This window comes from Ranitomeya imitator, chromosome 2, assembly GCF_032444005.1.
Source record: "Ranitomeya imitator isolate aRanImi1 chromosome 2, aRanImi1.pri, whole genome shotgun sequence".
Lineage (NCBI taxonomy): Eukaryota > Metazoa > Chordata > Amphibia > Anura > Dendrobatidae > Ranitomeya > Ranitomeya imitator.
This window is the reverse complement of record NC_091283.1, coordinates 75381301-75525479: the sequence shown is the minus strand read 5'-3', so window position 1 is coordinate 75525479 and position 144179 is coordinate 75381301. Positions and strand designations below refer to the sequence as shown.

The 144179-nt window shown below is 43.8% G+C and overlaps 1 protein-coding gene and 1 long non-coding RNA gene across 3 annotated transcripts; one reads left to right on the top strand and one right to left on the bottom strand.

The window, feature by feature from the left end:
- The first annotated feature begins 22337 nt into the window (after positions 1–22337).
- LOC138661945 (uncharacterized) lies at positions 22338–70172 on the top strand. Its single transcript, XR_011317985.1, has 3 exons — positions 22338–23722; positions 66897–67069; positions 68130–70172. It is a non-coding gene; the product is annotated as an uncharacterized lncRNA (long non-coding RNA).
- Positions 70173–73974: 3802 nt separating this feature from the next.
- On the bottom strand, positions 73975–137902 carry HPRT1 (hypoxanthine phosphoribosyltransferase 1). 2 transcript variants are annotated; one of them, XM_069746966.1, is made up of 9 exons: positions 137740–137902; positions 116902–117008; positions 101768–101951; positions 99893–99958; positions 99235–99252; positions 87563–87645; positions 85657–85703; positions 78202–78278; positions 73975–77292 (listed from the first exon to the last, which is right to left on the bottom strand). In XM_069746966.1, the coding sequence occupies exons 1-9, from the start codon at positions 137758–137760 to the stop codon at positions 77245–77247; spliced, it is 651 nt and encodes a 216-aa protein (XP_069603067.1). In that variant the 5' UTR covers positions 137761–137902; the 3' UTR covers positions 73975–77244. The 2 variants fall into 2 exon arrangements, with proteins under 2 accessions (XP_069603067.1, XP_069603068.1); XM_069746967.1 differs by having other exon boundaries at positions 137427–137782.
- Positions 137903–144179: the final 6277 nt, after the last annotated feature.

Genomic DNA, 144179 nt, shown 5'->3' with positions numbered 1-144179 from the left:
TAGGTTCTTTGGGTGTCTCATGTGGACTTTAATCTTGAGCTCCTTCCACAAGTTTTCAATTGGGTTAAGGTCAGGAGACTGACTAGGCCACTGCAACACCTTGATTTTTTGCTTCTTGAACCAGGCCTTGGTTTTCTTGGCTGTGTGCTTTGGGTCGTTGTCTTGTTGGAAGATGAAATGACGACCCATCTTAAGATCCTTGATGGAGGAGCGGAGGTTCTTGGCCAAAATCTCCTGGTAGGCCGTGCTATCCATCTTCCCATGGATGCGGACCAGATGGCCAGGCCCCTTGGCTGAGAAACAGCCCCACAGCATGATGCTGCCACCACCATGCTTGACTGTAGGGATGGTATTCTTGGGGTCGTATGCAGTGCCATCCAGTCTCCAAACGTCACGTGTGTGGTTGGCACCAAAGATCTCGATCTTGGTCTCATCAGACCAGAGAACCTTGAACCAGTCAGTCTCAGAGTCCTCCAAGTAATCATGAGCAAACTGTAGACGAGCCTTGACGTGACGCTTTGAAAGTAAAGGTACCTTACGGGCTCGTCTGGAACGGAGACCATTGCGGTGGAGTACGTTACTTATGGTATTGACTGAAACCAATGTCCCCACTGCCATGAGATCTTCCCGGAGCTCCTTCCTTGTTGTCCTTGGGTTAGCCTTGACTCTTCGGACAAGCCTGGCCTTGGCACGGGAGGAAACTTTCAAAGGCTGTCCAGGCTGTGGAAGGCTAACAGTAGTTCCATAAGCCTTCCACTTCCGGATGATGCTCCCAACACTGGAGACAGGTAGGCCCAACTCCTTGGAAAGGGTTTTGTACCCCTTGCCAGCCTTGTGACCCTCCACGATCTTGTCTCTGATGGCCTTGGAATGCTCCTTTGTCTTTCCCATGTTGACCATGTTTGAGTGCTGTTCACAAGTTTGGGGAGGGTCTTAAATAGTCAGAAAAGGCTGGAAAAAGAGATAATTAATCCAAACATGTGAAGCTCATTGTTCTTTGTGCCTGAACTAGTTCTTAATACTTTAGGGGAACCAAACAGAATTCTGGTGGGTTGAGGGGTTGAATAATAAATGACCCTCTGAAAAGACTTTTCACAATTTAAAAAAAAAAATAAACAAAGAAATAACATTCTTTTTTGCTGCAGTGCATTTCACACTTCCAGGCTGATCTACAGTCCAAATGTCACAATGCCAAGTTAATTCCAAAAGTGTAAATCTGCTAAATCTGCAGGGGGTTGAATACTACTTGTAGGCACTGTATATATACAGCACAGACCAAAAGTTTGGACACACCTTCTCATTTAAAGATTTTTCTGTATTTTCATGACTATGAAAATTGTAAATTCACACTGAAGGCATCAAAACTATGAATTAACACATGTGGAATTATATACTTAACAAAAAAGTGTGAAACAACTGAAAATATGTCTTATATTCTAGGTTCTTCAAAGTAAACACCTTTTGCTTTGATGACTGCTTTGCACACTCTTGGCATTCTCCTGATGAGCTGCCCTTACACAGCCTGTAGGTGTGTTTGGGGTCATTGTCCTGTTAAAAAATAAATGATGGTCCAACTAAACACAAACCGAATGGAATAGCATGCCGCAGCAAGATGCTGTGGTAGCCATGCTGGTTCAGTATGCCTTCAATTTTGAATAAATCCCCAACAGTGTCACCAGCAAAGCACCCCCACACCATCACACCTCCTCCTCCATGCTTCACGGTGGGAACCAGGCATGTAGAGTCCATCCGTTCACCTTTTCTGCGTCGCACAAAGACATAGTGGTTGGAACCAAAGATCTCAAATTTGGACTCATCAGACCAAAGCACAGATTTCCACTGGTCTAATGTCCTTTCCTTGTGCTCTTTAGCCCAAACAAGTCTCTTCTGCTTGTTGCCTGTCCTTAGCAGTGGTTTCCTAGCAGCTATTTTACCATGAAGGCCTGCTGCACAAAGTCTCCTCTTAACAGTTATTATAAAGATGTGTCTGCTGGTAGAACTCTGTGTGGCATTGACCTGGTCTCTAATCTGAGCTGCTGTTAACCTACGATTATGCGAGGCTGGTGACTCGAATAAACTTATCCTCAGAAGCAGAGGTGACTCTTGGTCTTCCTTTCCTGGGGCGGTCCTCATGTGAGCCAGTTTCTTTGTAGCACTTGATGGTTTTTGCAAATGTACTTGGGGACACTTTCAAAGTTTGCCCAATTTTTCGGACTGACTTGACCTTCTTTTCTTAAAGTAATGATGGCCACTCATTTTTCTTTACTTAAATGCTTTTTTCTTGCCATAATACAAATTCTAACAGTCTATTCAGTAGGACTATCAGCTGTGTATCCACCAGACTTCTGCTCAACAAAACTGATGGTCCCAACCCCATTTATAAGGCAATAAATCCCACTGATTAAACCTGACAGGGCGCACCTGTGAAAACCATTCCCGGTGACTACCTCTTGAAGCCCATCAAGAGAATGCCAAGAGTGTGCAAAGCAGTCATCAAAGCAAATGGTGGCTACTTTGAAGAACCTAGAATATAAGACATATTTTCGGTTGTTTCACACTTTTTTGTTAAGTATATAATTCCACATGTGTTAATTCATAGTTTTGAAGCCTTCAGTGAGAATTTACAATTTTCATAGTCATGAAAATACAGAAAAATCTTTAAATGAGAAGGTGTGTCCAAACTTTTGGTCTGTACTGTATATATATATATATATATATATATATATATATATATATATATATATATATATATATATATATATATATATAAATTCCCTGAGCTACCAACCTCCTCAATGGTTTTATGACACATGATTCGGAGAACAACTCTTCTGTAAATGAATATTTGCAAATTGTCCCTCTGGTTAATGAATAATGAACAGATAGGCTCTTTGTCTTACCTCTAGTTCTTGTTATCAACAGTAAACTTTTCTGGAATCCAAATTAAATATACCGTACTTACTGGAAATGTGCTGCTAGAGTGTTTTACTATCTGTGAATTATGTATCCACTCTGTGTTTCCTGCTGATTAGTGCTGTGTAACCTATGAAGCATTTTCTCTGCATATTTCACAGCATCCATGTAATAGAAGAATTGATATTTTTTCTGTGTATAATAATATATTGTGACACCGTAAAGACACAGCGTCAGGCAATCTGCTCATAATAATTAAACACTCCCCTGAAAGTCAGCGCGTTCCTCTTCTATTACGCCTCCCCTTCTCCTTGCTTACCCATGCAAACTGCTCAGCACTTAACCACAAGCTAAATATAGTGAGAGCAAAGTGGAATTTAACATTTGAACCAAGAGCTCACTCCCTTCACTTCCCTTTTCTCCGTTCTATCCTATTTGCTATTTATATAAATATCACGGTTATGTTTTGTATTATTTTATGTTTCAAGAAATAATATGCAAGTACGTAATAAACATGTTTAATAAACAAAGAACGTACAGGACATAGAACGTGAGGAGCAGCAGGTTAACACTTTCATGCCTTTTATATTATAGTATATCGCAAAGCCAGCAAACACTGAATTTAAAGGGGTTTTCCAGTTTGAGCAGGAAAGTCTGCAGTCACTCTATGCGTACAGTCATACAGAGATGTGCACTGTCACGATTCCGGTGTTCCCCGTGAGAGCGGTCCTTCATGTGAGCGCCGGTATGCGATTTGCATAGTTGCGGTCACGTGCCGATTAGACTCTCCTGCGTTTCTCTTATTCTGAATATTAACAGAAGCAGATGAGAGTTCAGTCGGCACGTGAGCGCAACTGTGCAGATTGCATTATATCCCGTGACCACCCTCTTGTACTAGGGAATTAAGACAGTGTGCTCATCGCACAATGCAACGATTCATCAACGTGCCGTTACCCAGAATGACTGTACAATTTTCTGCTCATCCTGGAAAACTCCTTTAAAAGGTATTAGGTAGCTGTCGGCCAAGCAACATTTTCAGCCGAGGACTATTTCCTATTTCTGCTGACTCCCCCACACACAGGAACGCTCACTCGGCTGAGCACTACTGTGCCCTCAATGAGAAACTTGCTGCCACTTATTCTCGGGAAGGGGGGGGGGGGGGAGAGAAAAAAAGGACCAGATGTTAAAATTGACCATGTTGGATCCAGCCCTCCCCAGTCAATATTTGTGGGGGGGGGGGGAAGAGTCATGAAGCCCCCATACACAATGAATTACTGCAAATATCAGCGGTTCAGCCAACTAAAGTCTAATGTGTATGGGGGTCTTCTGGTCTCATTCAGACGACAGCTTTTCTTGGACATGTTTTATGCCTGTTTTACATAGAATGCGCCACCAGAAAATTACCTATTCTTTAAATCAGGCTTTTATGTTAAATGTATATATTTTTATTTATTATTTATTTTAATTTTCCATATCACCATTTAGGTTAAAAAAAGTAATCTTTCAATTTTCACACTCACCACCAGGCTTTATACTAGATTCATACTTCCCGTGTCTCATTAATATCACAAACTGGATTACAAAGAAAGGTAACACTTCTATATACAGGGTGCAATGCACCTATTGGGTCACCATTCCCAATAGGAGGTGGCCACAGCTCACCTCATTCCCCTCCGTGCACAATGATCTTTGACCAGACTGCTCAGATAATGCATCTATACAATGGGGTCTCAGTCAGTCTATTACTGGTAATGTCCATGTTGTTGCTGAAATTACGGAGTAGGAGTCTTAAGCCGCCCCTAAGCATTGGATGGCTGTTGGCCAAATGATGCTTAGGCCCATTGTTTGGGCGACAGACATCTCAGCTGAGTTACCCACAGACAGGAGCGTTCGATGGAACAGTGATGTTCTTATTGAGAAAGCTGCCAGAAAGCTGAATAGGATTGGTAGTCTGAAATTGGACATGCCCAAGTGACGTCTCCACCGACAATCAGTCATCTGGCGCCTCCATACACGTTTAGCCAGCAGCTTTTTCGTCCGTCTCTCGCATACACATGAGGACCACAAGACAAGGAGATAAGCCACCACGTGACATATCTGATGGCGGCTTATCTCCAGGAGAAGAAAAAACATCGGCAACCAAAAATTGGACATGGCCGATCTATAACTCCCCAGACAATCAATTGTACATGGCTCACATATACATTGGAGGGTTGGCTAAACCTGTCGTTATCGGTGAGTTCGGCCGACACTAGTCTAATGTGTATGACAGGTCTGTTTTGGCAGATCAGACTTTGCTTTTAGGTTTATGGGAGTGAGAAAAAAATGTAACGAATGCTGCATGCCTTTTATCAATGATCCAATCTTTACTGAAGCAACATCTTAACGTAGCCGAAGGTTGGCGATGTACTTCAGATGGCTACCAGATAAGAGCCAACCTCGGACTACAATATCTCTCAATTTCCTCACCCATTTGATACCCATCACTGTTGCACTATTTTATTTTACAATGTATTCCCATTTAGCAAAATATTTAAACATTGAGAAAAATACATCTGTTTAGAAAGCCTTAAATGTCATTTTGGTTATGCTTGAAAAAAAAGTCTGATTTTTGGCTGAAACATTGCTTTTATGATGCATTTTGGATAAATAAAGGAATTACGGTAAATGATCTCTCTGGTGCCATTTTGTCTCTGGGCTGCACTTCTTGGCAGGGACACACATACCATTAATGCAACCTGGGTGGCTGCACAGGGGATCAATGAGTTAGGGGGCACACTGTCATCCTAAAAGCTGCTTTCTACTATCAATGATATTGCACAAAAGGCCATGACCTAAGAAACGTCAAAAACTCACAATGAATGGTGAGTTCCTAGAGAGAAGTAATTAGGTGCTTTATCAGGAGATACGTAGTAAGAGGAGACCACTACTGCCCATGCTCCTTGGTTTGCAATGACCGGCACAACTGGTTAAAACCTGAGGACAATGTCCATAGCAAATATAATTTATTTCGAAGAGTTGCAAAAGTAAGGTTGGGATATCCCGATACATGTACCATGCAACAGCCATTCTCAGAAAAGCCTCAACTGATCCGTGACTTTCCATCACGCGAGTGTTTCAGAACTGCGATTTTTCTGTAAAAAAAATGTGTCCAAATTGCAGACCAGTCGCACCGTACATCGGCCACAGTTGCACATAACTTGCATTGAAGTCTATGTTGAGTTGAGGCAGAAAATCCAACACATTTGGAAACATTTGCCATGCCGTGTCTCAGTTGTAGGAGGTCGCAGGTTGCAACACGACACTATAGGAAGTTATCACATGCAACGTTGGAACGCAACGCTGAGATTTCAGTCTCGTTGTGTGACCTTAAAGTAAGGCAACTATGGAGATTCGTAACCAAATTGGTAAAGCACAGGGACAGATTGCATCTGACAAAGTTCTGGAGGTAATGAAAGGTGGGCAGCCTGTAGTCATGGAAGCGAAACCCCCCAAAGTACTGCTTGCGGGCCACGTATGTTGAGATGGTCCGTGGCAGTTCCAGCCACATTTATGGCACATGCAGTTATTTTAGAAATAATAATTTTAATGGAAATATTTATTGTTTTCCTTACTTTATTCTGTTTTTTTTTGTGTGTTTGTGACGTAAAAGAGCAGAATATTGAGGACGCATTTTAAAGAAAACTGAACAAGAACTGAAAACAGGATATAATTACCATAGACAAGGTACTGCAAAATAGCAAAGTGGAGACTCGCTGTGAAAAGAAGGAAATGGCTTCAGTTTATTGGCCTGAAGAATATTGCAGCCTGCTAGTAAGTAGCATGGCCCGTGTATGTATTATTGTGTCTAAATTTCTTTTTATGTCATACTAGATGGCAGCCCGATTCTAAAGAATCGGGAGTCTAGAATCCATATATACTTTATTTATTCAAATGTAAGAATAATACAATTAATAAATAATAGTAAGAAAGAACAAAAATAATAGGCAGTATATGGAGAAAACACCAAACAAAAGTTCAAAATTGGTGTGAAAATGTCACTGAACCACTTCACAACTAAATATATATAGTTTTGGTAAATGGTATTATCATTTTTTTGACGAAATTCGGCAGGAGCTTGAAGAGCAACGTCACTGGGCCCGCCTCCACGCAGTAGAAACTTGCTGTGAGGTAAAAATTCAAAAATCACACCAAAATGGCGGGCGGAGTGTGTCACAGTACGGCACGTTTCTGATTGGTCGCTCGCAGCAGGCGGCAACCAATCAGACACTGGACACTGTTGACGTCACTTATCTCCGGACATTAGCTCCGCACATTAGCTCCGGACATTAGCTCCGGACATTAGCTCCGGACATTAGCTCCGCACATTAGCTCCGGACATTATCTCCGGACATTAGCTCCGGACATTAGCTCCGGACATTATCTCCGGACATTAGCTCCGGACATTAGCTCCGCACATTAGCTCCGGACATTATCTCCGGACATTAGCTCCGGACATTAGCTCCGGACATTAGCTCCGGACATTAGCTCCGCACATTATCTCCGGACATTAGCTCCGCACATTAGCTCCGGACTTTAGCTCCGGACATTAGCTCCGGACATTAGCTCCGGACATTAGCTCCGGACATTAGCTCCGGACAAAGCCACGGAAGTTGGCACAAATTGCAGGAAGTAGTATTCTAGGCAATTATATATTAGATTATCAGGACACTGTGAAAACATACTGTATAATGGAATTAATTATGAATAACCTGAGATCTCGTGCCTGGATAAAGAACAGTAATCACATTTCACAAACTACTCCTAAATGCAGATGGCTGGTCTAGAAATTCTCTGAAGGGCCGGGGAGGAACAGATCGGTGGTGGTACAAACCTTTGGGTAAAATATTGGTTTGTGGGAACTCTCCACCATAAGGCCTCATTAACACGTCAGTTTTTCACGTACAAGTGCTATCCGTGTTTTTTTTACGGATGGCACTTGTACCTATAACAGTCTATGGGGCTGTTCACATGTCCGATTTTTTTCCTTGGACGAGTGGTTCTTGCAAAATCGCGGAGACATGTCCGATATTGATCCAAGTGTCTAATCAAAATTATCAATACAAGGGTCAGTGAAAAAAAATAACACTTGGCCGCCATCTGTGTTCTGTCTATTTTTGACTGACAAAAGGTGGAAAAACTTTTTTTCTTATCAGTAAAAAAAACAAAGTTTGGTGAAAACCACTAATGAAACTCGGTCCGTTTTTCTCATGCATGAAAAAAACTGACATCTGAAAGAGTATGTACAGTATATGTACAAGTGCTTCTCACAAAATTAGAATATTATCAACAATTAAATGTATTTCAGTTCTTCAATACAGAAAGTGAAACTCCTATATTATATAGAGTCATTACAAACAGTGATCTATTTCAAGTGTTTATTTCTGTTTATGTTGATGATTATGGCTACAGCCAATGAAAACCCAAAAGTCATTATCTCAGTAAATTAGAATACTTTATAACCCCAGCTTGAAAAATGATTTTAAAATCTGAAATGTTGGCCTACTAAAATGTATGTTCAGTAAATGCACTCAATACTTGGTCGGGGCTCCTTTTGCATCAATTACTGCATCAATGCGGTGTGGCATGAAGGCGATCAGCGTGTGGCGCTGCTGAGGTGCATGCAATATTAGGAAAGAAATAAAAAGGTAAGTCATCCTAAAAACATGCTTCCAGCGCATAAACTAGTGAACTGGCAGAAGCGTGCAAGAGCATCGTCTTTCTTTCAAGACGTGGTAAGTATGGAAAGAGAAATTACATTTTATTACTGGTATTTGTCGGACTGTGGTTAGAATGGAAACACGTGTACGGCTCCCCCCTTTCTTGCATTTACCTATAATACCACCAAAAATCAACAAAAATTGTTAACTTCATTGCAGTCTTCCAACAATGGTCGTACTAAGAGAGGATTCCCTGTGATGAATGCAACCCCAACTCTATCCTCCCATCCTGTTAGATGGAAGCCTCTTAAAAAGCTGTTCCTATAACCACAGGTGACTTCAGTATAAAAAAATATCAAAATGACTTGTTACAAAAACAGGAAAAGCCGTCCTTTCTGTCCTCAAAGCACAAAAACTAACATTTTAAAGCTCTGAATCTGGTTTCTAGTGATGAAAGATATAAAGGTTGTGTCATATGCTAATTGTGGTTTGGGCTTGTCTTGCTTTTTATAGCCTACAGTTTCCTGGTTGCTTTGCTGTAGACTCTTACTAGCTAGCCAAATGACGTGTGAACTCAGAGATACAATGTTTGCATGTGAAAGAGTAGAAAAATAACATCAGTCACATGTCCGATTCCATACCGAGTGCATCATATGATGATACTACATGATACATGCGGACGCCGAGCCAACAGTAATTAAGGAATGTGTGCAGATTCTCAATATTTCTCTAAATCAGAAAGGGCATGGAAAAACACAAACTGTTAGTTAAATACATGAATTCACTATTGGAGAGTCTTCTTACCTTACTGACAGATTTATTTATTATATAGAGATATTAAAAAGCTCAGAAAAACAAGATGAAGAATTCTCTAGATACTTTGTTACTTGTATGAATCCTAAGTTACAGTCTGTATTACGATCCAGAGCTCCAGTACTATTGGAAACAATCAATAATAATAATAATAATCTTTATTTATATAGCGCCAACATATTCCTCAGCGCATTACAATTCAAACAAGCTCGTTGACAGACGCAACCATTTTACATCGTGTAAGCTAAATATTAATGCTCTTGAGAGGAGTCTGTATATGAATGTCATGTACAACAAGAGGAGGGTTAATGGGTGATTGTCGTTCATCGTCTGACCACTTTCCCAGCCATCTGGAGAGGTTTAAGCTCCAAGGCAGAGAGAATAAAAGATCGTTACCTCTCTAGACTCCACCAAAAGGACCCATATAATGAAGAAATATAGTCTTCAGGCAGATAGAGCCCAATATATAGATAACTGAAAGTCAATGAGACTATGGGGTATCTACAATTTACAATTTGCTGATGCACAAAACTACTGTGATGCTACAGACAAGATAAGTTTAAAAGATCTGCCAAAAAAAAAAGAGTCAGCAAGCCAGATTCCCACGTAAGTACTGCAGAGGGGGTCTTCGCACGAAAAATCTGTTGCGTTTAAAGGGAACCTGTCACCTGAATTTGGCAGGACAGGTTTGCGGTCATATGGGCGGGGTTTTCGGGTGTTTGATTCACCCTTTCCTTACCCAGTGGCTGCATGCTGGCCACAATATTGGGTTGAAGTTCATGCTGTGTCCTCCAAAGTACACACCTGCGCAAGGCACATGATTGCCTTGCGCAGGCGTGTACTTCGGAGGACACAGCACGAACTTCAACCCAATATTGTGGCCAGCATGCAGCCAGCGGGTAAGGAAAGGGTGAATCAAACACCCGAAAACCCTGCCCATATGACCGCAAACCTGTCCCGCCAAATTCAGGTGACAGGTTCCCTTTAACTTTCTAGGCAAAGTGGATGTGATTTCATGAGGACAGGTGCACATTGCGCACATCCTCTCCCCTCTGTACCCGTCTGTCATTGCAAATTTGTTTACTGTAAAAGATATCTATAAGTCATGGTTAATGGAACTAATGGTGCTATATAAATAAATAATACTAATTGTGCATCTGAAGATGTTATTGTACTGTATATATTTTCTCTGTAGGATTTTAAGAGGAACCTGAGCAAGAAATTGCATGTAAAAACACACATGCAAAAAGATCCGTAGATGACTTTTAAGTACAGAATCAAAGGTTTTCTGTACTGGAAAAAAAAGCATTGCAAAATGTTGTTTCAAATCTGCACCAAAAATCAAATCCATCAAATTAAGGGGAAAATGCAGCAAAAGTGAAATTATCAGAGAGGATTGTTATAATAGATTATGATGCAGATACCTGCAGAAAACACGGGGATAGAAAGTAGCAGAAAAAAAATCTGCATTTATGCAACTTGTGAACACGGCCTAAACTCAAGTGCAATATTCTCTTCCAACCATAATTTCTCCGCAGCTCCACCACAGGATTACACAACATCACATCGTCCTAGAGTTGAGCAACGTGTAGGACTCGTTAGTGGTCTGCTGATGCTGAACCAGAGCACTGTGAACCTTCTTCTGATTAGTACATAAAGTACAATATTATGCATGTGCTGCACTGTAATGATGTTGCGGAATCTGACAATTAGAATAAGCGGCAGAGATGCCATAGGAAGTAGGAGGTTCAGAGTGCGCCGTTAGCAACAGTGCTAACCACTGAGCCACCGTGCTACCTGATGGACATCAATGGATTGTCCATGGAACGGAAGATAGGAAATGTCCTTCGGTTCAAGAAAATCTCTGTAATTGCTACCCACACTGGCAAACAGATGAGGAACCTAAACAGACGAACCCGCCATATAACCTATCACATCAGAATTCCCTTACGGGCCACATGAAAATTGGTTTCTAAATTGCAGTAGACAACGCCTTTAAATGTAAAAAGTCTGTTGAATAAGTGTGTTCACTGCATTTATTGTTATACTTGTGAGGTAGCTCTATATTCTAAGCTCATCTAAACATTAAAAAGTAGTTTAAGGCTCAATCTGTCCAAAAATAGGAGTTATTAAATTAATCAGAAGAAATTCTAAGAACAAGAACATTACCAAAGACTCTTGCTTTCCATTGAACTATTTTTATTAAATTTACCCTCTAAAATGATTAGTCTGTTACTAATTTCCCTAGTTTTGTGACTAACAACATAAAACGTGGGCACTAATTTAAGACTTTATTTTTAAATTACATAGTCTGAGTATAATATTGTAAAACAGGCTAACCACATCAAGGCAGCGCCGCTTACAGCAAGCCCAAGACGGTTCTAATATAATTTCTTTGAAAATGGGTTGAACAGTGCATGTATTTCTAAGTCATGTTGATAGTGAAAACACCCAATATATTTTGTAGGGATTCACTTTCTCTGGTAGGCATTAGGCAAGAGACTATAGGTAGCGCTCACACAGGCAATGCAGTTTTGGTCCAAATGTGCAGTTTTTATTGCTTTCCACAGGTTGCGCAGCACCAAAACAACAAACTCGTCAACAAATCCTTAGCCTTGTTCAGGCGCTAACTAATTTTCGACCCTAGCTACTTCAGACACGGCTGAGCTAGCCCCAGATCGGTCAAACCAAACTGATATCGTGTATACCAACCACTGATATTTGCAGTGTGGTGCATGCGGCCTGTGAAGACTCTTCTCACAGAGATTCAGGCATGTTTCTCTCTTCAACTTCAAGACACATCCAGTCTGCTCAGCTTCTCTGTCAGTGTAAGGAAGGGGAGCCTCAAACTGTCCCAGGAACTGGGACCCTAACTATCACTGTCACAGGGGTGCTCTTGACGTTAGAGAGGCCCGAGTTTCCGACCTTACTATGTTCCTGTTAAACCCTGATCTGTCCCCTACCCCACCCCATGAGACATGGGACAAAAATGTAAAGTAAACAAGGCACAAAGTTAAAACAGGGATAACAAAAAGCAACAAACAGTTACCAAAGGTAGAGCGGTATATTGGGAAGAATAAGAACATAGCAACCAAATGGGAATAGGATACTGAGGAAAGCATACACCCAAAAACAGCATGCAACAATCTCCAGTAGCAACAACGATCTCCAATTCAGCACAGTGTCTCCAAGGAGCTAGGAAGCACAGTTTTCACTAGCAAGGCAAAAAAAATCCGGTCATGTTTTATAAGGAGAGGCAATGACCAGATCAGAAGCAGCTGAAATGGAGCTACAAGTTTCTGACCAGCATACAAAGGGTCATTAACTTCTTCAGCACCAAAGGAAACCAAATCCATTTAATACGGGACACAAACACACAGGCTAAATGAAAGATCTGCGATTCACAATATGTAGTGATCTTCTAACCCCAGATCTCCCAGGATGATGTCACACACTTGTGGCAATTAGTGCTTGAACTTTCATTTCTTCACTTCCTAACATACATAATATAGTTACCAGCTGCCATATTCTTCTGTTATCAGTGCTGCTCTGGTCATCTTCTGCAGGTTGTGCCCTGCTGGATTGATCCAGTCTTTGTTGGGCGATCTGCAGGTAATTCCTACATGTAAGTCTGTGAGAACCAGAATGAGGTTCTCATAGACTTACATCAAGACTTTGTGACCGTTACCTCTGACTTCCGATCAGTCAGAAGTTGTGGTCACCAGATGGTGGAGCGGGACTGTAGGAGAGCTGGGAAGAGTAGAAGACAGTGGCTGGCAAGTATCTTACTAAGGTCAGGAATTTTACATTTTTTTACACCACTCTAGCGTTGAAATAACCAAAATGCAGGAGTGGTACATTAAAGACTTCACTTATGGTACAATAAACAGCTTGGTGTTACATTGAACCAGTGGTACGGCTAACTCTCTAAAGTGTCCCAGGAGCCTTTTTTCAACACGGAAATGCCAGACCACATGTTCCTCGTGCATCTGTGAACCTAGGTAGCCAAAATGTGCTACTGGGACAAGCAGCATCTCCGGACTTATCTCCTATTTGGGACATAATTGGTTGGCAATTGCAAAGGGAGCTTTGGGCAGTGGATTTTGATGATTTGTCCAAGGCAAAACATTAGCCAGAAGACCATTAATAACCTCATAGATAGCAGACAAGGTGTATAAGTGCGAGGATTTCAGAACTTGGTGCTTATACTCACTATTGAATAAATCGAGATGTTTTGAAAATATTGTTTCCATTTTTTCATCTATATTTACTTGAATGTCTTTCAGAATATAACAAAACAGAACGTATAGGAAGGAAATCAAGAAAAAAGTTATTATAGATTATGACTATCATTGGAAATGTCTGTAAATATCTTAAGGAAATACTATATTTAGAAAAATGAGTCCGAAATCAAAATATAAATAAACTACCATATATGAAAAAATCCCAAACAATGAAACCATGCAACTTATTGTTTTGTTATAGAAGCAGTTGTGAAACAAAGTTCAGGAAGTGACAAAAGGCCTTGACGAAAAAGATCATTGACTTCCCTATAAAACTCGTGGTGTTGCTTTATTTTCTTAGTCTACACTGTTCTATTGTAATTATCATGTTAACACACATTGCTGTCACAGAAAACATTCTATAGAATATGAAAACTTCAAAGGACAAACTCCACAATGCCAATTATTAACCTATTTACAGAAATAGATTCAAATAGAAAAATATAGAAGTGGATAGCTGTTAATTTGCTATTCTTTTTTATTTCTATTTTTCTCACTGATTTTTATAAATAACACATTTTTTACAAATCAGTTGGAATTGCAGATACATTTTGTTAAAACTTTGGATTATAAGATCGCACATACTGTATATCTAACAGCACACCAAAAACCCCAGGAAGACATATTTATTTTGTCCCCACTCCTTGCACCTCTTTCCATCTAGAAGAGTGATGTGACCCGTGAGCTAGTGTTCCCCTACACACTTTGTCAAGAGGATTTTACAATCAAAACTATTATTCCTGTTTTGCAGTAACCCTGTTATGGGCTCCTGATGAGGTGAATTCTCCAACTCATAGGTTGGAGTGAGTAACACAGACAAAAGGTGATGGAACAGTGGGCAGGAATTGCTGGATGGCACAAGGATCAGGACAGCAAGGTGGCAAGCATACATGGGAAATATCAACATCAAAAGACACAGAGTCAGGAGTATGTATACACGCAGGTGCAGTAGATGTATAGTCAGTCCAGTACTTGGAGCAATCAAATAGTTAATGGCGGCATGTATGCTGTCAGCAGACTGAAGATCAATGGAAAAGACATGCAAACAACAAATGAATGGCTAACTGCAGGCAGTAGTGATGAACAGGTACACTGGACACTAGCTTGTGGACATTACACACTGTTGCGGCTGCATAATAGTATACAGCTGCCCTAGTATTCTAGTATTAGCAGAGAAAAGTTTGTTATGCTTACAGTAGATAAATGGTTAACTGCAAAACCATATCAAGCCAGGATATAAAAACAGGTAGATTATAACAAGCAGTTCACTGCAGAGATTATTAGTCTTCTGAGAGAAATAGATAGTGAAGTACACTCATGATGGTGAAGCAAGACTCATGAAGTGGTAATTGAACGAAAAGCTATTGAATACTCAGGCCTTTGTAGGACTAAAACACCTGGGGCTTTTCTGGAGTGCATGTCAAATAGAGGCCATATACTTAAAGATTACAAGTCTGCAGTCATGTGACTACAGACTTGTGAATCCTCCCATTACGCGTACTGTGCGAGGAGGATCTTTCGGTGCTGGAAGCAGCTGGCACATGACTGTAAGTGTGTCATTTGCATACATACAGTCACATGCTGACTAGACGTGAGGCCGGAAACCTCTAGTCGAAATGTGGCCGGAAGCATGCAAATCACATACTTGCGGTCACATGACTGCCCACTCCTGGGGAATTCTCATAGCACACGGTGCATGCATCAGGATTAACAAATTTGCAGTCACATAGAGTGAATACAGACTTGTGGCCTAAGGCCAGACAACCCCTTTAATGTGCTTTCAACTGGATTGATGGGTCTTGAAATCTGTACTAACAGCCTTAGGCTATGTGCACACAGTGCATTTTTTTTCCTTGCGGAAATGGCGACAAAAATGTTATGGAATCCTTATGCAAGCTAATTCAATGACAATCCTGAAGTGTTGTGCACACATGATCAGTACATTTCCTTGAGCATTTGCAGTGTCTTTTTTTCGGCAGCATGTCAATTCTTTGTGCGTTTCTGCAGCATTTTTCACTCATTGACTACAACTGAGTCAGTCAAATCCGCAGGTATAAAAATGTTTGTGTATTTGCTGAGTATTTGCTTTGCATTTTACCAGTTTCCTATGGTGTTTCCCACGCTGTCATCTGTGTGACAGCGTGGGAAACACCGGTGCGGTGGTTCTTATTGGTGGTTACGCAACCGCCAGTAAGACCGTCGGTCAGAGCGCTGCAGGATCATGGTGTCAGATCTCAGCGTGACCCAGCAACTGTGACCCGCAGGGGTGACCTGCGGTACAAAGCTTACCGCAGATAGCAGGTGTGGGCTGATGAGACTACGGCTCCATCTGCTGTCACTGATAACAGGAGCCGCTGATGGGAAAGGTAGTCTCATCTGCCGACGCCTATGCTCACAGCTGAAAAACAAGGTAAAATAATTACATACACATTCACATAAAAACCCATTATACTCACCTAACGCCAAATCCCAGGCGCCCTTGTTTCCTAGACATAATGTAAAATAATAACCCAACATATATTCCCCTGTCCGCCATAGTCTATGTAATCCAGAGTGTCCAACGGCGATCTCATATGTAGAACAGTCACATCGGGAGATGTGACCACTCTACCCAGCCACTGGCGATACACTGAGAGGAGGTAATCCCTCCCGCAGTGTATCCCTGAGCTGCTGTGAAAGTTCATCGGAGTTCATCAGCTACGGTGCTCACATACGGCACTGCTGCGTGAGAACTTTCCCACACAGCAGTGGTGTCGTAAGGGAGATCACCGGAGCTGATCAGCTGATGAACTCTGGTCACCTCTCTCACAGAAGCTAAGTGATACACTTTGGGAGCGATTACCTCCTGTCAGTGCATCATCGGCTCTCAAAGTGATCAGGATCGTGTTGGGACATTATGGATTACCTTCTCTGCGGACAGGTGAGGAATATTGTGGTTTATTATTTTATTTTTTTGCAGGAGACATTGGCTTCGGTGGATTAGGCGTTCGGTGAGAAGGTTTAATTAAGATTCATTAAAGGAGTCTGTGTCATTATTTCAAATAAAGGACGTTATTCTGGGTGTCTGTGTTCTTATACAATATCACTATGGGGTTACTTATGGATAAGTCTTGTAGACGCCTCTCCATTACCAACCTGTGGGCTTGATGTCACCTGACAATACAAAGGTGACATCAACACAAATATGAATCTCACTTGCCACCGCTACAGGGCAAGTGGGAAGAGCGTGGCTAAGTGACAAATTTGGTGCAATCTTATAAATGCGCCTTTTCTAGAGCGGCTGAAAGCTGTTTTTTAGTCTGGGAGGGGCCAATATCTGTGTGCCCGCAGTTGTCTGCCTAGCCTTTGCTGGCTAGATTTTATAGGGGCACCCTATGTCAATTTCTTTCTTGGGTACACCTGTAAACTAGCCAGTAAAGGCTAAACAGCCTGATATTAATAGCCTGGGAACCTTTATGGCTATTGGCTCCCTCGCAGAATATTAAGATCAGCCCTCTACCGTCAGCTTTCCCTCTGCTGGTTATTAAAATTACGCGGGAGCCCATACAATTTTTTTTTCTTTAAAATTAACAGTTGCTGTCTGGTTACAGCCTATGTACATTCCTTCTGTTAACGCTCCTACATAGGCTGGTGACAATGTGCATGCTTGTGTTTACTTATTGTCTTAAGGTACCATCACACATAACGACATCGTTAACGAAATTGTTATGCATGACAGCGACCAACGATCAGGCCCCTGCTGGGAGATCGTTGGTCGCTGGGGAATGATCAGGACTTTATTTCGTCGCTGATCACCCGCTGACATCGCTGAATCGGCGTGTGTGACGCCGATTCAGCGATGTCTTCACTGGTAACCAGGGTAAACATCGGGTTACTAAGCACAGGGCCGCGCTTAGTAACCCAATGTTTACCCTGGTTACCATTGTAAAAGTAAAAAAAAAAAACACTACATACTTACATTCCTGTCGCGTCCTTCAGCGTCAGCTTCCCTGCGTCCCCCAGTGTCAGCCGTAAAGCAGAGCACAGCGGTGACGTCACCACTCTGCTTTCCGGCCAGCGCTTACACAGTGCAGGGAAGCGGACGCCGGGGGACGCGACAGGAATGTAAGTATGTAGTGTTTTTTTTTTTTACTTTTACAATGGTAACCAGGTTAAACATCGGGTTACTAAGCACGGCCCTGTGCTTAGTAACCCGATGTTTACCCTGGTTACCCGGGGACTTCGGCACACAACGACTTACCAACGATCCAGGTCGTATCGCTGGTCGTGATCGTTGGTAAATCGTTAAGTGTAACGGTACCTTTAGTAATGAGGGTGTTGGGCTAGGTGTTGATGACAGCTGATGACACCAAGCCCTAATCCCATTACCCTGATGCCACACTGCATGAGCATGAAAAAGGTGGTGTTGAACCAAGAAATGACATCATAAAACTTTTTAAAAAAATATCTTTAGCTTAAAAAGCAATCATTGCTGTACAAAATGCATATAAAAACACACATTTTTTTCTGCAGCATTTTTCCTGCCAAGAGATACAGAAACTTTGCACAAATTTCTGCAAGCAAATACTGAATGTGCGCACATAGCCTTACATACAGACTGGTAGTTTGTGCATTAGTCTTAAAGGGGTTGTCCGGTTCAAATCGATAAGTCTCCAGTCACTACTATGTATAACTCATACATACCCTCCGGGCCTGGCTCAGAAACCGTCGAATTCTTGCAGTGCAAAGTGCACGTGCTGGAGGGGGGATTCATAAGTCGGTGGCGGCAGACTAATAGGTTTGGACCAGACAACCCTATCTACACTTCGTCTTCAATAGATGAGTGGAAGCTATAGGTGTCTTTACCACTTTCACAAGCAAAAGGGAGTGTATGCTTCCACCTGGGTCAAGTTGGGCTTATTTACAAAAGTTTTTGGCCACTTTTAGTAACAAGTTGTGGTGAGCAACTTGATCGCAGATTCACATCCACTCTGGGAACCAATAGAAAAATGGTAAAAAGAAAATTAAAAAATATGTAAACATAAAATATATAAAACGTCATATCATTGCTATTCCTCCAGAATGTAAAAAAAATAAATTAAAAAAATGCTTATTCCCCTCTACATAAATCGGTATTGTAATTTGTAAATACAAACACCTATGCAGTTTGCGAACATTTGTAGCTGTTCATTTTTTCGCTCGGTGGTCGAACACGGGCTCTTGTCTTTTGTACTTGTAAACACCTCTGTGGCCACATTCACACTTTCAGTATTTTACATCAGTATTTGTAAGCCAAAACCAGGAGTGGGTGATAAATACAGAAGTGGTGCATATGTTTCTATTATACTTTTCCTCTAATTGTTCCACTCCTGGTTTTGGCTTACAAATACTGAGGTAAAATACTGACCAAATACTGAATGTGGCCAATTTCCCAATCTGCCGACCACCTCCGAGTAGATAGCGGTGGTCGGTTTCCTAGGCAACAAGCTGTAAACAAATGTCAAATGTGTTTCTAACTCGAAAAATATTAAAAGGGACTCTGTCACCTCAATTTGGCGGGATATTAAAATGAATTGTTACCGGTCATAAGGGCGGCGTATCCTGATTTCTCCACCCCGTCCGTCCCTTTTTTCCCGCAATAGTTTAGTGCATAAGAGTATGAGTGCACCATAGTTGGTGCGTGCGCCTGCAGTCTTCGGTGGCGCATGCGCAGTATGCTTTGCCCTACTGCGGGCAAAGCCGAAAAGCATTACTGCGCATGCGCCCGCGCACTATGTGCCGGAAGTATTTTGCTGTGTTCCAGAACATAGCACGCGGGCGCGGGCGCATGCGCAGTAATGCTTTTCGGCTTTGCCCGCAGTAGGGCAAAGCATACTGCGTGTGCGCCACCGAAGACTGCAGGCGCACGCATACTCTTATGCACTACTATTGCGGGAAAAAAGGGACGGACGGGGTGGAGAAATTATGAGCATACGCCGCCCATATGACCGGTAACAACTCATTTTAATATCCCGCCAAATTGAGGTGACAGGTTCCCTTTAACGAGCAGTAAACTACAAAATAGCTCATTTCACAATCACCTCCACATCCCTCTTTGAAGATGGCGTTAACCCTTTCACGTATCTTGTGTGATTGGCCAAACTACTGCGATCTCTAAAAAAAAAAAAAAAAAAAAAGATGGTCTCATAAAAATGGATTAAAACAGATGAGAATAGTGTATGGGTCGGACTGGGTGACGATAAACGGCAGCTGATAAAAAAAAATAATAATTACTACTCAATGGACTGAAAAACAGTTATAAAAAAAAAAGTTTAATTTTTGGAAGAGGAACAAACACAAAAAGTGTCATCCCCAGGCCGGCATGTAGCGGAGCCCGGGGTACAGGCGTGCTCTCCTCCTCCGCTCCTGCCCGGCTCAGCGCTGACCGGCCCCGGCCCCGCCGCTTTGTTATGGCTCTGCTGTAGTAATAATAACAAAAAGCAAAACAACGCCTATAAGCGCCGCGGCTGTGTGCGGACACCGACTCCCAGCGCGCCTGCGTCATCACACAAACCCCGCCCACGCAGCCTAACCACGCCCCCTCAGTGAGGTCGCTATGGCACCACGCTCCGATTCGCCTCCCTCCCGCCCCCTCTTGGCCGCACCCCGCGCCGCAGCCCCGCCCCCGGCGCCGCCCTCCGCTGTCCGTCCCTCAGTCTTTCTTTCTGTATTTTTTCCTCCTCAGCGCTCTCTACCCACAATCCCTCGCGAAAACCCTACAATGAAATTTAAGAAGTTTTTTAGGTTTCGGCGCCATTTTCGATTGGACTGAGGTAAGGAGGGATTTTTTTTTTCCCAGGGAATAACTCGCCGGAGCGGTTTGCGTCTTCCCGTGTAGTTTCCCTTCCTCGGCAGCCGCCTTCTACGCTCCGAAAAATCGGGAAAAAATTCAGGAAAAATTCCCGTGGTGTCCGGTGTGTAGTGGCGGCCTCCCCGGCTCCGCCCGGCACTGAGCGGGGAGAGGGAGCGACCGTTACCCGGGGAGCAGCCCAGCCGGCCGCGCAGTACGGGCGCCCGGGCGTCGGTCACACCCGCTGACGGGCGGAGCGGGGTCGGGCGCGGCGCCCACTTTTACCTCACTTTACGGCACTTGTCATTTCTGCAGGGTTTTTATTATTATTTTATGTTATTTTTTATTTTTTTCTATTTTTAACTTTTTGAAAAAAATAAATAAATAAAATGTAGTTTTTATTGAAAGTTTTTTTTTTTTTTTTTTTTTTCCTCTTGATTTCCTGTTGTGTTTCGCCCCAGTGCGGAGATCTGCTCTGTCCTCCGGCTGTTGTTTTCTAGAGAGGTTAAGAAGAGTCATCTGGTGGGGGCAAGAAGGGAGGAGGGGATCAATACATGATGGGGGGCGATCACTGGGAGGACTGGGCCTAGGGGGGCTGGGGTGGGGGCTGCTGTCACCCCCTGCGTGTGGTGGGTGGGGGTCTGGAGGGCGCTGCCTGCGATGGAGGGTCAGACAAAGGCTCCGCGGCTCTGAAGATTTCTGTCATTTCATTGCTCTGATAAACAAACTATTCTATAGATTATGCAGGATTTCTCACGGGTGACAGCGGCGCAGGTTATCTTATAGCGACATGTCGGTGACTTGGGGCCGTCGGGATCTTTTATTTCTTAATCTTTGTGGACGAGTGATCGTGTGATCTCTGTTATAGTGTCGGCAAATGGTGCAATAAATTATTTATATCAAGTTTCACATTTTGAATTCTGTCTTTGCCTTTACTTTTTTTTTTTTTTGTAGAGAGGTCGGGAGAAAAAAAATACAACCGTGTGTGTGTGTTTTGTATCTACATTATATGAAGTGTCACATTCTAAATTGTGACTTGATGCCTTTTATTTATTTTTTGGTAGAGGGATCGAAAAAAAAAAAAACACATGGACTCGGTGTTCATCTAACTGTGTGTAGTGTTGCTATCCACTGCTGACCACACTTTTTCTTTAGAAGTACTGCACTTTATCTGAATATTTGTGTACATTGTTACTGTTGTTTCTAGATGACTATTTATACTGTTTGGTAACAATGTTTTTTTTTTTTTTTCTTTACTACAAAATTGCATTATTTAGGTACCATATTTTGCTTGCTGTGACTGGCAGTAGGGCCATGAAATGGAAGAAAGTATGTATATATAGTGTCTATATATAATATATATTATACACGTGTATAATGATGTCATTCACACCAGGCAAGAAAAAAAATTAATTGTATACAATGATTTTTTTTTTTTTGGTTCTTGCTTGCTGTGAATTTTTACACAAAGCTCCACTCACCCCTCTACCCCCAAAAAATACAAAAATAAATGTGTATGTATTTAATTTTTTCTTTTGCTGGGTGTGAATGACAAAGTTAGTCATTATGCTTATCTATCTGTAAATGACTGTGTATATATTTTTTTGCTTGGTGTGACTGACAAAATGTATATGTGTGTGTATATATATATATATATATATATATATATATATATATATATATATATATATATATATATATATATATATATATATATATATATATATATACTTTTTTTTTTTTTCTTTAGGCCAAGTGACCACGTTGCACCTGGCTATATGTATTCAGGTTCTATGTAACTATTCTAGTAAACGTGTGATAAACTGGTCACACTAGGGAGCAAACTACACATACAGGCCGCAGTTTTTGTGTCTATACTCCATAGGATACGGTTAAGACCTGTCGAATTCTTTGTGCCCTGTGCAGGACAGGACTAGAAGGCAGGAGTTTCTACTGCAGCGTACAAGATTTTCTTTTAAAGTGAAGGGTGATCCCGGACAGGTCTTACACCAGCATGGATATTACAGCTGCTCTGCAGATGAAACCAATTTACCGTAGTTCTGTTACCTTCGTCCTGCACTGTCCCTCAGCAAGGCAAGAAATCCCCTCCGTTGGTCTGAGGAATGACATGTCTGCAATTACAAGCGAGACAGTCTCCGTCTAGAAGTTAACTCCTTGTTCAGCGCTATATAATAGTATCTTAAAGTTTTTAAAATTGTACTTTTGTATTAAAATGTCACGTAGAGTCTTTTTTGCTTTTCCATGTAACGTATTCCACAAATGATGAAGAATAAGAGCTGAACGATCCATGCCAAAAAGTAGATAAATCAGAAATGTCACAAATGCCTTAGAAAGGTAAAAAGGTGCCGTGTACTCGCTGTGGAGATTAGTGGTTTGTGGGTAACATATGGAGGTTTATCATCATTACTGTATAAAGCAGGGCTGTGGAGTTGTTAAGCCAAACTTCCGGCTCCTCAATTTCCCTGACTCCGACTCCTGACTCCACAGCCCTGCCTCGCTACTGAGCATGTACATAAAGTGCAGCCCAGATTCTTAGATCAGGACATTTCATATTTTTTCCAAATACTTGTGAAAACAATGACAACACATACTGCATTGAACTACTGAACCCAATTTATTATATATTTTAGGAGTCTGAGTCGGTCCATTTTATACAGACTCCACAGCCCAGGTAAAAAGACCAATATTCATTTAATGTGGGGAAAGAGGCACACACGGGTTAATATTAACCCATGCAGTGAACACAAAATTTGACATGACGTCTATATAACTTACTAGTCATAGAAACAATTGTTTGCCTGTGACAATTGAGAATAAATGGTTTTGTGGTTGGTTTTTGATGTTACAAAATATATAATTACAAAATATGGAAAAAATGCCCTTTATCGTCTAGATGTCTCTTTTTATATTATTAACTCAGTTGAAATCGTGAGAAGTAATTGTGTAAGTTGATTGTTTTTACAGCCTCAAACTAACCGCACTTTACAAATGTTGCAGAGCTGGAGTTGGAGCTGATGTGAGTGTGACGTCCTTATTACAGTAAGTCTGTTCATTTCCCAACCTTTTTCTGTTTCAGATGCTGTGTAACTCTTACACAAACTCATCCACGTGTAAATAGAGATATAAGTACATTATCCCATGGTGTAATGAGACTGGAATAAATATTACATCACCAAAGCTAAATTGTAAGTATTAAAAAAAAAAAAATAAATCCTTTGCATATTGACTGGAGGCGATGAGACATATTTGATCATTTTGCAAATATTGATCTATTTTGTAGGTGTAAGCAGAAACGCACACCTTAACCAGGTTATCTACCACTGATTTATTTTAACCTCTTAATCCCATATGACGTACTATCCCGTCGAGGTGGGGTGGGCTTTAATTCCCACCGACGGGATAGTACGTCATATGCGATCGGCAGCGCTCACGGGGGGAGCGCGGCCGGGTGTCAGCTGACTGTCGCAGCTGACATCCGGCACTATGTGCCAGGAGCGGTCACGGACCGCCCCCGGCACATTAACCCCCGGCACACCGCAATCAAACATGATCGCGATGTGCCGGCTGTTTAAGGAAGCATCGCCCAGGGAGGGGGCTCCCTGCGAGCTTCCCTGAGCCCCCCGCAGCAACGCGATGTGATCGTGTTGCTGCGAGGTTCTCCTACCTCCTTCCTCCTTGCTGGACCCGGTTCCAAGATGGCCGCGGCATCCGGTTCCTGCAGGGAGGGAGGTGGCTTCACAGAGCCTGCTCAGAGCAGACACTGTGAAGCCTGCAGTGCTGCATGTCAGATCGGTGATCTGACAGTGCTGTGCAAACTGTCAGATCATCGATCTGTGATGTCCCCCCCGGGACAAAGTAAAAAAAAAATTTTTTCCAAATGTGTAAAAAAAAAATAAAAAAAATATCCCTAAATAATGAAAAAAAAAAAAATATTATTCCCATAAATACATTTCTTTATCTAAATAATAAAAAAAACAATAAAAGTACACATATTTAGTATCGCCGCGTCCGTAACGACCCGACCTATAAAACTGGCCCACTAGTTAACCCCTTCAGTAAACACCGTAAGAAAAAAGAGGCAAAAAACAACGCTTTATTATCATACCGCCGAACAAAAAGTGGAATAACACGCGATAAAAAAAGGATATAAATAACCATGGTTCCGTTGAAAGCGTCATCTTGTCCCGCAAAAAACGAGCCACCATACAGCATCATCAGCGAAAAAATAAAAAAGTTATAGTCCTGAGAATAAAGCGATGCAAAAATAATAATTTTTTCTATAAAATAGTTTTTATTGTATAAAAGCGCCAAAACATAAAAAAATGATATAAATGAGGTATCGCTGTAATCGTACTGACCCGAAGAATAAAACTGCTTTATCAATTTTACCAAACGCGGAACGGTATAAACGCCTCCCCCAAAAGAAATTCATGAATAGCTGGTTTTTGGTCATTCTGCCTCACAAAAATCGTAATAAAAAGCGATCTAAAAATGTCACTTGCCCGAAAATGTTACCAATAAAAACGTCAACTCGTCCCGCAAAAAACAAGACCTCACATGACTCTGTGGACCAAAATATGGAAAAATTATAGCTCTAAAAATGTGGTAACGCAAAAAATATTTTTTGCAATAAAAAGCGTCTTTCAGTGTGTGACGGCTGCCAATCATAAAAATCCGCTAAAAAATCCGATATAAAAGTAAATCAAACCCCCCTTCATCACCCCCTTAGCTAGGAAAAATTAAAAAAATGTATTTATTTCCATTTTCCCGTTAGGGTTAGGGCTAGGGTTAGGGTTGGGGCTACAGTTCGGGTTGGGGCTAAAGTTAGGGTTAGGGTTGGGGCTAAAGTTACGGTTAGGGTTTAGATTACATTTACAGTTGGGAATAGGGTTGGAATTAGGGTTAGGGGTGTGTCAGGGTTAGAGGTGTGGTTAGGGTTACTGTTGGGATTAGGGTTAGGGGTGTGTTTGGATTAGGGTTTCAGTTATAATTGAGGGGTTTCCACTGTTTAGGCACATCAGGGGCTCTCCAAATGCGACATGGCGTCCGATCTCAATTCCAGCCAATTATGCGTTGAAAAAGTAAAACAGTGCTTCTTCCCTTCCGAGCTCTCCCGTGTGCCCAAACAGGGGTTTACCCCAACATATGGTGTATCAGCGTACTCAGGACAAATAGGACAACAACTTTTGGGGTCCAATTTCTCCTCTTACCCTTGGGAAAATACAAAACTGGGGGCTAAAAAATAATTTTTGTGGGAAAAAAAAGATTTTTTATTTTTAAGGCTCTGCGTTATAAACTGTAGTGAAATACTTGGGGGTTCAAAGCTCTCACAACACATCTAGATGAGTTCCTTAGGGGGTCTACTTTCCAAAATGGTGTCACTTGTGGGGGGTTTCTACTGTTTAGGTACATTAGGGGCTCTGCAAACGCAATGTGACACCTGCAGACCATTCCATCTAAGTCTGCATTCCAAATGGCGCTCCTTCCCTTCCGAGCCCTCCCATGCGGCCAAACAGTGTTTCCCCCCCCACATATGGGGTATCAGCGCACTCAAGACAAATTGGACAACAAATTTTGGGGTCCAATTTCTCCTGTTACCCTCGGGAAAATACAAAACTGGGGGCTAAAAAATAATTTTTGTGGGAAAAAATTTTTGTTTTATTTTTACGGCTCTGCATTATAAACTTCTGTGAAGCTCTTGGTGGGTCAAAGCGCTCAAAACACATCTAGGTAAATTCCTTAGGGGGTCTACTTTCCAAAATGGTGTCACTTGTGGGGGGTTTCAATGTTTAGGCACATCAGTGGCTCTCCAAACGCAACATGGCGTCCCATCTCAATTCCTGTCAATTTTGCATTGAAAAGTCAAACGGCGCTCCTTCCCTTCTGAGCTCTCCCATGCGCCCAAACAGTGGTTTACCCCCACATATGGGGTATCAGCGTACTCAGGACAAATTGTACAACAACTTTTGGGGTCCAATTTCTTCTTACCCATGGGAAAATAAAAAATTTGGGGCGAAAAGATAATTTTTGTGAAAAAATATGATTTTTTTATTTTTACGGTTCTGCATTATAAACTTCTGTGAAACACTTGGTGGGTCAAAGTGCTCACCACACCTCTAGATAAGTTCCTTAGGGGGTCTACTTTCCAAAATGGTGTCACTTGTGGGGGGTTTCAATGTTTAGGCACATCAGGGGCTCTCCAAACGCAACATGGTGTCCCATCTCGATTCCAGTCAATTTTGCATTGAAAAGTCAAATGGCGCTCCTTCGCTTCCGAGCTGTGTCATGCGCCCAAACAGTGGTTTACCCCCACATATGGGGTATCGGTGTACTCAGGACTAATTGTACAACAACTTTTGGGATCCATTTTCTCCTGTTACCTTTGGTAAAATAAAACAAATTGAAGCTGAATTAAATTGTTTGTGAAAAAAAGTTAAATGTTCATTTTTATTTAAACATTCCAAAAATTCCTGTGAAGCACCAGAAGGGTTAATAAACTTCTTGAATATGGTTTTGAGCACCATGAGGGGTGTAGTTTTTAGAATGGTGTCACACTTGGTTATTTTATATCCTATAGACCCCTCAAAATGACTTCAAATGACATATGGTCCCTAAAAAAAAATGGTGTTGTAAAAATGAGAAATTGCTAGTCAACTTTTAACCCTTATAACTCCCTAACAAAAAAAAATTTTGGTTCCAAAATTGTGCTGATGTAAAGTAAACATGTGGGAAATGTTACTTATTAAGTATTTTGTGTGACATATCTCTGTGATTTAATTGCATAAAAATTCAAAGTTGGAAAATTGCGAAATTTTCATAATTTTCGCCAAATTTCCGTTTTTTTCACAAACGCAGGTACTGTCAAAGAATTTTTACCACTATCATGAAGTACAATATGTCACGAGAAAACAATGTCAGAATCACTGGGATCTGTTGAAGCGTTCCAGAGTTATAACCTCATAAAGGGACAGTGGTCAGAATTGTAAAAATTGGCCCGGTCATTAACGTGCAAACCACCCTCGGGGCTTAAGGGGTTAATGGTGTAAAATGGGGGGAAAAGTATGATTCCTACTAATCCGCTGCTACTCCAACCCCAGCATTGCCTTGCTTTACGTTCAGTTGGAAACATGCATGTGACCACTGCAGCCAATCACTGGTTGCAACAGTCACATGACCAAACAACCAGAGCAGATCATCACAACATAGAACCGTATTATAGATCTATGCTTGGCTCACATTCAGGGAAGGGGACAGGTGGTGCAGATGACTAAGGGTATGTTCACACGTTCAGGATTTCCATCCTTTTTTTTTTCAGGACAGTTTTTTTAAAAAACTGCAGCTCTTGGCAGAAAACGCAGGTCCTTTTTTTGGTCCTTTTTTTGTCCTTTTTTGATGCGTTTTTTGATGCGTTTTTTTATCCTTTTTTTATGCAGTTTTCTATGCAGAGACTGTGTGTTTCCTAGGAAGCTTTTTAGGGCTAAAATGGCTGAAAATACCCTAACCCTACCCCTAACCCTAACCCTACCCCTACCCCTATTCTAACCTTAGTGAAAAAAAAAAAAAAATTCTTAATTTTTTTTATTGTCCCTACCAATGGGGGTGACAAAGTGGGGGGGGTGTCATTTACTATTTTTTTATTTTGATCACTGAGATAGGTTATATCTCAGTGATCAAAATGCACTTTGGAGCGAATCTGCCGGCCGGCAGATTCGGCGGGCGCACTGCGCATGCGCCCGCCATTTTGCAAGATGGCGGCGCCCAGGGAGAAGACGGCCGGACGGACACCGGGACGCCGGGTAAGTATAAGGGGGGGAGATTAGGGCACGGGGGGGCATCGGAGCACTGGGGGGGGGCATCGGAGCACGGGGGGGGCATCGGAGCACGGGGGGGGCGGGATCGGAGCACGGGGGGCAGCCACACTCCGCCCACGCACTTCCGCCCGCTCCCCCGCACTTCCTGCTGCAGCGGTTCTGCACATCAAAGCGCAGTAAAACCCGCAGATATATTTTTGATCTGCGGGTTTTACTGCGATTTTGACCTCACAATGGAGGTCTATGGGTGCAGAACCGCTGCGGTTCAGGAAAAAGAAGTGACATGCTCCTTCTTTTTTGCCGCAGCTATTCTGCGCGGCTTTTTAAACGAAATTACGGATCATGTGCACAGCAGTGACTGTTTTCCATAGGGTTACATTGTTATGTACCCTGCATGGAAAACAGCTGCGGAACCGCAGCGGCAAAACCGCTGCGGTTCCGCAGTAAAAAACGCACTGTGTGAACATGGCCTAAGGCTATGTGCACACGTCAGGATTTCTGGCAGAAATTTTCCTGACAAAAACCTGACCTTTCTGCCAGAAATCCGCATGCGTTTTTTTTGCGCGTTTTTGATGCGTTTTTTCTTGCGTTTTTTCCAAATGCATAGAATAGCGGAAAAAACGCAAAATTAATGAACATGCTGCTTTTTGTACCGCAATGCGTTTTTTTCGTGGACTAAAACGTATCATGTGCACAAAAATTGCAGAATGCATTCTAAATGATAGGATGCATATGTCTGCAGTTTCTAATGCGTTTTTATCACGAAAAAAACACAAAAAAAAACCTGAACATGTGCACATACCCTAAATGTAGCCAAGGGAATTTATTTGAGATGAGAAATAATAATAATAATCTTTATTTTTATATAGCGCTAACATATTCCGCAGCGCTTTACAGTTTGCACACATTATCATCACTGTCCCCGATGGGGATCACAATCTAAATATCCTATCAGTATGTCTTTGGAACCCACGCAAACACGGAGAGAACATACAAACTCTTTGCAGATGTTGTCCTGGTTGGGATTAGAACCCAGGACTCCAGCTCTGCAAGGCTGCTGTGCTATCCACTGAGCCACCGTGCTGCCCACTCGAGTATAAGCCGACCCCCCCCCTAATTTTGCCACAAAAAACTGGGAAAACTTAATGACTCGAGTATAAGGTTAGGGTGGAAAATGCAGCAGCTATCGGTAAATTTCAAAAATAAAAATAGGTACCAATAAAAATATAATTAATTGAGACATCAGTAGGTTAAGTGATTTGAATATCCATATTGAATCAGGAGCCCCATATAATGCTCCATACAGTTCATGATGGGCCCCATAAGATGCTCCATATTAAAATATGCCCCATATAATGCTGCACAAAGGTTAATAATGGCCCCATAAGATGCTCCATAGATACATCTGCCCCATACAATACTGCATAAAGGTTAAGGGCCCCATAATATGCTCCACAAAGACATTTGCCCAATATAATGCTGCACAGATGTTGATTATGGCCCCATAAGATGCTTCATAGAGATATTTGCCCCATATAGTGCTGCACAAACATTGATTATGGCCCCATAAGAGGCTCCAGAGATATTTGCCCCCATATAATTCTGCACAAACGTTGATTATGGCCCCGTAAGATGCTCCATAGAGATATTTGCCCCGTATAATGCTTCACAAACGTTGATTATGACTTCATAAGATGCTCCATACAGACATTTGCCCCATATTGTGCTGTACAAATGCTGATTATAGCCCCATAAGATGCTCCATAGAGATATTTGCTCTATATAGTGCTGCACAAATGCTGATTATGGCCCCATAAGATGCTCCATAGAGATATTTGCCCTATATGCTGTTGCTTCGATTAAAAAAAATAAATAAATAAATCACACACTCTCCTCTCGTCGCTCAGGCCCCCGACACTTCCAATACTCACCGGTCCTCGTTCCGGCGCCCCTGTGTCTTCCGCGTCCTCTGCACTGACGTTAAGGCAGAGGGCGCGGACTAACCACGTCATCGTGCCGCCTGACCAAAGTGTCACTGCACAGGACGCAAAGACAGAGCGGCGGCCGGAACGAGGAAAGGTGAATATCGTGCAGTGCTCCCCCTCCCCATTATACTCACCTGCTCCCGGCACGGACCCTGCATCTCCGGGCGCTGACAGCTTCTTCCGGCGTTGAGCGGTCACCGTTACCGCTCATTACAGTAACGAATATGCGGCTCCACCCCTGTGGGAGTAGAGTCTGGTCCATATTCATTACTGTAATGAGCGGTACCATGTGACCGCTCGACGCTGGAAGAAGCTGTCAGCGCCCACAGACCGGAGATGCAGGGACCTCGCCAGGAGCAGGTGAGTATGTCACAGCCGCCGCTCCCCTGCCGACCCCCTCCCCCCTTCCTGGGACAATGACTCGAGTATAAGCCGAGAGGGGCACGTTCAGCCTAAAAAAAATGGGCTAAAAATCTCGGCTTATACTCTAGTATATACGGTAACAGAAAAGTATAATTTTTTTTCATAGAGAACATGAGCTCAATTATATCACAGGAGTATTCACATTTTCTTTGCTAGCATTTACACAGTGTGGTTAAAAAATGCAGTAACCTGCATTTGTAACCTCTCTAGCATAGGTTTGATGCTAATTTACGTCATATATTTTTCCCATTGACTTCAATGAGTGGGAAAAAGTACTGCATTTACAAATACCGTAGTCCCACTTAGGGAATGTCTATTAGAAAATGCCCTTTATTCACTTTTTTTTAAGCATTGTGCTGTGCAGTTTCCCTGTTATTCCTCTGGGAAGAGCACAAATAAATTGACAACTGGGTGTCATTATTACCCTTGCCAATATGGAGTGTACGTTCACTGTCTGAGACTGCTCAGCACTGACAGTGACTGGACAGTGTTAGGGTAGGGTCACACAACTGTATTTTCTCTCATCTGAGAAAATCGGTCCGATTTTGCTAATCTCACTCTGATCAAACTGGTGCAATTAGAATGTGATCCAATTTTCTTAGCTGAGTAGTAGATGGGAACAAAAAATTCTCCATTCTGTCAGTCTGATGTCATCCAATGTTTTTTTTTTTCCCACGCACTCATTGACTTGCATGGCCGAGAGCGATCCAAATATCAGTTGCGCAAATCGTGCTTGCTGCAACTTTTTTTTTTTTTTCCTCGGACAGACTGTCTTGTTCACGGTCACATAGAAGAATAACATTGGTCTGATTTTTTTTTTTTTTTTTTGTGTGTCTCCGATTGCGCTTGGACCGAAAATATGGTCATCTGCATGAGCCCTTATCCTGATAAGTTTCTGTACTCAATTTGTGTATAATTTCCCTGCGAAGAATAACCGGAGCTATACAATTTGGGGTTCTAAGAAAAGCGACTCGGCAATATTTACTTAGGTTAGCTGACAGGTTCCTATTAGGAATATTCTCCTCTCCCCTTAATTTTTTGCAGTCATGATTATTACAAATAAAACCTATTCCATTCCTGTAAAAGTTAATCTTTGTTTATTCTTTTACACCCTTCTGTTGTACTCCCAGTGTACTCTCTTCTCCACGGCAGTGGGTGGTACAGTGCCTTTCCGCTATGTGACAAATAAGAGGCATTGTAATGCACATCCCTGCTCGGCTTGTGTCCACTGCTGGTGATGCTGGGAATAGTATTACTTGCAAATACCTATCACATAGCAAATATGTCTCACTACTTTTATGGAGGAGTGGAGAAGTGGCCTGGCCAGGAGCTACTGCACGAACTCTTCCAAGGTGTGCAGAAACAGGACAGCAGTACATGCACAAACGTCCACAACTGCAGTACTGTAGAGAGAATCATAACCTAGGGGAAATTGTAAATGGATAAAGAAAGGGACCTGAAAATTATAACTCCAGAATTAGTGATAATAGAGAAATTATAGTATTTGCAAATCGGCTTCATTTTGTATTAGTGACATATTTAATGTTTATCTTTGAGGTGAGAAGATTCCTTTAATAATGGAAGCACTAAAATTATGATCTACTGTTTCATTCAACTCCATACGATGTCAGTATGCCTAAACTGTACAAACCCCTTTGCAACTGGGAAGTGTTCAGCCCTTTACAGCGTTTCTCCACCAATTTCTAATGTATGCTCACTAAACCTACTGATATCAACTTTGCTGCCACTGCTTCCATATCTGCCTCATTCTCTCTATGCCCAAAATTGTCTCTGCTGAGGTATGGGGATCCCTGTGTTAAGACTGAAACAAGCCGCTTCTGTCTTTCTATTTGTTTGGGATAGACCCGCACCAAAGATGATGGGTATCAATTTACAGGACCTGGACCAGCAGCTACGTCTGTGATCTGTGGCAATCAGATGGGAGTCATGCAAACCGCCTCCTACCTGACGTCATCCCCTTAAGCCAACCTGACACTGTGTTACTGTGCAGTGTGACGCATATGTGCCTTTACACCAGGCCAGCTAGTAAAAAGGAGAGCAGCGGTTGCTGGCAGGTAGTAGGTGGTTCGCTGGGCTCCAGGCAAAGGCCACAAAAAACTAACTTGGCATCTTGACTGGGTCATGCTAATCGATTCACACAATCCCTAGTAATGGGGCCTTGTGCACCCAGGGGAATACTTTAAAAATTTGGCCGGGGACTAGGCGTTTTGGATGACTAGTCCAAGACAGGTCACCTGCTTCCCAATACTGACAGGTCTTTCTATTTGTATAAGGAGAGACCTTAGAGACCAGACCTGCTTGGGACCTGCCTCAGTCTAGTCATCCCTGCCACATAGTCTTCAGTTTTCTAAGGCTAGGTTCACACTGCGTTGTGTGAACCCGTTAAACGGACTACGTTACACCGCGGCATAACGCGGTGTAACGTAGTCCGTTAACGCCGCCATTGCTTGCAATGGCGAACGCATCGCTAGCGCATGCCCACAATGGGCGTGCGCTAGCGATGTGCCGTCATTTGAGTGACGGACCTCGAACGCTGCTTGCAGCGTTCGTGGTCCGTTCCTCGCTAGCGCAGATCGGGCATCTGCGCTAGCGGGATCGGCAAACGCGATCCCTTTTGGGACATTGCGTTAGCGCAGTCCGTTAGCCTATGCGCTAAACGGATTGCCCTAACGCAATGTGAACCTAGCCTAAGTTTGTTTTCTCTGAAACGCTCCAAGGTAAAAGTGCGCACTTCTCATGATGTTGCCTCATTCGCGCCACCAGGCCTTGCATCTCTTTGTTGCATCGTTTGCATTTTGCACGCATGCCTGCCTTACCGATAGGCGAAGGCGCTTCATTAAAATATTCCCAAACTGGGTCTCTTTTATGGCCTGCTGCCATTATAAGGAAAGAATGTAATAAACCTCAGATCGTACACACAAACAGATCCAGACTTGTCTGTCTGTGGCTATGCTGCAGTATTGTGCTCAAAGTTTCACTTTCATTTTCTTGTCTGCTTGCCCTTCCTCCTCCTCACACTTAGATTCACATTCTTCTTGTGTTGTGCAGATCTATTCCACTCCAAACAGAAACATATTGTCTAACTTCTTGGACTTGGCACTAAAGGGGTTGATTCTGTATTCATAGGTTTGTAGAACAATAGGATTAAGGTCTTTTTCTCAACTCTGTTCATGTTGTAATATTTTTGCCGTGAAGAAGAGGCTGGGACCTCTGCGGAGTCAAATTCAGTTTTGAGAACTGCGTAAGTAAAGCGAGCGTCTGTGATAATATAGGAGAAAAACTGCCCACTAATCCTACAGAAACCTCTGGAAGAGCATGGCATTGTGAATGTTACACATATACAGCCTTTATTCTGAGTTAAACAACTCCGCTTTATCTCATGATGGAAGAACCTTTGGATGGTAAAATATTTTCCTCAAACAGCAGTTTATTGAAAAAAATCCGATTTAAATAAAAAAAATCCGATTTCCCCCCCCCCCCCCCTTTAAAAAAAAACATTGATTTTTATCCACCCTGTCTAAAATGCATACAAACTTTTCTTTCAAAATGCCGGCGATATTTCTCGAATTATATTTTGCTTGTAGCGCCTGCAAACAACTGCTGAATATTTTTAAAATCTTTGCTGGAAGTCACAATATTTTGGTAGTATATTAGTATTTATGTAAATTGTTTAAACATAATGGGAATAGATGCAGTTGTGTTGTAATGATGAAAAACCCATTGTTACCGTCACCTAATGCCTACCAGAGAAGGAGAGCTAAACAGATTGCAGATGTTAGATGTAGTTGAGTTGACTTGAAAGGCCTCGAAACAGTCTAGAGTTCTAAGCTGTGTTCACCTCACTGTTCTTTCTGTTTTCGGATATTTTCTGCAGTGGCAAGTACATTGTCATCACAAAACTGAAACCTAATGGATCTATTGGGATCACATGGGAAGAGGGAATCAATATCACCATTACACACTGAACGGGAAACCACTGGGTAAATCTGACAGGGAGAAGGACTTGGGGATCCTAGTTAATGATAAACTTACCTGGAGCAGCCAGTGCCAGGCAGCAGCTGCCAAGGCAAACAGGATCATGGGGTGCATTAAAAGAGGTCTGGATACACATGATGAGAGCATTATACTGCCTCTGTACAAATCCATAGTTAGACCGCACATGGAGTACTGTGTCCAGTTTTGGGCACCGGTGCTCAGGAAGGATATAATGGAACTAGAGAGAGTACAAAGGAGGGCAACAAAATTAATAAAGGGGATGGGAGAACTACAATACCCAGATAGATTAGCGAAATTAGGATTATTTAGTCTAGAAAAAAAACGACTGAGGGGCGATCTAATAACCATGTATAAGTATATAAGGGGACAATACAAATATCTCGCTGAGGATCTGTTTATACCAAGGAAGGTGACGGGCACAAGGGGGCATTCTTTGCGTCTGGAGGAGAGAAGGTTTTTCCACCAACATAGAAGAGGATTCTTTACTGTTAGGGCAGTGAGAATCTGGAATTGCTTGCCTGAGGAGGTGGTGATGGCGAACTCAGTCGAGGGGTTCAAGAGAGGCCTGGATGTCTTCCTGGAGCAGAACAATATTGTATCATACAATTATTAGGTTCTGTAGAAGGACGTAGATCTGGGTATTTATTATGATGGAATATAGGCTGAACTGGATGGACAAATGTCTTTTTTCGGCCTTACTAACTATGTTACTATGTTACTATTATGTCAGTGGGATCCATTTGGAAATTTAATCTGCGTCATGGCTTCTTTATAAAGTTGTTCCCCTTCTCCCATGACAGCACCTCCTGAGAGATGGGATCCGCCCATCTAGGTCAGGAAACCCACTTGAATATAAGGGCAATACCTCCGGCTTCCATATCAGTTTTGATTCCTGTCCTTGAGGGAACCTTAATCGAAGATGCAGGCCTTGCTGGTGGCTGTCGGGATACTTTACTGCAGCACCGGTTGGTCTGGAAGCGCCACCGCCAATCCGAGAGATTTGGCAGGTATGCGGACGTGTATGGAGACCTTTTTTAAGTGTTTTCGGCTGTCATATTGTCCAAAGCCTGCACATGCACAGGATGCGCTGGAGTGGCTCCCTGTGATGAGCGCGCAGGTGAAGTCTGGCCAGGAAGTAGATGGGGAAAACTTCCGGGAGGGGTCTGGAGGATGTCCAGGATTTGTGACCGTTTGCCCATTTAAACGGAGGTCAACCACCAGAGAGTGGGTTTGTTTTTGCTTTCTTTCCCTTGGTAAGATGGATGAGCAGCAGCAGTGTCAAGGAAGACGCGGCGGCCGTACGAGTGTCCGTAAAAATAGCCAGAAAAACAGGGCAGGTCTTGAGTCCACTGCCTCCAGGGGAGAAAAATAATGCATGATTATCCAGCCTCCAATTTGACTACCCTAGACTGAGTGCCAGTGAGAGTGGTGCGTGATCTACATGAAAGTTCACCATGTTTTATACTCGAGTCATACCCAGGGGTCGACAAGGGAGGGGGAGCGGGGGCTGTCTAATTATATTCACCTGCTCCTGGCGCGGTCCCTGCTTCTTCCAGCACTGCAGCTTCTTCCTGTACTGCCTGTACGGTCACACAGTACCGCTCATTACTGTAATGAATATGCGGCTCCACCTCCCATAGGGGTGGAGCCGCATATTCATTACTGTGATGAGCGGTAACTGTGACCGCTCAATACAGGAAGAAGATGCAGTGCCGGGAGAAGCAGGGACTGCACCGCGCTAGGAGCAGGTGAGCATAACATGGAGGGGAGCACTGTGCTGCTCGATATTCACCTGTCCTCGTTCTGGTGCGGCTCAGTCTTCAGCGTCCTCTGGCTGTGACGCTCAGGTCAGAGGGCGCGGTGACGTGGTCAGTGCGCTCCCTCTGCCTGAACGTCAGTGCTGAAGACGGTGCCACACCGGAATGAGGAGCAGGTGACTATTGAAAGTGCCGGGGGCCTGAGCGACGGAGAGGTGAGTATTTTTTTTTTTATTGCAGCCACAGCATATGGGGCAAGTGACTGTGTGGAGCATCTTATGGGGCCATAACGTTTGTGCAGTATTGTATGGGGCAAATATCTCTATGGAGCATCTTATGGGGCCCTTATTACCCTTTATGCAGGATTATATGGGGCATATTTTAATATGGAGCATCTAATGGGGCCCATCAAACTTTATGGAGCATTATATGGGGCTCCAGATTCAATACCCTAGGCTTATACTCGAGTCATTAAGTTTTCCCAGTTTTTTTGTGGCAAAATTAGGTGGGTCGGCTTATACTTGGGTCGGCTTATACTCGAGTATATATGGTGTGTGTGTGTGTGTATATATATACCAAATAGCAAAAAGAAGGCAGCACTCCAGACGTTTCAGATGAAAAAAAGTGAAGTTTTAATCGACCCACATCACTGCGCGACGTTTCGGCTCACTGAGCCTTTTTCAAGCAATGGGTGTTAACAATGATTGTGCTTTTATAGAAACAATTTGAATAAATTTGCATGTTACAATTACCATTAATACATAAATAAACATACAGTTGTACAATTTTATATAATGTGCATATAGTGTCTCTTTAGTGCAATATCCGTGCTTATTAAAGTGCTTTGTGCTATGTTCTTTATAAAATATCACACTTCCCCACTTTCTCCTTTGTTTCACAGACTTTCTCATTGGCATAAATTTATATTAATATTCATAGTGATTACACTTTATATCCCTCACTTTACCGCTATCCGACAACACCACATGGAGGACTCTGTAATGGCCGTTATCGGCGTTCATAGAACTCTATTGCGCATGTCTACAAATCCAATTATCCTGTCACATAATGTCAGCCAATGGGAGCTCCAGTAACTTTCATTTTAATAGCGCATGCGCACTAGTGTTATGTCCGCGCCGCGGCGCCATCTTAGTTGTGGCAAGACATTCCTTTATGTCTGTATATGCCACTGTTGTAATAATGCACTTGCGTTCATTTTACCACTACATAAACCGCTGATCCATTTCTATGTCTGCACTTTCATCAGCGTATTAGCACTTTATATAAGATGAACGTTACTAATTACAATTAGGCTGTTTGTCTAGAAAACGGAAAATATTCCTAATTGGATACATAAGTGGCTGTAAGGATATGTATATCACTCAGACCTAACGGATGAAAGCCTTATTCAGGCTATCTCCCTCAGTCTATGCTTTTCCAAGAGGACGTACAGCCTCTCCAGGCCATAACATCCTACTTTAGAGCCGACAAACAAGTGAACATATATAGTATACCATATATCCAAATATCTGACAACAGCTAAATATTTACTTTGCAGACAATTTTATTATAAAGTAGGGACTATTGTTACAGGTCGACATTCGTGACAGGAAAACTAGACAGTATATAGAAAATTGAATTTCATATTCCAAAATGGACAAAAATAGATAGTGTAATTATTTTGATGCCTCCATAACAGTGCTTCATCAAGCGGCTGGTGAGGAAATACATAAGACCCACCGGTCATACGGATATCTATGAAACAAAAAAATTAAAATATTAAAATCATAAATGTACAACATGGAACCTATATACATCCAACTCAGGGTAACATCCTAGAAGATTATCACATGCCTGACTGAATTTTAAATTCTACATTAAGTCCTTTGGGTTTTAGAGTGTTCAGTTCATATATCCATTTCAATTCTAGTTTTTTTTAGGAGGCATATTCTGTCCCCTCCCCTCCTCTGTATGGGGACCCTATCTATTATTTTAAATTTTAAATCTTTTTCTGTATGTTGAAACTCTGTAAAATGTTTCGAAACTGGGAGATCTAGTCGCTTTTTCCTTATTGAGTGCCGATGATTGTTTAAACGCATTTTCAGTTCACAGGTCGTTTCCCCTATGTACCATAGTTTGCATGGACATTCCAGCAAGTATACTACATAGTCAGCCTTGCATGTCAAGAAGTGTTTGATTGTGTATACCTTGTTTGTTTCTGGATGTTTGAATGTGGAACCTTTTTGTATATTTGGGCAATTTACACAGGACAGACATGGGAAGCAACCTCTTTGATTCTTGCCTGTGATCGTGGTCTGACTGGAATTTCTTAGGGGACCAATGTCTGCTTTAACCACATAATCTTTAATGTTTTTAGCCCTACGATATGAAAATAATGGGGGCTCCCCTAGTTCTTTGATCCTTGGTAGGCAATTACCTAACATTCCCCAATGTTTCCTGATGATGTTAGCTACCGCCCCACTTTCCTCTGAGTAAGTCATCACACAGGGAACTCTACTCAATCTTCTTTTACCATGATCATTATTTCTTAAAAGATCCTTTCGATCTTTTTGCATGACTTTATTTTTGGCAATATCAATCACTTTTTGCGGATATCTCCTATCTAAAAATTTTTTTACTAGGATATCCATAACTCCCTCCATTTCTCTGTCTTCTTTAACAATCCTACGCACCCTTAGAAGTTGGCTAAGGGGTATTGACCTCACCATGCTGCGTGGATGTTGGCTGTCATATGTGAGAAGATTATTCTTATCTGTCTCTTTCACATACAGTGTAGTTGTTAGTTCTCTCTCATTCTGTGTCACAGATACGTCTAGAAATTGTATTTTAGTTCTGGAATAATTTAAAGTAAATTTGATGGTGTCATCTATACCATTAAGGAACCGATGAAAATTATTCAACTCCTGTTCAGTATCTTTCCATAGGAGGAAGACATCATCTATGTATCTCCACCACACCAGGACATGCCGGAAGTGGTGGGACACATAGACGAGGTCTTCCTCCAAGGTACTCATCACTAAATTTGCATATGAGGGGGCCATATTGGCCCCCATGGCTGTACCTCTTTGTTGTCCATAGAAGGTATCCCCAAACAGGAAGTAGCTCCGCCTCAAAATTATTTCCAACAGTTTTATGATAAATATTTTCCCTTCAGGGGTTATATCTGTTGTGTTTAGTTTTTTTTCAACCGCCCTTATCCCCGAGGTGTGATCTATAGAGGTGTAAAGCGAAATGACATCAAACGAGGCCAGAATGACATCACCCTCCAATTTTATAGATTCCAATTTGTTTAAGAAATCTGTAGTATCCTTAATATAAGATTTAGATTTTTTTGCAATTGGATTAAGGATTTTGTCTAAGAAAGTTCCTATTCTGCTAAATACTGAGTCCATGCCTGCCACTATGGGCCGCCCAGGAGGGTCGACCAATGACTTGTGGATTTTAGGAGTTATATATAGTACAGGGGTTCTTGGGGATTCTATGGACAAATAGTCCATCAACTCCTGATCTATGATTACAGAGTCCTCCATGTGGTGTTGTCGGATAGCGGTAAGGTGAGGGATATAAAGTGTAATCACTATGAATATTAATATAAATTTATGCCAATGAGAAAGTCTGTGAAACAAAGGAGAAAGTGGGGAAGTGTGATATTTTATAAAGAACATAGCACAAAGCACTTTAATAAGCACGGATATTGCACTAAAGAGACACTATATGCACATTATATAAAATTGTACAACTGTATGTTTATTTATGTATTAATGGTAATTGTAACATGCAAATTTATTCAAATTGTTTCTATAAAAGCACAATCATTGTTAACACCCATTGCTTGAAAAAGGCTCAGTGAGCCGAAACGTCGCGCAGTGATGTGGGTCGATTAAAACTTCACTTTTTTTCATCTGAAACGTCTGGAGTGCTGCCTTCTTTTTGCTATTTGGTATACATGTTGGATTAATGGTTGGACCATTTTTATCCAGAGGGCTAGGCACCCACCATTGGTGAGCATTGTGCTGTTCCATTTTTTTCCATCTGTCTTTCTGTCTGTCTGTCCTGGAAATCCCGCGTAGCGACGATGATGTCATAAAGGACGTAGACATCCCACGTCTGCGACGGGCACAGTATCGACGTAGATGTCATAATGGTTGCCATGGCGACAATGATGTCATAAAGGTTGCCTCGACCAATCAGCGACGGGCACAGTCTGCCGCGAATTCTGGAATCATCATTGTCCATATACTACGAGGACATGCATATTCTAGAATACCCGATGCGTTAGAATCGGGCCACAATCTAGTATGTATATATACGCGTGTGTGTATGAATATATATATATATATATATATATATATACACACGCACGCACGCACGCGCACACACACACACACGAAGTGTAGTGCCAAGCTCAAAACTCAAGTGTTTGCTCTGTGCAGGATACGTTACCAAGTTCATACTAGAATAAACTCTGCCCAGATTGCATACAGAAAACTATTTGTGAAGAATCCCCCAACTTCGCCATGGACTTAAAATCCGTGATTAGGGTAGAATCTGTCACCACGTTTGACATATCTAAACTATTAACCCCTTTCTGCCATCGGACGTACTATCCCGTCCATGTGACCTGGGACTTAATTCCCATGGACGGTATAGTACGTGATATGCGATCAGCCGTGCTCACAGGGGTAGCGCGGTGGGGTGTCAGCTGATTATCACAGTTGACATCCGGCACCATGTGCCAGGAGCAGTCACGGACCGCTCCCGGCACATTAACCCCTGGAACACTGCGATCAAACATGTTCGCAGCGTTCCGATGGCATAGGGAAGCATCGCGCAGGGAGGGGGCTCCCTGCGTGCTTCCCTGAGACCCTCAGAGCAACGCAATGTGATCACGTTCCATGGTTCTCCTCCCTGCAGTCCCCGGGTCAAGATGGCCGTGGGGGTCCTGCAGGGAGGTGGTTTGCGACCTCCTGCTCTGCCTGTCAGATCGCTGATCTGACAGAGTGCTCTGCAAAGTGTCAGATCAGCGATCTGACACTATATAGTTATGTCCCACCCTGGGACAATGTAAAAAAAAAAAAAAAAAAATTACACTGTGTAAAAATATTTTGAAAATGTTTCCTAAATAAAGAAAAAAAAATATTATTCCAATAAATAAATTTCTTTGTGAAAAAAAAAAAAAAGGCAATAAAAGTACACATATTAGCCTTAACGACTCGACCTATAAGGCTATGTTCACACGTTGCGTCCTGTCCCTGCGGGTTCTCCCGCAGCGGATTTGATAAATCTGCAGGGCAAACCCGCTGCGGTTATCCCTGCAGATTTATCGCGGTTTGTCCTGCGGGTTCCGCTGCGGGATTTTACCCCTACTATTGATGCTGCATATGCAGCAATATGCAGCATCAATAGTAATGTTAAAAATAGTAAAATAATTATATACTTACCCTCTGACGTCCCGATCTCCTCGGCGCTGCAGGTGGCGGTCCGGTTCCAAAGATGCTGTGCGACCAGGACCTTCGTGACGTCATGGTCATGTGACCGCGACGTCACCGCAGGTCCTGGTCGCATAGCAAACCTGAGACCGGACGGCCGCGTGCAGCGCTGAGACTTCAGAGGTGAGTATATCATGATTTTTTTTTTTTATTTTAATTATTATTTTTTTTTTTTGACTCAAATATGGTTCCCGGGGCCTGGAGGAGAGTCTCCTCTCCTCCACCCCGGGTATAACCCGCACATTATACGCTTACTTCCCGCATGGTGTGCACAGCCCCATGCGGGAAGTAAGCTGATCAATGCATTTCTATGGGTGCAGAATCGCTGCGATTCTGCACAAAGAAGTGACATGCTCCTTCTTTTTTTCCGCAGCAATTCCGCTTGTTTTTTTCCGGGATTTTCCGCAATGTGGGCACAGCGGTTTTTGTTTTCCATAGGGTAACATTGTACTGTACCCTGCATGGAAAACTGCTGCGGACCCGCAGCGGCAAAATCGCGGCGGTTCCGCGGTAAAAACCGCATAGTGTGAACATACCCTTAGGCTTATGTGCACCCGTAGGAAATGTGGTGCAGAATTTTCTGCACTAAATCTGCATCTCCTGGCAGAATCCGCAGGTGCGTTTTTGATGCGGTTTTAGTGCGTTTTTTGTGCAGAATTGATGCGGATTTTGTGCAGTTTTTACCACTGCGGATTTCTATTAATGGAGGGGTGCAGAAACGCACAAAAGTGATTTACATTGTACTGTAAATCACAGTGCAGATCTGCAGCGTTTCTGCAGCAGAAAAATCTGCTGCAGATCTGCACTAATTTTGCACTAAATCTGCATCGTGTGCACATACCCTAAAACTGTCCCACTAGTTAACCCCTTCAGTGAACACCGTAAAAAAAGGCAAAAATCAATGCTTTATCATCATACCGCCGAACAAAAGTGAAATAACACGCGATCAAAAAGACGGATATAAATAAACATTGTACCTCTGAAAACATCATCTTGTCCCGCAAAAACTGAGCTGCCATATAGCATCATCAGTAAAAAAAAGTTATAGCCCTCAGAATAAAGCGATGCAAAAACAATTATTTTTTATACAAAATTGTTTTTATTGTATAAAAGCGCCAAGACATAAAAAAAAGATACAAATGAGGTATCGCTGTAATCATACTGACCTGAAGAATAAAACTGCTTTATTAATTTACCACACGCGTAACGGTATAAACGCCCCACCCAAAAGAAATTCATGAATTGCTGGTTCTTGTTCATTCTGCCTAACAAAAATTAGAATTAAAAGCGATCACAAAATGTCATGTACCCGAAAATGGTATGAATAAAAACGTCAACTCGTTCCGCAAAAAACAAGAACTTGCATGACTCTGGACCAAAATATGGAAAAATTATAGCTCTTAAAATGTGACGCAAAAACTATTTTTTGCAATAAAAAGCGTTTTTTTAGTGTGTGACAGCTGCCAAACATAAAAACCGCTGTAAAACCAGCTGTAAATAGTAAATCAAACTCCCCTTTATCACCGCCATAGTTGGTGAAAAATAATAAAATAAAAAAAGTATTTATTTCCGTTTTCCCGTTAGAGTTGGGGCTAAAGTTAGGGTTGGGGCTAGAGTTGGGGTTAGGCTAGGTTCACATTGCGTTCAGGGGCAACGTTAAACTGAGTACGTTACACCACGGCATAACGCGGTGTAACGTACTCCGTTAACGTTGCCATTGAATGCAATGTTGGACGCTTCGCCTAGCGCACGCCCAGAATGAGTGCCGATGATTGTTTAAACGCGTTTTCAGTTCACAGGTCGTTTCCCCTATGTACCATAGTTTGCATGGACATTCCAGCAAGTATACTACATAGTCAGACTTGCATGTCAAGAAGTGTTTGATTGTGTATACCTTGTTTGTTTCTGGATGTTTGAATGTGGAACCTTTTTGTATATTTGGGCAATTTACACAGGACAGACATGGGAAGCAACCTCTTTGATTCTTGCCTGTGATCGTGGTCTGACTGGAATTTCTTAGGGGACCAATGTCTGCTTTAACCACATAATCTTTAATGTTTTTAGCCCTACGATATGAAAATAATGGGGGCTCCCCTAGTTCTTTGATCCTTGGTAGGCAATTACCTAACATTCCCCAATGTTTCCTGATGATGTTAGCTACCGCCCCACTTTCCTCTGAGTAAGTCATCACACAGGGAACTCTACTCAATCTTCTTTTACCATGATCATTATTTCTTAAAAGATAGTTGGTGAAAAATAATAAAATAAAAAAAGTATTTATTTCCGTTTTCCCTTTAGAGTTGGGGCTAAAGTTAGGGTTGGGGCTAGAGTTGGGGTTAGGCTAGGTTCACATTGCGTTCAGGGGCAACGTTAAACTGAGTACGTTACACCACGGCATAACCCTTGGGAAAATAAAAATTTGGGGGCTAAAAAATCATTGTGGGAAATTTTTATTTTTTTATTTTCCCGGCTATGCGTTATAAACTTTAGTGAAACACTTGGGGGTTCAAAGTTCTCACAACACATCTAGATAAGTTCCTTGGGGGGTCTAGTTTCCAATATGGGGTCACTTGGGGGTTGGGGGAGTTTCTACTTTTGAGGTACATCAGGGGCTCTGCAAACGCAACGTGACGCCCGCAGACCATTCCATCAAAGTCTGCATTCCAAAATGGCGCTCCTTCCCTTCCGAGCTCTGCCATGCACCCAAACGGTGGTTCCCTCCACATATGGGGTATCGGCGTACTCAAGACAAATTGCACAACAACCTTTGGGGTCCAATTTCTCCGGATACCCTTGGGAAAATAAAAATTGGGGGCGACAAGATCATTTTTGTGGGGAATTTTTTTTATTTTCACGGCTCTATATTATAAACTTTAGTGAAACAATTGGCGGTTCAAAGTGCACACCACACATCTAGATAGGTTCCTTAGGTGGTCTAGTTTCCAAAATGGGGTAACTTGTGGGGGTTTCCACTGTTTAGACACATCAGGGGCTCTCCAAACGTGACATGGCGTCTGATCTCAATTCCAGCCAATTCTGCGTTGAAAAAGTCAAACGGTACTCCTTCCCTTCCGAGCTCTCCAGTGCGCCCAAAACAGGGGTTTATCCCCAAATATGGGATATCAGCGTACTCAGGACAAAATTGCATAACAACTTTTGTGGTCCAATTTCTCCTGTTACCCTTGGGAAAATAAAACAAATTGGATCTGAAATAAGAAAAAAAGTTACATTTTCATTTTTTTTTTTAAACATTCCAAAACTTTATGTGAAGCACCTGAAGGGTTAATAAACTTCTTAAATGTGTTTTTGAGCACTTTGAGGGGTGCAGTTTTTAGAATGGTGTCACACTTGGTTATTTTCCATCGTATAGACCCCTCAAAGTGACTTCAAATGTGATGTCCCTAAAAAAAAAAAAAATGGTGTAAAAATGAGAAATCGCCGGTCAACTCTTAACCCTTATAACTCCTTAACAAACAAAAAAATGTTGGTTCCAAAATTGCGCTGACGTAAAGTAGACATGTGGGAAATGTTACTTAAGTATTTTGTGTGACATATCTGTGATTTAGGGGCATGAAAAATCAAAGTTGGAACTTTTCGAAATTTTCTAAATTTTTGCCAAATTTCCGTTTTTTCCACAAATAAACTCAAGTAATATTGAGGAAATTTTACCACTAGCATGAAGTATAATATGTCACGAGAAAACAGTGTCAGAATCACCGGGATCTGTTGAAGCGTTTCAGAGTTATAGCCTCCTAAAGGGACAGTGGTCAGAATTGTAAAAATTGGCCCAGTCATTAACATGCAAACCACCCTTGGGGGTTAAGGGGTTAATAAGGGCATAATGGTTATAGACTGCTGAAAACAGTCCTTCCTGTGTCTCATATCAGATGTATTGTTGCTGAGAAATCCTCTTATCACTTTATATAAATTACCTCTTCCAGGCTCTGAGGAGGATGTTGCCTGGAAGATAACTCTGCCCCCAGAACTTGCATAAAAGGGAGTTACCAGTGTGATATGTAATGGCCATTCCCTGCTCTCCTGATCTCACTGCAGAGCTGTGTGATTATAGCTGACACATCTGCAGGTTCCTCTCAGCTTCCAGCTCATAGGCAGACTGGGTTGCAGTATTGTTACAATACAGTAGAGCTGAGAGAGAAGCAAAAAATTGTGGTTTCAAGAAGACAAATTTCATTTACCTTCTGTATTGGTTACTTGTTTCAATGGTAACTCTCCTTCATGTAAAAGAAGCTCTGGGTGCAGAGTTATCTTCCAGGCATCATCCTCCCCAGAGCCAGGAAGAGGTCATTTATGTATCCAGGGGATCTGAAGCAAACCAGGGAGTTCTCGGCAGGGGCGTTAAAGCCAGCTGTTTCTACAACGTATACGGCCAGAACAATGATAATTTGGTTGCAGCAACTAGGAGATCAAATTAAAGATAATGTCCGTAAAGATAAGATTCTGGCTCATCTCCCGTTAATGCAAGGAGCAGCTGCCTTTCTTGCAGAGGCCTCAGCGGACTCGGTGAGTCCTTTCTATAGCCGCCCGCAGAGCACTATGGCTCAATAGCTGGCCAGGAGACGTTGAATCGAAGACCGACCTATCATCAGTCCCATGTGAATTTCTCGTTGGACAAGCTCTGGATGATATCTTGGACAAAGCAGGGGATAAAAAGGATTTCCCATCGTGTCTTTTCCAGAGTATAGCAGGTCCTTTCAGAAAACAATAATTCAGTACTTCGATGATTTTTTAGTAGTGGGCAGTTCAATAGAACACTGCAATTGTCAACTGGTAAGAGTCAGGGCCATCCTGGGAAAGCTGGGTTGACTTCTAAACCTAAAAATGTCAAAACTGGAGCCACTGCGAGTTCAATCTAGTTTACGTCTTCTTTTGGACTCAGTAAACCTGACCCGTCAACTGCCAGACGAAAATATGGTCAAGATGTATTGGCTTTAAGGTACCTTCACACATACCGATTTCGTTTAACGATATTGTTGCTTTTTGTGACGTAGCAAAGATATCGTTAACAAAATATTTATGCGTGACAGCGACCAACGATCAGGCCCCTGCTGGGAGATCGTTGGTCGCTGGGAATGATCAGGACCTTTTTTTTGGTTGCTGATCACCCGCTGTCATCGCTGGATCGGCGTGTGTGACGCCGATCCAGCGATGTGTTCACTGGTAACCAGGGTAAACATCGGGTTACTAAGCGCAGGGCCGCGCTTAGTAACCCGATATTTACCCTGGTTACCATTGGAAAAGTTAAAAAAACAAAACCGTACATTCCGGTGTCTATCACGTCCCCCGGCGTCAGCTTCCCTGCACTGAGTCAGCGCCGGCCGTAAAGCAGAGCACAGCGGTGACCCGGGGACTTCGGCATCGTTGGTCGCTGGAGAGCTGTCTGTGTGACAGCTCTCCAGTGACCACACAACGACCTAAACAGCGACGCTGCAGCGATCAACATCGTTGTCTATATCGCTGCAGCGTCGCTAAATGTGACGGTACCTTTAGTCTCCGCAGCAGTAAGCAAGCCTACCATGACTCTCAGACGGGCAATCTCACTACTATGGACAATGACGTCATGTCTCCCATCAGTCCATTGGGCTCAGTTATATTCCAGACAACTGCAGCAAGTCATACTGAGTAGCGTAAAAAAACTTCAGAGGCTGTTTAGAGGGAAAGATTAGTAATGATCGAACATGCTCGGATAGTCTTATCTGACTTCACTTGGGTGTTATCCAAGCATTTGAGAGTGCTCATATATTATGTTCAAGTCCCTGCCGGCTGCATGATTTGCAGCTGTTAGCCTGAATACATGCCGGGATTGCCTTTTTGTTAGACATCCTCCTCACATGAGGATTCCCTAACGGCGGCAAATCATGCAGCCGCAGGGACTCAAACATAATATACGAGCATGAACATAAGAGCACGCCCAGATGCTCTGATATGTTATCTGAGCACGTTCGCAAATCATAAGGGAAGAGAAAACTCTAGGGACTTTCGATTCCCTAACTGAGTGGCTGAAAATAGGGAATCTGTTGGTAGGTGTTCCTTGGGTGTATTAGATTGAAGATGTAATAACTACGGACGCAAGCTCAAATGGATGGGGAGCGCCTCTGGTCAAGAAGTGAAAAAAGATAAAGAGATATTCAGCGAACATGACAGAGATGGTGGCAGTAAAATATGCAATAGAAAAATTATTATTTTTTGTTATTTTGTACTTTTGTTTTGGGGAGTCATGTTTACCTCCTGGCAGACAATTGAACAGCAGTACCCTACATCAACCATTAAGGGGGCACGAGATCCCGCTTTTTGATGGAAGTTGCAAAAATGATTTTTCAGATTGCAGAACAACATATTTTGATACTAACAGCATTGCATCTAAAGGGGAAGGAAAAGAGCAGAGATTATTCTCTAAGTTGGAACCAGCTAAGACAAGGCGAATGGGTGCTAAACCAGAGAATAGATTAAATATCTGGGGCCAGCCAAGCATAGACCTATTTGCAAACAAAACAGGAAGGTGAATAGATGTTGCCTTCTGGATCCAAACGAGAAACTCAACGCAGTAGTTGCTTTGTAGATTCCCTGGTACTTTGACCTGGCCTAGGCTTTTCTTCTGGTGAGGATTTCAGCAGTGTTGAGGAAGGTCAGGGAGGAACAGGTGAGAATTATTCTAATAGCCCCATTCTGACCCCAAAGACACTGGTTTTCACGGATAAGAATGATGTCCATATCCGATCCATGTATTCTGCCAGAAATCCAGGATATCGTCAGTCAGGGTCCAGTTTTCCATCCACAAGAGACAGACCTTCATTTAATGGCCTAGAATTTGAGAGGTCACTATTAACTCAGAGCAGCTTTTCCACGAATTTTGGAATCTATTTTGCTTAAAAGCAGAAAACTATTGACAACTAAAATTATATGGTAGAACCTAGGCAAGGTTCTTGTCTAGTTATGGGGAAAATATGGGTAATAAAATGCCAAATAATGTCATATTAGCATTCCTCCAGAAAGGTTTGGAACTGGGCATAGCCATTTAAATAGCAGGTTTCTGCTCTAGGAGCACTGTACAACTTTAACCTGGCAGCCGATAGATGGATTGTTAGGTTTATCAGCGCTTATGATAGATCCATGCCAATCCCTAGCCAAGATTACCTCCCTGAGATTTAAACTTGGTTCTAAAAGTATTTACTAAGCCCCCTTTTGAACAGTTAGAAGGGTTGCAGGTCAAGATTCTCACCTTTTAACCCCTTAAAGACAGCCAATACGCCTTTTAACTGACCTGACATATAAGCGAATAGCCTCCCCATACAGGTGACAATCCAGCAGCTGTCAGCTGTACACTATAGCTGACAACTTTCTGCATCAGCCACGATAATCCAAATCTGTTTAACCCATTAGATGCTGCTGTAAATAGTGACCACATCATTATATATGGTTAACTGAGTGTGGGGGCTTCCTCTTTATCCCAGTTGGTGCACTCAGATCATGATTTTGTGGTCCTGATGTTTGCGATGGCAATTCATGACCAAATAGCGGCCTTAGAGTCTAACGGCTGTTGTAACCTGTTCAGAAGTTAGAGGCATTTAGGTGGTAAAAATACATATTTTCATTTCTGTCATACCACTTTGCACTAATTCCTGTAAAGCACCTGAAGGGTTAATAAACTACCTGCAAACAGTTTTCGATATGTCAGGGGGTGCTGTTTTTAAAATGGTATCACGTTTGGGGGTTTCCCAATATATGAGACCCCTAAAGGCACTTCAAACATGGATAAGTCCCTAAAAAAATAAATTTTGTACATTTGCTTGAAAAAATGAAAAATTGCTGCTACATTTTTAAACCTCCTAAAATGCTAAAAAATTAAAATAACATTTTACAAATGATGCAGATGTAAAGCCGACATGTGGGAAATGTTATTTATTAATGGTTTGCTGTGGTATGACCATCTGGATTAAAGGGATAATCATTCAAATTTTGAAAATTGCTAATTTTTAACATTTTTCTAAAATGTTTGATAATTTTTTTTATAAATAAACACAAAACATATTGACTTAAATTTACCATTATCATAAAGTATAATGTGTCACGAAAAAAACAGTCTCAAAATCACTGGGATTTGTTGAAGCGCTGCAGAGTTATTACCACATAAAGTGACACTGGTCAGATTTTAAAAATTTGGCTCTGTCACTAAGGGGTTAAAAATGGTACTTTTAGTGGCATTAACATCATCCTGTAGAGTTAGTGACATACTGTACAAGCCCTGCCGGTTAACCATCCGTTTACACAGATGTTTGAGGATCGGCTGGGTCTGGTTTTAAGAGAATCCTATCTTCCAAAAGTGGCCACAAAATGTTCCCTCCTTTTTTAATGGTCCTAAGAATACTGAAGAGGAGAAACTTCACTCACTAGATGTAGAGTACTTGGCTGTGACAAAACACTGGAGGAAGAGTTGGGACTTTTGTTTCCTTCCAGTGAACAAGGAAAGTTGACAAGGGTACCCGATCTAGATGGATTTGGGAGGCCATTAGGTTAGCCAACTCCTCTAGTAATGTTAGTTCCAGAGAACTTGAAAGTTCATTTTACTCTGACTGTCATGTCTTCTTGGACAGAGAAAATTGTCCTCTTCTTCCACCTTTTGTAAACATTATAGGCTTAATCTGTCTTCCTCTGCTGATCTATCCGTTGGGAATAACGTTTAACAAGCGGTGATCCATCCCTAAGGTAGGTTTGTTCTGTATAAATCTCTCAGGTGGTGCTGTGGTGGGAGAAGGGGAAAAATCTACTTTTCAGTAACAGGATTTTTCCAGAACCCATTACGGCACCCTTATATTCCCCCTCTTATCACTGGTTGGTATGTATTACTTAGTTTGGGTGTATAGTGAACAGCTGATATGTGCCCGGAACAACCGCAGGTGGAATCACAATCCACCCCGCGGCTATTAACCCATTAAATGCCACTGTCAAACTGACAGGGGCATTTAACAAGCGCTTCAGAAAATCCGCCCACCGGTGACCCCGTCACGTGATCGCTGGTCAACGGTGTTAGTGCTTTATAAAAATAAAGATAATTATTATTACTTTGTAGCATTTTTTTCCACAACTATATATACTATAGATTTTTTTTTTCTGTTGGTCACCTATGTTTCAAGCATTATTTGTCTTTTAGAAAATGAAAAATGTGAAAACTCTCCTTAGACGTCTGTAGACGTTTCCACCTGGTCTGATTCATTGCTTGATCATTTTGGCAAGCAAACATTACAGTTTCGAAAATCAATCTGGATTCTTTTGGGTAGTGCCAGTCAGCAAGAACTTTAGTGATACCTAGCTTTCTAGTTAGGATCCTGATTTTTGTAAAAAAGGGTATGCATAGATAATTTTGCTTTTACACTGATAATCAATACAAACGTGTGTATGTTGTATATAAATTAGTGAATGTGAAACATTGTCTTTTATTCATACTGTTATTGATGTTGTTTTGCAGGGTGATGGTGCAGTGGGAGATCAGTTGCTGGGACAAGACTTCTCTGGGCTGAGGTAGCAGCACATCATGGTTTGTAGAAACAAGGAGATACAGACCATTCTGAGCTGCCTCTTCATGTCAGAGATGAACCACCCTTCAAATCTTAGTACCTGGAATAACAAACCAATCTCGGTCTTTGTGTGTTGTGATTTGGTGCATAAAAGCTGTTTTTTTTTTTTTTTTCAATGATTACAATTGAAGTTAGGTCTTAAAGGGGATGTCCAGTAAAGAAAAAAAAAACTGTAAAATTGCTCAGAATAATGCATTCTTGCCATGTTCATCTCCTGCCATTATTGTTAACCCGCTTCATGTTGCAACAATGACATCCCTTTGTATGTGTCAGTCATTTGCTACAGGTCCCTGTGTTAGGATGTCAGTGTTTGAAAGGGACTGGCAGAGGATCGGTGAGATGAGTATGCCTTAGGGCTGGAGGCTTTGCCTAAAAATATATTTTTTTTAATTTTGTAAATTTATATCCTTCTACACTGCATGACTTCGTATGGATTTGTCATGTGAATTTCCTAGTGGGTTTCTCTTGACGTTTTTCACAACTCCTCCATTATGTGTGAACACACCCTATGAACGATTTTACCGCACATTTAACTTTTAGAGCTAGGTTCACACTAATTAGTCTGGTTTTTCGATTTAGTTATGGGAACAGAAAAAAAAACTCCTGCAATAGAAGGCTAAACACGTGGACACACATGTCACCAGCTGGACACCATTTAATATAAAAGGGTTGATTTAGTTGTCTGTCACTTAAACAGAAAACAGGAGATGACATAGCTATGTCATCTGAGGAAGAAGTCTTTGGACTTCGAAAGGCATTGAGAATCTGAATAAATCATCAAGTTTTATCTTTTACCTGCCTGGATGTTTAATTGAACAGTAGCGCGGAGGATATCCACAAAATTTTCCTCGGTTTATACGTGATGGGTCACTAGTCTGACTTGTGGATCTGTAGCAACTGTTGACCTACATGCCTTTTGACTAGATACATCAGGTGAGTGCAAACTGATCACGTGTCTTGATATCGCCCTCGGATAAGACCCTATTCGTGATTTATTTTATCCTACAGTATTTGTACTATATGGAGAGGAGGGGAAAAGATTGTTCTGCACAGGGAAGAACACACACTGAATGTAGAAGGGGAAGTACAGGTTATCCTCCTTGCAACATGCAAATAAAAAATAATTAACTTTTTTTTAAAAGCATATATATATTTTTTTACCATGTAGCATTAAGATTAATTGACAATGCAGAGATACATTTTCTGAACAAGACAAAATGACGTTCCAACATTCTTTATTACATGGTATTAAAATCTAATATGATAAAACTGCAAGCAATCCAGGGTCAAAATGTATTTGACTGTTTTGACCTTGGATTGTTTGCAACTTTATCATCTTGGATTCTGTTAACATTTAATAAAGAATATATATATATATATATATATATATATATATATATATATATATACGATACGATACACTTTAGTATATATATATATATATATATATATATATATATATATATATATATATATATATATATATATATATATATATATATATATATATATATATATATATATATATATATATACTAGATTGTGGCCCGATTCTAACGCATCGGGTATTCTAGAATATGCATGTCCCCGTAGTATATGGACAATGATGATTCCAGAATTCGCGGCAGACTGTGCCCGTCGCTGATTGGTCGAGGCAACCTTTATGACATCATCGTCGCCATGGCAACCATTATGACATAATCGTCGCTGTGCCCATCGCTGATTGGTCGAAGCAACCTTTATGACATCATTGTCGCCATGGCAACCATTATGACATCATCGTCGCTGTGCCCGTTGCTGATTGGTCAAGGCCTGGCGGCCTCGACCAATCAGAGACGCGGGATGTCTACGTCCTTTATGACATCATCGTCGCTGTGCCCGTCCCTGATTGGTCGAGGCCTGGCAGCCTCGACCAATCAGAGACGCGGGATTTCTACGTCGATGCTGTGCCGGTCTCTGATTGGTCGAGGCCTGGCGGCCTCGACCAATCAGAGAGCCGGGATTTCCAGGACAGACAGAAAGACAGACGGAAAAACCCTTAGACAATTATATATATAGATATACACACTATTGAACCCGTTCTACGCCCGGGTGGCGAGCATTTATATTGGTATATGGTCTCCATCCTGGCATCCTGGTATTTGCTGCACCCATCCTGCGCCCCCATCCTGTCATATGTTGCTCCCATCCTGCGCCCCCATCCTGTCATGTGTTGCTCCCATCCTGCGCCACCGTTCTGTCATGTGCTGCTGCCATCCTGCGCCCCCGTTCAGTCATGTGCTGCCCTATTCTGTCATGTGCTGCTCCCATCCCGCGCCCCCGTTCTGTCATGTGCTGCTCCCATCCTGCGCCACCGTTCTTTAATTTGCTGCTCCCATCCATATGCCCCATACGCTGCTCCATAAAGGTTTATGGCCCCCATAAAATGCTCCATAGTATATGCCCCTGTACACTGCTCCATTATGGTTTATGGCCCCCATAAGATGCTCCATAGTGTATGCCCCGTACACTGTTCCATAAAGGTTTATGGCCCCCATAAGATGCTCCATGGTATATGCCCCCGTACACTGCTCCATTATGGTTTATGGCCCCCATAAGATGCTCCATAGTGTATGCCCCGTACGCTGTTCCATAAAGGTTTATGGCCCCCATAAGATGCTCCATACTATATGCCCCCGTACACTGCTCCATTATGGTTTATGGCCCCATAAGATGCTCCATACTCTATGCCCCCGTACACTGCTCCATTATGGTTGATGGCCCCCTTAACATGCTCCATTCTATATGCCCCCGCACAATGCTCCATTATGGTTGATGGCCCCCTTAACATGCTCCATTCTATATGCCCCCGTACACTGCTCCATTATGGTTGATGGCCCCCTTAACATGCTCCATTCTATATGCCCCCATATGCTGCTGCAATAAATAAAAAAAATACCATACTCGCCTATCGTCGCTGGGCGCCGAGTGCTGGGGGGCCTGAGCAGGCGGGGACACCGGCGCGCTGTGGGGGTCAGGTGCCGGTATCGCCGCCAGCTCAGGCCCCCCAGCACTTACTATATTCACCTGTCCTCCGTTCCACCGCTGCGCGCCGCCATCTTCCCGGTCCTCTGGCTGTGACTGGTCAGTCAGAGGGCGGCGCGCATTAAGCACGTCATCGCGCCCTCTGAACTGAAGGTCACAGGCCGAGGACCGGGAAGATGGCGGCGCGCAGCGGTGGAACGTAGGACAGGTGAATATAGCCGATACTCACCCTCCTGGCGATCCCTGCTTCTCTGTTGGAGATCGCGGTGTGCGTTCAGTGTTAACGCATGTCGCGATCTCCTGGGAGCGTCACTCTGTGAGGCCCAGACTGCGCCGGCGCTTGCGCAGTCTATAAAGGCTTCGGACAGAGTGACGCACCCAGCGTTAATAAATATATATATTTTATTTTTTTAAATAATATCCCTTTAATTTCTTTAACAATTGTTGTGTTGAGACCATTCTTCATTATTTGAGAAACTTTTTTTCATACAATTATTGATCAGCCTAAGAGGTACCTGACAGGCGATAAATGCCACTTGCTCCACAGGCAACAGGTATCAAACGCTGATTGCATGATTTCAGTCAGATATAATTAACTCTGAAATGCTGCAGCATTTAGGAGAAAAAAACGTTTTAAAAGCTGACGGGGACCGAGCCACACAGGAGACTAGTTGACGCTCCTTCCTGCTCTCTGCCGGGTATCTCCGTGCGTGCCCTAGTAGGAAGAGACCTATCCAGTAGAGTGGACAAGGACAAATTGCCACGGATCTGCCCGTCAGACTAGTCTCTCGTGCCTCTGTCCACAGCAGCTTTCAAATTATGTCTTTCTTTGAACCACTGAATCCTTTCACAGTAAAACAAACACAACTGAAATCATACAGGCAGCATGCATCAGCTGTAAGATTCCCTTTAAAAGCTGAGAAGCTGAGGCCACCGCCATCAGGGGCTTATCTACAGCATTCTGTAATGCTGTAGATAAGCCCCCGATGTAACCTGAAAGATAAGAAAAACAAGTTATATTGTACTCGCCCAGGGGCGGTCCTGGTCCGGTCCAATGGGCATTGCGGTTCGGCGCCTACCATCTTCATACGATGACGTCCTCTTCTTCAGGGGTGTCAAACTGCATTCCTCGAGGGCTGCAAACAATGCGTGTTTTCAAGATTTCCTTAGCATTGCACAAGGTGCTGCAATCGTGTGTAGGTGATTAAATTATCACCTGTGCAGTACAAGGAAATCCTGAAAACATGACCTGTTTGCAGCCCTCGAGGAATGCAGTTTGACACCCCTGCTCTTCTTTGCTTCCTGCTCCGACGCAGGCATACTTTGTCTGCCCTGTTGAGGGCAGAGCAAAGTACTGCAGTGAGCAGGCACTGGGCCTCTGACCTTTCCCGACACCTGCGCACTGCAGTACTTTGTCCTCAACAGGGCAGACAAAGTACGCCTGCGCAGGAGCCGTGGCAGGAAGCAAAGAGGACATCATCATATGAAGATGGGAGGCCCCGGACCGCGACACCAATCGGACCGCATCGGGACCGCCCCTGGGTGAGTATAATCTAACTTGTTTTTCTTTCCGGTTACATCGGGGGCCTATTTACAGCATTCTAGAATGCTGTAGATAAGCCCCTGATGGCAGTGGCCTTAGCTTATAGGCCTAAAATGGGGTGACAGATTCCCTTTAAGGTAATGAAGTACATTACATAAAATCCTAAATTATTTTGCTTTATTCTCTCTCCAACTTTTTGCTGTAGTGATCTTACAATGTCCAGTTTATGCTCTTTTAGAAGCAGCTTTCAACCACTGCTATGCATATCTGTGCACTGCATTTAATCTGTGTGCGCTCCTCTGCTTACCCTCCTTGGTACAGAGATGGCGAAAGTGACTTACACAGACCAAATGCACTACAGACAGATCTTCTTGGGCAGCAGTTAAAAGGAGCTTCTACAGGAGTAAAGGGCATTAACTGGGCATGGAAACAGCATAGTCCGTATACAATACAGCAATAAGGTGGTGGAATATATTGCAAAAATTCCTAATTTTGCAAAGGTGGAACAAAAAACTGTGTATATTTATATGCTCATGTGAGAGATGTCTTGATGCCGTTACATATAGCGTGGTTCTAGTTCTCCAGCGTTAATCACTCACATGAACGTTTTTCAAGATTGTAGTGATCTTTTTTTGTAATTAAAACTTCCAACTCCTAAATCTGCCTCCTCCCTCCTGGCCATTTTTGTTCTAAAAAATAACTAATATGGCTGTATTAACGTAAACTTAGGTTCTGTGAGCCCCATCGGGGACAGTGATCATAATGTATGTAAAGCGCTGCGTAATATGATAGCGCTATATAAAAATAAAGATTATTATTTATTATTACGTAGGTTTCGTCACCTGTGGGACAGTGGCTTCCAGATCAGGACTTAAGCCCCCCAGTCTAAACATCATGATTTTATAGTCCATATAATACAGCCACAATCATGGGACCATCAACATGGTGACTATCCCACCAATGAAGGCAGGATCCAGTGAGGTCAGGTGAAGCCGTTGTTTCCGGTGGCAGTAAGTGACCTCGCAGTAAGGTGTGTGTAGTGATGCTGTAGCAGCACGTAAATACTGGAGTGTAATCACTTCTGCTCTCCAGTATTACACTGCTGCTTTAGTAATGCTACTCTTCCCTGCATTTAAGAAAGGTTTACATCATAAAGTAGTACCCCACACCTCCTAGACCCTTCATACACAAGACACTGCTATTTCTACATATGGTATTCTTTGGGCACCTTACGCGCTAGACCCCCGGTCCGGCTGAAGATTCTGCTCTTGGTTTTTTCAATGTTACAATTTACTGTGTGTATACCAGAAAAGACACAAAGGGAGTGTCAGCAGTGACTGTTCAAACCAAGCACATGCGCATAGAGCACCCTTAGCAGAGCAGTTAATTGCACATACCCACTTACGTTTTTCTTTTTATATCCTCAAGCCTGTGTGTCATGAATTCAGAACTGTCAATCAAGAAGGACGGGGGGGCAGAGATGACCGCCAAGGGTATACACAGCACCCTCACTTGCTCTGAACAGTTGCTTTGTGCTGACAGACTGCCTTTAATACAGCAATAGCAGTGTATTCCCATCAGCCAGCAAGTCGCCAAAAACCTGTAGTAGTTTTTTTTTTTGTGTTACTGCCAAGGTGATGGGATTGTGAATGGTGAGGTATTAACCACTTAATGACCAGAAAATGGTTTTCTTTTGCTTCTTCTCAATTAAGCAGCCATACTTACTTTCTCAGTGACATGGCTTATTGAAGATTTATTTTAAGATTTTTATCATTTTCTGAAACTATTTTAGAGTATTTGTTACTATGTGATTTGCATATCCCTACCCCACCAAAGCAAATATAAAAAGAATGATTTGGCATTAGACATCTAACTTGTAGATTTTATATAATATGTGAAATAAAATGTATTTTTAACTCATGTTGACTTATATTTCTTACTTGGAGGTGTCCTGTGGTATCTGGCAACAAGACATTAGAAGCAGATCCTTTAAAGAGAGCCTGTCACATTCTATCATTTATAGATAGCATTGTATGCAATGGGAGGAGCTGAACAGCTTGATCCCCCTAAAACTTTGTCCACATAACTTTTTTTATTTTTACTTCATTTGGCAATAACTCTGGAATGTTTCAGCATATACCAGTGTTTTTGCGACACGTTGTACTTTATGATAATGGTAAATTTAGGCTGGCATGTCTTGCGTTTGTTAATAAAAATATCAGAAATTTGTCAAATAGTTTTTAAACACTGAGTGAACATTCCTTTATTCTAAATAGTCATATCACAGAAACAAGTTAGGGTACCGTCACACTATACGATTTACCTACGATCACGACCAGCGATATGACCTGGCCGTGATCGTAGGTAAATCGTAGTGTGGTCGCTGGGGAGCTGTCACACAGACTGCTCTCCAGCGACCAACGATGCCGTGGTACCCGGGTAACCAGGGTAAACATCGGGTTACTAAGCGCAGGACCGCGCTTAGTAACCCGATGTTTACCCTGGTTACCAGCGTAAAAAAAAACAAACAGCACATACTTACATTCCGGTGTCCGTCAGGTCCCTTGCCGTCTGCTTCCCGCACTCACTGACTGCCGGCCGTAAAGTGAAAGTGAAAGCACGTCACCGCTGTGCTCTGCTTTCACTTTACGGCCGGCAGTCACTGAGTGCGGGAAGCAGACGGCAAGGGACCTGACGGACACCGGAATGTAAGTATGTGCTGTTTTTTTTTTTTTTTAGTTTTACGCTTGTAACCAGGGTAAACATCTGGTTACTAAGCGCAGCCCTGCGCTTAGTAACCCGATGTTTACCCTGGTTACAAGCGAACGCATCGCTAGATCGCATCGCTAGATCGGTGTCACACACACCGATCTAGCAATGCCAGCGGGAGATCCAGCGACGAAAGAAAGTTCTAAACGATCTGCTACGACGTACGATTCTCAGCAGGATCCCTGATCGCTGCTGCGTGTCAGACACAGCGATATCGTAACGATATCGCTGGAACGTCACGAATCGTACCGTCGTAGCGATCGAAATGGCAGTGTGTGACGGTACCCTTAACGTTTACCTCATATCTGCTTTCGATCAACACTTTGTAAACTGTTCTTTTACATTATCTTGCGAAAGTATTCACCCACTTGGCATTTTTCTTGTTTTGCTACCTCACAACCTGGAATTAACTTTTTTTTTTTTGAGGGTTTGCATTAGTTCATATAATGAATATGCCTGCAACTGTGAACATTTGTTTTTATTGTGAAGCAAACAAATGGGACAAAATAACTGAAAACTTTATAGTGTTCATGACGATTAACCCCCCTAAAGTCAGTACTTTGCCGCAAAAGGAGGCTTTACGATTGAGCTTTCCACATCTTGCCACTTGAATTTTTGCCCATTCGTCAAGGCAAAACTGCTCCAGCTCCTTCAAGTAAGGTAGGCGTAAGTAAATACGGTCAATTTTTTACGGCTGTAATACGCAGTATTTGTCCCAAAACACTGTTCCGTATTCAATGCGAGGATGCGATTTTTACGCACAAATTTATCCGGGTGTCATCCGTATGGCTTCCGTACAGCGATTTTTAAAAATTTTTTTTTATTTATTTATTTTTTCTCTCTCGCAGGCTTGCAAAATGGACATATCATGGATCCATCGGCTCAAATATTCTTAAAAACAATATTTGTGTGTGTATGTATGTGTGTGTATGTATATATATGTATGTGTATATATATATATATATATATATATATATATATATATGTATGTATATGTGTGTGTGTGTGTGTATATATATGTATATATATAATTTTATACATATATGAGAAAAAAAGGAAAACAGCACACATAAAAAATGATAGAAAAAAGTGGGCTTTAATGCCTGGATATATATATATATATATTTTTTTTTTCAATTTAGCGCTAGATAGGAAAAGCCGGCAATTTAATTACCAGCTTTTCTGCTATCTCCTTCACTAGCCCGACAAGATATGAGACATGGTTTACATACAGTAAAACATCTCATATCCCTTCTTTTATTACATATTCCTCTTTAGTAATGTAAGAAGTGTCTTTGTGTCAAATTTGGGGTCTCTAGCTATTAAATTAAAGGGTTAAATCCCAGAAAAAATTGGTGTGGGCTCCTGCGCAATTTTCTCCGCCAGAGTGGTAAAGCCAGTGACTGAGGGCAGATATTAATAGCCTAGAGAGGGACCATGGTTATAGGACCCCCCCCCCGGCTAAAAACATCTGCCCCCAGCCACCCCAGAAAAGGCACATCTGTAAGATGTGCCTATTCTGGCACTTAGCCTCTCTCTTCCCACACCCCTGTAGCGGTAATGTGGTGGGAAATTATTCTGAAAAGTTCCCAGGCTTGAGTTCATCCAGCAGAGGGCGCATCACCGCGACTCGAGGTAACTACAGTACATTCCCCTGCATTCCATTCATTCACCAAGTTTTACAGTCGGGAGCACAGCTGCATTAGAGCTCCTGGGTGTAAAATGATTTAACCCCTTCAGATGGATTTACAGCGTGGGACAAGACTAACGACGGAAGGTATGGAATTTTGTTGTGTTTTTTTAACTTTGTTTCAGGTGACAAGAGTCTTCAGGTGGATTAAGAGTATAATAAAATATTAAAACACCCTGTTAAAATACTTTTTAATAAAGTGTGTTTTATTAACCATTTCGTACTATTTGATTAATATTGGATAGGTGTCATAATTGATGCCTCACCATTATTAACTTGGCTTAATCTCACCTTACAATAGCAAGGTGACCTTAATCCTTCGTTACCGCCATATCCCACTGCTACAGGGGAGTGGGAAGAGAGGCTAAGTGCCGGAATAGGCGCATCTTCCAGATGTGCCTTTTCTGGGGTGGCTGGGGGCAGATGTTTTTAGCCAGGAGGGGGCCAATAACTATGGTCCCTCTCTAGGCTATTATCTGCCCTCAGTCACTGGCTTTACCACTCCGGCGGAGAAAATTGTGCCGGAGCCCACACCAATTTTTCCCGGGATTTAACCCTTTAATTAGCTAGAGACCCCCAATTTGACAGACACTTCTTACATTACTAAAGAGGAATACGAGGGGCGATCCAAAATTAATGATAATCAATACTAAACACAATGAATATAGTCAAAAAATAAATTTATTTTTCTACATAGTCTCCTAACAAGTCTCTACATTTAGTCCATCTCTTTTCTAAACTTAGAATTCCCTTCGAAAAAAATTCTTAATCTTGACCCTCAAAAAAATCCCCAACAGCGGTTATCACGTCGCTATTGTCAATTTTCTTGCCCCGGAGGTGTTCCTTGAGCCGAGGAAAGAGAAATAAGTCACTGGGGGCTAGATCTGGTGCATAGGTGGGGTGTTCCACCAGTTCAAAGCCCGCTTCTTGAATGGTAGCCATGGCAACAGCAGCTTGGTGAAACACTCCAGCCCGCAGTTTGCCGCACCTTTTCTCCTTGATAGCGTCCCGCAATCTTCTTATTTGTTCTGCGTAGTAGGAGCCCGTAATAGTGGCTCCCTTCTCCAAATAGTCCACCATAATAATTCCTTCAGCGTCCCAAAAAACGGACGCCATAACCTTCCCTGCTGAGCTTGACACTTTGAATTTCTTCGGCGTCGGTTCGTCGGCTCGTTTCCATGTCATCGATTGTTGTTTAGTTTCGGGATCAAAGTGGTGGATCCAGGTCTCGTCCATGGTCAAAAAACGTGACAAAATATTTTCCTTGTCTGCTTGGAATTTTTCGAGATTTGCTATTGAAATGTCAACTCGTTTCTTCTTTTGTTCGTCGGTTAACATTTTTGGCACCCAACGCGCGGAGACCTTTCTCATATGCAATTCTTTTGCAAGGATTCTTTGAATACTGCCATATGAGATCCCTGGGACCTCAGCTACATGCCTGATAGTCACTCTTCGATCTGCCAATACAACTTCTTCAACTTTTTTCACGTTTTCTTCATTGAGGGACGTGGATGGGCGTCCTTCACGATGTTCATTTTCCGTCGATGTTCTTCCCAGCTTAAATTCCTTGGCCCAGCGTGCAACTGTGGAATATGGAGGAGAAGAGTCCCCCAATGTTTCCACCAAGTCGCTGTGTATGTCTTTGGTAGTCATTTTTTTCAAGCAGAGGTATTTGATGACAGCTCTGAGCTCGTTTTTTTCCATTTTGATGTTCACTCCTCGGCAGTTCATATTCAAATGAATGTAGCTCCCGGGAATCGTGGTCTATTTAAGTAATTTTTTTTTCCTGGACTAGTGGGTACCTAAGAGAGAAGAAAACATTTTATTTTAATTTCTGTGTGCAATAGAAATAACCGATTATCATTACTTTTGGATCGCCCCTCGTATGTAATAAAAGAAGGGATATGAGATAGTTTACTGTATGTAAACCATGTCTCATATCCTGTCGGGTTTGTGAAAGAGATAGGAAAAGCCGGCAATTGAATTACCGGCTTTTCTGCCATCTAGCGCTGAAATATATATATATATATATATATACATGTACACTCATACTCACACCCTGTCTCCACCCAGCTCGGCACGCTCATTGCTATCTAATTAACGCTGCTGGTGATTAAACTAAAGTAAATAATGACAACATTCAATAGCGCTTACACAGGTGGTAAATTAACTTAAAATGAAGTAAATAATAATAATCAAAAAATCTGAATAATACTAATAATACATTTTATTCAGTGTAAAATCAAAAACAAACTGGATTCAGTAAGATGTGCATTTTTTATTCATTCCAGCATCTAAACAAATTTCATAACGAAACATAAATTAAGTTAAAATTTCTCTGTAAACACAATTAAATGTATAGTCATTTGCAAAGATCTTTCCTTGACTTCTACCAGGTACAATTTAATGTGTGGGGACCGGATTGTGTGTGGTAATATGGTGGTGGGGGGGGGGGGGGGCGGGATTGTGTGGTGGGGGGGGGGGGGGCGGGATTGTGTGGTGGGGGGCGGGATTATGTGTGGTGGGGGGCGGGATTATGTGTGGTGATGGGCGGGAATGTGTGTGGTAATGGGGTGGGATTATGTGATGGGGTGGGGGAGCAAGATTATGGGTAGTGATGGGGTGGGAGGCGGGATTGTGTGTGGTAATTGGGTGGGATTATGTGTGGTGGGGGGTGGGATCATGTTTTGGAATAGGGTGGGGGGCGGGATTGTGTGTGATAATGAGGTGGGGGGTGAAGCTACTGTGCAGGGGGCGGGATTAGCGAGTAATCACGAATATATATATATATATATATATATATATATATATATATATATATATATATATATATATATATATATATATATATATATATATATATATATAATCTATACTATGTGTACACATTTATTCTACCTATTCTATTGTCATTGTGATTTTACTGTTCACCGCGCTGAATTGCCGGCTTTTCTATAGAACACCGCTGCGTATTTCTCGCAAGTCACACGCATGGTCCGTGTGTAATCCGTAATTTTCTCGCCCCATAGACTTTCATTGGCGTATTTTTTGCGCAATACGCTGACAAACGCAGCATGCTGTGATTTTCTACGCCCGTAACATACCGTATATTACGGATGCGTAATATACGGCAGATAGGAGCTGCCCCATAGAGAATCATTGGGCCGTGTCCAATGCTTATTTTCTGGATGTATTTTCTGCGCTCATACATCCGTAAAACTCGCTAGTGTGACGCCGGCCTTAGATGGTTTCTTCTGGTGAACGGCAATCTTCAAGTCTGACCACAGATTCTCTCAATTGGATTAAGGTCTAGGCTTTGAGTAGAGGTACCTTCACACTCAGCGACGCTGCAGCGATACCGACAACTATGTCGATCGCTGCAGCGTCGCTGTTTGGTCGCTGGAGAGCTGTCACACAGACAGCTCTCCAGCGACCAACGATCCCGAGGTCCCCGTTAAGCAAGGTAAACATCGGGTTACTAAGCGCAGGGCCGCGCTTAGTAACCCGATGTTTACCATGGTTACCAGCGTAAACGTTAAAAAAAACAAACACTACATACTTACCTTCCGCTGTCTGTCCTCCGGCGCTCTGCTTTCCTCTGCACTGTCAGCCGGAAAGCAGAGCGGTGACGTCACCGCTGTGCTTTCCGGCTGGCCGGCGCTGACACAGGATGCAGGAGGAGTGCAGAGAAGCAGAGCGCCGGGGACAGACAGCTGAAGGTAAGTATGTAGTGTTTATTTTTTTAACGTTTACGCTGGTAACCAGGGTAAACATCGGGTTACTAAGTGCGGCCCTGCGCTTAGTAACCCGATGTTTACCCTGGTTACCAGTGAAGACATGGCTGGATCGGCGTCACACACACCGATTCAGCGATGTCAGCGGGAGATCCAGCGACGAAATAAAGTTCTGGACTTTCCTCAGTGACCAATGATCTCCCAGCAGGGGCCTGATCGTTGGTCGCTGTCACACATAACGATTTCCTAAACGATATCGTTATGTGTGACGGTACCTTAGGTTACTCCAAAACACTTACGCATTTCCCATTCAAACCACTCAAGTATTGCTTTAGCCCCTTAATGATGGGGGTAATTTTTTGGTATGTGACGTGTCACTTTATGTAGTAATATCTCTGAAATGTTTCAACGTTTGATATTGAGATTTTTTGTGTGTGACAAATTATACTTTATGATAATGATATATTTAGGTTGATATGTTTTTGCTTTAACCCCTTTCTGCCATTGGATGTACTATTCCGTCCATGTGGGGTGGGCCCTACTTCCCATGGACGGAATAGTACGTCATAGTCGATTGGCTGCGCTCGTTCAAAGATGATCGCAGCGTTCCGGCGGCATAGGGAAGCATCACGCAGGGAGGGGGCTCCTTGCGTGTTTCCCTGAGACCCTCGGAGCAACGCTATGTGATTGCATTGCTCCGAGGGTCTCCTACCTCCTCCCTGCAGGCTCAGATCCAAAATCGGTCGGAGGATCTCATCTCGGCACCTAATGGCAGTCAGGCTACCTCTGGCAAGTACATAGAGGGCTGTACGGCCCTCCAAAGAAATTCCACTGCACACCATTACTGACCCACTGCCTGTCATGCTGAAGGATGTTGCAGGCAGCAGATCGCTCTCCACGGCATCTCCAGACTCTGTCACATGTGCTCAGTGTGAACCTGCCTTCATCTGTGAAGAGCACAGGGCGCCAGTGACAAATTTGCGAATCCTGGTGTTCTGTGGCAAATGCCAAGCATCTTGCACGGTGTTGGGCTGTAAGCCCAACCCCCATCTGTGGACGTCGGGCACTCAGACCATCCTCATGGAGTTGGTTTCTAACCATTTGTGCAAACACATTGACATTTGTGGCCTGCTGGAGGTCATTTTGCAGGGCTCTGGCAGTGTTCCTCCTTGCACAAAGGCTGATGTAACAGTCCTGCTGCTAGGTTGTTGCCCTCCTACGGCCCCCTCCACGTCTCCTGGTGTACTGGCCTGTCTCCTGGTAGCGCCTCTGAACACTACGCTGACAGACACAGCAAGCCTTCTTGCCACAGCTCAATGATGATCCTGGATGAGCTGCACTACCTGAGCCACTTGTGTGGGTTGTAGAGTCCGTCTGATGCTACCAGGAGTATGAAAGCACAACCAACATTCAAAAGTAACCAAAACATCAGCCGGAAAGCATTGGTACTGAGATGTGGTCTTTGGACCCCACCTGCAGAACCACTCCTTTATTGAGGGTGTCTTGATAATTGCCAATAATTTCCATCCGTTGTCTATTCCATTTGCACAACAGCATGTGAAATTGATTGTCAATCAGTGTTGCTTCCTATGTGGAAAATTTGATTTCACAGAAGTTTGGTTTACTTGGACGTATATTCTGTTGTTTAAGTGTTCCCTTTTTCTTCTTTTGAGCAGAGTGTGTGTATGTGTGTGTGTGTGTATATATATATATATATATATATATATATATATATATATATATATATATAAATAATTTTTATTTATATAGCGCCAACATATTCCGCAGCGCTTTACAAATTAGAGAGGGGACTTGTACAGACAATAGACATTACAGCATAACAGAAATACAGTTCAAAACAGATACCAGGAGGAATGAGGGCCCTGCTCGCAAGCTTACAAACTATGAGGAAAAGGGGAGACACGAGAGGTGGATGTGTACACATACACCAAGCCTGAGGTTTAGTAATGATCAGGTGTCAGCCAGATACCCTCATTAATAAAATGATAAAGAGTGAAATAAAAGAGAGAGACGTTCAGGACACCTCTCATCTAATCTGTCAACTACAAGATTTGACAATCCCTGAAAATACCTTACTTGTAATGATGGACGTTGCCTCATTATACACCTGCATAAGCCATACATTGGGCATTGAGGCGGTTTCGTTCTTCTTGAACCAGCAAATTACAGGTGACCGCAGACATCAGTCTTTTATTGTGGACCTGTTATCCTTTGTTTTGTCCAATAGTTATTTTGTTTTTGACAGGTGTTCAATAACAAATTTCCGGCACTGCAATGGGCGCCCACTGAGCTCCTTCCTATGCCAACCTTTTTATGGGCTGGTGGGAGGAGACACAGGTGTGCCCGTTGCGTGCCTTCAAAACCAACGTATTCCGTTGGTTCCGTTACATTGATGACCTTCTGGTCCTATGGACTGGGTCGGAGGCTGAATGCAAGGAATTTATCACCATGGTTAATGGTAATACGTTCAATATTTCTTTGACAGCCACTCTCTCTACAACATCGGTAACATTTTTGGATCTCAAAGTAATGAAAGTTGGCTGCCAGATTCAAACTAAAATTCACCGTAAGGCAACTGCGACAAACAATCTGCTCCACTTTTCCAGCTTTCACCCTCAGCATCTGCGAAACAACCTTCCCAAAGGACAGTTTCTAAGGGTAAGGCGAAATTGTAGTTCTGATGTTGATTTCCGTGAAGGAGCACGTGACTTAAAGGGAACCTGTCACCCCGTTTTTTGAGATTGAGATATAAATACTGTTAAATAGGGCCTGCGCTGTGCGTTACTATAGTGTATGTAGTGTACCCTGATTCCCCACCTATGCTGAGAAATACATTACCAAAGTCGCCGTTTTCGCCTGTCAATCAGGCTGGTCAGGTCAGATGCAAACTCGGCTTTGGGAAAATGGCCGCCGCGATCTCTTCTGCGCACGCGCGGCATCCCGCGGCCATATTCCTGAAGCCCCGTGCAGCAGAGCACGCTATCTGCGCACGCGCGGCCCCAGGAAGATGGCCGCCCCTACCGATGAAAGGGATGACAGCGCAGATCGCGCGCTGTGTCTTCACGTGCCCACAGTGGATTAGTCACTTCAACATGCGCACACCACTACGCCACCAACGTAAAGCTGAGGAAGAAACAGCGCTGTGAACACGCCCACCCGACCTGACCAGCCTGATTGACAGGCGAAAACGGCGACTTTGGTAATGTATTTCTCAGCATAGGTGGGGAATCAGGGTACACTACATACACTATAGTAACGCACAGCGCAGGCCCTATTTAACAGTATTTATATCTCAATCTCAAAAAAACGGGGTGACAGGTTCCCTTTAATGGCTCGTCTGTGTGAGCGTGAGCGAGGGTACCCTCACAAAATCATATCACGTGCTTTTGAGAACTCTCGGTGCATTGATAGACAGGTTCTTCAACCCAGGGTTTGGGATGAGATGTCATCCACTAATTTAATAACTGTATATAATAACCAGTGGCAGGACATCTATAGTATTTTGAGGAAACATTGGGGCATTTTGCTAAATGAGCCAAAACTCAGACCCCATTTATCTGATGCACCCAAGATTATCGCTAGAAAAGCCAGAAATCTTAAAGATTGCCTCGAGACTGGGTGACAGGGAGCCGTCTAAAGGGATCTTTTCCCTGCAGCAACTGTAATGTGTGTCCCTATATGATTGCCACCAATATATTAATGCTCTCAGTTTTTCCAGAAAGGATCGAAACGAGGATATACTCCAACTGCCGATCCAGGAATGTGATCTACTTACTTATCTGTTCGTGCCCGAAGACATATGTTGGACAGACGAGCCAGGAGGTCAGACGAAGGGTTCAGCAGCATATATCAAACATTGGCAAGGCCAAAGGGGACAAGGAGAAGGGTAAACCTACCTCATCAGTGGCATCCCATTTTTTGGAAAACCATGACAGTAGATATCACAACATGCGGGTCATGATTGTGGATCAAGTGTTGAGCAGTATTCGTGGTGGTGACCAGACTAAGGAACTGTTACGCTGGATCTTTGACTTGAAAAGCATGTCACCTAATGGACTCAACGAGGAACTTTTTTTTTTTCTGGGTTCTACCATTTATCTGTATTATGTATTAGCCATTGTTGAATTTATTATGGTTTAGCCATCTTTGAATATGGTGTCCTACATTGGCCTAGGAATACAGACCGGAATCTGGCTAATTATATGAGGACATTGGATATGCTTTTTTTTTTTTTTTTCTATACTGAACTTTATACTTGCGATTTGCCGAGTTATTTTGGTTGTATTTACACTCATGTTGTGTAGGGTCTGTAATATCATAATATCACAGTACCATACTTCATGATTATTCAAAACCAACAATATTAACTTTTTTGTGCCAGCGTTTTGTGCATACGTGGTTCTTATCCGTGTTGATATATGGATAATTTATGTCCTATTTTTTAACTATAGCAGCAATTGATTAAATCAGTCCTTGGAGACTTTTCTAGCTAAGGCCTGGAAGGCTCTGCATTTGTTAAACAACTGACATCTATGATTTTTGGATGTCGTTTATATCCTATCCTCTTATGAATATAATCACTGCAAATCTGTTGGAAGCTACTAAGTGGGATATATCTGATCTGTCTGACATACTATTATACGGAGTTGTGGTATATGTTAATTTTCACACTCTATGCACAATATGCTTAAATGTTAATTTTCTGTTTGGGGTAAGGTCATGATCTTTGGCAAGCAGGAGCTTTTCTATTGCTTTGTTATATACAAATTTTGTTGTCTTGTCAATTTCTCCTTGCATGTTTAAAAGATCATGACTTTACTCATGTGTTTCTCCCCTTTTGTATATATCTGTATGTATTTACTCACTCTGTTTGCGTTGGATATGTGACTATTAGATAATGTGGGTAGCATTGATAGTTCAGCTCTATGTGCGCATGGAAAGCGTTTATAATTATTGCGCTGCCTTCAGTATAATATTGTGCATTGCGCGTGCGCCGGTATTCTTTCCTACGCATGTGCAGCAGTGATTGTCAATCAACTATAAGCGGTTCGGCGTGTGCTGTATTTTTAATCTGACGCATGCGCAGCACCCATTCAACACAACTTTATTGTACGGTCCGGGTTTTGGACACTCACAAGATGGCCAAGGCTGCATGGGGCTCCATGTGCACAACCTCTGGAGGTTCTTTATGCAGGTGAACGCTTTTAATCATTATGAGGGATGTATATATAATTGTGAAGGACGCCCAACACAACATGCTCTTCTCTTCCCTGAGGAAGCTGCGATTTGGGTGGCGATACGCAAGGGAACCCATCCCACATTTTGTCTCCCTGCTCCACATGACTATGCAGCATTCTTTGGACTGTTGGCATGAGGGCGTCTTGGTTTGAGGATCGGTTTCTCTTATTTTTTAGTTCCCTCTCCTCCTGTCCCTCCCCACAGTTCTAACTTATTTCTGTCATGTGTTTGATGCTTTGAGTTGCCAAGTACTATTGCGCTAGAATTATGCACCTTATTTTGGGTCTGTATGGTACTGTGACATTGACATCATCATGCATATTGCATAATGGGGCTCTAATCATTTGCACTTTGTAACAATATTACATTGACATCTTTATTGTGGGCAACATGTGTTTTGTGGGCTGTCATTGCTCCTGTACTAGGGCATGACATGTATATAGGTATTCAGTGCATATTTGCAATTTTTAAGTGTTTTTAAACAATTTTTGTGTTTTGTTCTTCACATGTTCTCTCTTGAGGTTTTCCAATAAAATAAATATTGATATTTCTATATGTGGAGGTGTTCCTATAAATGTGGGCACGATCTTTGTCTTGATTCTTGTCATGGTTTATTCCAAGCCCATGGTGAACCTTCCTTGTTGGGATTTGTTTGCGGTGCCCTCCACTCCTTGCTTATCAAAAGAGACAGACATACACACCCACACAAAATCTGCATGAAACACAATGTTTAATTTTCAAAAAATTAATTGAAAAAGATTGCATGAGCTCCCGCGTAATTTTCAAAACCAGCAGACGAGATGCAAGATTCTTTTGAAAAAGGATGGAAAGGACAGACACCTGCCCTTTAAGGGAACTGAGGGACAGGCCAGATTCCAGGCCAGACTGCAATAAAGACTGACTGGATGGCAGATGAAAAACCATGTCAGTCCGGTTAATTTAGCACCGAAGTTAAAAAAGCTTTTCAGGTACAATGGTAGATGCGAGAAGAATGTTTTCTTGCTCTGATCATGGTCTGAACGAGCAGATAGGAAAAAAAAACCCCACTATTTTAGAACTGCGGCTTCAACAGGCATGCCGTTAACTTTAGTGACTGAATTCTGGTGTAAGACGAGACCCTGCGACAGGTTTGGAATATCCAGGAGTCCACAGAGTGCGAGGAGGTCGATTACCTCTGCGTACCAAGGTCTTCTGGGCCAGTCCTTAGCGACTAGTATGAAGGGCACGCCCTCCGCCATGATCTTCTTGACCACCCTGGTAATCAGCGGTAGAGGTGGAAACAGGTATGGAAGGGAGAACTGTGTCTAGGGAATTCACAGCGCGTTGGAGCATATTGCCAACGGATCGCTGGATATGGATACAAACTGAGGCACCTTAGTGGAGAGTTGGGAGGCTGGGTGATCCACTGAAAGCTCTGCCCATTTCTGAAGCAGATCTGCTGCAAAAGGATACAGGATGTGTATGTTTTCTCCTCTGAAAAGGCTTGTCTGTGTGATCCCATTTGTTAGTTAAGATTCTGTTGAATTGTTCGCGGTTGGCAAAACTTTGGTGAGGCCGCTTTGTTCTTCTGAAAGATATTGTCTGCTCAGAGGGAGAGGTCTCCATCTTTTACATTAATCAGACCCTTAACGACTACAATCAGACTTTCCATCTTATCCCGTAGTTTGGAGAGCTGTTCGGAGTCTAGATCAGAATGTGACTCAGAATTGGGATCTGACTCCTGCACAGCTGAAAAGTTGGAGGAAGTAGGAAGATGGTATCCTGGAGGACAGTGATGGGGAGCCAGATGAGAAGCTGGTGCAGGTATACTTTTTGGAACTTCTACGAGAGGTACTCTTATGGGTCTGGGAATCCGGGTAAGTTAACAGGGGCCTGGTGGCAGCAACAGGGTTGGGTAGCCGTTCTTAGACAAGACCAAAGTGTGGAATACTTTTGTTAGGTCACCTACTGACAGAGCTGTAGCTCACTCAGGGGGGGAAACACTCATTGTGAGCAATGGGGCATCCTGGGAAGGTGGCATAGTGTGTGGGTTATAATTCGAGCAGAGGGATGAAGTTTGATCAGAGGTAAACTTTTTATTACAGGTGGAACCAGCAACATGAAGGACAATAGGGGGAGGATGGGAGCGAGACTCTCTGAGGTTAGGCAGAGATAGAGGAAGAGATGATAGAATGTGCCAAGGCAGACTTGTGCTGGGGATAAGAGCTGCCTCAAGCGCAGAGCTTACCGAGACCCTGAGTCCTGAAGAGCAGAGTCTGTGGTGATGTGGAGGCACGAGGCGGATGCTGCACCTCAGGGAGGGCGAGGTCTGCTGTGGTGAGCAGGATCCAGCTATGGAAGATGGCGCCAAGCAGAATAGGCAATGCTTGTAAGATGCGTGCAGCGTTCCCATTTGCTGAGTCCAGCGAAAAGGCGGCACCAGGAGAAGGCATGCAGTGTGCCCATGTGATGGGAGGAAGGAGCGATTTGTGTTTGTCCCGCAGGTGCTGGTCATTGCCAGACAGGAGCCTTGACGAGCATGATTGGTTGGGCTGCTGTTGGGCTGGAAGGCCCAGGCCAGAGAACTAAATTTATGCCTGGAAGCCATAGGGAAGCACTGATGTCACCGCAGGGCATTAAAGAAGGTAATGTTCACCCGGATGTTGAATATTAAAACTCCCTCTCAAAATTCTATATATATTATAATTTAATATATATTGAATTACAATATATTGAGTTTTGAGAGGGAGATTGATATTCAACATCCAGGTGAAAATCCCCTTTTTTCATGCCCTGCGGAGATATATATATAGATAGATAGAGATATATATATGATATTCAATGAAGCTTTACTGGCAGGACCAAATAAACAGTTTTGACAAAGCACGTGTACAGTAGGGAATAGGGACTGTGGGGATAATGGGTGGGGACTGTGGGAACGATGGATGAGGTACAGGGTGGGGGGTAAGGAAGTCCACGGCATATCATGGCTGTCTTTCTCGCAGTCTGGCATGCGCTCACATACTGCACTGCTATCTCCACCGCGCTCTCTTCCCCCAGCAGAAAATGTTTTCTCTTCCTCCCTCATGGAGCTGAAATCCAGGAAGAGACTGGAGAGTCTCCTGAAGTGAGTGTCCCTCACTGCTGAGTATTTGGTGCAGTGTAGCAGGAAGTGGGTCTCATCCTCCAGGTCACAGTGTAGACACAGTCTGTCTTCCCTGGGCTTGTAGCTCTGGCTGTGCCAACTGACCTCGGTGGCCAGATTATGGGGCACCGAGTCTATACCGGCTCAGGATCTGGGGGTCTCTGGGGTCAGAGTTTCTCCAGATATGGAGCTAGTCTGTAGTCTCTCTGTAGACTCTGGTATACGGTCAGTTTCTGTCAGCTGCTGATCTCGTTCCTCCAGACAATGACATACTTCTCCTGCCCCTACCATCTTCCTGATTGTGGCTTTTGTCAGGTTGTTTTGATTGATGTTTGGTCAGGTTGGGTTTGGGTGAGCTGTTCTAGGGGTCCTGGATTGTGAGGACCACCTATATGTAGCATGGCTTTATGGTGATGGGAGCTTGGGTTGCTACTCTGCAGGTGAGCCTGGAAGGACAGCGCCCTCTTCAGGACTACTAGGTGCAGTGAGAATCTGCCAAGCTCAGCCTGATAGGCACTGTTGGTGGTGCTCCGATGGACCTGGAGAAGGTGTTTACAGAACCTCCCTCATTGTTGAAGTGCACCTGCTCTTAAGATACTGAATCCTTGTTCACGTACTGATAATGGAAGATGGACTGATAATGGAAGAAGGACATCAAAGGACCTGGATGCAGACCTTTGGATGGCTGGCATAGAGGACCTGCACGCAGACTTTTGGGTGGCTGGCAAGTAATTGATAAGTCTTCTCACCCCTCTGGTTCTTGGAGGCAAGCAGACCAGGGGTGTAGTGATGAGGACTAGACCACCTGTCCCTCTGTGCGGATGCCCCAAACACCCTTGATGTGTTAGGGTCCTGCCTGGTAGACACGAGAGGGTATAATAGGGATGCAATCCCACACTGTGCTCCCGGTCTCTAGGGGAGAAAACAGAGTGAACTACTCTGTCACCCAAAAGCACAAGCTGAATCTGCAAAAAGGAACTTTTTTGGCTTAGTGTCGGCAGCATCCACCGACCGTTTCCTGCGCCCCCCCCCCCCAATGAAAAGTTAGAGAATATATGGTAGTCTGCACCAGCCGCAAGGATAGGGCTGAAGATGCTCAAAAACCACTTAACAGTTACATCTAACCAGCCTAACATTGTTCTTTTATCTGAATTACAGCATCTTTCAAATAAAAAAAAAATACACAATCTGATTTTTTTTTGTAGATTTTATTGTCATGGACCGCAGGATTACATAAATGAATTAAACAGCTATTTTGTAAATCAGACTGAATATTCTTAAATCATAAAAAAAAAATTAAGAGTTCAGTCTGTATGAGGATAACATTTCCTACAAGCAGCTTATTCACAACCTTGCTCATGACAAAGATAAATACTTTCTTTAAATATATGTAAAAATAAAGAGAAAGCATACTGCTTTTACAACAGTTTGAAAAGACTTTTTGCAATATCTTGATGACCCTTCTGATGAAACTTTAATTATTGAATTCTTTTCAAAATACACAAATCTAAGTTTTTCTAGATTTGCTATATTTCTAAAAAGCAGAAAATTACAACTAAAATTCTTTATATATATAAAAAAATAAATTACACATTTAAAAAAAAAGAAAAAAGAAATGTCTACTTGAGGTCCATCATCATAAATCCTATACTTGAACACAGTGTACAGGTTGAAAAACAAAAAAAAGTTATCAGTCCTTTACTCCTGCATCACTATCTGCTGAAGGTATTCAATTTAGACAGATATTAAGAGTAGGGTTACGTGTCCGTGGAAAATATTTATTTACTGCCACAGCCATACTGAGAGTGGTATTCACCGCTGCAAATATTCTTGCAAAAAAAAAAGGTGCGGAGGAGCTGCAAACCTCACCCTTTGCATTAGGCCCCTTTCACACAGGCGTATAATACTGGTGTCGGTGTTTTAGATCACTGCGCCATCTGTTTTTCCCCCGGTATGGCTTAAGAGAAATCAATTCCAAAGCTTTGCCTATACTTTGCAATGTTAAACACATACAGCACATGAGTGCCATATGTATGCAGTACGTGCTTTACATGGACCCATAGACTTGTATTGACCCTTTGTCATCCTTGCGGCTGGGAAAAAAAATGGACATGTGAAGATCACCATAGGTTCTAATAGGTACGAGTGGATGTGTGTCAACAGTACGTGTTAAACGGATGCCACATATACATGTGAAGGGAGCCTTAGAGGGGGAAATTCGCACCTATACGTGCAGCATAGTCATGCCGCAGATATTACACACAGCTCTTGTCAATTTTACGCTAGAGATATCAATTGCTGCAGATTTGCTGACATTCCTTAATTATGCATTGTAAAATGCAACAGATTTTCTGCAAGCAAAGACGCAGTGGAAAATCCGCTAAGTTTCACATCACCGGAAGCTTAGCATAAAGGTACATCCACACGACTCAGACATGACTCAGATTGTCTGAGTGAAAAATCCAGTGTATTACAATATCAGCATTGAGGGTGATGATTTAAGGAAAATTGGCTGAAATATGTAGGATTTCATTCCATTTTGCAAGTTTTTACCCTTTGCAATGCAAAATAAGCGGCATTTCTACATCCAAATCAGCATAGTATGGTGGTGAATTTTCCACTGATAAAATTCTCCATTATATATAACCCCTGTGGATGTACACCTAAAGAAAACAAACTTGAATATATTGAGAGCAAATGACCATTCATGTCAGCCACTTCTCCAGAGCCCTGAGTGGGGGGCACCTCTCCATAACATTTGGAGATTGTTGGGGCTCTCAGCAGTCAGACCTGCTGCCTTGTGGCCAAATTCACAAATACATTTGACACATTTTATTGACATTTGAGGTCTCATTTTCCTTTTGCCCATGTGGAACTTGGAAGCTGTGTTAAAACTCTTCATAAAAAATGTCAACGGTTTCCAGTTTAGAAAACCCATTTTTGGATATTCAATTAAAAGTTGTCCCATAAACAACATGTATCACCTATCCATAGGATAAGTTATAAATGCACGATAATCTGGAGGACTTGCTGCCCAGGCCCCCAGAGATCTGAAGAATGGGGGATTCTAAACCACCAGTGTGAATGACGTGGGCATGTGTAAGAACCACCCATGCTATAGACAGTAAGTAACACGGGCGACTTTGGGACCCCGTTCTCATGATTGTTGGGAGTCTCGGCTGTTTTTTTTTAATATCCCATGGCGTGTTTTATCAACTCGCCCATTTTCTTGAGTGTCAATAAAGTGTCATTTATGTTAACAGAGAGTTTGTTGTGTGAAAGAATAGTGCCTATAAGTAAGTACATTACTCACAAAAAGCTATATACCTACTTGTATGTGTGGTGCAGTTACCCCAATCTAATCAAGTAAACTCCACTAGAGACCTGCGAGATTACGTTCCTGGCCTGGACCATCTGATGTTTCTTTTTCATGGAGTCATGGGAATTACAACAAGGACCAATGAAACTAATATACTTCTCAGTAGACTTGTGCTGAATGGAGACGAGCAGACTGTAGCCGTTCAACAACCGTGGTTGAGTCATAGCCTGTTTGGAAAGGCCGACTGCACCTCCATGAGCAAAAAATGAGCTTTATGGATTTTTATGTGCACACAGATACTCATTGTATTGTCAGCACTAGCGATGAGCGAATGTGCTGGGATAAGGTTTCATCTGATCATGCTCATGTGCTAACTGAGTGTCTTCGGTGTGCTTGAAAAATATGTTTGCATCTCTGTTGCTGCATGTCTCGCAGCTGTTCAACAGCCACAACAGGGATGGTCTAACAAACAGGTAATACCTGCATTTGCTGTGGCTGAAAAGCCGCGGGACATGCAGCTTCGGGGACTCGAACATATTTTTCGAGCACGCCGAAGAAACTCTGCTAGCTCACAAGCATGATCACGTAACACCTTATCCGAGCACCTTCGCTCATCACTAGTCAGCACATGTTCTGCTGAAAAAAGTGATTTGTAAGCAAGCGTAAAAATCACTTCACACAGCAAAATATGCTTTGCTTATTCATTGGGTGACTGGCATTGTTTTTAGACAGGCCGATAATCAAGTATCCAGAGTTCATAAGAACATCTTTTCACGATAGTCGGTGTAAATGAGACGGAAAAGGGTTATGTTTGCTACAGCTAATGCCATTAATGAAGGCTACAAGCCTGATTGTAAGATATGGACAGATTTACCAATTTGCACTAGTCTTTACAACCCCCTGCATGAAACTATTACTCATCAATGAAAGAAATGCAAATCTTACATATTCCAGAGGTTGTGAACATCACATTATGCAGCATGGAGACACGTTCATGAGCAATGCATACTGAAGTGAAAGAGCGGACAAGGTATATTTGTTTTCATGCAGTGAGGCTTCTAATATGTGATGTGGATGATGTCTAGGAGCATGAGGTCAGGAAATCCATCCCAGCCTTAGGAGCTGACAACTGATCAATAATTCAAGTATCTTCTATGCCTTGTATTTCTCCTTCCCATCCTCGCTAATCACACAGATGTGCTGAAATAAACAGAATACAGTATGTCAGACCGGACCGGGCACTAGAAGAGGTAGATGCACAATATACATAAAGAGCAGCAAGATACTACGGCATCCAAGAGTTCTTCCGACACAGGTCGCTTACTACTAGTGATGAGCGAATATACTCGTTAATCAAGCACGCTCGGGTGTCCTCCGACGATTTTTTAGTGCTCAGAGATTTAGTTTTCTTCGCCGCAGCTGAATGATTTACAGCTATTAGCCAGCTTGATTACATGTGGGGATTCCCTAGCAACCAGGCAACCCCCACATGTACTTAGCCTGGCTAACAGATGTAAATCATTCAGCTGAGGTGATGAAAACTAAATCTCCGAACACAAAAAAATACTCGGGAGGACCCCCGAGCATGCTCGGGAAATCTTGAGTAACGAGTATATTCGCTCATCACTACTTAACTACCCATACACAAACAATGGGGGAAATTTACTTCTGTGACTATGCCTAACATTATGGATTTCGTTTTAGACCTATTATCTTATTGTAACACTGTTTACTGTTCAGCTGAATGGAGCAAGCATCTTCATTGGGAGTGGTGTGGCTTAAGATGTGCCATCATTTTGGCAGGGAAAAAAATGGATATAAAAAGTAAAGCAAGATAAGAGTATTTATCATCCAGCATGAGAAACTGTGAAATCTGCCCCAATGTCTTTAATTCTACTGCATGTTCCAAATTCTCCTCATTACAGCACTGATGAACAAACACTGCCCATCTTGGCTGGCACGATTCAGAAATGCCGATGGTCAGCGTGTATCCACAGAGCTAAGCGACTGCACAGTTGATATAGTTACTGCTGGTGGACAGGTTGTGTGCTTTTTATTTGCATTTTTTTCCCTCAACTGCCTGCACTTTGAAAAGTGTAAAATACTCACGTTCAAGTCTCTAAAGTATTCATTGTAGTCTAACGCATACCCCACAACAAACTTGTCTGGCACTTCAAATCCTACAACTGAAGAGTTACAAGAGTTAATGGTCTACATAGCTTAGGAACAGGTAAAAAAAAATAAATTCTATATTCTAATAAATACCATATATAATATATACACACATACTTTTTCATCATCTTCATGCAAGTGACAAGACTGTTCTTATTTTTTCATCAACATAATTGCATGAAGCCTTTTTTTGTAGGACAAGCTGTAATTTTGAATGACACCCTTCAATGTATTAAAAACAAAAATGCTACAAGAGGTAAAATTGTGCAAAACACACAAGTCCACAAATTTTTTGTTTGTTATATTTTGTTTTCATGGAATTGATTTGTCAAAAAGGACTCTGCGACATGATTCTCCTGGGCAGTACGATTACAGCAGTATAAAAAAAATTTGGTAAGCAGTAACAAAAATTAATAAACTAAAAAGCTAAGCTTTCTTCTAACTCTCAATTTTGACTACAACATGGATATTCTCCCACCCAAAGAAACACAGTTGGAGTAAAAAAGAAAATAGGGATTTTTGTGCACTCCCTGTAAAATCCTTTTTTCCGAGCCATTCATTGGGGGACACAGACCGTGGGTGTATGCTGCTGCCGCCACTAAGTGATACAAAGAAAGTTAGCTCCTCTCCTGCAGTATACACCCTCCTGCTAGCTCTCAGCTAACCAGTTCGGTGCAAAAGCAGTAGGAGATCAATAATAACAGAGTATAGCATGTCTAAATTATATATGACAGTATAGCATGTCAAATTATAAAAACAAGCACAAGCTAATAACAGGGTGGGAGCTGTGTCCCTCAATAAATGGCTCGGAGAAAAGGATTTTACGGTGAGTACACAAAAATCCCTATTTCTCCTTCGCCTCATTGGGGGACACAGACCGTGGGACGTCCCAAAGCAGTCCCTGGGTGGGAACAACATCAAGTCAGACCCTGTGTAACACTACTGACAAGTGCGCCACCGCGGCCTGCAGAGTTCGCCTGCCCAGACTCACGTCAGCGGAAGTCTGGGAAATATAGTGCTTCAAGGGTGCATGCGGACTGGACAAACCCGCAAAGTTGACAGACGTGCTTTGCCGACGCCTGGTGTCTGGAACCCAAGAAAAACCTCGATCGACAGAGTGGAGTGAACATAACACGAAAGGACTTCTGGATGGTGTAAAGAATCCACCAGGCTAACATGGCTGAAGAAAGGGCTAAGCCCTTCCTGTAACCGTCAGGAAGCCCAAATGGAGTGTCCCTTCTCCGGAAGGATGCCGTCCTCGACATGTACCTACTCAGGGCACTCACATTGTCCAGGGTATGGGGAACCCCTTTCGTTTTGTGAACTGGTGTCAAAGAGATGAGGGGAAGAACGATGCCCTCGTAACCGTATGCCTTGAAAACAAGGGACGGGGACAGCCTGAGGACAACCTTGCCTTGATGGTAATAAGGAAAAAAGACTGAAGGAACAGAGCGTCCAGCTCCGAATACTCTTCTGGATGGCGTTATCGCAGAGAAAAGAGGGGGGACATTGCAGGATAGTAAAGTCTATCCCGATCACAAGGAGTCTACTGTAAGGCTCCCTGGACTATTAAAGTCCCAAAGTGTAACGATAAGCGATAGAGAGGAACCACGTGTGAAAAACTCTCTGCGAGAAAGTCCCTACTTGCAGTTTTGTTGCAATAAGATGTAAAAATACTAGTTCCGCAAACAAAAAACCTAACACCTGACTTGGTCAGTGCGGATGTCCAAGGATCACTGGGGAGTTCCTGCTTCCTAAAGACTCTCAGAATTAGCGGAAGAGGTGTGATAGAGCTGGTATGACAGAAGAAAGAGCATGCCCTGTGATGGCTTTTGAATCTCGAAGCCGAACCGTGGACTTGAGTACATTGGCGTTCACTCTGGACGCCATGCGATCTACATCTGGAGTGCTCCAGTGAAGGCAGATCTGATGGAAGACTTCCTAGAGAAGTTCTCACTCACTTGAGGCGAGACCCTGGCGGCTGAGGAAAAAACTGCCATCCAGAGTTCCATCCCTGGGGTGAGTGCTGCAGAGATCACCGAATGGTAGATCTCGGTCCATCAGAGTGCGAGGCACGTAGGTCAAGGTGCCTGACCGCGGGTACCTGTTAGATGATAGACATATGGCACAGCCGTGACAAAATCCGATTGAATACAGTTGGGGAGACCACCTGCCAGAAGGTATTGGACCTGCTGTAGGAGCAGTGGTACCGTTGGGATCCCCAGAAAACTGATTGGGAGACTGGATTCCCGAGATAACCAGAGGCTTTGAGCAGTGTGGTAACGCTCCGTAGTCATTAGTAACCATTAAACCGGGAGAAAGGATCTCTCCCAGATGAGAAAGATGCTCAGAGACTACTCTCTGGGGATCTGTTTGACCAGCAGAAAACAAGCGGAGCGAAGAGAACTGCCTCAGTTGCCACTTTTTTTTTTTTTTATAGGACCCTCTTAGCAAATCGGATAGAATGAGGGCAGGTACGGACTGGGGCTAAAATTCAACCCAGTCTTGAGAACCCGATTCTTTTAACGATGTAGCAGATAAGGCAGCCCATGACCAGAAAGGCCCTTCTGGCCTTTGCTTTGCCAGAGTTGCCAAATGGCCAGTCTTGTCCGGAGAGAGGGGACTCCCTGTTGAAGGGCCACAGCCTTGTTTCAAGGGAGGGATAGCAACTCTCTGGAGGTGTCCAGGATCATCCTTAAAAAGGATATCTGCTGGGCTGGAAATGAGGAAGAACTATCTAAGACTAGTCCTGGAAGAACGACTGGAAAGTCGACCAGGTAGGACAAGACAGCCACGCACATAGAGTGCAAGAAAGACATGACAGCCGCCATGTTAATGGCGAACACTCTGGGAGTGGATGCAAGGCCGAAGGGCAAGGTCATAACTTGAAAATGCTGTTTGCGAATGGAAAGGTAAAGGAATTTTTGTAAAGAGGAAATTAGTAATGTGAGGGTGAGCATCCCGAATGTCGATGGATGCCAGAAAACTCCACCCTTTTCCCATTGAAGTGATGGCCGAATGAAGGAACTCCATCTGAAGAAGGAGGGCCTTGTGAAGCTTGTTAGAAGTTTGAGGTCCAGGATAGGTCTTAAGGTACCTTCACACATAACGATATTGTTAACGATATCGTTGCTATTTGTGACGTAGCAACGATATTGTTAATGAAATCGTTATGTGTGACAGCGACCAACGATCAGGCCCCTGCTGGGAGATCGTTGGTCGCTGAAGAAAGTCCAGAACTTTATTTCGTCGCTGGACTCCTGCTGACATCGCTGGATCGGCGTGTGTGACACCGATCCAGCGATGTCTTCACTGGTAACCAGGGTAAAGATCGGGTAACTAAGCGCAGGGCCGCGCTTAGTAACCCGATGTTTACCCTGGTTACCATGCTAAAAGTAAAAAAAAACAAACACTAGATACTTACCTACCGCTGTCTGTCCTCCAGCGCTGTGCTCTGCTCTCCTCCTGTACTGGCTGTGAGCTGGAAAGCAGAGCGGTGACGTCACCGCTCTGCTTTCCGGCTCACAGACAGTACAGGAGGAGAGCAGAGAAGCAGAGCGCAGCGCTGGAGGACAGACAGCGGTAGGTAAGTATCTAGTGTTTGTTTTTTTTTTATTTTAGCATGGTAACCAGGGTAAACATCGGGTTACTAAGCGCGGCCCTGCGCTTAGTTACCCGATGTTTACCCTGGTTACCGGCATCGTTGGTCGCTGGAGAGCGGTCTGTGTGACAGCTCTCCAGCGACCAAACAGCGACGCTGCAGCGATCCGGATCGTTATCGGTATCGCTGCAGCGTCGCTTAATGTGAAGGGGCCTTTACTTTTCAGTCCCCTTTTTTAGGGACCAAGATCCCCCAGATCTAGACTGTCCTTGACAACCCTTACACTGCTGGTTGGGTCTATAGGATACCTGCGATCCTTTGTTCCTGCCCCCAGCTTCTCACGGAATAAGCGACCACTCTGTAAGGGAGTGATGTCAGATTTTTTTTTTAAACCAGGAGTATGCTTCCATTCTCTGAGCCATGAAGCGCTTCTGAATAAAATGGCATTCGCTGCAGACAGCGCCACGTAACTAGCCGCATTCAGAGAGGCGAACCGCAAAGTTTCCCGCCCTAGAGATTTAGTTGGCCAGCTTTACTGTCTCCAGAAAAAAGGTTACTGTTCTGAGTCAAACAAATATAGACCAACACTGTAAACATCTGTAACAAACGCTACATAGACCAAACAACTAGTGGTGAGGTCTATAGCACATTTACACGGGAGACTCGTATGTGTTGCGGACACTACTCCATTTTTTCTGTTATTGTTCTGAATCAAAGAAGCTAGCGTCTCGAGCCAGAAGACCATTGCGCTGGCCACCCATGTGGCGACTAAGGAAAAGTAGAGCGCTGAAATTGAGGCCGCAAGACAGAACGAGTCAGATTGACAGTCTGTGGTATTTTTTTTTAAAAAGGTGATCCATCGGGCAGGGATACTGACAGGTATACCACAGGAGTTAAGCTGACAGGTGGCTTAGTGCGCGGCTGCAACCATCAGGTGAGGAAAAAGAACATCTCTTGAGTCGCTGCCGTCTTTGAAAGGTGCAGAGATAAAAGGATGAACCCTCGATCAACCATCCTCATAGAGGGGATGCAGAGGGGGACTGCTCGATCATCAAAAAGGAGGGCATCTGTACATCCACGGAGGTCAAGTCCCCGGGTGGACAGGGTTGGCATTAGGCCCGGCAGTAGAAGAGTATACATGGAGGCGACACTCCATGTGCTCGTATGATGATGGTGTGCGGAGATCGGTGTCCTTTGTTTGCATATTGCGGATACCGAGCTTGAAGAGGGTTCTGCTTCTAAAGCAAGCCCATTTGCAAATGCTCATGGTGGGACTGGAACCATGGACTCCCATGCTGCAAAAAAAACTACCAAAACATCAGCGTTTTCCACTGTGCTGCCAGCGAATCGCTTATCCAGACGCTCGCTGTCCAGGAAAATGGCAAATGCACTAAGGGTTTAGCTTCCGAGGGACCCTGTGTGATCTACAGCAGAACCGTAGTCCTTGTCAATCTACAGAGATTGGTTGATGGCCTAAATAGGCGAATCCATCTTGTTCTGAGGCTCTGGCAAGTCCAGATCCAAGGCAACGCCTGATTCATTTGCGGAGTCTTGCTCAGTTACTAGAATACATGTGGCCCTTGCTAGCCTAAGGCTTCCATGTAGGGGAGGATCCATGTATATTGGTCTTGCGAGCACTTCAAACCACAGAGGGTTCAATCTCGTGGTCAGAGAAGCCATGGATTGCGCCAGTGGCGAAGCCCCTTGAGGGGAACTAGGTACTCTGGGAAAAGCTGGGATCGGCGGCGAGCTCCTGAGCTCATTTGAACTAGGTACTCTGGGAAAGGTGACCGGCTTCAGGCTGATCATGCCTTTAAGACCAGTGAATGCTGGTCATGTGCCCTTTTAAACTAGGGAACCTTTAAGACCAGGGAATGCCGGTCATGTGTCTTTAAAAACCTGGGAATGCTGGACATGTACCTACAAGCCCAGCGACTACTGGACATGAGCCTTTAAAGACCAGGGAATGCGGTCATGTACCTTTAAGACCAGGGAATGCTGGACATGTGCCTTTTAGACCAGGGATTGCTAGTCATGTACCTTTAAGACCAGAGCTTGCAGGTCATGTGCCTTTAAGACCAGAGATTGCTGGTCGTATGCCTTAATGACAAGGAAGGCTGGTCGTGTGCCTTTAAAGACTAGGGAATACTGGTCATAGCCTTTATGCTGCCGTGGTGCGTGCGGGGGAAGAGATGGAGCGGTGTCTCCTTACCCGGATCCGGAGTCCCCCGTTAGCGTTGGAATAGCGCTGTCTTCAGCGCTGAATACCGCCACTGCGATGCAGCAGCCGCTTCCGGATGTTTACAGCTCGTGTCCGCAAATGGCAGGAGGATGAAGATAATGGCCGAGAATATGCTGTGAGAGTTCTTGTCCTGAATGAGAAGCGCTTGAATGGGGGGGGGGGGGGGGGGGGGTCGGAGCCATGAAGCGCAGCCTAGCATGGGCGGAGGTTCCGGGTTGCGGCCTACACATACCCAAAGCCAGGAGCTAAATTTTTGGAGCCAGCCGGCGCCGAACGGGGAAAAACGACCTGCCACTGCAAAACAAGGGAAAAAAAAACGCCGGTTGCGCAGAGCCCTCCAGCCGCTCGAGTCCTGGCACTTACCACAGTGGGTGCCAAAGGCAGAGTATGCAGCTTTGTTCAGCAGGTCAGAAAAGTAGACGAGATCCTCTGCTGTTGCTGCTGTTTGGACGGTGCAGGGATAAAGAAAAGCCCTCAATCCATCGTCCCTTTGTCAGGGAGGTGGAGAGGAACCGTCCGCCTCCTTGTACCATGCGCTTTCAATAATTGTGGTGCAGTGGGGGCTGCTCGGATGCCACAAGGTGGGCCTCTGTACATCCAAAGGGTAATCACCTAGGTTGGGACAGGGCTGAATGTCCGGCAATAGGCCTGGCTGGGGAAGAGGGTACGTAGAGGCGACACTCCATATGCTCACAAGGTGTGGGGAGATCGGTGCCCTTGAAGGGGCCCGTCGCCCCCAAAGAATCAGCCCAGGCTTGGCATCCCACGTCGCAGGAGAGGATACGGAGAGGCAACACTCTCCGTGCTCGCCTGTTGATAGTTCGGGGAGATTGGAGCCTTGAAAGGATCAGTCGCCCCTTCGTCCGTTGTAAAAAGGTAAAATCAAAAATGTAAAAATAAAATAAAAGAGTTTTGGGTCTGAACAGCAGACCCGTCCATGTGCCTCCTACGGACACTAAGCAAGAACTGGGTAGCTGAGAGCCAGCAGGAGGGTGTATACTGCAGGGGAGGAGAGAACTTTCTGTGTATCACTTAGTGTCGCCTCCTAGTGGCAGCAGCATACACCCACGGGCTGTGTCCCCCATTGAGGCGAAGGAGAAAATACCAAAATGTCTCTGCTGGAACCAGTATTTTTGCCCATGAAAGTGGAAGGCGTTTTAGTTACATTCAATCACAATTTCAAACAGGATGTATTTACAGCAATGAACTCCTGAGAGCCCCATCAGTGGGTAAGTGAGACTAGTGTATACTTGTCCCAGCTTCTCCTGCTCATCACTGATATCTCAGACTCTAAGCAGCTGGGAACATGCTGGGGCCAGCGAACCGCCCTGTAATAGCCATTAATGGAGTATTACATGTCGTCTATGTAACATGCAGGCTCTCCACACCTCAGCTTTAGCAGAAGGCTGTTCCACACTATATTTATATGACCCAGTAGATCACATGGAAAGGAACTTGTGAGTAGAACCAAGCCCTGTGTCACCATTACAGATTGTCATACCCAAGTCAATCTCCCCATTAATGTACCATACAGTGCAAGGCTACTTACAATCAGGCCGATAACCAACACTTCGGGGAGTTCTCTTCACAAGCAAACTGCAAAAATAAATTAAATTCATTAAAATGCATCCAACTTTTTACAATAGACCCTGAAATCTAAATAATAACACCGGAAATAATTTACTAAATTTGTACTAAGTGTACATTTTCACAGAGCAGTAAGAGATCAGTATGTGCAGAATGGCCAGACGTGTATGTGTGAGAGCAAAGTACAGATATGCAATTCTCTCTATGCTGTCAGCATGGCCCCAACTATTATCTCTGTGCATCGTACACATGTGCCATGTCTGCTACATTTACTACAAGGGTGCGCCTCCTGCTGGCGGCTGCCATAAGTGTCAAATATTTTATATTTATTAAAAAGACGTTTTCCAGGAGCATCCAAAATTACACTAGAGGTGGAAAGCTGTATAAAAGAAACATTAGTTCCCCGATAACTGCCTGGGCACTGCACCTGTGCCTCCGGCCATCTTTTTACTTACCTGCAGCAACCCCGGTCGTGTGGGTAGCTTGTACACTAGTCAGTCAGCGATTTACATGCACCAGTCTCATGGATATACTGCACATAACCAATGCTGGGGTGTAAATAGACTCATGGGGTGCACCAGAGACTTATCAGGCAAGTAATAAGTATTTATACCATTTAGCCTGCTCACCAAACACTTATTTTAAAGAGTAACAGTTTTAATTTTTCTTTTGGAAATTAATAGTACAATAAGCAATGTTGTTAATATATTGTTTCAAAGGAATGCACTCTTTCTCCTTCTGGATTGACATTTCAATTCACACGAAAAATCTGTGCTCAGTGTGTAAATTTTGCTATTACTGAGATAAGATAACAGTCGCTGCTCCTAAAGTTCTATGAAGAGGGCAGGGGTGCGGAGCTGGATGCAGGCACACACATTCTACTGAAAGTTTTCCCAAAACGACCGTTAGGACTTGTTCAGACATCAGTGATTTTTCATCACTGTTTATATGCCCACACCAGGAGCATCTCCAAAACACAGAACAGATGTTAATCTTTCAATTCTAGTTCTTCTCTATGTTCCATTCCTGGTTTTAGAGTACAAAGACTGAAGAAAAATGATTGCTGTCTGAATGAGCCCTTACACTTTAAAAAGAGGTATTCTCAAGTTGGAAGCTATCCCCCTATTCATGAGATAGAATTTTCAGATCAGTGGAGGTCTGACTGTTGGGAACCCCTCCGATCTCAAGAAGCAGGACTCTGAAGAGACCGAGTGAATGGTACACAATTCTGCACACTGTCACTTCATTAATTCCTATGGAAGTGCCAATGATCAGGCGAGTGTAGCGTGCTAGACTTTCTCCAGTGGTCCCATTAAGAATAGATGGAGCGACACTCTGTTTACATGGGGCTCCGCAGAGCTCCGGTTCTCGGGATTGGTGAGGTCAGACCCCCAGTGATCAGGAATTTATCCCCTATCCCACAGTTAGGGGATAACTTCCAAACTTGAGAATGCCCCCTTCAATAATAAATTACTTGAAGTGTAAAAGTCATTTCATAGAAGTTTTTATGTAAAGGCGCTGCATAGGGCTACTGATCAACGTGTGTTTTGTTCCCGAGACCCCCACAGCTCCTGCTTGAGCTGAGCGCACAGAACAATGTACAGTCCAATAGTCCAGGTTCGCACCGATCGGTGTTTGGACCCATAGCTTATTGAATCAGTTCACCGCTCATGCATGTTTCGACTGATCGATGGGGGTCTCGAGATTCAGACCTCCACTAGTTAGCAACAATATGCAGCACCTGTAATTTATAAAAAACATTTACAAAGTTACAGCTACATGTTAAGGAGTTATCATTACTGCAAGAAAATAATTTCAAGCAATGATGAATTTTATCCATCAGTCCGGGGCGCTCTGCTCATTGTTACCTGGCTACTTTAACCATCTTGGGATTGTACTTCTGCAGCATTGCCAGTAATGTCTTCATGGTCTTTCCCGTATCAATGATGTCCTTAAAGAACCATAAAGAAGAAAAAAAAATGTATATCAAATGTCAAATAATCTTTATCCATCCAATACGTTCACGTTTGTACATCACTTGTACTTTTTGTAGCGTGAAGTTTTGCTGACAGCACATTATTATATCGCCACCTGAGCCCTTACTACTTTCTCACATGACCTGGCTTGGTGATGATATGATAATATTCACAGAAAATTATTGATAGATCTTATAGATGCTTTATTATTAATAAATAATTTGTTAATTTTGAAAGTTCCAAAGATGGGGTATACGTAGCCCAAAAAGTGCCACAGCCCCTTTATTTGGAAATAAAGGGAATTTGCCTTGTTACTAGTGATGAGCGAACGTGCTCGGAGAAGTTCTCATTTTCACTGCCCGACTATTGGGAAAAGTTGTTCTTATGAACTCTTGCCTAACAAACAGGCAATTCCTGCATGTGCTGGGTCTGTCTAACAGTCACGAGACTGGAAGGCGCAGGGACTTTATTTTTCAAAGTCACTCAGTTAGCACACGAGCACGGTCGCTCATCACTACTTGTTACTTGTGTCCTAAACATTTCATCTAGCATATTATTCATCTAGCATATTATTCATCTAGCATATTACGAAATGACAGCTCCAGGAGAACAATCACATGCAGATGAACCTGTCCAGAGTCTAAAATGAGCATATATAGCATTTCCTAACCACAAGCATGTGAAGACTTTAACCCCTTTCTGCCATTAGACGTACTATTCCGTCCATGTGGGGTGGGCTTTACTTCCCAAGGACGGAATAGTACGTCATAGGCGATCGGCCGCGCTCACGGGGGGAGCGCGGCCGAGTGTCAGCTGCTTATCGCAGCTGACATCCGGCACTATGTGCCAGGAGCGGTCACGGACCGCCCCCGACACGTTAACCCCCGGCACACCGCGATCAAACATGATCGTGATGTGCCGGCGGTGCAGGGAAACATCGCGCAGGGAGGGGGCTCCCTGCGTGCTTCCCTGAGACCCCCGGAGCAACGCGATGTGATCGCGTTGCTCCGGGGGTCTCTTACCTCCTCCCTGCAGCAAGTCCTGGATCCAAGATGGCCGCGGATCCGGGTCCTGCAGGGAGGGAGGTGGCTTACCAAGTGCCTGCTCAGAGTGCTATGCAAACTGGCAGATCACCGATCTGTATTGTCCCCCCCTGGGACAAAGTAAAAAAAAATTTTTACAAGTGTGTAAAAAAAAAAAAAAAAAAAATCCTAAATAATGAAAAAAGAAAAAAAAAAAATTATTCCCATAAATACATTTCTTTATCTAAATAAAAAAAACAAAACAATAAAAGTACACATATTTAGTATCGCCGCGTCCGTAACGACCCGACCTATAAAACTGGCCCACTAGTTAACCCCTTCAGTAAACACTAAGAAAAAAAAAAAAAAAACGAGCCAAAAAACGCTTTATCATACCGCCGAACAAAAAGTGGAATAACACGCGATCAAAAAGACAGATATAAATAACCATGGTACCGCTGAAAGCGTCATCTTGTCCCGCAAAAAACGAGCCGCCATACAGCAACATCAGCAAAAAAATAAAAAAAGTTATAGTCCTCAGAATAAAGCGATGCAAAAATAATTATTTCTTCTATAAAATAGTTTTTATCGTATAAAAGCGCCAAAACATAAAAAAAATGATATGAGGTGTCGCTGTAATCGTACTGACCCGAAGAATAAAACTGCTTTATCAATTTTACCAAACGCGGAACGCTATAAACGCCTCCCCCAAAAGAAATTCATGAATAGCTGGTTTTTGCCAATTCTGCCTCACAAAAATCGGAATAAAAAGCGATCAAAAAATGTCACGTGCCCGAAAGTGTTACCAATAAAAACGTCAACTCGTCCCGCAAAAAACAAGACCTCACATGACTCTGTGGACTCAAATATGGAAAAATTATAGCTCTCAAAATGTGGTAACGCAAAAAATATTTTTTGCAATAAAAAGCGTCTTTCAGTGAGTGACGGCTGCCAATCATAAAAATCCGCTAAAAAACCCAATATAAAAGTAAATCAAACCCCCCTTCATTACCCCCTTAGTTAGGGAAAAATAAAAAAAATTTAAAAAATATTTATTTCCATTTTCCCGTTAGGGTTAGGGTTAAGGCTACAGTTAGGGTTAAGGCTACAGTTAGGGTTAAGGCTACAGTTAGGGTTAAGGCTACAGTTAGGGTTAAGGCTACAGTTAGGGTTAAGGCTACAGTTAGGGTTAAGGCTACAGTTAGGGTTAAGGCTACAGTTAGGGTTAAGGCTACAGTTAGGGTTAAGGCTACAGTTAGGGTTAAGGCTACAGTTAGGGTTAAGGCTACAGTTAGGGTTAAGGCTACAGTTAGGGTTAAGGCTACAGTTAGGGTTAAGGCTACAGTTAGGGTTAAGGCTACAGTTAGGGTTAAGGCTACAGTTAGGGTTAAGGCTACAGTTAGGGTTAAGGCTACAGTTAGGGTTAAGGCTACAGTTAGGGTTAAGGCTACAGTTAGGGTTAGGGTTTGGATTACATTTGCGGTTGGGAATAGGGTTGGGATTAGGGTTAGGGGTGTGTCTGGGTTAGAGGTGTGGTTAGGGTTACCGTTGGAATTAGGGTTAGGGGTGTGTTTGGATTAGGGTTTCAGTTATAATTGGGGGGTTTCCACTGTTTAGACACATCAGGGGCTCTCCAAACGCGACATGGCGTCCGATCTGAATTCCAGCCAATTCTGCGTTGAAAAAGTAAAACAGTGCTCCTTCCCTTCCGAGCTCTCCCGTGTGCCCAAACAGGAGTTTACCCCAACATATGGGGTATCAGCGTACTCAGGACAAATTGGACAACAACTTTTGGGGTGCAATTTCTCCTGTTACCCTTGGGAAAATACAAAACTGGGGGCTAAAAAATAAGTTTTGTGGGAAAAAAAAAGATTTTTTTAATTTTCACGGCTCTGCGTTATAAACTGTAGTGAAACACTTGGGGGCTCAAAGTTCTCACAACACATCTAGATAAGTTCCTTGGGGGGTCTAGTTTCCAATATGGGGTCACTTGTGGGGGGTTTCTACTGTTTAGGTACATTAGGGGCTCTGCAAACGCAATGTGACGCCTGCAGACCATTCCATCTAAGTCTGTATTTCAAATGGCGCTCCTTCCCTTCCGAGCCTTCCCATGCGCCCAAACGGTGGTTCCCCCCCCACATATGGGGTATCAGCGCACTCAGGACAAATTGGACAACAAATTTTGGGGTCCAATTTCTCCTGTTACCCTCGGGAAAATACAAAACTGGGGGCTAAAAAATAATATTTGTGGGGAAAAAAATTGTTTTATTTTTACGGCTCTGCATTATAAACTTCTGTGAAGCTCTTGGTGGGTCAAAGTGCTCACCACACATCTAGATAAGTTCCTTAGGGGGTCTACTTTCCAAAATGGTGTCACTTGTGGGGGGTTTCAATATTTAGGCACATCAGTGGCTCTCCAAACGCAACATGGCGTCTCATCTCAATTCCTGTGAATTTTGCATTGAAAAGTCAAACGGCGCTCCTTCCTTTCCAAGCTCTCCCATGCGCCCAAACAGTGGTTTACCCCCACATATGGGGTATCAGCGTACTCAGGACAAATTGTACAACAACTTTTTGGATCCAATTTCTTCTCTTACCATTGGGAAAATAAAAAATTGGGGGCGAAAAGATCATTTTTTTTTTTCACAAAAATTATTTTTTATTTTTACGGTTCTGCATTATAAACTTCTGTGAAGCACTTGGTGGGTCAAAGTGCTCACCACACCTCTAGATAAGTTCCTTAGGGGGTCTACTTTCCAAAATGGTGTCACTTGTGGGGGGTTTCAATGTTTAGGCACATCAGTGGCTCTCCAAACGCAACATGCTCTCAACACGGCATAGAAGTATGCCTGCGCAGGAGTGCGGTGCCGAGGAGACGTGTTACCCACATGAATCAAGCAGGAGGGCGGCATCGTAAGAAGAAGGGAGGCGCCAGACCAAGAAGAGTGAAGCCCGTCAGACCGGACCGCCCCGCAGGGGAGTATAATAAAAGTTATTATTCTTCTCTTACAGGTCGGGTTGGGGGCAGATATACAGCATTAGAGAATGCAGTATATCAGCCCTGAAAGGTGATGGCCTTATCTCTTATCGGCCAAACCTGGTGACAGGATCCCTTCAGGGGTGTAGTCCTTAGAAGAGGCCATCAATGTCTGATCGGCGGTGTGCGAGACACCAGGCACTTCTCCACCGATCAGCTGTTCCCGAGCCACACAGCTCTGTCAATAGAATAGGGCTGCGGCCAGGTACTGACTATTTATGGTTCACTGAATGAAGACCTAAAAAAAACTCAATCGCGTGCACTTGCTTTAACAGAATCACTGAGGTGGACAAACAATAAAAATAAACTTTTATTAATATTATTTTAAAATAATTAATTTCCCAAATCCTCTGTGCTTGCATAGTCTATCCATTATAACCCTCTATATTTTGAGTTCATATACTGGATACTAATAAATAAAAAAATAAATAAATTTCCTTTTATCAAACTGTCCTACTATTCCCCTAATCAATGTTACACAATATAAATAATGTTTTTTCAATGGTAGTAAGTCACTCCCCTCAGTTATGCCACATTGCAGTCTGTTTCTGATAATACTGCACTTGTGCCTTCAGGTATTTATGTAGGAGCATTGCACTTCTCAATCCACTCCCCATTGAGGTTTATGGGGCTTTAATAGTTGATATAGTCAACCAGAAAGTACTCTCCAATTACCTTATTTATATGCTTGCCCCGGACAATATCGCTTATATAAACAGACACTATTTCCACATCAGGGAATTCTTCCAATTATATAGCACTCAGGGTTATGTCTGATGATGTTACACTCTTACCCCTCCAAGGTATTTTAGTAGGAATATGGCACTATTGCAATATCCTTTTCATTTCTGGAACATAACCAGATATTGCACATTCCTAATCTAATAAATCGCTAATAGAAGTTAGGAGTCCTAATCATAACTACGATATCTACACAGAGGGTGTTCTACAGGTGCGAATCAATGAGACTGCCCTGTATAAACACTCCTTTTTGATTACAAGATTGAAAAAAAGATCACGTCAATCAAGTTCAACCTTTCTCCACCAATTACACATTTTGTCAGTAAATTAACTATAAAGCACACTGTTGTGTATGGAGGAAATCATCCACCCCGGTTATGAAAGCCGTTAATAGTGTATGCCATTACTACCTCTTGTGGTCGGCATTCCACAGCCTGACTGCTCTAACTGCAAAGAACCCCTTCCTATCTAACTGCCAGAATCACTTCACCAACCAGTAATGAGTGCCCGATAGTCCTTAGTATGGTCCTTGGAAGGAATAAGTCACGTGCCGTCCTTTGTACTGACCACACGTATATTTATACATGTAAATCAGATCCCCTCTGAGGCGTCTAAGCTAAACAAGACCAATTTTACCAACCTGCCATCATAGGAGAGGCCTTCCATTCCTTGTAATAATCTAGTTGCCCACCTTTGTACTGACTCAGAATATCCTTTTTAAAATGTGGAGCCCAAAACTGTGGATGTCTGCAGTGCGTATCTTATAAGTGTGTCATAGAAGTGTGAAGGTTAATGTAGAATTAAAACCAGAATTGAACCAGAAGGGAACTGAAGGTAACTGGACAGTCACTGTAAACAATGTTTCTGTTAGTTTTCACTCTCGCCCCTATAATCCTTCACTTTCTGCTAATCCCTACACCTAGTAAGGATCTGTTCATCTCTTCTTCAATCCTCCCCATCCATATCACCTCCTCCTCTGAACTGTTCCTCAACATACAATCCTCTGTCTCCAAGCACAGAGCTGCCTCATGCTCTCTCCTGCTAACAACTTCTCTGCTCCTTCTCACTACTGGTGAAATCTCTCCAAATCCTGGTCCTCCTCACCACATCCCCACAGTCCGTTCTACCTCCCATCCACACTATCACAAATTTCCGTAACCTCTCTAACCTTATACCCATTCGCCCAGCCCCCGCTTCCCCAATCCCACTAACAGGAGCTCTGTGGAACGCTCGCTCTGTCTGCAACAAGCTTTCCTACATCCATGATCTTTTTGTTACTACCAAACTTTCCTTCCTCGCCATCACCGAAACCTGGCTCACCCATTCTGACACAGCCTCTCCTGCTGCACTTTGTATGGTGGCTTCCACCTTTCTTACACACCCCGCCCCAGCAGCAAGCATGGCGGAGGAGTTGGTTTTCTCCTGTCAGATAACTGCTCCTTCACCCCAATCCCACCTTCCGTTACCCTCCCTTCCTTTGAGGTGCACTCTGTGCGCATCTACTCACCCTCCAACTGGCTGTCATTTACCGCCCCCCAGGGCCAGCCACCACCTTCTTTGACCACTTCACCACCTGGCTACTTCATTTCCTTTCTGCGGACATCCCCACTATCATCATGGGTGACTTCAACATACCCATTGACACTTGCCTCTCAGCTGCCACTAAACTTCTATCACTTCCTCCTTTGGCCTCACTCAATGGTCTTCTGCAGCCACTCACAAAGATGGTCACACACTGGACCTCATCTTAACCCGCCTCTGCTCCCTATCTAACCTCTCTAACTCACCTCTTCCTCTTTCTGACCACAATCTACTCACATTCTCTTCCCTCTTTACTCCATGTCCACAATCGCCACCCCACAAACTTGCACACCCTCGCAGAAATCTTAAACACCTTGATCTACACTCACGCTCAATCCCTCCTCCCTCTCACAGACATAAGTTCCCTACACAATGCGGATAATGCCGCTGCTCTATATAACACCACAATAGCTGTAGATTTGGAATCTCTTGTCCCTCTCACACATACCAAAGCTCGCAAAATCAACAGACAGCCCTGGTACAACAGACAGGGCTGCTGAGTGGAGATGGAAAAGATCCCACTCCAACGAGCACTTCATCACATTCAAACAGTCCCTCACTACTTTCAAGACCACACTCGCCACAGCTAAACAAACCTACTTCTCATCTCTCATATCCTCCTGTCTCACAACCCTAAACAGTTATTCAACACCTTCAATTCACTCCTCCGTCCCCCAGGACCTCCTCCCTCCCCACTCATCTCAGCTGAAGACTTTGCTTCATTTTTCAAGCAGAAGATTGATGACATCAGAGACAGTTTTGGTCAACAACTCCCAGAGCCCTTCCTCCCAACTTCCCAGCCCTCCACCTCCAAAACCATCTTCACCATTACAGAAGATCAACTCTCCACTCTACTCTCAAGATCGCATCTCATCACCTGTGCACTTGACCCGATCCCATCCCACTTCATCCTAAACCTCGCCAGAATCTTCATCCCAACCCTAACCCATCTCTTCAACCTATCACTAACAACTGTTTTTTTCCCCTCAAGCTTTAAACATGCCTCAATCACACCTATCCTCAAAAAGCCCTCTCTTGACCCATCCTCTGTATCTAGTTATCGCCCTATATCACTTCTCCCCTATGCCTCAAAACTACTGGAACAACACGTCCATCTTGAACTATCTTCCCATCTCTCTTCCTGCTCCCTCTTCGACCGCTTACAATCTGGCTTCTGGTCACACCACTCCACTGAAACTGCCCTAACTAAGGTCACCAATGACCTATTAACCGCCAAGAGCAAGTGACACTACTCTGTCCTCCTCCTCCTGGACCTGTCCTCTGCCTTTGACACAGTGGACCATTCCCTGTAACTACAGACCCTCTCGTCCCTTGGCATCACAAACTTGGCCCTATCCTGGATCTCATCATACCCAACAGACCGGACATTCAGCGTCTCCCACTCACACACCACCTCCTCACCTCGCCCCCTATCTGTCGGAGTCCCGCAAGGTTCAGTCCTAGGGCCCCTGCTCTTCTCCATTTACACCTTCGGCCTGGGACAGCTCATAGAATCTCACGGCTTTCAGTATCATCTCTATGCTGACGACACACAGATCTACATCTCTGGACCAGATATCACCTTCCTACTAACCAGAATCCCTCAATGTCTATCCGCTATTTCATACTTCTCCACTAGATTTCTAAAACTTAATATGGACAAAACAGAATTCATCATCTTTCCCACATCTCACACGACCCCCCCAACGGACCTATCCATTACAGTAAATGGCTGCCCACTCTCCCCAGTCTCACAAGCTCGCTGCCTCGGGGTAATCCGTGACACTGATCTCTCCTTCAAACCGCATATCCAAGCCCTTTCCACTTCCTGCCGCCTTCAACTCAAAAATATTTCACGGATCCGTACATTACATTACTCAACCAAGAATCTGCAAAAACCCTAGTCCATGCCCTCATCTCTCGCCTTGACTACTGCAACCTCTTGCTCTGTGGCCACCCCTCGAACACTCTTGCACCCCTCCAATCTATTCTAAACTCTGCTGCCCGACTAATCCACCTGTTCCCCACTATTCCCCAGCCTCTCACCTCTGTCAATCCCTTCACTGGCTCCCCATTGCCCAGAGACTCCAGTACAAAACCCTATCCATCTATATAAAAAAAACACAATATATAAATATATATTTATATATTTTGTTTTTTTATATAGAGATAATTTTGTAGTTTCCACCCCCTTTTTTGCACATTATAGTGCTTTTTGTACAGCCTTTTATTTTATACCTTGGTATTGGGGAGGCCAGATTGCTGGTAAATATATACAGCCCTGTAATCCTGTTGCTGCGCGAAAGTGGTTTTGTTTTTAATATTTTACTTTTGATTATGTAATCATTGGCATTTCTTTTAATAAAGCCATATTTTAATATTCCTACACCTTGTATGTTTTTCTTCTTTTGGTCCTTGTGGTATTGCTTTGGTTTTTGTTTTTATTATGTATACCCCTCCTGGCGTAAAGCGCCATGGAATAAATGGTGCTGTAATAATAAATAATAGACTGGATCCCATATTCTAGATCAGTGATTTATGGAGGGGCAACAATACATTGGGATTGTGGGATTTTCCTCTCTGTTTTTATACACTTTAAAATCTTGTTTGCTTTTGCAGCTGCTGCTTGACATTGAGTGCTGCTGCTCAGCTTACTTGTAACCAGAATACTCAAGTCCTTCTGTTCTGTAGTCCCGAGTATGGTCCCATTTAATGAATATGCAGCAATAGGATTACTCCGTCCTAGGTGCATTACCCTACATTTATCTACATTAAACCTCATTTGCCAGGTGTTTGCCCACTCTGACATCTTATCCAGATCGTTTTGCAATATTGTAATGTCAAGGTCAAATTTTAATATCCTTCATAGTTTGGTGTCTCTCAATCCCTTCCCCAATGTCATTAATAAATTTGCTAAAAAGAATCAGTCCTAACACAGATCCCTGCGGTCCCCACTGCTGACTATAGCCCATTTAGAGAATGCACCATTTACGACGACTATGCTTCCTGTTAGTTAGCCAATTCCTAACTAGGGATGGGCGGAGCGGTGGAAGTTCAGGTTCTGGTACCTGACTTGAACTTTTTAGAAAGCTCAGTCCAGGTACCAGAACAGTATGAGAAAAGCACGCTTATTGTTCCAGCTCTTTGGTTAAAATATTCCAAATTTATTCGAATTAGTAAAACATGAGAAGCTCGTAGACCGCACTATAGTGCACACTGCGACAGAGCGACGCTTTTCAATAGCAGCAGCGATCTTTATCAAAGCTACTACACCTGAAAAGATAAATGTTTTAAAAAACACAGAACCAATCAATTGCCCGAAGACATATCACGTGATATGTAAGGGCCTGGTGACTATGAAAAAACAGACAAAGTGCAGAAAACCCATACAATATAGTGCGTAAAAAATTGGCAATACATACAAAATAATATATATATATATATATATATATATATATATATATATATATATATAAAAGTAAAAACATGTTAATACAATGGTGTAATCCTAGTAATGAAACATAATTTTGTTGCGTCTGTTTAAAGCATTTGGAAACCTGGTACCTATATTATAGATCCAATAGGCTTCTCGAGTAAGTAAGTGGTGTCTGGTATCGCCTCTCTACGAGCGTGTGGACTAGAACGAGTTAACAAAACGATGCGAGATGCGGATACCAAACGCCGATTACTTATTCAAGAAACCTGTAGGATCTAGAATCTAGTGATGCTCATGGCCCTGGCAGTATTTCTAAAGACACCACCTTGGAGGTCCTGGCCTTCAGCTTCTCTCCTAGTTCCCTGCAATCATTTTAAGGACCTTCCATGTTCCTCTAACTTTGTCATTGGTACCGATATGACCGCTGGGTTTTTCTCAACCCAACCCTGCAATCAGTTGAACCAGAGGACCCGGCAGACAACACACTGTTCGACATTCACGATCTTGACAACAGATGACCTTACCCACCTTACCTACCCATTCTTGTAACTGTTACCCAGCTCCATACTTCTGGGTCCTGATCTTCCCCACCTCCACGTCACTGGCCCCCAGCCAGTGCATGCTCAGTGAGCTCTAAACACCTCTCCAGGTTTGCAATGCTCCTGAGCGTTGCAAGCTGCACATTTAGATCCATTATCTGGGCTTCCAAACATGTAACTCGCTGACATCGAGTGCAGACATATTCACCCTCCAACAGCTGTACAAGGCATGCATACATCTCACAAGATGCACACCTGGTAGCATTGTCCATGGAACACATTAAATGCGGAAAAACCGTGCTGATAAAAGCGGAAAAAAACTATGGAAAACTAGTAAGGAAAACACCAAACTATGCTCTTGTGTTAAACTATGATATTGTGTTTAACTATGCACTCATCTGCAGCCCCTGCACTTAAAATGTAGCCTCTGCTCCGCATATCTGGAACTTGTAGTCCTCCAATTAGCAAAACAAAGGTGTGCATGCATTGTGGATTTGGGAAATTAATTATTTTAAAGTAATAGTAAAAGTTAATTTTTATTGTCCGCCCACCTAAGGCTAAGTTCACATTAGCGTTCGGGGGCTTTGCGGAGGGATGCAAACTTCCTCCGTTAAGCTCCGCATACTTCTGCAGGTGTCCTGCGTACCTATCTTTAACATTGGGTACACAGGACATGCTGATGTATTGTTTTGACGCGTCCGCATGTCCTGCGTGCCCAATGTTAAAGATAGGTACGCAGGACGCATGCAGAGCTTAACGGAGGAAGTAGGCAGCCCTCTGCAAAGCCCCCGAACGCTAATGTGAACTTAGCCTCAGTCAGTGATTTTGTTACTGCCGATTTGCCCCCTATTGATTTGAATGGGGGAGAATGTGCAGTACCCGGGTGCAGCCACTATACAGTTGACAGAGCTGTGCAGCTCCGCAGCTGAGGAGTTCTGCTCGCCGCAGAGTGCGGAACAGCTGATCGGCGGGGGTGCAGGGTGTCGCACCTCCACCGAGCAGACATTGATGACCTAGCCATCAGTAACAAAGTCTTGGGACAACCTCTTTAAGAAACATGTAACAAAGGCCCGTAGCTGATAATATTTGATCACTGCTCCCCACAATGTCAATGCCCAGTAGATTTTGCAAATCCCTAGACATTAATATTATGTAGATTTTCTTTTAGAGCTTTTCTGAGAAATACATCAGATTTCAAGTGAACTTACCTCAACAATTAAGACATTCTGCGAAAAAAGAAAATAAAAAGCCTATAAAACACTTACAGTAAAAATGCAATCTAGCTATATCGAAATACAGAATATACATGCACGCTAAGGCACAAATTTAATTGCTGTCATTGCACATTTTTTTTCTAGTGCAAAATTGGTTATCATAGTGACTTATAAATTATGACAATTTATATCCTAATTCATTATTTTCAAAATGTTCCAAACGTTGTAAAGTTTGTGCACAATTAATTCTTCTTCACCATCCTCCTGGAGTACAAAATCTAAAATTTTATTTTTTGTGCAATTGCAGACTAATGTGTGACAATTTAAAAGATCAAGAAACTTTTTGCTCTAAGGCGGCTTAAAACAGGAGGAAAAAAAAAAGCATCTTTGAGTCTATGCAAAATTCATCATCCTGCATGTCGTATTTTGAAGAATGTGGCGCAAAAAACAACAAATACCACGAGACAAAACAATCTAAATAATGAATTTAGACCTTGTCCACACAATACACAGGCATTTTAGATTTCCATCTTTATTATCTATAATACAAAGCAACTATTACTGCATGGGGATACTAACATGAGTGGATAACATACACATCTGTGCTATGTTCATTCCTTAAAAAAAAAAAAAAAATATATATAAAACTTACCTTGCCGGTCAAAGTTGAAAGATCATCTCCACCTATAACTTTAATGTCTCCTGTAGACTGATCATTCTGTAAGACAGACCAAAAAAATTACTGTGTGATACCAGCCGATTTATTCTTGCATGTGGAATAGATTGCTATTCATCTTAAAAGGGAATCCATTACCGGGTTTTCCCTGTATAACGTACAGTTGCCATCAAAGTCTCTTTTACAGCATGCTAGAATGCTGTAAAGGGACTGTCCCGCAAAATACATTTATCACCTTCTAAAGAATAGGTGATAATGTATACATGGTGGGAGTCAGACCACTAGGACCCCCATCGATCACGATAACGTCACATTATCATTTATATTTATTAGTAAGACAACCCCTTTAAGGATGTGACATTGCTTTCTAGACCTATATCACCCAAGCACCATGTTTTGTGATCTAGATCATCAGAACAATGAGAAATAAGCTAAGAAAATGGTAGCAAAACACTGAGTAGAAAGAAAATATCAGGATTCAACAGACAGAGTAACACATCTTGGGGTGACTGCCAGACACTCCGGTAATCCACTGTGCCTCTGCCCACAATATCCTACCTCACCCCGATCCCATGTATCCCTCAGGCATTGTATCTCCTGATCATATACTTACCTGCTCTCCTGTATTTTGGACACACTACATAATTATTGAGCGACATACTATTTATTGTCCATATATAGTTTTACACTTTAGTGGTATTTCTTCTCACTGCACATTATCCAATTATTATTTTTTCACATTTGCCTTGCTATTCCTATAACCACATGACTGCTTCATTATTCCAGTTACATTAATATTCCGTGTCATACTTATACTGTAAGACGCTTTTCTTGTGGTCTCTGACAAGTGTGACCAACTTTTTACTATTGATGCTGCCTATGCTAAGATAGAATGTTAAAAATAATAAAAAAAATAAATAAATAAAAAAATTGTGATATTCTCACCTTCCGGCATCCCCCACAGCCTTCCTGCTCCTCGCGATGCTCCCGGCAGCTTCCGTTCCCAGTAATGCCTCGCAGCAGTGACCCCAGATAACGTAGCGGTCTAGCGAGACCACTACGACCATTACAGGTCATTGCCGCAAAGCATCCCTGGGAACGGGAGCATCACGAGGAGCAGGAAGGCTGCCAGGGACGCCGGAAGCTGAGAATATCACAATTTTTTTATTTTAATTTTTTTTTTTTTTACACAGGTATATGGTTCCCAGGGCCTGGATGAGAGTCTCCTCTCCTCCACCCTGGGTACCAAAGGCACATGATAAGCTTGCTTCCGACATGGTGGGCATAGCCCCATGCGGAAAGTAAGCGGATCAATGCATTCCTATGTGTGCGGAATCCCCGCGATTCCGCACAAAGAATAAACATGCTGCGTTTTTTTCCTGAATGCGACTCTGCAGCGGAAAAAAACGCAACGTGTGCACAAAAATTGTGGATTGCATTCTAATAATAGGATGCTTAATGTATGCTTTTTTTGTGGTTTTATCGTGTTTTTATAGCAAAAAAAAAAAAAAAACGCGAAAAATCCTGAATGTGTGCACATGGCCTTAATCTTATTGTCCTGTTCTTCCCTAACCATACGTTCGGTCTTTGCTGGGTTTTCACAAATTTCCAAATGATCTGCCTTTCTACCTTATACATCAGATATCACTCACTGTTTATAAGATCTATTATAATATTTTTCATGATTAGTGATATAGGTCTCTTGCTGTGTTCAGTACGTGTCTGAACCCAGAGTAACATGTGTAAATTAATACTCGCTATTAATTTTATAGACAAGTAAATAAACTTTGCAATTAGCAATTTTTCCTCACTAGATGGCGCCGCAGCCACGAGCCTCCTGTCAGTACTTACACAGTAACTCTTCAATCTAATGAAGTCCACAGTCATTGGGATCGACCGGTCACTGTTTCTATTCAGTGCCTTGATGTAGTCAAGTAGATCTGCAAAGAACTTGTATCCACCCTTCAAAACGCAGAGTGCAACTATGTGGTGGCCACCCATATCTTTCATGATATCTCGGGCTAATCTTTCTGTCCTGGACAAAAAAAACAAACAAACAAACAAACCACAAACAATGTTAACCAGGTTCATCACAGGAATGTAAAAGGATATTTTAACAGAAAATAAGGGACATTTCCATTTCTGGGGGTGTGAAGACGTGGCCCCAGAAAAAGACAGGCAAAACGCGCTTTGGGGTGAGGGACACGGCCAGCATCCACATCTCCCTTGGCCTTCATGTAGGCAATTTTCTTGGATTTTATTTTACTCATCGATACAACATTGGATTTCTCTTTAGAATATGCACTGTATCTGATGGACATATATCATTAAGCACCATGCACTTTGAGACTGAATTGCTTTTCCATGTTAGATACCATATCAGATGTTATATGACTAATCTGCCATTGTTATGTAATCCTTTGGCCTTGGGAAACTAATATAGTTACAATACGGTTGTAACTGACCTTGAATACCTGTGGGAACACTTTATAGGCTGTGTGTTATACAAATCATACTAATGTTTACAGCACTAATCACTTTCTTTAAATAGCTGCATGTATATTTTCCCACATATCCAAAACGTAAGAAAAAAAAAAAAAGTGTAAAGCATACGTGTAGCTTTACCTGAAAAGTAATATTCATTTATATATTGCGTCTATTACACTTTTTTGTACTTAGAACTTATATGTGTTGCTGTGTCCTCCAGTTGACAGGAGGTAAGAGAGAAACAGAAAAAACACTATTCTATTCAGATCTGTACAGGCTTTCACCAGAGATGTCACAAGAGTATTGGTTAATATTTTACCCATGCGGACTCAAATGCTAAATTTGGAAACGCAAAAAAAATTCACTTGTGCCTCCCATGCTCCAAGCCACATCTGTACCAAAATTCAAGTTAGGATCTCAAAGGAATCAAGCTTGGAAAGCTACATGAACAGTGCAAATAGGAAAAGCTCAAATTCAGATCCGTGCAGCCTGTGGCCTGAAAGTGTAGGGTCAGCATTGTCCAAATAAAATAAAACAAAAAAATGTCATGACTTGTACTGATCTTAACACCCCCGGCCATTTTCCATTTTTTTTGCTCCCCTTCTTCCCAGAGCAGTAACTTATTTTTTGGTCAATATGGCCATGTGAGGGTTTGTTTTTTGAGGGACAAGTTGTTCTTTTGAATGACACAATTGGTGTTAACATCTCAAGTACTGGAAAACGGGAAATATATTCCATGTGCGGTGAAATTGCAAAAAAAAAAAAAAAAAAGTGCTATTCCACAGTTGCCTTTTTACACCATGTTCACTAAATGCTCAAACAGATCTACCATTATGATTCTCCAGGCCATTACGAGTTCATAGACACCAAACTTGTATAGGTTCTTTTTTTATTTAAGTGGTGAAAAAAAATAATCCCAAATTTGCTTAAAAGAAAAAAAAAAAAAAAAAGTGTGCCATTTTCTGAGACCTGTAGTGTTCTCCACTTTTCGTGAGCAAGGGCTGGGTGAGGGCTTATTTTTTGCGCACCGAGCTGATTTTATGGATACCATTTAGGTGTAGATATGAGCTTTTGATTTTGCATTATTGCATTTTACTGCAATGTAGAGACGACAAAAAAACATAATGGTCATTTTCAATTTTTTCCTCGTTACGCTGTTTAGTGATTTTTTTTATATTGATAGATCAGATGATTCTGAACATGGCGATACCAAATGTGTATATTTTATGTTTTTCATTTTGAATGTGGCGATTTTAACTTTTTTTTTTTGCATGTTTCAATAGTCTCTATGGGAGACTAGAAGCGGAGGTACTGTGCTACACACAGGAGATGATCAGATCGCCTGTGTGTAGCAGAAATTATCACTTGCTATGAGCGCCGGCCACGGGGCGGCGCTCTTAGCAATGACAACCATAGAGGTCTGCTGCAGACCTCTGGTTGTCATGCCAACCCATGGGTGACTCGCGATCAAGTGATGGGGTCACCAATGGGCGGGATTAGTGACGCTCTTTCTGTAAGCGCGGGTTAAATGCTGTCAGAGATTGTATTGTCAAAGATTGACAGCGGTATTTAACTAGTAACAGCGGCGGGTGGATTACAGTTCCATCTGCGGCTGTTGCGAGAACGTGTCAGCTGTATAGATCAGCTGTCAGTGCCGGAGCCCGCACCAAACAGGGGGGAGTCCGACATATGCTATACTATTACGTCAAATGTCGAAAAGGGGTTAAAACAGGTAAAGTATTAGATAAATCTATAGTGCATACATGGAAAAGTTTTTACAATAGTGATGAAGTGAGCAGAATTATATTTGACAAAAAAACGTTTATGAAAGTGAAAGGAAAGAAAACTCATGTGCAAAATAGGCTGGTTCTTGCCAATTTATTTAAATTAAACTTCTGCCAAAATAGGATTTTCAACATATGCGGACCTGTGACTCAAGATTTGTGTCCTGGCTGGTGTCAGCGGATCAAACTTAGTACGTACATGTACAGCACACTACGCTTATGATTGAAGGAGGGAAGCTGAAAGATATTCAGCTTGGAAAGTCCAATCATGGTGATTACAAAGTATGTGTCTCACATAAAGTGTCCAGATAAACAGGGGACATTTAGTGACAGCTTGTAAAAGTGCAGGAGACTTTGTAGAACGTTTCTGTGACCATCTGATAGTCACACCCAAAAGTAAATTTAAATTAATAAATCTTTAAAAAAGTAAACTTTTGCAATTTAGAGTCATGGTAAAATTCCCCACCATGCACTGTGTACTGCAACTTAGGGTTCTGCTTATATTACAGACATGCTAGGAGGATTCATTTTAGAACCCCTAGTGAATGGTGGCATGCTCAAATTACCGTAATAGTTATCCGCTGCCTAACAGCTGTCACTCCCATTTCCACCATGAAACGAAGAATCATCGGGGGCGAGGGAGGAGAGCTGGGACAACCCAACTCCCCTTGCTTCATTAGCTCACACTTTTCAGAGGACTGATCCTTTATTGTTCAGGATGAAGCACAGTCAGAAATAAAATACAAAAGTGTAGTTCTGATATCCGAGTGCTTGCTTCATGATTCAATAGCTATCCAATTGTTCCGAAAAAAAATTTGCATTTAAGTTATACACTGCGTGCAGAATTATTAGGCAAGTTGTATTTTAGAGGATTATTTTTATTATTGATCAACAACTATGTTCTCAATCAACACAAAAGAGTCAAATATCAAAGCTTAATATTTTTGGAAGTTGGAGTGTTTTTTTTTTTTTAGATTTGGCTATCTTAGAAGGATATCTGTTTGTGCAGGTAACTATTACTGTGCAGAATTATTAGGCAACTTAATAAAAACCAAATATATTCCCATCTCACTTGTTTATTTTCACCAGGTAAACCAATATAACTGCACAAAATATAGAAATAAACATTTCTAACATGCAAAAACAAAATCCCAAAAAATTAGTGACCAATATAGCCACCTTTCTTTATGATGACACTCAGCAGCCTCCATCCATAGATTCTATCAGTTGCTTGATCTGTTTACGATGAACATTGCATGCAGCAGCCACCACAGCCTCCCAGACACTGTTCCGAGAGGTGGACTGTTTTCCCTCCCTGTAGATCTCATATTTTATGAGGGACCACAGGTTCTCTATGGCAGGGGTCCCCAACTCCAGTCCTCAAAGCCCACCAACAGGTCATGTTTTCAGGATTTCCTTTGCATTGCACAGGTGATGCAATTATTACCTGGGCAAGACTAAGGAAATCCTGAAAACATGACATGTTGGTGGGCCTTGAGGACTGGAGTTGGGGACCCCTGCTCTATGGGGTTCAGATCAGGTGAACAAGGGGTCCATGTCATTATTTTTTCTTCTTTGAGACCTTTACTGGCCAGCCACGCTGTGGAGTAGTTGGAGGCATGTGATGGAGCATTGTCCTGCATGAAAATCATGTTTTTCTTGAACGATACCGACTTCTTCCTGTACCACTACTTGAAGAAGTTGTCTTCCAGAAACTGGCAGTAGGTCTGTGAGTTGAGCTTCACTCCATCCTCTACCCGAAAAGGTCCCACAAGTTCATCTTCAATGATACCAGTCCATACCAGTACCCCACCTCCACCTTGATGGCGTCTGAGTCAGAGTGGAGCTCTCTGCCCTTTACTGATCCAGCCTCTAGCCCATCAAGAGTCACTCATTTCTTCAGTCCATAAAACCTTTGAAAAGTCAGTCTTAAGATATTTCTTGGCCCAGTCTTGACGTTTTATCTTATGTTTCTTGTTCAAAGGTGGTCATTTTTCAGCCTTCCTTACCTTGGCCATGTCCCTGAGTATCGAACACCTTGTACTTTTTGATACTCCAGTAATGTTCCATCTCTGAAATATGGCAAAACTGGTGGCACATGGCATCTTGGCAGCTTCACGCTTGATTTTCCTCAGTTCATGGGCAGTTATTTTGCGCCTTTTTGCCCAACACGCTTCTTGCGACCCTGTTGGCTATTGGCCATGAAACGCTTGATTGTTCGGTGATCACGCTTCAAAAGTTTGGCAATTTCAAGACTGCTGCATCCCTCTGCAAGACATCTCACAATTTTGGACTTTTCAGAGCCCGTCAAATCTCTCTTCTTACCCATTTTGCCAAAGGAAAGGAAGTTGCCTAATAATTCCGCACACCTTATATAGGGTGTTGATGTCATTAGACAACACCCCTCCTCATTACAGAGATGCACATCACCTGATTTACTTAATTGGTAGTTGGCTCTCAAGCCTGAACAGCTTTGAGTAGGACAACATGTATAACAAGCATCATGTGATCAAAATACAACTTGCCTAATAATTCTGCACACAGTATAAAAACTGACATCGTACCAAGTTTAAACAAGGTCTATGACTTCTCAGACAGCTCTTCTGCACAGTATAAAAAAAAACCAAAAAAAAAAAAAAAAACAGGAGAAACTTTATGTCTGCCATCACAAGAAAGATTCTGGGGTGGAAGCTGAATGCCGGTTTAGGAGGTGCCTTGCAGCTTGAGCTAGCCTCCAGAGGCCATATTCAGACTTAACACCCAGGCAACTTTTCAACTTGAGTGACATATATTCCTAACATCCAGTTCATGTACTGTGCAAACCAGGACTGCGAAGAAGAGAGCTCGTTAAAACACTGGTTACAGGAAGCAGAACCCATCTCAGCAATACCACACTTTCATTCCATGTAGAGAAAGAATAAATACAAGGATTTTTTCATTCAGCAACAACAGTGAAGTCCATGAAGTGATTGAATGAGGCACCAGATTGGAAATGGATGATATAACTAGTTATGTGACCTCGGAATATGATCGGCACCGCTGGCTGCCTAATGTCTAGTCTCCAAAGATTAATGTCAAAAAAGTAGAAGTGACTTTTTTTTTTTTTTTTTACACCTTCTGGTCCAGTGCCATCTTTTGTGTATCAAAAAAACAAAAAAAAAACACATCAGATATTAACTCAGGGACCCACACATCATAACAGCCATACATACTGACACAAAAGGAGACGGACAATGTTAGTAAGAGTTTACAGACAAGATTACATTAAAAAGGGACAAATTGATGATGAAAGGTCAGTTTAATGACTTAATTATTTAAAACTAGTTCATATTGTTTTATTTTATAGTGTGATGATTTAACTACTTTACTATTCTTTTTAAAAACTTGAAGACAGACATGTCTAGTGACGTAATAAAAAAAATTACTTGTATATTTAAAAACGTGTTAAAATATTGATTCTTCTAATTTAGTAAACAAACATACGTTTAGCATGAAACTGTATGCAGAAAAGCACGCTTCGAAATATAATCCTATAGACATCCCAACTTGAATCCCTGCACAAATGTAACGAACACAACTAACACATATGCATTTTTTTGAAAAATCAGTTTTCTTGAAATCGCCCATCAAAATTTAGAATTTGATTCCTAAAAAAAAAAAAAATATCAACAAACTTGTGACATATCAAATTAAAGCCTGTACAATTCTGAACAAAATTATGTTACTCCTATCTCTATTTGAATTGTAGCTCAAGATATAACAAATGTAGAGTCATACAAGCCCAAAATTCAGGTTCTCAAAACTGTAGAAATCTATATAAAAAAAAAATTAACCAATGAAGATAGAAATTCAATACTTATTTTTAATTCACTAAAATATCAGTTCAAAAAATACCAAAGAGAAATATCTTAAGATGTAAGGTTAAAAATAAATAAATAAATATATATATATATTTTCAGATCATCTGGATCACTTGAAATGGAATGACCTTATACTGCAATAAAATTAGGTTTTATTTCATGTAAACATTTAATTGTAAAATATTTAAATTAAAAGTAAAACAAAAACAGAGCAGCAGCGCCCCCTGCAGTAACATAAAACACTAGGGTAAATCCCCCCCACAGCTCTCGGCATATCCAGTTTGATGAGCGGCACAGCAGAGACTCGCCAAGGAAGCTTCAGTATAACACAACATATGAAAAGCTCCTAATGTACAGAGTAAATATGGGTCACCAAGACAGGAAGCGCACATGACAGCTGTGTGCACAACACTGGGGCACATCCATGTGATCACATCATGCACGAGCCGAGCTGCAACATCCGCCTTCTACAGAGAGTCATGGAAAGGAAAATCGTTCATTTTCCACAGAACATTCTTATACGTTCAGTGCAGAAAAGCAGCTGTAGACTTATAGACCAGCAGATCACACAGAAACAGGCTAAAAATTACAAGACTTATCAACAGCTACTTATAAGAAAAGTGCATCATAGAGCAGGTCCAAGGCTCGAGTATGAAGCGTACAGAGAATATAGAGTAATGGTCCCAGTCACATCCATGTCCTGCTTCTGGATATAGGAGTATACCATCCCCAGAACCACAAAAGTCATGGTTTTAAAGGGAGTCTGTCAGCAGGGTTTTGCTATGTAATCTGAAGACAGCAGGAGATAGAGACTGAAACACATAATTCAGTGATGTGTCACTTATCAGGGTGTATGCCATTTACTTACAATGAAGGTTTTATTACTAGGACATTATCATTGTCGTAACTAGCTGGCATGTGCTAAATCGTCCTACTCTGCCCCCCTCTTGTGCAGCCTTAGCCCCTGAGAAGCCTCTGGATGGGATAAAACGCACCGGAAGGCAGTTAAGTATTGGCACTGGGAGATGGTTATCCTCCTATAACTGGCACTCTGTAACTTTGAGGCATGAGATGGATATCTACATAATGGCTGGATGCCAACAGATCCACATAAATGTCTGAAGACGTCTGCCAGATCCCCTAAGTGTGGACCAGAACTGGGTGAGATTGTTTCAATCTATATTGCCTTTACATAGCCCCCTATTAGGTCCCTCCACTATATGCCAGTGGTACTGGTATTCAATTGTGGATGATTGGTGCCTTATCATAGCCTGATAAATTGTCTGATGGGCCCTCCTGGGGAAATAGTTCTTATTGTTTGTTGTGTTTCGTTACCTTTTAATGATTGACTAAAAGTTATGTTTTATTCCCCTTTTTTGCTAAACCTTTCTTAATTATCTTGTGGAATTTTTTTTCATTTTTTATTGATAAATCAAAATTGCTACTTTGCCCTTTTTTTGTACGCCCAATATCCCCTACGGTATTATTGCCATCTTTATCATGTGCTTTTTTTTATACCTTGTGTTTTTATAATTAATTGTAATACAATTTAAATATTTTAACTCAACTGGTGAATCTCTTTCAATTATATTTCCATATTTATGGGTTGGTTGTTATACTTTGTTTGAAGTGACCCCCCCCCCCATCCATTTGGGACCTTGTTGAATCTTTGTATTACAATGTAGTCAGATAAGACTGCTCATTCTCTTCGGTTTTACCCAAATGTCTCAAATGTGCTTTTCAGTCCGGAGAAAATGTACAGAAAGCAAATAAAATGGATTATAATGAGTCAGGCAATTACGGCTAAAAATAACACTTTTCTATCCTTTTGTCTAAATGTGCGATGACTCAAAATTGCAAGAAAGATTCAGATGGCATCCTTTTTACCATAAGAGCCCATGCACAGAATTGCATCTGCGATTCTGCATACAGCGCCCGTATTCTACAGACGTTACCCAGTAACCAGGGTGGGAAATGCTAGATAGCTTGGCACAGCTTTACATGGCAGTCCATTCATTCACTGGTGCAATACAACAGAGTGTGACCACTGGGGACTTAAGCATCTTCACCTGTGACGGATCATATTACTCATTTAGAAATTGCGGTTGTCACTGTCCGGGTAACCCTATGTTGTAAGTGCTACAGTCCTGTCCGGGGCCCGGATGCGATCTCCGCCATGACTGGTGATGACTGGTGATGTGTTGGTCAATGCTGCGCTAGGAACTGAATTTTAGAGGTTGCATGGCCACCCCAGCTAAAAGCTGAGAAAAAAGCAACAAAGACACAGATTAATGTCGAAGATCAGTAAAATAGTTTTTTTTATTATGCCACGTTCGTTTGGGAGAAAAAAAACAAAAACAAACATTCTGTACTTTTTTTCTTGGCAATTCTTTGATAGCCATCAGACATGCTCATTTAGCTGCTGCACTGGATTCTGTGCAGAAATAAGCAGTCTTGACAGGTTTCCTTCAGGAGATCCGGACAAGGGAACTGATGCATAGCTTGTATAAACAGAGGCAGACATACCAATGGGACAAAAGCTGCTGGCAGCAATACATCCCTAGATTATAATTTCTGGTGGTTAAGAGATAGCGGGGCCCAAATACTGGTCTTGCACAGGGGCCCCTAGTATGTGTGTCCACCCTGATGCTTTTAGTTTAAAGGGAACGTGTCACATTGTACATTCAGTCTGATCTGTAGGCAGCACGGTAAGGAGAAGCCGAGCAGAATGACATAGGTTTGCTGGAGAAGATTGATTTACTTATTTTACTCACTTATATAAAGCGCCATTAATTCCACAGCGCTTTACAGACATTAATCGGCACTGACCCCATTGGGGCTGACAATCTAGATTCCCTATCAGTATGTATTCGGAGGTTAGCTCCTCCCCTGCAGTATACACCCTCATGCTGGCTTCCAGAGACCCAGTTCAGTGCAAAAGCAGTAGGATAATAACAACAATATATTAAGTAACATTAGAATATAACATGTCAAACAAACAGTCAAAGACCAAAAAAGGCAACGAGCCGTAAGGCTACCAGGGTGGGTGCTGTGTCCCCCAATGAGTGGCTCGGAGAAAAGGATTTTACGGTGAGTACACAAAAATCCCTATTTCTCCTTCGCCTCATTGGGGGACACAGGACCATGGGACGTCCCAAAGCAGTCCCTGGGAGGGAAACAATACAACCAAATAACTCCGTGTACCATCTGACTACAAATGCGCCACGGCCGCTTGCAGGATACGCCTGCCAAGGGCCGCGTCCGCAGAGGAGTGAATGTGGACATTGTAATGCTTTGTGAAAGTATGCAGGCTGGACCATGTTGCGGCCTTGCAAACCTGCTCCGCTGTTGCCTGGTGCCGGATGGCCCAGGAAGCACCCATCGACCGAGTGGAATGAGCTCTAATCCCCGCCGGGATAGGACTGCCCCTGACCCGATAGGATTCCTGGATAGCGGATCGGATCCATCTGGCTATCGTGGATTTAGACGCAGCCAAACCCTTTCTGTGACCCTCCGGGAGCACGAAAAGGGCGTCCGATTTTCTGAAATGAGCCGTTCTGGAAATGTACCTCCTGAGGGCCCGTACCACGTCCAGAGTATGGAGAGCCTTCTCGACCCTATGTTTGGGCTGCGGGCAAAAGGAGGGAAGAATAATGTCCTCGTTAAGATGAAAAGATGAGACCACCTTCGGAAGAAACGCCGGGGAAGGGCGTAGGACTACCTTGTCCTGATGAAAGGCAAGGAAAGGTGCCCGGCAGGATAAAGCGGCGAGCTCTGAAACCCTTCTGATGGACGTCACCGCTACCAGGAAGGCAACCTTCCATGAGAGGACAGAGCGGAACGTCTTGAAGGGGTTCGAACGGAGGTTCCTGAAGAACCCCCAGGACCAAGTTGAGATCCCAGGTCTCTAACGGCATCCTGTAGGGGGGAACCACATGGGAGACTCCCTGAATGAAGGTCTTGACCTGAAGATTGGCGGCGATCCTACGCTGGAACAGCACGGATAACGCTGAGATCTGACCTTTGAGGGAACTCAGGGCCAAGCCGGAGTCCAGACCAGACTGAAGGAAATTCAAGATGCAAGGGATAGAGAAAACGAGCGGAGGGTGCCCTCGGAGCCTGCACCATGAGAAGAATGTTTTCCAGACGCGGTGGTAAATGGAGGCGGAAGACGCCTTGCGAGCACTTAACATGGTGGGAATGACCTGCTGAGAGAAACCGGCACGAGTTAGAATCCAGGTTTCAACAGCCACGCCGTTAAACGTAGGGCCCCTGAGCTCTGGTGGTAGATCGGACCTTGGCGAAGCAGGTCTGGGCGGTCTGGTAACCGCCAGGGAACGTCGGCTACAAGCTGAACGAGTTCCGCGTACCAAGCGCGGCGAGGCCAGTCTGGGGCGACCAGAATGACCGGAACTCCCTCCGTCTTGATCTTTCGGATCACCTTCGGCAGTAAGGGAAGGGGAGGAAACACGTATGGGAGCTGAAACTGATGCCACAGAGAAATCAGCGCGTCTACTCCTATGGCCTGGGGATCCCGAGAACGTGCAATGAAGTTGTGGACCTTGGTGTTCAATCTGGACGCCATCAGATCCACGTCCGGGGTCCCCCAGCGAAGACAGATCTGTCGAAAGACCTCTGGGTGGAGTTCCCAATCCCCCGAGGCAAGGCCCTGGCGGCTCAGGAAGTCCGCCGCCCAGTTCTCGACTCCCGGAATGTGCACCGCAGAGATGGTGGAATGGTTGGTTTCGGCCCAACGAAGGATGTGAGAGACTTCCTGCATCACCGCCCTGCTGCGGGTACCCCCCTGGTGGTTGATGTAAGCCACCGCCGTGACATTGTCCGATTGGACTCGTATTGGGTGACCCGCGAGCAGGGTGTGAAAGCGACTCAGGGCAAGTCTGATAGCACGAATCTCCAGGATGTTGATGGGGAGTCTGGATTCCCGAACTGTCCAACGACCCTGGGCAGAGTGGTGAAGAAACACCGCCCCCCAGCCGAGAAGACTGGCGTCGGTGGTCACCACTAACCAGCGGATCGGGAGGAAGGACTTCCCCTGGAGAAGAGATGGACCCAGGGTCCACCATACGAGAGATTGTCTGACCCGCGGGGGCAGGGGGCAAGGGCGGTCGAGAGATGGGAGACTCCTGTCCCAGTTGTCCAGCAAAGCCTGTTGCAAGGGATGGAGATGGAGTTGAGCAAAAGGAACCGCTTCGATTGCTGCAACCATCTTTCCCAGGATCTTCATGGCGAACCGAATGGTTCGCAGACGAGGATGGCAGAGCGTTCGGGCTCCCTGCTGAAGCGCTTGGGCCTTGGACCGAGGAAGCAAGACCAGCCCCCTCGAAGTGTCCAGGATCATTCCCAGAAAGGAGATCCGACGGGCCAGAACGGGAGAGGACTTGTCCAAGTTGATCAACCAGCCCAGGCGCGAAAGAGAATCCAGGGTAATGTGGACGCTTGACTCGCAGGCCTGAAAAGACGGGCCCTTTATGAGGAGATCGTCTAAGTAAGGTAACACGACGACTCCTTGAGAATGAAGGATGGCCATGACAGCCGCCATGACCTTGGTGAATACCCTGGGCGCCGTGGCAAGACCGAAGGGTAAGGCCGTGAACTGGAACTGGTCCTCCAGAACGGCAAAGCGGAGGAACCTCTGATGAGGCGGGTATATCGGGATGTGAAGATAGCTTCGATAGACATCAAGGATGCCTAAGAATTCCCCTCTTTCCATCGAAGAGATGACCGATCTGAGCGATTCCATCCTGAAGTGCCGGACTCTTACGCACTTGTTCAGGAGTTTCAGATCCAAAATGGGGCGCACTTTTCCGTCCTTCTTTGGCACGACGAAGATGTTTGAGTAGAAACCTTTGAACCTCTCGTGTTCCGGGACCGGAACAATGACTCCGCTCTGGCGGAGGGAGTGAATGGCGCAAAGGAGGGCGCGAGACTGAGCTCCCGAACTGGTGAGACGAGAGGGGAAAAACAGAGTTGGAGGAGGAGCGGAGAACTCTATTTTGTAGCCAGACGACACCAGATCCCTGACCCATTCGTCGTGAACGACGGAGAGCCAGGCTTGCTGAAAAAGGAGTAGACGTCCGCCTACTCTGGTGGTATCGACTGGCGCCGTTCCCGAGTCATTGAGACGGGAATCTGGGGGGTCTGGAACCTCTGGTTCTGGGCTGCCTCGGTTTTCCGCGCCAGGAAGGATTCGGCCTGAAGGAGGGACGAGCGTCTCTGTCTGTGCGAGTGGATCGGTCCGATCTGGAGAGACCAGTAGGATTGGACCAGGCTGGGCTGGTACGCAAGGGCCGAAAGCGAAAGTAAGGCCGGCGCTGGAAAGCCGCCTTGGGCCTCTGTTGGGGGAGGAACTTGCTCTTTCCCCCTGTGGCGTCGGAAATAAGCTGGTCAAGCTTTTCACCGAAAAGGCACCCGCTTTGAAAAGGGAGAGAGATCAGAGATTTTTTAGAGGAGGAATCTGCGCGCCACTCTCTGAGCCAAAGCGCCCTTCTGATAGCGATGGCGTTAGAAGCCGCCGATGCTGCGCAATTCGCCGCATCGAGGGATGCGTACATCACATAATCACTAGCCATGGTTATCTGTTTAGCCAGGTCCGCCATCTCAGACGGGAGGTCCTGTTCATGAATGGATTTCGCTAGAGCATCCGCCCAGGAAACCATTGCCTTAGCCACCCAAGCCGCGGCGAAGGAGGGGGACAGGGAAGAGCCTGAGGCTTCGTACACTGAGCGAGCTAGAGAGTCTAGCTGGCGTTCAGTGGGACTCTTAATTGAAGCGCCGTCCGGGACTGAAAGAAGCGTTTTAGAAGCCAGGCGCGAGACCGGAGGATCTACTATAGGGGGATCCGTCCAGTCTTTCACGAGATCTGCTGAGAAGGGATACTTCGATACCAGGTCCTTCTTACCCGTGAAACGCTTATCTGGACGCTCCCTGTGCCGCCTGACTATATCCAGAAAGGCTGGGTGAGAGGCAAAAGTTTTGTGGGAACGCTTGGTTCTGGTAAAAGAGACCGCGTGTTCCGGAGCGGAATTAGAGTCATCATCCACCTTAAGTGCGTGATTGACTGCTACAATGAGGGAGTCAACCGCAGCTCTGAACTCCGGAGCCTCCGGGTCCAATGATACCTCGGACTCATGTTCAGAGTCGTGAACGCTGCAAGCCCCCAAAGAGTGTGAGCGAGAGGTGGAGCTGCCAGAGTCTGAGTGGCGAGGTGAGCGCTCAGGAGAGGTAGTGCGGATCCGTTTTCTGGATGACCGTGCCTCTTTATGGAGAGAGCCCCTGCTGACCGATGATTCCCCTGCTATGGAGGGGTCTTTTAACACCTGTAACGGATTGCCCCGTTCCCCGGGAGGATTTTGAATGGATTTGATGGCGTTGGCTAAAAAATCCACGGACTGCGACTAGGTACGCCGGAGTCGGTGGAGGGCTCCTGGGCACATGGGGCATCGCAGGCAGAGCAGAGGGGAGAACTTTGAGGCCTAGGAAGTGGGGCCTGGCAGGTGGTACACGCAGAAAAAAAAGGTCGTATGCACCTTAGAGGATTTTTTAGACCTTGACTGGGACATGATTCTAATGCAAAAAAATAGACCACAGGATCTATAATCTAGGGAAGCAGAGGGCGACGCTGCAGAGGAGAAGCTGACGAGGTCTCCTTACCCAGGTCCTGTGTCCCACTGTCCTGAGAAGACGAACTGTGTTGCCTGAGTTGGGAAACCGGCTGCACGTGGGCGCTATGACACCTAGGAGCTGCGGCAGAGCTGGAGCTGCGGCGTGCAGTGAGGGACCAAGATGGCCGCCGAGATCAAGAGAGAGATCTCGGAGGCTGCGAGAAGCGCCAGGACCGGGGGGCGGCGCCGCCGATGACGCGCAGGGGTGGCCGGAGCCTATCGGCAGCGACCAGCGGCTAGGCCGAAGCCGGGGACTAAATTTGCGGCTTCGGTCCGCCGCGCGGCCGCAAAGTGCCGAAAAATGGAGGGAATCTGCGGCTTCAGGCCACCGATGTGCCGCTACTTAGGAGGAGCCCTCCGGACCGCAAAACCGGCGACCCCCCCATCCCCCACGAGACACTTACCCCGAGGAGGTGAGAGGTGCCTTGGAATGGCAGGGACGGTGCAGGGGTTGGGAAGCCTCTATCCACCAGCCCCAGACAGGGGGGTGGAGAGGAACCGTCCACCACCTGAATCACGCATAGGCATTGGTGATGCAGTGTGGTCTGCCCGGACGCCACGGAAATAGAGCCTCTGTACAGCCAAGGGTAAAACCTGGTGGACAGGGCAGATGTCCGGCAATAAAAAAGCCTGGCTGCAGAGGATACTGGAGGTAAAACACCAGTGCTCGTCTGTATAAAGTGGGGAGATCGGCGCCCTTTTAGGGAAAAGACCGTCGCCCAAAAAAGGTCAGCTCAGGCAGTGGCTCCCACATCGCAGGAGAGGATACGGTGAGGTGAAACTCCCGTGCTCGCCTGTTGCTGGTTCGGGGGAGATCGGACCTTGAAAGAATCCGTCGCCCCCTTCGTCCGGAATAGGAGAGTTAAAAGGAAAAAATCCGTGAGAATAAAAATCAGTGTGCCTCCTACGGACACGAAGCTTGAACTGGGTCTCTGGAAGCCAGCATGAGGGTGTATACTGCAGGGGAGGAGCTAACCTTTTTTGTCTCAGCTTAGTGTCAGCCTCCTAGTGACAGCAGCATAACCCATGGTCCTGTGTCCCCCAATGAGGCGAAGGAGAAACCATATATCGCTCTGATCGCCTCCGCCTGCTCTACAACATCCTGCAGATCACATAACATTGTCAAAGTGACTTTAAAGTAATCCTAAAACACTGCAAAAATTCCAACCTACCTGTCCATTATTAGCCCATGGGGAATGTAGACCTTTTCCAAATCCGCTGCATAATGCTTAGGAATACAGAACAGGTCAAGGTCGTATCCTTGTTCATCATCAGCAAGCTGCAGAATAGAAGAATAGATATTTGAATAAGTAATCCTAGAGATAAACCTCAACGTTTTGTCAAGTGCAACGGAAACAAGAGATATGCAAATGGCACATACGTCAAGTAATGTGACACACAAGCCACAGAACTTTGCCAAAAGCGCCGTCATTATCAGAAGGTTTTATTATCCCATGAGCAGATAGAACACGTCTAGCGATCTTGTACGGCTTAGTTAGGCAGCAGGTCAATAGCAACCAGTTTGTCTTAAACAACTGATGGTGAACTGGAACGGAGCTAAGGAGGAGGAGGAGGATTGGTCAGAAACAAGCAATACTATAAGTATAAAAATGTTACCTGTACAATACAAAAAAACTGCGGAGAAAGAGGCAGTCAGTGAAGCAGGCGCCAATCGGAGCATAGAGCTGGAGTGGTAGCGGCTTCAGATCTACCATAGTCATTAATTCAAATGTTGATTTCTCAAGAACGGACTGGCCATGTAAGAGCACTGCTTGTCTGTGGAAAGCTACATGCACACAAATAATTTAAGGGGTGAAATCTTGCTAAAAGATTCCTTTTATTAGCTGAACATTGTGGCTTCGGGAAACATTTATTTCAAACTTATTTGTTTTGTTCTACTTCATGTCATATGAACTTGTCATTTACATTTCTAACACACTGGTACAGATAAAAAAAAAAAAAATCATCCTTTCTTCAAACTGTCTTGTGTGTGGCTGTAGGGCTGAGTTTAGATGAGAAAATGAAAAATTATCCAATGTTCATCCCGAGGAGAAAAACAAAAACTGGGGTGAGAGGGAAAGGTCAGGCAGGTAATGTTCTCCTGGCATTTGCCAAACCTAGACTCCTCCACCAGATGCCAAATGGAGACGTGTGATCCGGCACTGCACAGAACTCGTTTCCACTGCTTCAGAGTCCAGTGATGGCGGTTTTACACCACTACATCCAATTTTTGGCATTGTGCTTGGTGATGTAAGGCTGAATGCAGCTGCTCAGCTATAGAAATCCATGCAATGAAGCTCCCGACTCACCACTTCTGTGCTGCTGTTAATACCAGAAGAGGTTTGGACCATGCAGTTATGGACTCTGCTGAATTCTGGTGACTTATGCCCTCTGCCACTCAGCTCTTGGTGACCCTGAGCTATAACTTTACTTCGTCTCCACTTCGTTGCGTCTCGCCCCCTTTAGATGTTCCAGATCTACCTCCACTGTATAAAATTTGCTTAACACAGATTATTCTCAAGGGCACGGCGACAAGTTCTGTGAAATATGTAACCTTGAATGTTTCCATACCTACGGCGAAGCACCTCCGCCGAGCGTCTCCTGAGTGATTAGGAACGGAACAAACATCTTTTGTTATAGGAATATCATATAACACGTTAGAGATCCCTAACCAAGTGTGTGCCCAGCTGTAATAGTGCTAAACCCATGCCAGCTCCAGAGGCCACACGGAGAGGAGGCGGCACAGGGCAATGCACAGGGCACTATGTAGTGCGGACCAGAAATGGGCTATTTAAGGAGTGTCAGTTTCTGGCTTATAAAAAAAAACCAAACAGAAATGGAGGGCTAGAGGAAAGAAGTCTGAATAGTGCAATGATAGCAAATGTGACTGACGATCTGGGTGTGGAGGTAATTTATCCCAATACTTGTCAATCTAATCAGAGATAAATCAATGGGGAAGTGCGACTTACCAACATACCGTACACCTTGCCCCTTAATAAATAGGGCATGCCTAAAAGACACCCTACAACTAAACCTAGTGCACCATCATCGTTTTTAGACCTGAGGGCACAGCCTGGACCCTCTTGTGCCAACTCGTCACCACAGTGGCTTCCTTGTGCCCCCGCTACGCACAGATTTAAGGATTAAAAAAACGATCAATGCACGGAGGTCTCACCTCTTCTTCCAAAGGTCACCCATTATTTTGGTGACAGTAGGTGATCCAGCTTATACGATGAAAGGTTTCACCTCCCCTATCATCTCAGAGAATCTACCATATAATTGTCTAAGGGTCAGTTCCATCTGTCTGTCCTTCTGTCTGTCACGGATATTCTTTGGTCGCGGCCTCTGTCTGTTATGGAATCCAAGTCGCTGATTGGTCTCGCCAGCTGCCTGTCATGGCTGCCGCGACCAATCAGCGACGGGCACAGTCCAATTAGTCCCTCCCTACGCCCCGCAGTCAGAGCCCGCTCCATACTCCCGTCCAGTCACCGCTCACACAGGGTTAATACCAGCGGTGACGGACCGCGTTATGCCGCGGGTTACGCACTCAGTTACCGCTGCTATTAACCCTGTGTGTCCCCAACGGTTTACTATTGATGCTGCCTATGCAGCGTCAATAGTAAAAAATCTAATGTTAAAAATAATAATTTTAAATAAACCTGCTATACTCCCCCTCCGTAGTCCGAGGATGTGCTCGCGCCTTCCGCCAGCTTCCGGTCCCAGAGATGCACTGCGAAATTACCCAGAAGACTTAGCGGTCTCGCGAGACCGCTAAGTCTTCTGGGTAATTTCGCAAAGCATCCTGGGAACGGAAGATGGCGGCAGCCGCGCGCCCATCGACACAGCGCCGTTGGATCCCAGGGGGTGAGTATGTAACTATTTTTTTTACTTTAATTCTTTTTTTTTTTTTTTTTTTAACAGGGATATGTGCCCACACTGCCAAATACTGCGTGGGCTGCATTGGCTACATGGCTGCTATATACTACGTGGGCAGTAGTATATACTACATGGCTGCTATATACTACGTGGGCAGTACTATATACTACTTGGCTGCTATATACTACTTGGCTGCTATATACTACATGGGCAGTACTATATACTACATGGCTGCCATATACTACGTGGGAAGTACTATATACTACATGGCTGCTGAATACTACGTGGCCTGTGTTAGATACTGCGTGGGCTGCGTTATATACAACGCATCGGGTATTCTACAATATGTATGTATATAGTAGCCACATATTATATAGCACAGGCCACGTACTATTTGTATGCTATATACTACATGGCCTGTGCTATATAGTATGTGGCTGCTATATACATACAGTCATGGTCAAAAGTATTGGCACCCCTGCAATTCTACATAGTTATTAAGGTTGAAGGAAGACTAAGTCCATCTAGTTCAACCCATAGCCTAACCTAACATCCCCTAACATGTTGATCCAGAGGAAGGCAAAAAAAAACCATGTGGCAAAGAGTAAGCTCCACATTGGGGAAAAAAATTCCTTCCCGACTCCACATACGGCAATCAGACTAGTTCCCTGGATCAACGCCCTATCAAGGAATCTAGTGTATATACCCTGTAACATTATACTTTTCCAGAAAGGTATCCAGTCCCCTCTTAAATTTAAGTAACAAATCACTCATTACAACATCATACGGCAGAGAGTTCCATAGTCTCACTGCTGTTACAGTAAAGAATCCGCGTCTGTTATTATGCTTAAACCTTTTTTCCTCCAAACGCAAAGGATGCCCCCTTGTCCCTCTTTCAGGTCTATGATTACAAAGATCATCAGAAAGGTCTTTGTACTGTCCCCTCATATATTTATACATTAAAATAAGATCACCCCTTAGTCTTCGTTTTTCCAAACTAAATAGCCCCAAGTGTAATAACCTATCTTTGTATTGCAGACCCCCCAGTCCTCTAATAATCTTGGTCGCTCTTCTCTGCGCCCGCTCTAGTTCAGCTATGTCTTTCTTATACACCGGAGACCAGAACTGTGCACAGTATTCTAAGTGTGGTCGAACTAGTGACTTGTATAGAGGTAAAAAGCCGGATTACTCACCGGTAATACTCTTTTAGTGAGTCCACGACAGCACCCCACTGGAGAGAGAGGGATCCGCCCCGCAGGAACAGGAAACCTACCGAGAAATAAAAGGGGGCGGTCCGCCTCTCCTCCTCAGTTTTGATTTCAGAGTACCCGGAGGACCGCCAGTATTAGGCAAATATAATTTATTTCATTTTCAAACTTATTTGCTCATATATGATTAAAAGAATTTTACTCAATAGTAAATACTATATTAATATAGGGAGGGATATAAGAGGGTGCTGTCGTGGACTCACTAAAAGAGTATTACCGGTGAGTAATCCGGCTTTTTCCCTTTCGCCACGACAGCACCCCACTGGAGATCTTACAGAGACCATCACCTAGGGGGGGACCACCGTGCTGAGGACAGTCCTGCCAAAGTCTAGGTCAGAAGTTGACGATAGGTCAAGCCTATAGTGATTATAGAATGTAGAGGGATTTGACCAAGTTGCCGCCTTACATATAGTCTCAATTGGGACCTCTCCCCTTTCTGCCCAGGAGGATGTCATAGCTCTGGTAGAGTGCGCTGTTATGCCTTCCGGAGGGTTTTCTTTACTCGCGGAATAGGCCAGTCTGATAGACTCTCTGATCCACCGGGATAACGTGCTTTTCGTTATTCCATGACCCTTCTTGTGACCCTGGAAGGAAATAAACAGAGCCCTACACTGTCGCCAGCTACAGGTTCTTTCAATGTACTTTAACACTACTCTTTTAACATCTAGAGTGTGGTACTTTTGTTCTTCAGGAGTGGAAGGATTACTGAATAAAGTGGGCAAGATTATTTCCTGAGACCTATGGAATGTCTTAGCTACTTTGGGAAGGTAGGAAGGGTCTGGTTTAAGGACCAACTTATCCTGAAAGGTTAATAGGAAAGGTGGATCTATAGAGAGTGCTTGGATGTCACTGATTCTCCTGGCTGAAGTCAGTGCTACCAAGAGGGCCGTTTTTAGTGATAGGATCTTGATTGGTATTGAATCTATTGGTTCAAATGGAGAGTCTGTTAGGGCTTGTAAAACTAAGTTTAGATCCCAGGGAGGAACTCTAGGTATATTAACTGGATTTATACGTTCACAGGCTGTAATAAATCGGGATACCCATCTATTCCCCGCAATGTTATGGCCATAGAGAGCTCCTAGTGCTGAAATATGAACTTTTAAGGTGTTTGCAGTTAAACCTAGTTCTCTCCCTTTTTGAAGAAATTCCAGGATAGACTGTATCGGAATTTCTGACGTGTTTGAAGATGTATGGAATTGTAGGAATTTCTTCCATATTTGTGTAAATTTTTGTAGTGGAAGGTTTTCTACTCTGGAGGAGCGTGTTTATCAATCCCTCCGAGAACCCCCTTGATTTTAGCATCTGCCTCAAATTCCAGGCCGTGAGATGTAGACTGTCCACTTGAGGGTGGAAAAACGGACCTTGGAAGAGAAGATTGGGTGTTGAGGGGAGGACCCAAGGATCTGAGACCGACATGGTTTGCAGCCACGAGAACCATGGTCTCTTGGGCCAGAATGGAGCTATTAGTATCACCCTCGCTCCTTCGGTTCTGATTTTGCGAATGACTTGGGGCAGCAGTATGATCGGCGGAAAAGCATATGCCAGACTGAACTGCCAAGGGGCTTGGAGAGCGTCTAGAATGTCTGGATGATCCGCTAGAGATAGGGAGGCAAATTTCCGGACTTTTTTGTTTCTCCTGGTGGCGAAGAGATCTACTTGAGGTTGACCCCATAGGGATACTATATCTCGAAAAATCTGCTGGTTTAGGCACCACTCTCCTTGTTTCAAGGTGTGTCGACTTAAGAAGTCTGCCTGCTGGTTGTTTTCACCTCTTATGTGTAGTGCAGTAAGGGATGTTAGGTGACTTTCTGCTAGATTCAGGATTTCTGTAGCAGAAGACATCAGAGTCTCTGATCGCGTTCCTCCTTGCCTGTTTAGATACGCCACTGTGGTGGTGTTGTCGGAAAGGATTCTGACGTCTTTCCCTCGTAGCTGTGGGAGAAAATGGCATAAGGCGTACTTTACTGCATTTAATTCTTTAACATTAGAGGAATAGCAGCTTTCCTCCATGTTCCAAAGCCCTTGGCAAAAATCATTCCCCATATGAGCGCCCCATCCATGAGGACTGGCGTCCGTGGTTATGGTATGAGATGGCGTTATTATCCATGGAACACCGCTCATTAAATGGTCTGAATTCAGCCACCACGTTAAGGAAGTTAAAACTTCCTGAGATAAGGTTATTTTCACATTTAGGTGACCAGATAACCGTCTATCTTCTTGTAAAATCTGGTGTTGCAGTGTACGGGTATGATGTTGAGCCCATTTTACCGCAGGTATACAAGAGATAAGAGATCCTAGTAAGGACATAGCTTGTCTTAGGGATATACGTGGATTGTTTATCGCCGCTAGGACCTTGTGTTTGATCAGTAGTATTTTTACCTGAGGCAGGAGACACTTTTGAGATACGGAGTCTAGATGGAACCCCAAGAACGCCTGGCAGGATAGCGGAGTGAGTCTGGATTTGTCGGTATTGATTATCCAGCCTAAATCCTGTAGAGAGGAAATTGCATGAGCCAAACGATCAGCACATTGAGTAACTGAATTTCCAATAACCAAAAAGTCATCCAGATAGGGAACAATTAAGGTTTCTTTTTGGTGAAGGTAGGCCATCACCTCTAGCATTATCTTGGTAAAGATCCTCGGTGCTGTTGAAAGGCCGAAGGGCATGGCTGTATATTGGAAATGATGAATCTCGCCGTTGATTGTCACTGCTACTCTGAGGTACTTTTGGTATCTGTCATGGATAGGGAGATGATAATAAGCATCTTTCAAATCAATGCCCCCCATCATACAGTTTGGAAAGAGGAGTTTTATAGTGGATCTAATGGATTCCATCTTAAATGTATGGTTTTTGACAAATGAATTGAGCTTTTTAAGGTTTATGATGGTCCTGAAAGAACCGTCGGGTTTAGAAATTAGGAATAAGGGAGAGTAGAATCCTCTGCCTTCCTGTCCCTCGGGGACTTGGACTAAAACCCGCTTTGATAATAGGGTTTGAATTTCCAGCTCTAGAGCCTGCTGTTGTGCGGGCGAGCTGAGGGATGTTATAATATATGACTCGTGGGGAACACGAGAGAATTGTAGTTTAATTCCATCTCGGATGATGTTTAAAACCCACGAGCTAGATGTTACTTTTTCCCATTGGGTGGCGAAAAATTTCAGTCTGCCCCCTACTGGTATATCCTCAGAATTTATTGTCTTTTGGGGGGTTGGGTCTTCTAAACATGGTACCTCTTTGCCTGTCCTCTTTAGCAGTCCATGTTGTAGACCTATCCGTTTGCCTCCTTTTACCAAACGGTCTCCTCTTAAAGGCTTTCCTGTAAAAGGGAATGGAGGAATCAGGGAAAGCTTTCTTCCTGTCCTTTGCCTTTTTGAGTATATCATCTAAGGTCTTGCCAAAGAGGTACTCACCCTCGCATGGGATTGCGCATATTTTGGATTTAGACTGCGCGTCCCCTTTCCAGCTTTTCATCCAAAGTGCGCGTCTTGCATTATTCACAAGACCTGCGGATCTCGCTGCTAATCGAAGAGAGTCGGCAGATGCGTCCGCCATAAAAGCTGCTGCTCCACGTATTAAGGGGATGGCCGCTCGAAGTTTCTCTCTCGAAACTTTATTTTCGATCTGCTGGTCCAACTGATCAATCCAAATGATCATTGACCGGGCAGCGCAGGTGCTGGCTACTGCAGGTTTAAAAATTCCAGTAGCCGCCTCCCAAGATCGCTTAAGGGATGATTCAGCTTTGCGATCTAATGGATCGACCAGAAGTCCCGCATCCTCCACAGGCAGAGTGGATTGCTTGGAGGTAGAAGCTACGGCTGCATCGACCTTAGGCACTTTGGTCCATGTAAGGAGCTCCTCATCACTAAACGGATATTTACGTTTAGACGCGGAGGGCAAAAAGCTTCTTTGATCCTGCTTCTCCCACTCTCTTTTAATTAATGCTTTCACCGCTGGTATAACCGGAAAACATCTCCTCTTTCTCTCTGCCAAACCCGCAAACATAATTTCCTGCGTGGTTTGCGCACCCTTTACCTCCTCACACCCCATGGTATTGCGGATTGATTTTACCAAGTTGTCCACACTGTCTAAGTGGAAACATGAACGCCCCTCGATTTCTGAGGAAGATGATGATGATGATGATAGGGAGGCTTCTGACAGTACCGTCTGGTCACTTTCGGAGTCTGACATAAGTGTTGGTGTTTTAGACTTAGCTTTACGCGGTTTTTCCTGGGTCATATTTTTAAGCTCCTCTCTAATAATGGCCCGTAAGTCCGTAACGGACACCGTCGCTCCCCGAGTTGTTTCCTTAAAACAGTCTTTGCACAGTTTTTTGGGGTATGAGTCCGGAAGGGGCTGGCTACACAAGGCACATTCCTTATGCTTGGACTTTTGTCGTTTTTTTGACTGGGCGTAAAAAGTAGCGAGAGAGAGAGAAAAGAGAGAGAAATAGGGAGACAGCGTCAGCTTAATAGGCAGAGTTTAAACACTCACCCAGTGAAGCGAATAGTACCGGATCAGAAGGCCGAGATCCTGTTCTGGAACCGTCACTCTTACGAGCGGACTCCGAGGATCCTTTGGTGTGATCTTTGGTGGGGGGCACTGGATCTCCAGCTGTGGGGTCCATGGCACCTGGGGATGACATCTCTGCATCGCCGCATTATTGTTTCTGGGCGTTTTTAAATAGTGCGCCCATTTCCTCTTTTTTTTTTTTTTCTCTCCCCGCTGCGCAATGCGCATGCGCGGGTTGCCGCTGGCTCCCCCGCCCCAGATCCGGCCTAGGCGCCCCGGAAGTGACTCCTTCAGTTCCGGGGTAGCCAGTATTGCGGCGGTCGGCGCATGCGCGGTCCGGGATTCAGCGCCGGACCGCAATGGAGGTTGTCTTACCCGGCTCCTTGCCGCACCGCACGCCGGAGAAGACGCCGGGCGGCCCTCCCCGGACCCGGCCGTCTGCTCCATCCACCAGCTGAGGAGGGAGCCGTCTAACGGAACTCCCCCGACGCTGCTTCTGAGCTGCAGCCCCTGCCGTTCTCACGGACACCGCACAGGCGGCATGCTAGCCCAGGTATGTTGAAGTCGTCCTGTCGTTCCTGGATTGTTCCCGCAGGAACAGGAAACCTAAAACTGAGGAGGAGAGGCGGACCGCCCCCTTTTATTTCTCGGTAGGTTTCCTGTTCCTGCGGGGCGGATCCCTCTCTCTCCAGTGGGGTGCTGTCGTGGCGAAAGGGAAAATCATGTTTTCCTCATGAGCATCTATGCCTCTTTTAATGCATCCCATTATTTTATTTGCCTTTGTAGCAGCTGCCTGACACTGGCCACTGAATATGAGTTTGTCATCCACCCATACACCCAGGTCTTTTTCATTGACGGTTTTGCCCAGAGTTTTAGAATTAAGCACATAATTATACATCTTATTACTTCTACCCAAGTGCATGACCGTGCATTTATCCCCATTAAAGCTCATTTGCCATTTATCAGCCCAAGCTTCTAGTTTACATAAATCATCCTGTAATATAAAATTGTCCTCCTCTGTATTGATTACCCTGCAGAGTTTAATGTCATCTGCAAATATTGAAATTCTACTCTGAATGCCCCCTACAAGGTCATTAATAAATATGTTAAAAAGAAGAGGGCCCAATACTGACCCCTGTGGTACCCCACTGCTAACCGCGACCCAGTCCGAGTGTGCTCCATTAATAACCACCCTTTGTTTCCTATCCCTGAGCCAACTCTCAGCCCACTTGCACATATTTTCCCCTATCCCCATTATTCTCATTTTATGTATCAACCTTTTGTGTGGCACCGTATCAAAAGCTTTTGAAAAGTCCATATACACTACATCTACTGGGTTCCCTTGGTCCAATCCGGAACTTACCTCTTCATAGAAACTGATCAAATTAGTCTGACATGAACGGTCCCTAGTAACATAGTAACATAGTTAGTAAGGCCGAAAAAAGACATTTGTCCATCCAGTTCAGCCTATATTCCATCATAATAAATCCCCAGATCTACGTCCTTCTACAGAACCTAATAATTGTATGATACAATATTGTTCTGCTCCAGGAAGACATCCAGGCCTCTCTTGAACCCCTCGACTGAGTTCGCCATCACCACCTCCTCAGGCAAGCAATTCCAGATTCTCACTGCCCTAACAGTAAAGAATCCTCTTCTATGTTGGTGGAAAAACCTTCTCTCCTCCAGACGCAAAGAATGCCCCCTTGTGCCCGTCACCTTCCTTGGTATAAACAGATCCTCAGCGAGATATTTGTATTGTCCCCTTATATACTTATACATGGTTATTAGATCGCCCCTCAGTCGTCTTTTTTCTAGACTAAATAATCCTAATTTCGCTAATCTATCTGGGTATTGTAGTTCTCCCATCCCCTTTATTAATTTTGTTGCCCTCCTTTGTACTCTCTCTAGTTCCATTATATCCTTCCTGAGCACCGGTGCCCAAAACTGGACACAGTACTCCATGTGCGGTCTAACTAGAGATTTGTACAGAGGCAGTATAATGCTCTCATCATGTGTATCCAGACCTCTTTTAATGCACCCCATGATCCTGTTTGCCTTGGCAGCTGCTGCCTGGCACTGGCTGCTCCAGGTAAGTTTATCATTAACTAGGATCCCCAAGTCCTTCTCCCTGTCAGATTTACCCAGTGGTTTCCCGTTCAGTGTGTAATGGTGATATTGATTCCCTCTTCCCATGTGTATAACCTTACATTTATCATTGTTAAACCTCATCTGCCACCTTTCAGCCCAAGTTTCCAACTTATCCAGATCCATCTGTAGCAGAATACTATCTTCTCTTGTATTAACTGCTTTACATAGTTTTGTATCATCTGCAAATATCGATATTTTACTGTGTAAACCTTCTACCAGATCATTAATGAATATGTTGAAGAGAACAGGTCTCAATACTGACCCCTGCGGTACCCCACTGGTCACAGCGACCCAGTTAGAGACTATACCATTTATAACCACCCTCTGCTTTCTATCACTAAGCCAGTTACTAACCCATTTACACACATTTTCCCCCAGACCAAGCATTCTCATTTTGTGTACCAACCTCTTGTGCGGCACGGTATCAAACGCTTTGGAAAAATCGAGATATACCACGTCCAATGACTCACCATGGTCCAGTCTATAGCTTACCTCTTCATAAAAACTGATTAGATTGGTTTGACAGGAGCGATTTCTCATAAACCCATGCTGATATGGAGTTAAACAGTTATTCTCATTGAGATAATCCAGAATAACATCCCTCAGAAACCCTTCAAATATTTTACCAACAATAGAGGTTAGACTTACTGGCCTATAATTTCCAGGTTCACTTTTAGAGCCCTTTTTGAATATTGGCACCACATTTGCTATGCGCCAGTCCTGCGGAACAGACCCCGTCGCTATAGAGTCACTAAAAATAAGAAATAATGGTTTATCTATTACATTACTTAGTACTCGTGGGTGTATGCCATCCGGACCCGGAGATTTATCTATTTTAATCTTATTTAGCCGGTTTCGCACCTCTTCTTGGGTTAGATTGGTGACCCTTAATATAGGGTTTTCATTGTTTCTTGGGATTTCACCTAGCATTTCATTTTCCACCGTGAATACCGTGGAGAAGAAGGTGTTTAATATGTTAGCTTTTTCCTCGTCATCTACAACCATTCTTTCCTCACTATTTTTTAAGGGGCCTACATTTTCAGTTTTTATTCTTTTACTATTGATATAGTTGAAGAACAGTTTGGGATTAGTTTTACTCTCCTTAGCAATGTGCTTCTCTGTTTCCTTTTTGGCAGCTTTAATTAGTTTTTTAGATAAAGTATTTTTCTCCCAATAGTTTTTTAGAGCTTCAATGGTGCCATCCTGCTTTAGTAGTGCAAATGCTTTCTTTTTACTGTTAATTGCCTGTCTTACTTCTTTGTTTAGCCACATTGGGTTTTTCCTATTTCTAGTCCTTTTATTCCCACAAGGTATAAACCGCTTACACTGCCTATTTAGGATGTTCTTAAACATTTCCCATTTATTATCTGTATTCTCATTTCTGAGGATATTGTCCCAGTCTACCAGATTAAGGGCATCTCTAAGCTGTTCAAACTTTGCCTTCCTAAAGTTCAATGTTTTTGTGACTCCCTGACAAGTCCCCCTAGTGAAAGACAGGTGAAACTGCACAATATTGTGGTCGCTATTTCCTAAATGCCCAACCACCTGCAGATTTGTTATTCTGTCAGGTCTATTAGATAGTATTAGGTCTAAAAGTGCTGCTCCTCTGGTTGGATTCTGCACCAATTGTGAAAGATAATTTTTCTTGGTTATTAGCAGAAACCTGTTGCCTTTATGGGTTTCACAGGTTTCTGTTTCCCAGTTAATATCCGGGTAGTTAAAGTCCCCCATAACCAGGACCTCATTATGGGTTGCAGCTTCATCTATCTGCTTTAGAAGTAGACTTTCCATGCTTTCTGTTATATTTGGGGGTTTGTAACAGACCCCAATGAGAATTTTGTTACCATTTTTCCCTCCATGAATTTCAACCCATATGGACTCGACATCTTCATTCCCTTCGCTAATATCCTCCCTTAAAGTGGACTTTAGACAAGATTTTACATAGAGACAAACCCCTCCTCCTCTCCGATTTTTACGATCCTTTCTAAACAGACTGTAACCCTGTAAGTTAACTGCCCAGTCATAGCTTTCATCTAACCATGTCTCGGTTATTCCCACTATGTCAAAGTTACCTGTAGATATTTCTGCTTCTAGTTCTTCCATCTTGTTTGTCAGGCTTCTGGCGTTTGCGAGCATGCAGTTTAGAGGATTTTGTTTTGTTCCAATCTCCTCACTGTGGATTGTTTTAGAAATGTTCTTACCTCCCTTCTGAGTATGTTTTCCTGGGTCGTCTTTGTTCGAGTCTAATGTTTTTCTTCCCGTCCCCTCTTCTTCTAGTTTAACGCCCTCCTGATGAGTGTAGCGAGTCTTCTGGCGAATGTGTGTTTCCCAGGTTTGTTGAGGTGTAGTCCGTCTCTGGCGAGGAGTCCATCATACCAGTAATTCACACCGTGGTCCAGGAATCCAAATCCTTGTTGTCTGCACCATCGTCTTAGCCAGTTGTTTGCATCAAGGATCCTGTTCCATCTCCTGGTGCCATGCCCATCTACTGGAAGGATAGAAGAAAAAACTACCTGTGCATCCAGTTCCTTTACTTTCTTCCCCAACTCTTCAAAGTCCTTGCAGATTGTCGGTAGGTCCTTCCTTGCCGTGTCATTGGTGCCAACATGTATCAGAAGAAATGGGTGGACGTCCTTGGAGCTGAAGAGCTTTGGTATCCTATCGGTCACATCCTTGATCATCGCACCTGGAAGGCAGCATACTTCTCTTGCAGTTATGTCCGGTCTGCAGATGGCTGCTTCTGTGCCTCTCAGTAGTGAGTCTCCCACCACCACCACTCTTCGTTGCTTCTTGGCTGTACTTTTTGCTGTCACTTGTTGCTGTGTGCCCTTTTCTTTTTTGCTTGCTGGTATTGCTTCATTCTTAGGTGTGCCATCTTCATCCTCTACAAAGATTTGATATCGGTTCTTCAGTTGTGTGGTTGGTGATTTCTCCATGGTCTTCTTGCTTCTTTTGGTCACATGCTTCCACTCATCTGCTTTTGGAGGTTCTCTGACACTTTTTGCACCTTCTGTGACCAGTAGAGATGCTTCTGTTCTGTCTAGAAAGTCTTCATTCTCTTTGATGAGTTTCAAAGTTGCTATTCTTTCTTCCAGACCCCGCACCTTTTCTTCTAAAAGGGCCACTAGTCTACACTTCTGACAGGTGAAATTGGATTCTTCTTCTGGTCGATCTGTGAACATGTAGCACATGCTGCAGCTCACCATGTAGGTTGTCACATCTGCCATGTTGCTCCTAGATCCTGCTGACTTGCTGTGTGTTTTCCTTCTTGTGTAATCTACTCAGCCAAGCTCTCTTGCAATAATGTCCTACAGGCAAAAATTTGCGCGCCGTAAGGCGCGCGGTTTGGTGATGCTTTCGAAGCAGCTGGTCACGGCTGTACCCAACGATCTTCTAGCTTAGGGAGACTTCGCTTCTCCCAGAAGGCACCTGGAATATGCAAATTAGCCTCCTGAAGCTTGAATCCCTGGTTTGGTGATGCTTTCGAAGCAGCTGGTCCCGGCTGTACCCAACGATCTTCTAGCTTAGGGAGACTTCGCTTCTCCCAGAAGGCACCTGGAATATGCAAATTAGCCTCCTGAAGCTTGAATCCCTGGTTTGGTGATGCTTTCGAAGCAGCTGGTCCCGGCTGTACCCAACGATCTTCTAGCTTAGGGAGACTTCGCTTCTCCCAGAAGGCACCTGGAATATGCAAATTAGCCTCCTGAAGCTTGAATCCCTGGTGCTGATACTGGGTAAACCCGTGCTGATACTGGGTCATGAGGATATTCCTCTTCAGATACTCCAGTATAGCATCCCTTAGAATATGCCCTCCAGGATTTTACCCACAGTAGAGGTTAAGCTTACTGGCCTATAATTTCTGAGTTCAGTTTTTGTTCCCTTTTTGAATATTGGCACCACATTTGCTATACGCCAGTCCTGTGGTACAGACCCTGTTATTATGGAGTCTCTAACGATTAAAAATAATGGTCTATCAATGACTGTACTTAATTCCTGCAGTACTCATGGGTGTATCCCATCCGGGCCCGGAGATTTGTCAATTTTAGTGATTTTTAGACGCCGCCGCACTTCCTGCTGGGTTAAGCCGGTGACATTTAATTGGGAATTTTTATCACTAGTCATTTTGTCTGCCATGGGATTTTCTTGTGTAAATACTGATGAAAAAAAGTCATTTAGCATACTGGCTTTATCCTCATCCACCATTTCACCCAGACTATTTTTAAGGGGGCCAACACTATCATTTTTTAGTTTCTTACTATTTATGTAGTTAAAGAATATTTTGGGATTATTTTTACTCTCTCTGGCAATGAGTCTCTCTGTCTCAATCTTTGCTGCCTTGATTTGCTTTTTACAGAATTTATTTAATTTTTTGTATTTATTTAATGCCTCATCACTACCTACTTCCTTTAATTCTCTAAATGCTTTCTTTTTGTCACTTATTGCACTCTTAACAGCTCGATTTAGCCATATTGGTTTCCTCCTATTCCTAGTATGTTTATACCCATACGGTACATACTGTGCACAGGTCCTATCCAGGATGCTAATAAACGTCTCCCATTTTCTTTGTGTATTTTTGTGTCTCAGGATATCGTCCCAGTTAATTGCACCAAGATCCTCTCTCATCCGTTGGAAATTTGCCCTCCTGAAGTTTAGTGTCCTTGTAACCCCTCTATTACACATCTTTTTAAAGGATACATGAAAACTTATTATTTTGTGATCGCTATTTCCCAAGTAACCCCCAACCCTTATATTTGCTATGAGGTCTGGCCTGTTGGTTAATATTAGGTCTAGCAGTGCCCCCCTTCTTGTTGGGTCCTGAACCAGTTGTGAAAGGTAATTGTCTCTCATAGTTGTCAAAAACCGATTACCTTTGCTGGAACTGCAGGTTTCTGTTCCCCAATCTATTTCAGGGTAGTTGAAGTCCCCCATAATAATGACTTCTCCTTGAGTCGCAGCTTCATCTATTTGCTTTACGAGGATATTCTCCATTGCTTCCATTATTTTTGGAGATTTATAACAAACCCCTATCAGTAATTTATTATTTTTTCCCCCTCCCCTTATCTCCACCCACAGGGACTCTACATTTTCATTAAATTCACCTATATTATCACGCAGGATGGGTTTTAAGGACGATTTTACATATAGACACACACCCCCCCTCGCTTATCTGTACGGTCATTTCTGAACAGGCTATAGCCCAGTCATGGCTCTCATCCAGCCATGTCTCAGATATCCCCACCATGTCATAACTATGCTCCAACAAAATTAGTTCTAATTCATCCATTTTGTTGGCGAGGCTTCTGGCATTAGTATACATGCACTTGATGTTCCTCTCTGTAACTATTCTTTCTTAAATTATTAACGGTTCTAACCCCCACCCCCCATGCCACCGCCACCCCCATCTTCCTTATTTGTGCCCAGGTCTCTGTCTGCACTATCTTCCCCTCCTATAAATTGAATACCCTCCCCCCCAATTCCTAGTTTAAACACTCCTCCAACTTTCTAGCCATTTTCTCCCCCAACACAGCTGCACCTTCCCCATTGAGGTGCAGCCCGTCCCTAGCGTAGAGCCTGTAGCCAACTGAGAAGTCGGCCCAGTTCTGCAGGAACCCAAACCCCTCCTTCCTACACCAATTCTTGAGCCACTTATTAACCTCCCTAATCTCCCGTTGCCTCTCTGGCGTGGCACGTGGTACAGGCAGTATTTCGGAAAATACCACGTTGGAGGTCCTTGCTTTCAGCTTGCAGCCTAATTCCCTGAAATCATCTTTAACCCCTTTCTGACCTTGGACGGGATAGTACGTCCAAGGTCAGATCCCCTGCTTTGATGCAGGGCTCCGCGGTGAGCCCGCACCAAAGCCGGGACATGTCAGCTGTTTTGAACAGCTGACATGTGCCCGTAATAGGCGCGGGCAGAATCGCGATTTGCCCGCACCTATTAACTAGTTAAATGCCGCTGTCAAACGCAGACAGCGGCATTTAACTACCGCTTCCGGCCGGGCGGCCGGAAATGACGTCATCGCCGACCCCCGTCACATGATCGGGGGTCGGCGATGCGTCTCCATTGTAACCATAGGAGGTCCTTGAGACCTCTATGGTTACTGATCGCCCGTGGCTGTGAGCGCCACCCTGTGGTCGGCGCTCACAGCACACCTGCATTTCTGCTACATAGCAGCGATCAGCAGATCGCTGCTATGTAGCAGAGGCGATCGAGTTGTGCCTGCTTCTAGCCTCCCATGGAGGCTATTGAAGCATGGCAAAAGTAAAAAAAAAAAAAGTTGAAAAAAAATGTAAAAAAAAAAATATATATATAAAAGTTTAAATCACCCCCCTTTCGCCCCAATCAAAATAAATCAATAAAAAAAATGATGTCGATCGCTGCAGCGTCGCTGTGTGGTCGCTGGAGAGCTGTCACACAGACAGCTCTCCAGCGACCAACGATCCCGAAGTCCCCTGGTAACCAGGGTAAACATTGGGTTACTAAGCGCAGGGCCGCGCTTAGTAACCCCATGTTTACCCTGGTTACCAGCGTAAACGTAAAAAAAAAAAAAAACTACATACTTACATTCCTGTCGCGTCCCTCGGCGCTGTGCTTCTCTGCACTGACTGTGAGCGCCGGACAGCCGGAAAGCACAGCGGTGACGTCACCGCTGTACTTTACGGCTGGCCGGCGCTCACCAGTCAGTGCGGGAAGCTGAAGGCGAGGGACATGACCAGACACCGGGAATGTAAGTATGTAGTGTTTTTTTTTTTTTTTACATTTACACTGGTAACCAGGGTAAATATCGGGTTACTAAGTGTGGCCCTGCGCTTAGTAATCCGATGTTTACCCTGGTTACCAGTGAAGACATCGCTGAATCGGTGTCACACACGCCGATTCAGCGATGTCAGCGGGAGATCCAGCGACGAAATAAAGTTTCAAACGATCTGCTACGACGTACGATTCTCAGCGGGGTCCCTGATCACAGTAGCGTGTCAGACACAGCGAGATCGTAAGGATATCGCTGGAACATCATGGATCGTGTCGTCCTAGCGATCAAAGTGCCACTGTGTGACGGTACCCTTAGGAAAAATAAACCCAGATACCCAGAGTCCAGATATTGGAGACGGAGCCAGCATGAGCCAAGGGGGGAAAGAACAGGTGATTGTATCTATATATCCTGTGCTCCAGAAACAGATAATATCCCATTCAGCGTGTGCTGGAGAGTACCCCTCCCCATTGCTGGGGCCCCCGCCAGCTGTCAGGAGACCCTAGTAACTGCACTATGATGTCAGCACAGCCTCACTGGTCACATAACCGTTAGCGAGACCAATATGATAAAAGCAGAACTGTATATGTCCCTATGTGTACAGGAAGGAGTCTGCAGACAGTCCTGCTCAGCACTACCGGAGTCGGGACTATCCTTATTGCACAGAGACCTACAAAAAACAGATGACACTTCTGGCAGGATAAAACTGGACATGAACATAATCTGCTGCCAGCTCACAACCAGCAGCTGCAATCCCTCCCAGCTGGGATTTTTTTTTTTACTCTTGTCTTCAGAGATAACAGCCAAAAAAAATTCAATCAACCCCAAATGGTAGGGCCCACCAGAGTTTCTGGGAGAAGCAGACACCTGTCTCCATGGGTTTTGTTCTGCAAGAAGAATGTGCAATCAGATAAGATCTATTGTTTAATTCAGGTTTCTAGGTTTACTTTGTGTATATATCTCTATAAATTTAATTGTGTTTATATTGATATGAAAAACTAAACAAGTAAAACAAGAAAAAATCCTTGTAGTTGTCATACTGGCCACAAGGACTAATATTAGCCCCCTAATTCCTGCTGGCCACTTGGACATCATCATCGTGGTCCACGTTGGGGCTCACAATCTATATTCTTTCTCTGTAGATCTCTGGAGTGTGGGAGGAAACCCACAGAAACAAGGCGATAGATACAAACTCCTTGCAGATGTTGTCCTTAGTGAGATTTGCCCCATGATCAGAGTGCTGAAAAGTAACAGTGTTAACCACTGAGCCACCGTGCATCCCTAACAGAGATTATTGGTCATTGTAATCCCGTCTGTGATAATGAGAGAGCAGAAAAGTCTTTACGTGAAGAACGAGATTTGTGATTTTTTTTTTAAATATAGGGATATGAAAAATTAAAAACCTTATAGAAAAAAAAATACACTTGGCATAAACACTAATTAAACCAATTGTTTCCTAATGACACATTGCTTCAAGAATGGTGCCTCCTTAGACATCTACTGGACTGGTAAGTATCTGATCACCGAGACCCCCGCTTCCCATCGTAGGTCCCATGTCCATGGCTGAATGCTGCGGCCGCTCTGCTTCTATCGGAAAGATGTAGACAGCCGAGTACAGCGTTTGGCAATATCCAGCAGTCCCTCAGGGACAGGACAACTGCTCTCCCAACGCTCTGCTCAAAAGGTTTCATGAGACCACGAATCATGTCAACAGTGGGGGGAGATTATGTGAATTGTTGCAGATTCCCGAGAAACTCCTTTAGGGGATAATAAGATATTTATCTTTACCATTATGTCACTGCAGATTTGCCGGCCCAGAAAGCCGGGTAGTAATCTGTAATGGTGGCATCATTGGTTGTCACCCTCTCTTTAGAACCAGAACAGATGCAAAAAATCCTGCTGGTGGCTCTGGGCTCCCAGGCCACGTCTCCAAGACACCGGGCCATGTGCATCAGTAACAGAGGTGTTCTAGAGGCGCACAGCTGTACAGAAACCACAGGGCCACCAAAAGCAGCACGGAGCGATGTGCACAGTCACACAGGTGGCACAGCAATGCACAGGATACACAAGTGCCGCACAGGGTACGCGGGTGCCGCACAGCGATGCACAGGGTACGCGGGTGCCGCACAGCGATGCACAGGGTACGCGGGTGCCGCACAGCGATGCACAGGGTACGCGGGTGCCGCACAGCGATGCACAGGGTACGCGGGTGCCGCACAGCGATGCACAGGGTACGCGGGTGCCGCACAGCGATGCACAGGGTACGCGGGTGCCGCACAGGGATGCACAAGGTACGTGGGTGCTGCACAGGGATGCACAGGGTACGTGGGTGCTGCACAGCGATGCACAGGGTACGTGGGTGCTGCACAGCGATGCACAGGGTACGTGGGTGCCGCACAGCGATGCACAGGGTACGCGGGTGCCGCACAGGGATGCACAGGGTACGCGGGTGCCGCACAGCAATGCACAGGATACACGGGTGCCGCACAGCAATGCACAGGGTACGCGGGTGCCGCACAGCGCACTGATCAGTTTGTGACTCCCTATTGTTGGGTCACCAGGACCCCTTCCGTCAGCCGCATCCTCCTGCCCCGGCCAGACTGTCATCCTGCTCCTCCATATTCTCACCTCTGACATCATTCTTGTTGGACCCTGCAGCTGGAGCCCACATCGCCCCCATCCGGCTCCACTCAGACCCCACAGCACTACGGGCTACATGTCGCCATCTAGTGCACGTCCTCGTCATGACACGTCTCTTATCCCTGGCAGCACGTGCTCCAGTCATGACACGCGATGTGGCTCCTGACATTATCCCCTGTATATAAATCTACAGACTGGTCACATATCGCAACCCCCTGCTATATCACAACATATCCTGATACCCCGCTTGTTTCCCGGCCACACACTCAATATGAAGAAACAAACGCATCCCGACCGCTGCACTCCCTCTATCACGATATATTCCCGGATCTCACCTGTCACATACACTGTTACCCTCCATCTATGCCCCGATAGTTATTGTAAACCAGGGAACTGGCAGTATAAACATGCACTACATAATCTTATATCGTGACATACACGACTCACTGAGCACTAGCCAATCCCTTCATTAATACTTCCAGCCCCCAGGCGCACACACTTACCTCACATTACCTGCCTCTATCACGATACCAAACCATTCTCTCCTATACGATATCACAGCTCGTATCCTTATCGTGACACAGAGCGACCTTGGACCCCAAAACTCGGCCGGCACTCCCCACCCTGTATCGCGATATACCGCCCCGTGCAGCAGGTGAGGCAGTTGCCATGGCGCCTGGTGATCACAGCCCGCGCTGCTGCATGGAGGCTGCCGGAGGCGTCCTGTCCCGCCGGTGTCACCTTCCTCTCCTCCACACACGGGCTGAACCGTTACCAGGAGCGGAGACCCCGAGCACCGGGCCCGGCCTGACTCACCACGACACAGGGGCTCGCCATGTCTGCTGCTCCGGACCGCGTCAGGGAAACGACAGGCTGCGTGTGAGAAGTCCTCCTCCTCCGCCGGCGGCACCGCGCTCACTGCTCACCTCACAGGCCGCAGCCTGCAGACACACACATGGCCCGGAGCGGCCCGCCCGCCGGGGAGGAGGAGCCGCCGTGCACCGCGCCGGCCGGGGACTGCCGGAAATAACCGCGTCCTGCACATAAGTCCCAGCATTACTCTCATTTTCCTCCTGCCTAAATCTTTTGCTCAGGACACACAGCTATACATACATACATGTGTGCATTATACTGGGATACATGTGTGCGTTATACTGGGATACATGTGTGCGTTATACTGGGATACATGTGTGCGTTATACTGGGATACATGTGTGCGTTATACTGGGATACATGTGTGCATTATACTGGGATACATGTGTGCATTATACTGGGATACATGTGTACGTTATACTGGGATACATGTGTACATTATACTGGGATACATGTGTGCGTTATACTGGGATACGTGTGTGCATTATACTGGGATACGTGTGTACATTATACTGGGATACATGTGTACATTATACTGGGATACATGTGTGCATTATACTGGGATACATGTGTGCATTATACTGGGATACATGTGTGCATTATACTGGGATACGTGTGTACATTATACTGGGATACATGTGTACATTATACTGGGATACGTGTGTGCGTTATACTGGGATACATAGTAACATAGTAACATAGTAACATAGTTAGTAAGGCCGAAAAAAGACATTTGTCCATCCAGTTCAGCCTATATTCCATCATAATAAATACCCAGATCTACGTCCTTCTACAGAACCTAATTGTATGATACAATATTGTTCTGCTCCAGGAAGACATCCAGGCCTCTCTTGAACCCCTCGACTGAGTTCGCCATCACCACCTCCTCAGGCAAGCAATTCCAGATTCTCACTGCCCTAACAGTAAAGAATCCTCTTCTATGTTGGTGGAAAAACCTTCTCTCCTCCAGACGCAAAGAATGTCCCCTTGTGCCCGTCACCTTCCTTGGTATAAACAGATCCTCAGTGAGATATTTGTATTGTCCCCTTATATACTTATACATGGTTATTAGATCGCCCCTCAGTCGTCTTTTTTCTAGACTAAATAATCCTAATTTCGCTAATCTATCTGGGTATTGTAGTTCTCCCATCCCCTTTATTAATTTTGTTGCCCTCCTTTGTACTCTCTCTAGTTCCATTATATCCTTCCTGAGCACCGGTGCCCAAAACTGGACACAGTACTCCATGTGCGGTCTAACTAGAGATTTGTACAGAGGCAGTATAATGCTCTCATCATGTGTATCCAGACCTCTTTTAATGCACCCCATGATCCTGTTTGCCTTGGCAGCTGCTGCCTGGCACTGGCTGCTCCAGGTAAGTTTATCATTAACTAGGATCCCCAAGTCCTTCTCCCTGTCAGATTTACCCAGTGGTTTCCCATTCAGTGTGTAATGGTGACATTGATTCCTTCTTCCCATGTGTATAACCTTACATTTATCATTGTTAAACCTCATCTGCCACCTTTCAGCCCAAGTTTCCAACTTATCCAGATCCATCTGTAGCAGAATACTATCTTCTCTTGTATTAACTGCTTTACATAGTTTTGTATCATCTGCAAATATCGATATTTTACTGTGTAAACCTTCTACCAGATCATTAATGAATATGTTGAAGAGAACAGGTCCCAATACTGACCCCTGCGGTACCCCACTGGTCACAGCGACCCAGTTAGAGACTATACCATTTATAACCACCCTCTGCTTTCTATCACTAAGCCAGTTACTAACCCATTTACACACATTTTCCCCCAGACCAAGCATTCTCATTTTGTGTACCAACCTCTTGTGCGGCACGGTATCAAACGCTTTGGAAAAATCGAGATATACCACGTCCAATGACTCACTGTGGTCCAGCCTATAGCTTACCTCTTCATAAAAACTGATTAGATTGGTTTGACAGGAGCGATTTCTCATAAACCCATGCTGATATGGAGTTAAACAGTTATTCTCATTGAGATAATCCAGAATAACATCCCTCAGAAACCCTTCAAATATTTTACCAACAATAGAGGTTAGACTTACTGGCCTATAATTTCCAGGTTCACTTTTAGAGCCCTTTTTGAATATTGGCACCACATTTGCTATGCGCCAGTCCTGCGGAACAGACCCTGTCGCTATAGAGTCCCTAAAAATAAGAAATAATGGTTTATCTATTACATTACTTAGTTCTCTTAGTACTCGTGGGTGTATGCCATCCGGACCCGGAGATTTATCTATTTTAATCTTATTTAGCCGGTTTCGCACCTCTTCTTGGGTTAGATTGGTGACCCTTAATATAGGGTTTTCATTGTTTCTTGGGATTTCACCTAGCATTTCATTTTCCACCGTGAATACCGTGGAGAAGAAGGTGTTTAATATGTTAGCTTTTTCCTCGTCATCTACAACCATTCTTTCCTCACTATTTTTTAAGGGGCCTACATTTTCAGTTTTTATTCTTTTACTATTGATATAGTTGAAGAACAGTTTGGGATTAGTTTTACTCTCCTTAGCAATGTGCTTCTCTGTTTCCTTTTTGGCAACTTTAATTAGTTTTTTAGATAAAGTATTTTTCTCCCTATAGTTTTTTAGAGCTTCAATGGTGCCATCCTGCTTTAGTAGTGCAAATGCTTTCTTTTTACTGTTAATTGCCTGTCTTACTTCTTTGTTTAGCCACATTGGGTTTTTCCTATTTCTAGTCCTTTTATTCCCACAAGGTATAAACCGCTTACACTGCCTATTTAGGATGTTCTTAAACATTTCCCATTTATTATCTGTATTCTCATTTCTGAGGATATTGTCCCAGTCTACCAGATTAAGGGCATCTCTAAGCTGTTCAAACTTTGCCTTCCTAAAGTTCAATGTTTTTGTGACTCCCTGACAAGTCCCCCTAGTGAAAGACAGGTGAAACTGCACAATATTGTGGTCGCTATTTCCTAGATGCCCGACCACCTGCAGATTTGTTATTCTGTCAGGTCTATTAGATAGTATTAGGTCTAAAAGTGCTGCTCCTCTGGTTGGATTCTGCACCAATTGTGAAAGATAATTTTTCTTGGTTATTAGCAGAAACCTGTTGCCTTTATGGGTTTCACAGGTTTCTGTTTCCCAGTTAATATCCGGGTAGTTAAAGTCCCCCATAACCAGGACCTCATTATGGGTTGCAGCTTCATCTATCTGCTTTAGAAGTAGACTTTCCATGCTTTCTGTTATATTTGGGGGTTTGTAACAGACCCCAATGAGAATTTTGTTACCATTTTTCCCTCCATGAATTTCAACCCATATGGACTCGACATCCTCATTCCCTTCGCTAATATCCTCCCTTAAAGTGGACTTTAGACAAGATTTTACATAGAGACAAACCCCTCCTCCTCTCCGATTTTTACGATCCTTTCTAAACAGACTGTAACCCTGTAAGTTAACTGCCCAGTCATAGCTTTCATCTAACCATGTCTCGGTTATTCCCACTATGTCAAAGTTACCTGTAGATATTTCTGCTTCTAGTTCTTCCATCTTGTTTGTCAGGCTTCTGGCGTTTGCGAGCATGCAGTTTAGAGGATTTTGTTTTGTTCCAATCTCCTCACTGTGGATTGTTTTAGAAATGTTCTTACCTCCCTTCTGAGTATGTTTTCCTGGGTCGTCTTTGTTCGAGTCTAATGTTTTTCTTCCCGTCCCCTCTTCTTCTAGTTTAACGCCCTCCTGATGAGTGTAGCGAGTCTTCTGGCGAATGTGTGTTTCCCAGGTTTGTTGAGGTGTAGTCCGTCTCTGGCGAGGAGTCCATCATACCAGTAATTCACACCGTGGTCCAGGAATCCAAATCCTTGTTGTCTGCACCATCGTCTTAGCCAGTTGTTTGCATCAAGGATCCTGTTCCATCTCCTGGTGCCATGCCCGTCTACTGGAAGGATAGAAGAAAAAACTACCTGTGCATCCAGTTCCTTTACTTTCTTCCCCAACTCTTCAAAGTCCTTGCAGATTGTCGGTAGGTCCTTCCTTGCCGTGTCATTGGTGCCAACATGTATCAGAAGAAATGGGTGGACGTCCTTGGAGCTGAAGAGCTTTGGTATCCTATCGGTCACATCCTTGATCATCGCACCTGGAAGGCAGCATACTTCTCTTGCAGTTATGTCCGGTCTGCAGATGGCTGCTTCGGTGCCTCTCAGTAGTGAGTCTCCCACCACCACCACTCTTCGTTGCTTCTTGGCTGTACTTTTTGCTGTCACTTGTTGCTGTGTGCCCTTTTCTTTTTTGCTTGCTGGTATTGCTTCATTCTTAGGTGTGCCATCTTCATCCTCTACAAAGATTTGATATCGGTTCTTCAGTTGTGTGGTTGGTGATTTCTCCATGGTCTTCTTGCTTCTTTTGGTCACATGCTTCCACTCATCTGCTTTTGGAGGTTCTCTGACACTTTTTGCACCTTCTGTGACCAGTAGAGATGCTTCTGTTCTGTCTAGAAAGTCTTCATTCTCTTTGATGAGTTTCAAAGTTGCTATTCTTCCAGACCCCGCACCTTTTCTTCTAAAAGGGCCACTAGTCTACACTTCTGACAGGTGAAATTGGATTCTTCTTCTGGTCGATCTGTGAACATGTACCACATGCTGCAGCTCACCATGTAGGTTGTCACATCTGCCATGTTGCTCCTAGATCCTGCTGACTTGCTGTGTGTTTTCCTTCTTGTGTAATCTACTCAGCCAAGCTCTCTTGCAATAATGTCCTACAGGCAAGAGGCGTAGCTAGAGGCGTAGCTAGAGCTTTTGCCGCCCGGGGCTGATCCCGAGTTTGGCGCCCCCCCCCCCCCCATCCCCACCCCCCCAGCTCAATACACACAAAGGTTACCAAAAATGGTTTTCCTGTTTTGTAGAACTTAAACTGGGCCTAATGGTGTCACCCCCACATGCCACACCTGTGACTTAATACCACCACACCATGACCAGGCCACAGTGACCGAATAATACTACATACAAGGGACAAATACCACCGCACCATTTCCAGACCACATATTACCACCACATAGTGACTGAATACTACAATACTGATCAGTAATAAAAAAAAACCCACAATACTATCACCATAAGTGCCAGTATTCACAGGAGATCTGTACTTAGTATGCAGTGTGTGTACAGGTAATACAGAGATCACTGGTGACATTATACACAGGACCTCTATATAGTATACAGTGTATAGTGTCAGTGTATAGGTAACACTGACTCACCAGTGACGTCTCTAGGTGAAGTCCTTCATCTTTCATCCAGCACAGACCGCCATCATTCCTTCCAGCCAGGACTCGTTTCTGCAGGAAATAACACAGTTATCTCGAGCTCCGCTTGCAGAACACATTACTTAATTTTTCACAACTTCTACATTACATCACATGAAGAAAAAAAGGTGATATAGTGTCACTCTGCACAGTAACAGGACCGCCCCCCCATTTAAAACAGTATACTCAAAAAATAAAATAAATACATCACTGCAGTAACAATATCCCTTAATTATCCCCTATGGTAATAATATTCCCCACCCTGGCCCCGTTTATCTCATTCCTGGCTCCAGCCACATGTTGTCGTATCCTGCCCTCATGAGTATCCATTCTACCCCATATGATCTCCCCATCCTGCCCCACCAGCCTCCATCGTATCCGTCCTGCCCCATGATCCAATCCTGCCCCGTGTCTCCAATCATGCCCCGTATCTACATTCTGCCCATGCCTCAAGTCCTGCCCCCAGTGTGTCCAGCATATTACCCCCATGTTGTCCAGCAATCTGCCCCAGTGTGTCCAGCATATTACCCCCATGTTGTCCAGCAATCTGCCCCAGTGTGTCCAGCATATTACCCCCAGTGTGTCCAGCAATCTGCCCCAGTATGTCCAGCATATTACCCCCAGTGTGTCCAGCAATCTGCCCTCAGTGTGTCCAGCAATCTGCCCCAGTGTCCAGCCTTTCCCCAGTGTGTCCAGCAGTCTGCCCCAGTGTGTCCAGCATATTACCCCCAGTGTCCAGCATTGCCCCAGTGTGTCCAGTATATTACCCCCAGTGTGTCCAGCAATCTGCCCCAGTGTCCAGCATTGCCCCAGTGTGTCCAGAAGTCTGCCCCAGTGTGTCCAGAAGTCTGCCCCAGGGTCTCCAGCATTGCCTCAATGTGTCCAGAAATCTGCCCCAGGGTCTCCAGTATTGCCCCAGTGTGTCCAGCAATCTGCCCCAGGGTCTCCAGTATTGCCCCAGTGTGTCCAGCAATCTGCTCCATGGTCTCCTGTATTGCCCCAGTGTGTCCAGCATTCTGCCCCATGGTCTCCAGTATTGCCCCGGTGTGTCCAGCAATCTGCCCCATGGTCTCCAGTATTGCCCCAGTATGTCCAG

Coding starts and splice junctions, on each gene's coding strand:
- HPRT1 (XM_069746966.1), bottom strand. CDS start 137,760: ATGGCGAGCCCCTGTGTCGTG. Junction 99,959..101,767: donor TTAGATTGAAGAGTTACTGT/GTAAGTACTGAC, acceptor TCTGTCTTACAG/AATGATCAGTCTACAGGAGA. Junction 77,293..78,201: donor AATACTTTAGAGACTTGAAC/GTGAGTATTTTA, acceptor TGTTTATTTCAG/CACATCTGTGTGATTAGCGA.